General features: G+C 61.6%; 1 protein-coding gene and 1 long non-coding RNA gene across 5 annotated transcripts; both read left to right on the plus strand.

Annotated features, from left to right (window-relative positions):
• Window positions 1–63,766: 63,766 nt before the first annotated feature.
• Window positions 63,767–67,363, plus strand: LOC109265703 (uncharacterized). The gene is made up of 3 exons (XR_002079318.2): window positions 63,767–64,459; window positions 66,190–66,431; window positions 66,652–67,363. It is a non-coding gene; the product is annotated as an uncharacterized LOC109265703 (long non-coding RNA).
• Window positions 67,364–69,931: 2,568 nt separating this feature from the next.
• Window positions 69,932–119,748, plus strand: PRR5 (proline rich 5). Of its 4 annotated transcripts, none has more exons than XM_053894648.1 (9): window positions 69,932–70,055; window positions 93,397–93,516; window positions 102,392–102,472; window positions 108,083–108,131; window positions 109,547–109,604; window positions 113,614–113,705; window positions 114,151–114,291; window positions 117,443–117,578; window positions 118,138–118,672. In XM_053894648.1, the coding sequence occupies exons 2-9, from the start codon at window positions 93,407–93,409 to the stop codon at window positions 118,632–118,634; spliced, it is 1,164 nt and encodes a 387-aa protein (XP_053750623.1). In that variant the 5' UTR covers window positions 69,932–70,055; window positions 93,397–93,406; the 3' UTR covers window positions 118,635–118,672. The 4 variants fall into 4 exon arrangements, with proteins under 4 accessions (XP_053750623.1, XP_053750622.1, XP_053750621.1 ...); XM_053894647.1 differs by lacking the exon at window positions 69,932–70,055 and adding an exon at window positions 75,445–75,892; XM_053894646.1 differs by lacking the exon at window positions 69,932–70,055 and having other exon boundaries at window positions 93,100–93,516.
• Window positions 119,749–129,687: the final 9,939 nt, after the last annotated feature.

The raw sequence follows: 129,687 nt of genomic DNA on the forward strand, positions 1-129,687 counted from the left end.
ATTTTGAGAGAGAGACAGAGAGCGTGAGCGGAGGAGGGGCAGAGAGAGAGAGAGAGAGAGAGAGAGAGGGAGACACAGGACCTGAAGCGGGTTCCAGGCTCTGAGCTGTCAGCACAGCGTCCGACGCGGGGCTCGAACTCACGGACCCGCGAGATCGTGACCTGAGCCAAAGTTGGACGCTTAACCGACAGAGCCCCCCAGGTACCCCAAACGTGCATTTCATTTTTAAATAAGGAACAGCTGATTAGAAGCCCTAAGCCCTTAGCTAATGTTTGCCGACTGCGGTTTTCATCGGCTGAGCTCCTTGGGGACCATCCAGGTTCAGAGTGTTGGGTCTTTCCCCTTGGAAAGGTCAGGTTCCCGGAAATGATCTCTGACTTCTTGCCCACGGAAGACGCGATCTGGCTGCCAGTTTTCCAGCAGCTGCAGTGAGAGGAAAATGACCAGGGGTCTTAATATTGAGTACGTCGCCCTCATGTCCCTGAGGTCCCCCCTGCTCACGTGTTCCTGGTACCCCCCAGCGCCTCACCCTTGCTAAGGTCTGAATATTCATTCTCCCCCAAATTCGTACGGTGGCATCCTAATGCCCGAAGTCAGGGTCACAGGGGGCGGGACCTTCGGGACATGCTTAGGTCATGAGGGTGGAACCCTGATGAACGGCATTAGTGTCCCTGTAAAAGAGACCCCAGAGAGCCCCCTCCTCCCTCCCACCGCGTGAGGACACGGCGAGAAGCTGCCAGCTGCGGAGCAGGAGGAGGGCTCTCACCGGAGCACGACCATGCCGACGCCTCGATCTGGGACTTTGCAGCTTCCAGAACCATGAGAAATAAATTCCTGCCGTTTACCAGCCGCGCAGGCCGGGTGTTTTGGACTAGCAGCCCGAACGAATAAAGACAGTCCTCTCCCGAAAATAAAACTCGGGTTTTCTGCGGAGCTCAGGAAGGGGCAATCGCCCGGCCGAGCGAGCACGGGAGGGAGACTGGAGGCTCGTGTTCCCAACAACCCTCCTGCCCCGCCCACGTCCGGAAGCACGGGGTGACACCAATTTCTGAGCCCTTTGCCGCTCCTTAGCTTTCCACTTTATAAATAAATAAATAAATAAATAAAACAATTATAAAGAAGGGACAAGTGTACACATTTGTGTCTATGCCCCCACCTCTTTCCCAGCCTTTGCCCTGTTCTGCCCTCAGGTTTTATCCTCATGGCTGCAACGTGGCTGCTTCTGCTCCGGACATCCGATCCGCATCCCAAGCAGGCTGCGCCCAGCCCCTTCCCCAGGAAAGCAAACCAGCGCTCTTCCTCTCACATCACATCCGGAGCTCCTAGGGGCTCCGGAGCCTGATAACGTCTCCTGTTAGGTGGGTGCATCGCCGCTCCCACAAAACGGGTTCTGTTTAAGGTGGAAAATGGCTATTTCCACATCCCGCTTGGGCCGCGTGCCCATTCCCGAGTCGGGCGCTGAGGCTGGAGGGAATGGAACATGAGGCTGGCTGGCCCGGGTCGTCCGTCCTGTCCCCCCCAGCGCCGTGGTGCGGGGGTCCGTGTGGCACTTTGTGGAGGGGGCGCTGGTTCCCCACAGGAAATGAGGCGCCTGCCCCAAAGCCAGGGGAGGGTTCCTGGGCCCGCAGTCACGCGGGAACCAGCGTCCGGCCCGGCGTCCCTTCCGCTCCCCAGTCCCATCCTGTCTAGGACTCCGTGCTGCCCCTGCCCAGGCCCGGGGTGGGGGGCTGCGAGGGGAGCCTCCTGGAACAGTGACCCCGGACCCCTGAGCCGATGATCTCACCCGTTTCCGAAGGAGGCACCGCTCCCGAGTGTCGGCTGAGATGCTAACAATAACCAGGCGTGGTGCCGGCCTGATTACAGACGCTAAAAATAGCGGCTCGTTCCAAAGCTCATCAGGGGAGGACCGGGCAATGAGTGCAGGGCTGGCGGAGCGGGGAGGGGGGAGGCACCGAGAAGGCCTGGGAGCCTGAGCCTCAGGACGGCCGTGGCCACGCAGGAGCAGTAGGCGTGCCGAAGGCCATCCCCCTGCCAGAGACGCCCGCGGGCACCGGCTGCCAACCGCAGGCTGCCGGGCAGGCCCGTTGGCTCCCTCTCCCCCGCGGCGGGAGGTGCTGCTCCTTGGGGTTCGGCCCGCCCAGGGAGGCAGGAGAAAGTACCACGTCCCGCCGTAATTACACACGAGACGGTGCCCCTGCCATCCTGGAACGCCCTGCCAAGGTTCGGCCCACGCTCCAGAGCCAGCCGGCCTGGGATCAGGTCCCACCTCTGCCCCGATTGGCTGGTGACCTTCAGCAGGTGCATGAACTCTCCGGCCCCGGGGCCCTCTTCTGTTAAACGGGGACACTAGGGCGTCTCCTCCTGGGGTCAGTGTGCAGGCTGAGTGATGTAACTCCCTGGGGAGTTTGGACCGGGGCCTGGCAGGTAGGGAGGGCTGTGCCTGGGCCAGCTATGACCGTCACCATTCACACCCAGGGCCCACGGCCACACAGCAGGAAGCGTGGGGCAGGATTTGGACGCAGGCCTCTCCACGCCCAGAGTCCGGGCACTTCCCCGTGGCCCAACCGCCGGGTCTGGAGCTGGAAGTGATCCCGACAGGGGGCCACAAGGAGCCCTGGGTGGGGGCCCACAGCCTTGGCTTCCAGCCTGGAGCCCCCCTGGTGCAGGGACCAAGACCTTGAGTGTTCGCGGCCTTCAACTTCAACCCTGCACCCAGCCACCGTGGGGAGCCTCACTTCCAGGGATCGGGAGACCCAGAGGCATCTCCACAAGGGTCTGCATGGTTGCAAAAGGCAAGGCTGTCACAGGAAGCAGGGTCCCGGGGAGGGGGCGTGTGGCCTCACCGGGGCGCTTGCTATGGCCTCAAGTCAGCTCCGGGCACATCTGAGCACAAGCCCCCGTGGAGGCAGCGTCGCTGACCGCGTGCACGGCTGGGGTGCGGCTGCAGGGGTGACACAGGGGGCCTCAGCGAGCTTCCTTTCCGGCTACAGTGCCTGGGTCCCCAGCGCCTGGGTCCCCGGCCCGGCACACAGCAGGGGCCCACCGAGCACAGAACGATCAAATGCCAGCCACCGACAGGACAGGACTCAGGGTGCCCACTCACTGTCACGTCCCGTCCCCGCCACGGCCCTCCGAGGACAGTCCCACCGCCCCTCCCCGGATGTGAGACACGAGGCTGGAGAGGCCGCCTGGCCCTGGCGGGTTAGAGGGGGAGCCAGGTGCCAAAACTGACCTGTCTTCACGTCCCTGTGCCCACTATGCCCACCGCCCAGAACCCAGAGCCTGGGCGCTCACCCGGGGCAGCACTCCCCAGTTTACGAGGCCTTTTTGGCCAGTTCCCATCATCCGTTCCACACAGTGGAAGAACACGTTTCTGGGCAATGTGGATGCTCAGAGAAGTCAAGCAGCCTGCCCAGGGCCACACAGCAGAACATACCAGGCCAGGCTGGCCCCCAGGCGGGGCTGCCTCCCAGGCTTCTACCCCTGACACCGCCCAAGGGTCAGGTGTGCGAGCCCTCCGGTCCCGTCCACCAGGGACTGACCACAGAATGATGGCAGAGATACCTCACCAGACGTAAATGCCCCCGGATGCCCAGCGCCCTGTGTGCTTGTCACCGTCTACAGCCGTGTCACAGCGTGGCTGGGACAGGTCAGTGCCCAGCTCAGCAGGAAGTCCCCGGCACGGAGCCCGGGGGGGCTCCCCCTGGAGATGCTCCCGCAGGGAACAGGGTGTGGGGGGCGGGGAGCATTCCTGTGTCAGACGTCATGGGCCTAGAGCTGGCCTCCTGCTTGGCCTAGAAGAAGCTTCTTCACGGAATAGGGAGTCCGGGGGCACCTGGACGACGCTCGGGTGAGCGTCCAACTCCTGATGTCAGCTCAGATCACCATCTCGCGGTTCGTGGGATCGAGCCCCGCATCGGGCTCTGCGCTGACCGTGCGGAGCCTGCTTGGGATTCTCTCTCTCTCTCTCTCTCTCTCTCTGTGCCTCTCTCATGCTTGCACATACCCTCTCTCTCTCTCAAAAATAAATGTTAAAAAAAAAAAAAAAGAAATAGGTCATCTGAAACGAGGGGAGAGAACTTTGGGTAGGGATGACCTTCCAGATGGAAGGGACAGTATGACAAGCAGCATAATATTGAGGCTGCCTGGGGTCCGGACACACTAGGGCTGAGTCACAGACCTGGGCGGAGCCCCAGGCACAGACCTGGGGACCCACGGGGGTGTTGAGCGGGCGCAGTGACACAACCAGCTGAATGAGGGCCCCAGAAGGTGTCTGCGTGCTAATCCCTGGGACCTGCGAATCTGTCACTCAGCCCAGCAGGAGGGACTTCGGAGACACTGCCGACGGCAGGCCCCGGGTTAGCTAATCGAAGGCAGCTTACGCATTCATTTCAGGGAACCACCGAGGGCACCACACGTGGCCGGAAGAAATGCCCACCCTTGCCCCCCGGGGTCTCTGGTGCCAGTCCCTCGCTGCCCTGCTGTCCGCCCCACCCCCCCATCCCGCCCAGGCCCGCAATGCCAGGGCCTGGCCACAAAGCGACTTATTTTTTTTAATATTTATTCATTTATTTCGAGAGACAGACAGACAGCAGGGGAGGGGCAGAGACAGAGGGAGAGAGAATCCCAAGCAGGCTCTGTGCTCTCGGTGCAGAGCCTGATGCAGGGCTCCAGCTCGGGAACCGCGAGATCACGGCCCGAGCAGAAACCGAGAGTCGGACGTTCAACCGGCTGAGCCACCCGGGGGCCCCCAAAGTGACTTCTCTTTGTCAACCAAATCGGGAGGCTCTTGAAGACAGCCTCTGTAGCACATTGTTCCGGGCCACACGGCCTGGCATTTCCGGCAGGGACTGTGGGGACAGTGCTCAGCCGGTGGGGCTGCGCTTACACGGACGGTATTTATGGACGCGTCTGGCCTACACGTACCTTCTGCCTCTAACTCAAATAAGCGTATGTAACTCTGTGTGGGGTGGGACGGTTGAGCTCCGGAAACTCTTCAGCAAGGCTTCTGGTACCTGCCGTCAGTCTGCCCAGGGCGGAGGGGAGCCCACTCCTCTGGGTTCGGGGTCACAGCTACATCAGACCCTGTCCCTGCCCCTTAGGGCGTTCCCGTTTGGGGGCTCACAAGGGAGCCCGCGAAGGGGCCTCTTTACCTCGCAACGATGAGGGGAACAGACTCGTCCTGACATCCCGAGAATAGAGGGAAAGAGGGGAAGAATCTAGCATTGACCTGGCCTTTCCTGTACCACCTGTTAACCAAAGAGTAAGATGGGGGGAGGGGGGGCGGCCTCCCTGTAAAGTGACTCCAGGTAACAAATGAAAATGGCATGATAGGACCAGACCGTCCCGGCCCTGTGGCCTCTGGGCGATCAGTGCGCGCAGGTGCGGCCTGAGCCCCAACACCGTCACCGGCAAAAGACGGGGGACGGCCAGCCGTCACCGCCTCCTGATGCAAGACGACGATTGCCAGCCGAGCGAGCAGGAGACCGAGGACAGAGGAGGACGCTGAACCAGGCACGTGCCGTCGGCCAGCTGCGGGCGACGGGCAGGTCCACGGTCGAGCGGCCTCTGCCCCTCAACGGACGCGTTAAGGAAAAGAAGGGAAGGAGACTCCTGTGCCTCAAGGGACTTTTAAAGGCTGATGGCTTCTCCTTGGCTGATGAGGCCACAGAGAAACACAAGCGAGTGATCGCTACGGAAGTCAGAACGGGGACGCTCGGCGGGGGAGGAACAGGGGGCACGGGGCACACGGGGGGGCCTCTGGGGCGGCTGGTAAGGTCTGAACTCTTGGCCTGGGAGATTGTTACAGCCATTACTCCTGAAGCTACACGGTTTTTGTGTGTGTGTTTCTATATCTGTGTTTTGTTTTACAATTCAAGGTTTTTAGGAGCCCTGGCCCAGACGTGGGGCTGGGAGGAGCCTCGAAGAGCCCAGGGGCCCAGTGGACCCCAGGTTCTGACCGAGACAGCAGGGCTGTGAGGGCTGTGGCACCTTGGGCTCACGTCCCACATCTGTCCCCCTCAGGAGCTTCCCCAAACCAAGCCACGGCGCCCCCTGTGACTCAGCCCGGCCCACAGCGTAATCGGGAGACACAGAGCCCTTGTGGGCTGACTTTCTCCTCCCGGCTTCGGGGCTCGGGAAGCAAAGCACCGATTCCCCCGTGTGAAATCTCTCTCCTCCCGAAGCAAGTGGTTTCTGTTTTCCTGACCGAACCCTGACAGACACACCTCCTGAAGGCATTTGTTGTAATGAACCTGGGGTTCCAATAACCCCAATCATGGCGATTGCCGTTACTTAATTAGCACCGAGGGTGTGCCATCGGACCCTCGCAGGACCATAAGGGACTCCCTCGTTAGGCCAGTGTTCCGAAGAGGAGCCTGAAGTTCAGAGTGGGGCAGCGAGGGCCAGGTCCAAAATCGGCACCTGATCACGTCTGGCCGTCCACGCCAGCTGGACCCTCAGTGGTTGGGTGACCCTGTACCAGGCAGCCTCTCTGGCCTGTCTGTGGCCATTCTATCCCCACCCTGTCCCCTCTGGCCCCCTACTCTGCACTTCCCTTCTCCAGACCCTCCCCAGAAGGGTCCCTGGACGTCCCTTTCTGCCTGCCTGTCACCTCCTCTGGGAAGCCGTGCCTGATTACTCCCCGGTGGAGTAATCCTCCCCCAGCTACGCGGGCAGGCGTCTCCCCACCAGCCTGTGCTGCCCTCGAGGCCGGGCCTGACCATGTCGGCGTCCTCAGTGCCCAGCCCAGGGTCTACACTGCTGGACTCCCAGCCTCAGATAGCAATCACAAAAGCCCTCCGTTGGCACATGACAAAGCCAAGGCCAGAGAGGGGAAGCAACGTGCCCAGGGTCACGCAGCGAATAAAAGGCAGGACTAGGACCCTAGCCCAGGCTGCCCGCCCTCTGGAGTCTTACCTCACACCGTACAGCTCCCGGAGGCAGCAAAGGAGGTGAGAGCAGGGAGGCCAGCCCGAGGAGGCTCTCAGCTCTACCGAGGCCGCCCCTACCCTTCCCCCCGGAAGAATAACGAGCCCCAAACGGGATCGTCTCTGAAAAGCCAAAGTCACAAATAAAGAACAGCTTCGAGCTGACAACTGCCACCGTCAGCCTCGTTGCCATCTGTCACAAAGGCACCCACAAAGACAACCCACGCCCAGCACACCTCCCCAGCGGGAGCTCGTTCCGAGCCGAGACGTGAGGCTGCTGGCCTTTGAAAGTAACGAGGGTCCTCGACTCACTCGGCCCCAAGCCGGGAACCCGGGGCTGGGGATTCCAGGCAGACCTCAGGGCCGGGCAGCCACGCGTCACAGCCCCGGGGCCTCCGAGCCCTCCACGGGGACGACACATGGTGTGGGGCGAAGCTCTCAGGCCTCGAAACAGGACCCCCGCCCACGAGCACTCGGAGGACCCAGCCCCAACTCAATTTTTTTTTAATTTTTTGATGTTTGCTTATTTTTGAGAGAGCACGAGCAGGGGAGGGGCAGAGAGAGAGGGAGTCACGGAATCCGAAGCAGGCTCCCGGCTTCGAGCTGTCAGCGCACAGCCCAGCGGTGGGGCTCGAACTCACAAACCGCGAGATCGTGACCTGAGCTGAAGTCGGACGCTTAACCGACCGAGCCACCCGGGCGCCGCCCTCCCAGGCTGAACAGGGCACATTGCCGTGGCCGTGGAAGGGGTGCAGAGGGCACGTGGGAGGGTACCCCGCCTCCTGAGTCCTGGGCTCAGCCCAGGCACCTGGTCGTTTCGGCCCCGTCCCACAGGGCCACAGGGCCACAGGGCCACGGTTGGAGTGGGCGGGCCACCCACCCACAGTGGGAGGGCACTGCAAAGGTATCCGACGAAGAGGGGTCATCATATGACTACAGTCTCCCAGCAGTGCTGGGGAATGGGGGGGGGGGTGCTAGGAGGATTAAGGGACTGGGGGTGTGAAAACACCTTGCAAACAAGCCACAGGAGGGCCTCCTGTTCTGGTCCCCTAGAGTGTCCCAGACTTCAGCCTCTGGCCCTCCGGGCTAGCCCTCACAGGAACATCTGCCCGCTTGTTCTAGAGAGCGATTCTGAGCTCGCCACTCCCCTATCTGAAGCTCATCCATGGCTCCCCGCTGCCCGCAGGGCCTCTGCGACCTGGCCCGGGCTTGCCAGTCAGACCCCAACCCTCCTTCTTTATACTTCCCCTTAGAATGACAACAGCAGCATGTGGCTTATGCCCTGTCCTGCCCCAGCACCTTTGCACACGTCCTCGGCCTGGAACATTTGCCTTTTGCTATTTCTTCACCCGCCGCTCAGTCCCTGGGCAGCCTCCCTTGTCCTCCATCTGGGCTCCCACGGCCCCGGGGTCCCCCGGTCTCCAACACTGGCCGCCCCGTGAGGTTCCTCCCCCTGAATCTAGAAGGCCAGAACTATCCAGATTCATTTCCCAGGCCCAGTTGCCCTGCACAGCATGGTTGGCATATGCTTGGTGCTTAATAAATGTTAGTTCCTGTCTCTGCTCTTGTTTGCTCTTTCGTGCCCCCAGAGAAAGGACGGCGTCACGAGGCTGAGAGGCAGGAGGAGGCTTAGCGATGACCTGGTCCTCCCCCACCACCTGCAGTAGGGAAACTGAGGCCCAGAGAAGAAAAGGCGCTCGCCTAGGGACACGCGGCAAAACTGTTCATTCACTCATTCACTCATTCAACAATGTTTTATTAAACGCCTGCTGTTTGCACTGGGCACGGGCCGCGTCTCCCGGTGCCACAGCATTTCCCCTTTACGCGGAGCCTGGGCAGAGGGCTGGGGGCTGGGGCGGCGGGGATGCCCCCGAATGTCCCACTTGCTCTTTGCCACCCGAGGGAGGCAGGGTCGGCTGAGAACACAGAGGCGCAGAGAGGCCACGGGATCTGCCTCCAGCCACACAGCTATGAGTAAACCACAGGACTGGAACCGGCCCCTCCCACCTCCTCCGGCCACCCTGGGGAGTACGCATGCCTGGGGGCTCCGAGTCAGGCCAGGGTCAAAGCCAACTCCACGGTGGGGAGTCCCAAAGGGCGCAGACTGAGAAAGGCCGGAACCCTGCTCCGAGGCAGACAAAGCTCTTCGTGACCCGTGACAACCGCCTGTGTCTTTCTGCACCTGTGCCTCTGAAGAGCGCCCCATCTCCCGATAGGGGTCTTTGAGGTGGCACAGACACTCCCCAGGGACACCCCGCCCCTCCCCCACTGCCGCCGTGGCCCCCCGTGTCTCCGCACCGGGCACAGTCAGATGGGATTAGGGTGCTGCATACGACCACGTGACCCGGGTGTCCCCACGCTGGGCTCTGGGAAGGCCAGGTTTGCTCCTGAGATCCTGGGAGGGCCTTCGAGTAGCACGGGGCTCGCCCAGCCCTGGAGCGCGGGAAGGGCAGAGCGGCACAGGACGTCAGGAAAAGTGAAGCCATTCCAGGGTGGGTCCCCAAGACAACATCTGAAAGTGTGGGACAAAGGGACCGTCCGTAGGCCCTCCGGTCTTCCCCGATGGTGCCCATCGGGAAACCCCACCAGGGTTTGCTTCGGTGATGGGATGGGGTGTGGAGGGTGCAGAGCAGGAAGGGGCTTGTGAAGCCGCCGCGAGCCGGAGGGGGCAGAGTTCCCGCTTGGAGCGGGGGAGAGACGCCCCTCTGCTCTCCCTGGTCCCCAGGAGGCCTGTGCCGGGCCCCGCGGCAGCCCCTTCTCCCCAGCGCCCCATCCCGGCCGCGGGCCCAGGGATCTCTGAGCCCCGCCTCGGCAATTTGCCGGATCGTGTGTGCACCAGTGAGCGGGTGACTGGATCCATTGTTCACAAGTTATCTTTAGACGAGAGCATTTATCAAGTTTAATTAACGTGTCAGGGACTCTGGTGCAAGAGATTGCTCTGGAAGCAGTCCTGATAATACCAATATTTCTACATTAATGCCAACCTGACACCGCGCCCTGAGCGGGAAATAGACCGTTAATGCCACCGCCACCTAAACCACAGAGACGACTTCCCTCCCGAAATCAAATTAAACGTGCGTGGGTGCCTGAGCGGCGGGCCGGAGGCCGAGAACCCGGCAGACAGAGAGGCTCTGTGGCCCCCCGGCCGACAATCGGGGAAGCATCTGGGCGGCCCTCCGCCCCGGGCTGGGCCGGGCACTGCCCTCTTGGCGTGGAATCCTGCCATCAGATTGGTATCTGCCTCCCCGGTTTTGCAAAGGTAGAAGCGGGGGCCCAGGAGGCTCCCTGATTCGTCCGGGCCACGTGGTTTAGCTGAGCGGGGCCCCGGGACCCTTCACCACACCCGGCGGTCGAGCCCCCAGCAGCGCACGAAGCGGACAGGACCACTCTCTCGCGCAGCTGACGTTCTGCCGGGGGGACAGACGGGGGAGCAGAGGAGAAGGGGAAGTCAGCAGGGAGCGAACAGCCCAGGTCCCCGGGCTGAGATCCCGCCCCCCACGGGCCAGCTGTGTGACCTTGGGCGCCTGACTTCACCTCTCTGTGCTTGTGCGTTCTCATCCGGGAAATGGAGGAGAAATGCCTGACTCTCAGGTTCGAGGGGTTAACCACCCGAGACACGCGAGGTCCACGCGCTGTGCCTGTCCCAGAGCCCTCGGTAGATGGATGTTGCTGTCGTTAGAACCCAGAACGAGTGGCCCGGCCAGCAAGTGACTGCAGGTAGCAGGAGCTGTTGGCACTTCTCTGGGGGTTTCTGTGAATCAGAGCAGGCGGGTTGAAGATAAGATCCCAGAGGGATGCTGTTCGGAGACAGACGTCAGCTCAGTAGAGACGAGGGGACCCCGACGGCGGCCGCACGGCCTATGTGGGAGGGAGCTCCCCGTCCCGGGAGGATGTCAGCCGGGTCCCTTACATTAGGCGAGTTCAGAGACCACGGCCTCTGCGCGTCCCAGCTCACACTCTGGACCCAGGAGCATGCTTCAGCCTCCGGCCCTCGGGGAGGACGGGCCTCCCCGGAATCTGCCTCCAGGGAGTCGGGGAAGAAAGGAGGCAAAGGCAGTGATAACCCAACAAAATGGCCAATGCTGTTCCTCGAGGCCTGGAGGTCCAGGGAGCACAGAACACCCTCAAAAGGTTGGGACCCAGGTGCCGCCAGCCAGACGGTGCAGAACGCAGACTAAGGGGCAGTGGCCCGGGTCCCGCAGCCCAGGCTTCTGACACAAAACGCTGGCAGGCCGCCCTCCCTGCGAGGACTTCTCCGTAACTGGGACCTCTGTTTGCTGTCCCCTGGCCGCCACCTCCCCGGGCCTCTCTGTCTGCTGGGAGCTTTTGTCCTGCCCCCCTCGCTGCGGCTCCAAAACACCAGAAGCCGCCGTCTACACCCTTCGGCATCGTCTGTTCTGGGCGTGGCTCCCTTACCGCCAGGTGTGGGAAGTGATGCTCAGGGGCCCTGGGTCTCTATCCCCCAACTCTAAGGGGAGGATTCCAGGGGCGACATACAAATCGTATTCAGAGTCCCCGTACGGGTTGGGGGCCCGGCGCACACACACCACCCCCAGCTCAGGGCTCCTCCCTCCCCGACCCCTGCCCTCCAGCAGCGGCCTCCCTGTAGGCCCCGGGGGTTACCCACCTCTGCATTCGGAGGGCACAGTCACCCAGCCGCCGGAAGCATCTGGAACTCAGCCTGAAGTCTGCCAAGAGCACTGGGCAGGGGGCTGGGAGCAGCCTTGCAGGCACTTTGGACACGTCGCTGTCCCTCTCGGGGCATCAGGGTCGCACCTGTAGGACGAGGGTGGAAAGGATGAGCCGGGCCCGTGACCCTGCCGATCTCGGTGTTGCTAAGTAATCGGGCAACTTGAGGGAACAGATGAGGCGTTCGCTGCCAGGGGGTGGGGACCGTTCGGGGCCTGAATCAATGAAGAGATGAAGGAGCAAATTCTTCCTCAAGGCCTTCGCCCTCCGTCCTCGCTGACAGCTGGGGTCACCCCTAAAATGCCCTGCGGTGCCCAGCCTGGGCACCCCTGCCGGGTCCCCACGTCCTCCTCGGCTCCCTCCGTCTCTTCCCCACCGCACCGAGCCTGGCTCTGGCCCTCCGTCCCTGCGGGAGATTGATCGCGGAGACGACTCCTCACTTCCGCCGCCCGGAGGCACCACTTAATCAAGGCCACCGGGGCCCCAGATAAATTCTCGTAGCTTCCGCAGCACTGCGTGACGGGCAATCCAAGCGCAGAGGCAGAGGCAGAGGCTAGAATAGTCACGTCCTAGGAGGGGCCTGCCCCTCTCAAATCCCCTTACCGGGCCCCCCAAGCCCCTCCTCCAGGCAGCAGCCCAAGCGTCCGGCTAAAGCTCCAGCCGACCACGTCCCCCCAGCCACACGGCACCCTGCAAGGGCTCCCGCTGCGGGTGGCAAGCTCTCTCTCCCTCCTTCGCCAGCCAGATTAGGTCTGGCTCCACAGCAGGACAACCTGAAGCGAGAGAAGCTTAAACAAGATGGAAGGGGGAGGGGGAGGGGGAGGCCACACCTCATCCTCCAAAGCTCAGAGGTAGGGTCTCCGGAACCAGCCTGACCGCTGGCCACTCACTGGAGACCCTAGTGTTTGTATTTCTGCTCTCACTTGGCTTATGTGCTCAAGGTGGCCTCTTGATCCAGGGTGGCTGCTGGAGCTCCGGCCATCACATTCTCATCAGACTGGAAGGAAGAGGCAAAGCAGACAGCTTACGAGGGCCACGCCTCCAGCCAAGCCTTTAAACACCAAAGGTCTATCATTCCCGCTTGTATCTTTGCCACACCTTCATCAGGAGCCCACGAGCGTATCCACAAAGGGGCCTCGTCAAGGTCGCGCTCCATTCCCACAGGCGATGTGCCCGTCCGAAGCTCTGGGCTCGTTTGGTATTTGAAGAACAGAAGGGTGGATACGTCGGGGCATCCGGCAGCCTCGGCCACGTAAGCCTCCGGGTCTCGGTTCCTGTCCCGCCCCCTCCCGGAACCCCTCACGGCCAGCTCCCCCCGGGACCACGCGGTCTTGGTGAGGCCCCCTCAGTGCCCTCAGAGGCCCCCGCGAGACCCCAACCCACTTCCCGGTGCAACGTGCCCGCCACAATTTTACTTTCCCACCGCTCACTGCCCTTACGGGCACCCGGCCAGGTGCCGTGGCGGGTCCGCGGGGTCTGCCTCTGGGGAACCCAAACTGGTCCCCGGTGCTGCCCAGCCAGGCAGTGGGCCAGCCACCTAGCCCCGCCAGGAATGCTGGGACAGGTCCTCCCGGAATCTGTGGCTCATCTACCCTTCGGCAACCCGGTCCCCCCTAACTACCTTTACCCACAAAGCCCCTTCCCCCGTGTGAACCCGATCAGTGAATCACAGAGCCCGTTGAAGAAGAGCTGCCACAACCCGGAAAACCGGTAGGGATTTCTAAAGAGAAGGAAGAGAGAGACGTTGTGCGCGGCTGTGCAGGTGGCGCACTGCACAACGCCAGGGATATCTTTTACGCGGCCCCATCTTTCACGCGGGGAAATAAGGCTGGGACAAGTCACGTGGTTTTCTCAAAGTCCCGCAGTCGGGAAGCAGCGGACCGGGGTCTGAATCCTGATCTCACACGGGTCCCACGTTCCCTTCTCCAAACCCCTCCCCACTCCAGCACGCTGCTCACACAAGCACCTTGGCTGACTGCTTATCAGTACTTCTGAACTGCAGAGGGCCCGCCGAATGTGGGGAGGGGGCGTCGCGATTATATTTAACTCCTCTGCGGAGAGCTAGAATTCACGCAGGGTCCTCCTGGTCAGGGGCCACGTGTGTCCCCCACCCCCCCCCCAACACTTGAAACATCAGCTCATTGCATATCAGGGACGATGGACTTTCAAGAAATACTGATGTAGGGGACGCCCGGGTGGCTCCGTCGGTGACGCGTCCGACTTCGGCTCAGGTCACGATCTCGCGGTCCGTGGGTTCGAGCCCCGCGTCGGGCTCTGTGCCGACAGCTCAGAGCCTGGAGCCCGTTTCGGATCGTCTGTCTCCCTCTCTCTCTGCCCCTCCCCGACTCCACTCTGTCTCTCTCTCCTTCAAAAATAAATCGACATTAAAAATAATTAAAAAAAAAAAAAAAAAAAAGAAATGACAGACGTCCTCCAGGACCAAGGTCTTCATGACACAGATGGGGAACCTGGGTGTCCAGAGCCACCGGGGGCTGGGAGGTGGCAGCAGAGAGGATATTGGAGTCCTGGATCCTGATTCCTCAGCCGCCCTCCCAAGAGTCCTCGAGGAGATGGGGCCGCCCCCAAACTCAGGCCCACAGAACGAGCCCCCGGCTTTGTGCCGCGGCCGAGGACTGGGACACTCACGGGCATCGGGCCTTCCCGGGTGGCCTCGGCCTCAAACACACAGGGGTGATGATGTCCAGGGGCTCCTCGGCAAGGTAAGGCACACCCCGTTGGGGACAGCCTGCTCCGCGATGGCCGGTGACCGCTCTCTGCGGAGGCGGCTCTGGTCGGGGAGGCTCAGGAGAAGGGGAGAACTCGCTCGTGTTTGGGGAGGGGGGGCTCCAAACAGACCAGGGGAGCCGACCTGAAACACGGCACGCATCAGAATCCCCCGGAGAACTTGCTGACCCCACCCCAGGGCATCTGCTCCAGGTCTGGGGTGGGCCCTGGGATTCCCACATCCCGCCTCCCTCTCCACCGCCCGGACCCCCCCGCTGCAATTGCCAGGAAGGTTCGGCCACCGGTCCAAGGCCCCAGGCCCTGCTCCGGAAGCGGCGAGAACGGAGTCGAGCCTGGATCTTGCACCTTTTCCCATCCACCTTAACTCCCGTGTCTGTTCTGTCCGCGGTCGGCTCTCCCAGGAGATGTAGTCGCTTTCCCCGAGCACCTGCTATGGGCCAGGCGCTGCCTCCCACAGCACGCACCTCGTCCCATGCGACGCGTGTGCCCGACGGCCCCGGGGCGGCCACACGGTCCCTCCTATGGAAGAGAGTTTGCAGCTGGCGGTTCCTCCTGTTCCGTAGGTGCCGGAATCGGGATTTGAATCCACATGGTCTGGCTCCAAGCCCCGGGCCCTCCCCGCCACCCAGAGCCTTCGGCACAGAGAGCAGGCCCGTTCGCAGAAGGCGCCGTGACCCCGGGCGGGCAGCAGGAGGGACCACGAGGCTAAGCGGGTTGCTGTGGCCTCGTGCGCTGACGGCCGGGACTGGAGCCCAGGTGTGACTTCCGTGACCACAGGGCTTTGTTCTCGCTCCTTTTCAAACAGACTCTCCAGCCGCTGATTTCCTCATTTTTAGCTCGCTTTTCTCGGGTCCTGAGTTAATTATTCCCAGACAGAAAATTACTTCTAACTCTAGAAGTCACTTCGGATGGCAGAGCTCATTATCAGCCTCGGGCACGCGTCCCTGGGAGCGCAAGGGAGACGTGCTCCCGCCGGGAACCGTAATCATGGAGACCCGGGGACAGAGCCGCAGCCGGTACCAGAGGCTGAACCCACAGAGCCAGCGGCCCAGGGGCTCGGGGCCCGGCTCCCATGACCTTCACCGGCATGACCAGGCGCCCCGAGGGATCGAATAGTGCCCCCCAATAATTCATGCCCACCCAGAACCCCATTTGGAAATAAGGTCCTTGCAGGTGCGATTAGTTGAGGATCTTGAGACGAAGTCGTCCTAGATTCAGGGTCAACGACCAAACCCAATGATGGCGTCCTCATCAGAAGAGGGAGGGACACCGACACAGGCAGGCAGAGACTGGAGTGACGTGGCCACAAGCCCGGGAGCACTGGGGCCACCTTAAGCTAGAGAGGCAGGAAGGACCCTCCCCTGGAGCCTCAGAGGGAGCACAGCCCCCCTGCCGACAGCCCGATCCCAGACTTCCGGCCTCCAGACCGTGAGAGAGTAAATTTCTTCTCACGAAGTTCCTTCTCTCGGTTCCCCTCCCACCCGCCGGCCTGCGTCCACCTCTCCCCGCTGGGCTACCACCCGAGCCCCTGGCGCGGGCAGCCCTCGGCAGGCTTCTCTTTGCCCTCCGTCCTCCGCCACCCGCTCTGCTCACGAATCCCCCACGTCTATCTCCAGCCCAGACTCCGATGTCCAACCCGCTGGCCAAGCAGAACACAGAAGTCCTCTTGCTTCTTGAACCACATTCCTCGACCTGTTGATGTCAGGCCCTGAGGACGCCCGGTGAGCCAGACCCAGGTCCTAGGAGAAAGAGGTGGCAGATATAATCGGGGGGAAGTTTGGAGCCTGGCCGAGCCCTAAATAGCCTTCATGCACCGCCCGCTCCCAAAAGCCTTCCTGCTCCTAGGGTGGCGGGGCCTCTCTGAGCTCCACCAGCCCCGGTTCACGCTCAGTCGTGCAGCACTGATGTTCAGGAACAGACAGAACAGGACTCAAAAGAGTCATGGAGGCCACGTTCTCCTGGCTTCCTCCTATGCCCGTCTCAGCATGCGCCTCCTCATGGTCACATGGTGGCTGCTGTGCCTCCAGACATCACCGCCACAATCCAGGCAGAAAGAGCCAGAGGCTGAAAGTCATCTCCTTAGAAGTCTTTGCCTTTTTATTAGAAGATAGAAGTGTCCCCAGGGAGTTCTGCCCACCTCTCACTGGCCAGCACTAGGTCGTGCGGCCATGTCTAGCTGCGGTGGAGGCGAAGCACTTGAAGGTTTTGCTCTCCAGTCTCTACATCAGAGGAAGGTCAGGGAGAAGCGGGAGAGTGCAGGTCGTTCAAGGCCATCAGCTCTGGTTCGAGCGTCCCATTGAGGCTCCAGGTGTGGCCACCCCCTCTTCCCACGCACCCTGGGCCCCACTCAGATGCAAGCCACCACCCCCTCTGCCCCGATGCCTGCCTGTTCCTGTTGCTTCCGCCTGGCACCCCTGGCCGTCCGAACCTACGTCATCACTCACAACCCAGCTGCAAGGCCACTTCCTCCATGAAGCAGTCCCTGATCTCCGCCTCCAACCCCCAGGAGACCCCGCCCCTCGCCACCTGCACGTCTCTCACCCGTTCACCACAATGCTGGAACTGCCCACCGCCCCGGGCCAAGGTCAGGGACTGCGGCCGGCTCAGCTCCGTCCACGCCTCCCCCCGCCCACCGGCCAGCGCTGAGCCGAGCTCGGGCCTGAGTCAGAATCAGAACCTGCGGCAGGTTCCCTCCCTCCCCATCCCGAGGCTCAATGAAGCCGGAGACAGAACAGCCACAGGGGGAGGTCTGCCTGTGCTCTGATCTCAGAAGCGAACAAGGACGGTGCTCCCACTGACCCCTAGAGGTGGGGACAGACGCCACTGGGTTTTCCGGTGGTGACAGAGAGCCAGCAAACACAGGAACCTGGGGCTGGTGACCCCTGTCTTCCCTCCGTAGGTCCCAAGCCGGCTGAAAGGACCGAGCAGGGGAAACGGAGGCTCCGAGAAGGAGCCCGTCGGTGACCCGGTGCCCAGCCGGGGACGTGTACTTCTGAGTCACACGTAGGGCAGCAGGGAGGGTGAGGCCAGAGCCTATGGGTGCTCACGCCTCCCGGCCCCCCGAGCGGCTCTCTGGGGGCCCTTCTAAGCGGGCTCTTCCTGGAGGACAAAACAAGGCTGCGGGCATTTTCACGGGCTCCCAACGTCGCTGGCCGTCCCACCTACGTCTTCCGGCGCCCCTGGGACAGTGCTGGCCAAAGCCACCAGCGGCTCTCCCCGCGTGATGCTCTGCCCTGACACCCCTGCTTCCAGCTGCCCGGCCCGGGGCCAGAGCAGGGGGTCTCTTTGTGACTCGGCAGCTGGACCGATCCGAAATCAGGCCCATCGTGGGCCCGTCCTCTGCTCCTAACCCTCAAGTGCCCCCCGGCCCCTCAAGTTCCTATGTGACCCCCCCCAACATCAGCTCCTATCACCCCCTCATCCCCTCCAGGAGGCCCCCGCCTCCCGCCCCTGGGCCCCGTGTCCTAACGCCACCTGTTTCAAATTGCGATCTCCATGGGGACGCTGGCACCCAGGATGTCCTAGGTCTCCCTGGACCTTACTGCTGTCCGCCCCGTCGTGTGCTCTATCCCGCACATAGTCGGTGGTTGGTTCTGCCTGAGACCCCTTGCTAGAAGGTCAGCTCCACGGGGCGGCAGTCTCCAGTCGCCCACACCCCCCGAGCCCGCAGGACAGCACCTGGCACCGGTGGGCACCCACCCGGCAATCCATGCCGGCCCAAAGAAGAGGAGAGGGGGGCGGGCGGGTTTGGGGGCCGAGGGCGGTCACCAGAGTGTGGCGGGGACCGTGGCCGCCGGGGCGTCTCGGAGCCTGGCAGGGGAAGCCCTGAAGAAGAGGGCTTTGCGCCCAGACCAGCTGTGGGAGGGGAGAGGGGGGACGTGCGCCGCGGGGCTCGTCAGCGAGCGTGAGACTCCAGGCTCCAGAGCGGCACAGGAACCGTGAGGGCGCCCCCTACGGGAGGCTCCTACATAGCGGGCTGAGCCCCGGTGTGGACATCGAACCCCCTCTCGGGAGGGAACACTGCCGGTTTTCCAACCAGGACGGTCTCACCGGTGCTGCGCCCCAGGGCAGGGGCTGCGAGCAGATAGATGCCCCCCGTGGGCAAAAACGAGGAGGAAGAGCCCAGTGCCCAGAGAGAGGGGAGCCAGTCACGGGAGCCCCCCCAAAGTCACCCACGGTGCGCGGGTATCATTTCACAAACGCTGCGACACGCTTTTCAAAGAAAACCCGAAGGGACAAACGCAAAGAGGAACCGGAGGGAAACGTGCCAATCACCAGAACAGACTATTTGGGCGGAGCCACCCGAGCTTGGGCCAGAGGGAAGGGTGCCATGGCAACCGTGCAAACACACGGCATCCGAAAGAGAAGGCAAAGGGGGGGAGCGTTCTCAGAGGTGGGAGGGAGACAGACGGCCCGACCCAAATGAAACCCGCCAAGACACAGAAGGAAAGTCCCCCCGGCTGCTTCACGCTGTGAGGGACCGAGCGGAGCCGTGCCTTCCGCCAAAGTCAAACTCAACAGGAGAGATCGTCAGGCTACAGAACGAGCCGCAAAGGGAGATTTCAGACCCGAGGAAAGAAATTAAGGACAAAACGTGCTTGGGGACCAATAAACGGGAAGCAGCCAGGAAGCTCGCCTCTTTCCCGACGTGGCTGGCATGTCCCTTCTCACTGAGGCCCCCCGACCACCCTCCCCCAGCTGCTCTGCTGTCCTCACGGCCCCCGCCAACCTCTGGATGCATCTGTCGGGCCAATTGTCTCTCTGCCCCAACAATCTCCAAGAGGGAGGCTTTTACCTGTCTTGCTGTGTCCCCAAATAGGAAGCGACCCACTCGCCCCCGGCGAATGAACGAGTGAAACAGAGCAGACCCTGACCACAACGGAATTAACGACGTAGAGGAACATTCGGGGATCCGTCACGATGACTGCAGCTGAGAAAGACAAAGAGGGAGGAGAGAATTCGAGAAGAGTCCGTAGACGCAGAACACGATACGACGCAAGGACGGTTAGCGCCCCGGCTTCGCAGCCCCGGGTACGTGTGACAATTATGTAGCAAACACACGACGCGAGAGAGGGTCCTTGGAAGGAAGACACCACTGAAACTGAAAGTGAAAACAGCAACCCCAGGTTCCAGAAAGCTTCGCGGCCGGCTGCCCCACCTATCTCTTAGGATGTCACAGATTTCAAGGAAACAGAATCCGCCGGGCATTTAGGATAAAAAGAAAATTGTCTGCAAGGAAGAAAAGAAGTGCCCGCTTCAGCAGGGATCTAAGAAAGGGTTTGCTTGAATTTTAACAATCCGTCCCCCTTGCCTGTTCATTTTACCTGGGTGTAAAAATCAGACATAATGTTTTCACCAGAAGTCTCGTACGGGGAGATGGCATTTTCCTAAAAGCCTCTCTCTCTCTTCCTTCCTTTGTCTGGAGTGATGTTCGCCTCATGTTAAGGGCGATCGCTTCTGGGTCGTAGGACGTGGGTGCTTCTCACACCTCGAACGTCGTATTTTTTCTGCTTTATCTGACGCTTAGGGGCTGCGTGTTACGGCAGCACAGCCTGCATTGTTCTGACTGATAACGATCGTATGCGTTGTTTCGTAAAAAGCGACAGAGCCGTTTTCCAAGGAGAAGAAAAAAGAATCGGAAAGCAAATATGCCAACGTGTTGACATGATTAACTCCGTAAGGTGGAAACCTGCCCGTGGCGAGTCCTTGGACGTTTTCAGCAGCCGGGATGCAACAAATAGGGACTGTGGATTTGGGGGGAGGGGCGCAGAACAGAGACCACACAGGGCCCCAGGCTGAGACCCTCGGAACTGAGACGTTCCCAGCGGTGAGAGTTACTGGACCGGCGCGAAGATCGGGGACGCCCCACCGGGCTGCTGGAGCCAACTGCTTGCCCCTTGCTATCGCTTCCCATTTTCTAGAACTTTCTGTGTCTGAGCCACACAGTGCCCAACGAGAGGTGTGGTTTGGGGAAATCTAGGACTGGAAGCAGGTGGCGGCCACACACGGGCCAACAAAAAGAGGTCTCAGGAAGGGGGACGGGTCCGCGGAGCTGGAATCTAGGAGGAGACGAGGCAAAGGGCCAGGACGTCACCAGGAACTGGGGATCCGCAGGTGCGACCGGGAGAAGGAGCAGGGACAGCTGACCCCCACGTCCTACCCAGCCCATCTCGTCTCGTTCCGTTTTCAACATGGTGAGGAAGAGAATGTCGCGTGCCCGTGGTACAGACCAGGAAACAGGCTCAGAGACCAGGCGTCACCCACCCTGATTCACCGTGTCCTAGCTCTAGAAGGACCTGAATAATCACCTCTCCCTCCCGATCCTGCCAGAAGCCAGCTGAGCCGACCGCGCACAGGTTGGAGTTACTCGGCCCCAAAACAGGGGTCCTCAGCTACCCACCGGCTGCCCACGTGCCTGGAGGGCTGGAGAGAGAATTTGCCTCCTTTCACATCCTGCCGGAGTCCTTCCCGCCCTTCAGTCACCCCGGTGCCAGCAGGTGGTCCCCCACAACCCCCTGCCCCGCTCTGCAGCACGCTGCTCCCCCCCCCCAGCCCCTGTCCCATGGAGCCCCCTGGGCCACAGCCCCTCAAACTGTTATTACAACCCTTTGGAGCTACTTTTTTCTTTGCCAGCGATTCCAGAGCTGAAAATACGGAGGCAGGTGGGGGACGAGGGGACCTCCCATTCCGCTGCCACTTATGAGCCCCACCCGGCTGCAGGCAGGCTTTCCTGCTTCGTCTGGGTGTGCAGATGGGAGGGAGCTCCGATCTGGCTGGAGCGGCGGGCGGCAGCCTGGCGGGGACCCTGGGGGGGTGGGGGAGAGGGCGACGGGAAGAGGAAGGGACAGGGCCGGGGCCCAGAACAGCTGCACTCAACCGTCCCTCAGGCGGTGGCCGCAGGGCCAGCACGGGGTGGAGACCCCCACCCGCTTTGGGCTGACAATGGCAGGGCATCGGCCCCCCGGTTCTCACGGGGGTGCAAGGGGAGGCCTGGCATCTACTGGGGTCCATACATATCCGTGCTGAGCACAGGGCACCCCAACTACAAGGAAGTCACCGTACCCCGTTTTTCAGAGAGAAACCAGGGTTCTGAGGACGGAGGTGGCCTCCTCCAGATCGCACAGCAGGTAAGGGACGGGCAGGGTTTGAGCCCCGGGGTTGGGTGTGGGGCTGGAAAAGGATTTGGGGACAGTCTTGTCACCACTGCCCTTCCCTGTGGATCCCCCCCCCCCCCACCCCGGATGAGCGTCCTGTGGTCACTGTAACAAATGTAGGGGCTGAATGCAAATGTATTCCCTTACTGGCCTAGAGGTCAGAAGTCCAAAAGCAATTTCTGGAAGCTAAAATCAAGGTGCAGGAGGGGCTGGCCGCTCGGGGGGCGCTGGGGGGCGTCCGTTCCTCGCCTCTTCCAGCTTCTAGAGCTCGTGGCCCCACGTCACTCTGTCTTCACGTTCTCCTTTTCCTAAGGACCTTGTGATGACGCTGGGCCCACCCAGGTAATCCAGGATAATTTCCCGCCCCGAGATCCTTCACCGAATGAATCACACCCGCACGGCCCCCTGCTCCTGGAAGATATCATATTCACAGGTGGCAGGGGTCAGGACGCGGGCCTCTGTGGGGACCGTCGCCCGGCGACCGCACCTGCAGAGGGTAGGAGGGAAGAGGCAGAGGCTGGCGGAGTGCGGGGGCGCTGGCACACGTGGGCTCCTTCGGTCCCCACGGGGACCCTTGAGACAGCCCTGCCACCTTTTTACAGAGGAGGGGACTGAGGCAGAGCGCAGCGAAGTGACCCCCGGGGAGGGAGGGAGCCGGACCTCAGGCGCAGACCATCACCTTAGTCACCGGCGCGGTGGCCGTTCAAGGCCAGCGAGCGCCGGGACCCCTGTAGGGCTCGTGTTGCAGGCCTGCCCTGTGGCTTCCAAGTTCCAGCACATTCCGCCTCCGGTCCAGACCACACCCTAAGAATCACTGCCCCAGGAGACACGCAGGACAGGAAAGGCGGCCCGGGGGCCCTGGGGCTGCAGGGAGAGAGACTGCCTCCCCCTCATGCGGATCCTGAAGGCAGGGTGACCCTGCCCGCTGCAGCCAGGGGGCAGTTTCCAGGTTGCCAAATCGGGGACAAAAACAGGGTCTGCCTCCCGGCCCGTGGGGAACCGAGAAACAGAAGACAGAAGACAGCTCTGGGGGCCCCAGCTCAGGGTGGGGCTCCGTTTCCTTCCACACTGGATGGGCTCCGAGGAGGCACAGACCCCTAATTCCCATTTTTCCAGTAAGGGGGGAGCGTAGGTGTTCAGAGGGGGCTCTGGGCGTTTTAACTTGTCTGTGCAGAAGGCCCCATGGGGGTCGTCTCTATATAAGCTTCTGGGAGTCACAGGGGGCATTGAGGAAGCACCTGGAAAAGATCACCCCACTCTCCTGGGACTGGACCCCTTGGCTCCCCATGCCCTGCACAACCCCCCGGGTGCAGGGAGCCCCCGGGGCCCCAGTTGGGGAGGGTCCCTCGAGCCCCGGTGGCTTTGAGGAGCCAGCCCCACCCCGAGAGCCTCAGACCCCAGGTCCCCTGCCCGGGAGAGCTGGCAGCCTGCTCTTCGTCCGCTGACCCTCAGGGGACGCCTGGCTGACCCCGGGCCCCCTCCTGCAGGAGGGTTTTCAACCTCCGGGGTTTAATGGAGAAAAATGGCCTCCCAATAAAATATTCATGCCGAGCCAAGGCTAAAATAGGCTGGAAAGGAAGGAGGGCGATTTTTGTCTGGCACGAACGAGGTGATGTGAACCCACGAGGCTGGCTTCTCTGACCTGTCTCACCGTCCCCTCCCCACCCACCCAAGGCCCTGGGATCCCTGCAGGGCAGGCTTCAGGGCCCGAATCCCGGGCAGTCACGCAGGGCCACCCACCCTGAAGTGCCCCCTTCAGTTCAAGGCCCTGTGGCCACCACTGTGAAATTTTGATCCTAGAGTGAGGGTCCCACTGCCTCACTCTGCACCCCAGCGTTCCATTACGCAGCCGTCCTGGGCATCTGGGAAGACAGCAGTGGCCTGACCCTGGGGACGCCAATGCTATCTTCCTAGGCCAGCACGGGGAGGGGACGATCAGTCCCCAGGGCCCCTCACTTCCTTGTATCCTACACCAGCCTCGTGAGGTGACCCGTCAGCAATAACACAACAGTGGCTGTCATTCACATGTCCTGGGCTCCAGCTCTGCACCCGGCAGGCGCCCAAGCACCTCGCGTGACCCTCCCACAGCCTCCGGGGTGACGGCCCCCTTCACCATGAGGAGTCTTGTTGGCCCAGAGGCCCAATCCCTTGTCTGGTGCTTCAAAGACAATGAGTGGGGGACATGGAATGTTTTAGAACGACGGAAGGCCAGGGTGTCTGGGACAGGAGAGGAGAGGGACGAGCAGAATCTGGCAAGGAGGGAGGGCAGCCACAAAAGGACTCGGAGGCCGATTCAAGGGTCTGGGTCTGGAAGCAGCCAGCAGAGTGCTGTACAAGGAGGGTCAGCCTGATTCGAACCCCTGACTCAGGGCCTGGGGACCAAGTCCCTGCTGCCGGTGCACCGTCCACGCAGAAGCCAGAAGGGGCTGCCCTTCCCCACGACAGCCCCCCTCCAGATCCTCAGCAGCTCCCCAGACCCTCCTTCTCACCCCAGCACAGCGCCTTCGGTCCGGGGCCTTTGCAAAAGCTGTGCCCTTCTCGCCCTTGACCCCCGTGCTCCCGGGAACACAGCCACTGCCGTGCCCGACGCTCCAGGGCTCCTCATGGAGGCAGGGAGGCCCCAGGGCTCTGCCACCTGGATGACAGGGGGCCAGGATGACGACAACAGCAGCCGGGCACCCACTCGTGCTGGGGGGGCGGGGTGGGGAGTGGGGGGCGGGTCACATGGAAATGGGCCTTCTGGTTGCCGGGGCCCGGGGTCACCAGCTCGCCGCCTCCCCCTCTACGCCAGAGCTGTCGGTCGTGGGCTCGAGGGCCTGGCGGGTGAAACACGGGAGGGGGCTCCTGGGGCAGACGGTGGGCCCCGGGCGGTTGTGCAGGGGGAGCACACGACCCAGTGAGGGGCTGCAGTCAGCCAGCTCAGCACAGCCGCGCTCCCCTCGGAAGCCCCGCAGGTGAGGGCCCAGAAAGATGTTTCCAAAATGCATGGGAGGGTGAGCTTTGAGGAGAAACGGCGATGATGGGAGAGAGGGTAGGTCTGTGATCTCGTTGTCTCCCCCAGGGATCTGAGGTCTGACTCTCTGGGCCACACTGGGTCAGCTCTCGTTGTCCCAAGCCCCGCGCCCGGCGCTGCCTGCCCGCCTCTCGCCCCGGCCGCTTCACGGCTTATCACCTCGCCTGTCCGCCGTTGCTCCCATGTCGCCTCGTCGCAAGGCCGGGCCTTATTTCCAAGTTCAAATAAGATGGCAAGATGGGGAGGCCGGACCGCGCAGGGCCCCGTACGGCACGGGGTGATCTGACTCGGGCGTGAAGGCTGCTGCTGAGGCCGTGGTGTGGGGGACACAGCAGGGGGCAGTTTCCCTCCCTTCGGGGCGACTGCAATGATGCCGGGAGGCGTGAGGACGACCTGGGCCAGCTGACGACCGTGGAGGAGGGACCGGGGCCGATTCCAGCTGAATGTTGAAGACAGAGCCAGTGGTGCTTACGAATGGATCAGCTGTGGGTGTCAGAGGAAGAGAGGGGGCAGGGGGACCCTCCAGACTTGGGGCCTGAGCCCCTGGGAGAGTGGAGCAGGTTCGAGGACCCGCAGGGGGCGGCTGGGGGGCCGGGGGGCCGGGAGTCCACTTCCGGACACAAAGCGGGGCCGCCGGGGTGGGTGTTTGAGTCCAGGATTCGGGGAACCCTCGGCCGGCCCCGGGTGGGGGAGGGGGCCCTCAGATGGGGCCCAGGCAGCCCGTGCCATTTAGATTTTTCTTTCCCCCCGACTGACGTCCCACACTCTTGCTGGCAGCTTCTCCGAGGAGACCACCGAATGATGACGCAAATGTCACAGCGCTTGGTCGGCGGAGACATTCACCGAAGCCCGTTTGTGTTTGTCGGAAGCTGTAATTCTGCCCTGCGCCTCACGCCTCACCGAGCGGCCCTCTTCCCGGGTCGTTTAACAGCTGGCCTGACACTCATTCGCGGGTGGCTAGCGGCCCGGAAGAGCTTGTCCCCGACGCCTGCTGGCCCGACACGGCTGGGTCGGCTGATGTCACGCTTCAGTGCACCTGGAATCTCTCCTTTCCAGGAGCTGGAGGCGTAGGCGGTTGGCAGGGGTGGGGGTTGCGGGGGGGGGCTGTGGAGCTTGCAGGGGGTCCGGGGTGGGGCGTCCGGGAGGGCGGCAGAAGCTTCCTCCTGGTGACTGCAATTCCCAGCCGTCACCCAGAATTTCGTCCGTCTCTCCCATGGAAATAGCACTTTGTGGTTTTAAAATACATTCTTGCGGGACCCCGGACCCCCGGCTGGCTCCGTCGGTGGAGCGGGTGACTCTTGATCTCAGGGTCGTGAGTTCGAGCTCCACGTTGGGGGTAGAGTTTACTTAATTACAAAATACTTTAGAAAGAAAAAAAAAAATGAAATACACTCTTGTGTTTAGTTTCTAATGTGATCACGGAAAGGACCGCGTGGGGCAGGGGCGCACCTGTACCTGAGGCCATTAGGAGGGCCCATAAGGAGACTTCAGGGGCTTAACTGGATGACAGACCTGGAGACCACCCCCCCCCCCCCCCCACCGGAGAAGGATTCACCTAAAGGAATCGCAGGAGAAGTCGTGCCTGCTCTGACCTGACCTGCTCACTAGGGGCCAGGGTTGCTGGTCCCCCAGAGCAAACTGACCCCTTCACCTCCGAACGTGGCCACAGCAGCCGGACAAGCGCGGTGAAACGGTCACGCCCGCAGCCCGAGCCAACCAGCGCCGACTGAGACATGAACTCAGCACCCACGTCATGGTCCCCACATCACAGGGGAGGACACGGGTCTGAAGCCAGATCGTAACCCTCTGGGCGGCTCCCAGGTGGAGGCAGGGGGCTCACCCTCTCACCAGCTGGTTACCAACGCTCACAGCGGGCACTTGCACAGGTCAACCAAGCCCAGGTGCCTGCCAGCCTCAGTTTCCCTGCTCCCTGACCCCATTTGACCCGCGACCTCACGTGCCTCCTTCACCGCCAAACCCCGAGGGAGGGGCACCCAACCCCAGCCCCACGCCCGGAGCGAGGCACGTCTGCGGTCAGCCCAAGAGCGACCTCCAGCCAGATTCTGGCCGGCCTCAGTGGCCCAGGGACCGCGTCCCCTTCAGGCCCACAGCGGCGGCACAGGGGAGGCTCTCGGTAACGGCTGCCCCCCATCTCCGCCGCCCACCCCCCTCTCCCTGCGACCACACCCCCGCTGGGAAATAGGCTGGTGGAGGTCACAGACAGGAAGGTCCCCAGCACAGGGCCGGGGAGTGGCGGGTGTGGACCGTCTCTCTCCTCTGCCGGCTCTGCCCAGTATAACATGGCACTGGGTGAGGCTGGGGTGACCAGGGCATCCCCGAGCCCGGAGGCCACGCCTAGTAGGTCCGCAGGGGCCACAGGGACTGCCCCTCTAAGGATGCCCTGGGACCTCGGGAGGGAGAAGGCCCGGCCCAGGGGTGCACAGACAGGCTGCTCCAGGACAAGGGGGGCCACAAAGGAGTGGCCAGGGAAGGTGGGTGCGGGGGGGCAGGGGGAAAGGGCCACGAATAAGCAGGAGGCCGTAGCGACCAGAGTGCAGAAAGTACCTACTATGTGCTCCTTAGTCTGCACGTTAGCCCGAAAGGGCCAAGGTTTTTATAGCCACATCCCAAGAGGAAGCAGAGACGGGAAAGTCGAGACTTGCCCGTGGGCACCCAGTCCAGGACCCAGGTCTGAGGGACCTGCTCTCTGATCCCGCACACCCCTCGGCCCCAGGCCCAGGTATCTGCCAGCCTCAGTTTCCTTGCTCCCACATGACATTCCCGGTGCCCCTGTTTCTTCTGATGTCACTGGGAGCGGGGCCCACACCCGCCCTCTCTGGGGCCGTCAGAACAGCAGGCGGGGGCCTCTTCCCAAAACGGAATGGAAACTTCTGGGTGGACTCCAAGAAGCCAGGGCGACGGGCGGCAGGCCACCGTCAGGACCCCCTCGACACGGGCCATCCTTGCCGGGAGTCGGGAGACCGCACGCTGGCCGTGAGACCCTGGCTGCGTCCCCTCCCCTCTCCCGGCCTCGGTTTCCCCGCCCAAGGGGTGGGGACAATTGCACAGTCAGCCCCCGGGACATGGAGAGGACTGAATGAGTCGACGCCCGAGAGCCCACGAGACATGCCAGGTGCAGCAGATGTGAGGGCTCGGTCCTGCGTCAGGGGGCGGTTGCCACGGTGACGGGTACTCTGTGTTTAGTGGGTAAATAGCCTCTGCCCACTGGAGCAGCTGGTCCTGTCTCACCCAGCATCCCCAAGACAGGCCCGGCCCGGAGGCGTGCACGGCCCCCAGGCCCTCGGCGCCCTGTCACCTCTCCTTACCCCTCCTTCCCTCCGGAGCGAGCCTGGGGGCGGGCCAGGCTTCTTCGCTGTGGTCCGGAACCTTCCCCCGGGACCGGACCCCACCTGGTTTCCTGAGCACAGCTTAAACTCAGACACACACCATCCCACACCTCTCTGTCTCCGCAGAAAGTGTTTCAGAAAGCGTCCCGGGACCGAGGGCTCACCCCGCCGCGCCCTCGAGGTGCTCGTCACCACGCAGGCGTGGGTAGAAAGAGATCGTAACCCCGGAGTGGGGTCAGGGCTGCGGCGGACGGGGCGGGGGGTCAGACACCAGGCCCCCTGGGGCCCCTTCCAAAGAAACCTTCCAGCTCCTGAGGCTGCGGGTAATGACCGTCTGCCAAGAGGGAGAAAGTTCTCTCCTGCCATGTGCACTCATGCTCAGCCACACCGTGGATGATCCTTCGTGGCCAAGAGCTGTGGGGGGTGGGACAAAGACCCTTGTCCACACACAACCGGGTTAAGTGAGAAAACCTGCTTTGGTAAATCTCGCCGGGCCAGTAGCGTCATTCAGCCCGTTTCGTGGGCTCGATCACGCGCAATTCCCAGAAACGCCCCCCGCGTCCTTCTCTGTGACAGCCAGCGCCTGCTGTGTGGACCCAGGGGGCCGGGCAGCGAGTGCCCAGCCTGACCCCACTTGAGGGACAGGAGGGACACCCAGACCCAGCTCTGGCGTGACTGACACGTGGGCCCCAGAAAGACGATCCCGACACGACACATATTACAAATGTTTATTATGAGACTAAGATCGGAGGAACCCCTTGTGGCTCAGAAGAAGCCCAAGGACCTGACATTAAAAGCAAAGAGAGAAAAGAAAAGGGAAGAAGAGGAGGAGGAGGAGGAGGAATAAGAAAGGGATGTGGCTCCAAGCTCCCGTATATTTCCAGCGTGAGTGTCTTGGGGTCCTCAGCCCAGCCACCTCTCCAGGGGTGAACAGCAGGGAATGGTGACGAGCCTAAAAGGGAATTTCCCGGAGGGTGCAGTGGTTCAAGTACTCGGGCATTTCCCGCCCCTCCCCGGCCACCGACACAAGGGGGACCTGTGCCTCGACGACGGGAGTGCCTGACGCGGCCCAGGCAAAGGTCCTGGGGTAGCGCTCTGCCTGCCTCCTGGAGAACAGCGATAGCTGGGGTGGAGCCAGCAAGGGGAGGAGGGAGGGACAGGACCAGGAGCCCGAGTCGGGCCACCAAGACCCCCGCAGGCCACAGTGGGAGCCCCTGGCGGTGCTCAGGGCCACGTGGCTGCTCTGTCTTGTATTTCGGCCGCCCCGCTCTGACCATGGAGAGGCTGAGCAGTGACCGGCTGCATTGGGGGTGCATTTGGAAGGCCCACGCGATAGCCATGGGACGATGCCGGTGAGGTGCCTCCCCCCGAGGGGGGCGGGGGGCGGGGATGTGGCCTCCTGAGCAGCAGACCGGGGCATCTTCTGGCCCTGGGTGCTCGTTCCCCGATGACTGGGACCCAGGCCGCAAAGCTGGCAGAAGCGAGGGTGCTCCTGGAGGCCTGATTTGCAAATCGTGTTTTAATTGCTTGGAAACGATCGGCTGTGTCGCTCCAAACCCTGGGAGACTTCATTTCCCGCCTTTGGTGGAAAACCCACTAAGTGGCTGTGACAGAAAGAAGATTACGGCTCCCGGGGCTCACGGCACCCTCCGGGGCATGGCCCGGCCCAGCCCCCAAAACCTCCAGCACCCCCCCCCCCCACCGCACCCCGGTTCCCGCCTCCCAGCTGGTCAGAACTTGGCCGGAGTTTCGCCCTTTCAAACGCAAGCCAGGCTGAGCGAGGCGGCGGCCCACCCACCCAGGCGGCGCGTTTGTTCCCACAGACGTTGGCCGAGTGTCTACTTTGCGCCCGAGACGGTCCCGGTGGGTGACGCCGAGCCGGCCCCTGGCCTCCCGGAGATGGCGATCTGGCAGAAGAGACTGCCACGCACAGCTCTTCACCTGTCCTCCTGATCGCGGTGAGTGCCAGAAAGATAGAAGGGGCCTGGGGTGGGGGGGGACAACGTGACGTGGCAGGCAAGGAGGGCTCTGGGAGGAGGCGGCAGGACCAGGGCGCAGACACCCGGGGTGGGGGCTGAGGTCAGAGCGGCCGGAAGCACCAGGTCACATGGGGTCAACGCCTGACCGTTTGCAGAGGACTGTCCCACCCATCTCCCCTTGGTGAGCCTGGGGGGAGGGCTCCGCTTTTTTTCGTTTTAATTTTTGTCATGTTTCATTTAGTTTTGAGACAGAGACAGGGCATGAGCAGGGGAGGGGCAGAGGGAGAGGGAGACACAGAATCCAAAGCGGGCTCCAGGCCCCGAGCTGTCGGCACAGAGCCCGACTCGGGGCTCGAACTCACGGACCGTGACATCGTGACCTGAGCTGAAGTCGGACGCTCGACCGACGGAGCCACCCAGGCGCCCCAGGAGGGCTCTGCGTTCATGTCCACTTTACAGAGAGGGAAAACTGAGGCTCTGGGAGACAAGGTGACCCCCCCCACAAATCTCAGAGCCCAGACCCACCCGCGGGGCCAGGTCACTGTGTTGCCAGCCAACCCACTGTCTCTGGGGACCTGGAAGACAGTTTCTCCTCCTTGCCCTGGACCACTTGGAGGAGGGTCGGCTCTGCCGATGCAGGGCCGGGAGAAGGCGGGCACGGTCAGCCCCTGTCCTCTCTCCCCTGGGAGGCCACAGGGAGCCCCTCACTTGCCCCCTGTGCCTGATGATCCCCTCCCCTTGGCCTATTCCTGGCTTAGCACCCTCAGATGCTTTCAGGGCCTTTCTCCTGCACAAACAGATCCTTCTCTGAACCTTCCATGGCTCCCCATTGCCTTCCGGATAGTCTGACTGGGAGGCCCACGAGCCCTGGCCGCTGCTGACCCCTCCCTTCGTGTCTGAACCCAAACTCCCATCCAGGTGCACACCTGTGCCCCTGCCCTCTCCCTGGAAACCACCCCCCCCACGCCCCCGGCCTTGTGAGCCATGGTGAGACCGGTGCCGGTGGAGCGAGGGGCCTCTCTCAGCTGCTAGCGCCTGACTGCATTCCCTGCCGCGTGGCCCTTCCATCCCCAAAGCCGGCGCTATTCCCCATGTCCGATCCCTGTCTCACTTTGACAGCCCAGCCCCTGTGATGGACTCACCTGATTAGGCCAGGCCCACTGAGGATACTTTTCTCAAGGTCAAACAATCAGGGGCCTTAATCGCATCTGTGAAGCCCCTTCACCGCAGCACCTGACTAAGTGATAGAGAAGGTGCCATATCCAGGGGGTGGGGACTTGAAGGCCACGTCGGAATTCTGCCTTCTGCATCGCCCTCTGAGGGGGCCTGACCCCCCCTTCCCAGCTGACCCTGAGGAAATGAACGAAGAGAAAAGCCAACTACGTGCACCTTCCCGGCTGCACGGGACGTTCACGTCGCTTGTGCATCTCTGCGGAACATGCCTATTTTCCTGTAAGGTTGGAGAGAGAGGAGTCAACACTGAGAAGCCAGGCTGTGAAGCCCCGGGCCAGCCAGAATGATCTCTGCCACCCCACGCAAGCAGTCACCACCCAAACCAAACAGAACCTTCTCCAAGCTGTGAAAAGTCTGTTCTTTCTTAGGGCGCCTGGGGGGCTCAGTCAGTTGACCGTCCGAATTCGGCTCAGGCCATGATCTCACAGTTCGTGGGTTCAAGCCCCGCGTCAGGCTCTGGGCTGACAGTTCGGAGCCTGGAGCCTGTTTCGGATTCTGTGTCTCCCTCTCTCTCTCTGCCCCTCCCTCCCTGCACTCTGTCTCTCTCTCTCAAAAATAAATAAACATTTTTTTTAAAAAGTCACTTCTTTCTTAATTGTGATGCACTGAGCGGCCGTGACGAACACCACACGCTGTGGGGCTTGAACAACCCACATTTATGGTCTCACAGCTCCGGAGGCCGGAAGGCCGGGATCACGGCGTGGGTAGGGCGGTCTCCTCCCGAGGCCCCTCTCGTGGGCTTGCAGACGGCCGTCCTCCTCTGCGTCCCCACACGGTCGTCCCTCTGTGTGTGTCGGTGTCCTGACCTCCCCTTCTTAGCAGGACCTAAGTCATAGTGGATCAGGGCCACCCAGATCACCTAGCTTTACCTTTCTCGCCTCGGTAAAGGCCCTGTCTCCAGATACAATGTCACGTTTGAGATACTGGGGGTGAGGACGTCAATGTGGAATCTAGGAGAGCACAAGTCATCGCTTCTCGGCCTTTTGGCCAAGATCAAGTGTGAAGAACACAATTCAGCCCAAAGCCCGTGACACACGTGTCCTCATGGTTATACAAGCCTGCGGGTTATAGAGATCCTACAAGGGCACACAAGTGCTCAGTTTCTATTAGCGACTGATCTCCAGGAGTTGTGAGAGAGGGACTCCCAAGCAGGCCCCAGAGAGAGGAGAGATATTCCCGTTCCAAGCAGATCGTCACAGAGGCTGAGGACCTTCCCTTGGAAAGAGGGAGAAGACGCTTTCTTTTGTCTCGTTTAGACACAAGGAGGATCGCTGCTGACTGTATGCCTTCAGCCTTGAGTCGGAGGTGACCCAGAGCACAAGCATCCACCACTCGGATTCACTACAGCAGCCCCATCAACAGGCGGGTAGGGAGACCCAGGGCCCTCGAAGGGCTGCTGGCTGTTCCCAGACGCAAAAACTTGTGTTACTGTGGTGACTTAGTCTCCTGGGGACATGCACACGAGCTACACAACGTAGAAAATTCTATCTGGCCGACGACACACAACACGTGGTCAGAGTAAGAATGGGGGCCCTCCGAGGTCCACTGTGGCCATCGGCCATCAGCCCAACCAAACCACATCCCGGGACCTAGTGACATCGTGACAGGTGTCACTGACGTCGGAAGACAACAGAATCCTCAAGGCAGACCGGCCAAGGAAAGTACCAAACACACAAACACAACCCGGACGCCTGTCCCCTGCCGCCCTGCAGATCAGGCCACCGAAACCAGCTTCCAACGTCAAAATTCAGCCGCCGTGCACCAACCACAACCCTCGGGAGCACATGCACGCGCACAGTGGCCGCGCTTTTGCAGCGTGAGCCCTCGCCCCCCGGCCCAGAGTGGAGGCAGGTGCACCGCGAGATGTACTTGTAAGGCCGTGCATTTACGCAGCGCCGCGGGAGAACTCTTATGGCGTCCCTGCGGGGTCTCCAACAACGAAAGTTCTACGAGAGACCGTTTACTTCCAAAGAGGTTTGCAGACCCGAGGGAAGCCAGACTTACCATGGAGGGCGGCTCACCAAAGAGAAAAACACAACTGACGTTCAAAGGTAAAACCAAGACCCGGGACGACCACGCATGATGGGTTCGCCATTTCGGATGGAAAAGTAGCAATGTCCCCCCGCCCCCCGTGATTATTATGTCTGCCAAGGTCATCGCATACCTTCCAGCAGCACTGCAAAAAGTCAGCCGTAATCTCAGGCGCACCAGCAACTGGCGTGAAAGCTCACGATCTCACGTACGTGGGAGATTAGAAGGACATCGGGCGTCCTTTTCGGTCACCTGTGGTTGTCTGGTTCCATTTTCTCTCAGGGGACGAGCTGCCGCTTTTTCCGTCTCCCTGACGGTGGGATGTGACGGCCGCACTTGGTCCAGCTGGAGGCGGGCACCTTGTTGGTTTTGAGTTCACGGGAGTCGAGGAGGAAAACCAGCCCCGAAAGCTGCAAGGTGCTGCGTACAGGCAGAGGGATGTCGCGGTTGAGTCAGCAAATATTCGTTGTCTCCCAAGTTCTGGGCGCTGTCCTTGGGGCGGGGGGATAGCAGCGAGCAAACCAGTCTACCTGCTGCCCCCAGGAGCTCACGCCCCCGCGTGGGAGCCAGAGAGTAAACCCGAGGCTACCACACGGTGTCGGGAAGGGGTGGGTGCCGGGAAGGGAGAGGGTTTGCGGGAGCTGTTTCGAACGGAGTGGATTTCACATCCACGGGCTTCTGGCTGCTTTGCTGACAGTCAGGGATTCCAGATGCGAGCCTTGACATTGTAATAGAAACTTCCGGTCACCTCTGACACGGTCTCAACTGGCAGGGCCCTTAGACACCATTTCCCCCAACTCTGTCATTGTCGAGGTGGGGAAGTCGAGGCCCGGAGGAGGGAAGCGATGAGCCCTGCATCACAGACTAGGATAATAATTGCAGACGGGGACTCAGCCGCCCAGCCCAGGCCCACTGGAGGGAGCACTGGGCCTCTCCCCTCCTGCCGTGTCCCTGATGGGCTGGGGAATCCCCACCCCCCTCCCAGACCCAGAGTGGAAAGAGCTAAATTCTCACTTAACAGCAGGATGCTTCTGGGCCTCATTACCATGATGCAAATTAATATTTATTATGCAATTATTCATCTTTGTAATTGCTAGTATTTCAAAGGGAGCACAGAGGCTTTAATTAGAACACTTTGAATATTATTAAAATGGAGTATCAGAATGAGCCGTGCCCCTCTCCCCGCTGTCAGCCTTGTGTCTCACTGCCTCCAGAAGGTTCTCAGAACCTGGGTCCGGGACGCTCACTCGGTTTGCGCCCATTGTTTGTATGCTGACTTCTGGAACCCTCCAGGGATATCTGAACCCAAGACTCCAGTGGCCGGGGGTCAGTGAAGATTTCAGGAAGCAGAGCATCCGGGGACGGAGGGGCGGGCCCTCGGCCTGTGTCAGGGGCAAGCATCACAGGACGCCCTCACCACTCCCCTGCCCCTGCGGGCCCCCCAGGGTCTCCTTCAGCTCCCTCCCTCCTACTTCTGCCCAAACAGCATTCATCGGGCTCTAATAAAGGGTCTCTTGCCCTTCTAGGTTCACAGAACATTTCCAAATATCAGACTCTTTGGTGGCGCCCTAACAGGATCAGAGGGTGGGAACCAGTTTTGAAAAAGCAAGGGTGCCTGGTCGGCTCAGTCGGTTGAGCGTCCGACTTCGGCTCAGGTCGCGATCTCGCGGTTCGGGAGTTCGAGCCCCGCGTCGGGCTCTGTGCCGACGGCTCAGAGCCTGGAGCCCGCTTCGGATGCTGTGTCTCCCTGTCTCTGCCCCTCCCCAGAGACACGCTCCATCTCTCTCTCTCAAAAAATAAATAAACGTTAAAAAAAATTTAAAGAGCGAGATAAGGAAAACTGAAGCCGCCCACCCAGCGGCAGCAGGAGCCCTGGCCTGCCCGCAGCCCTATCACCGTCTGCACAGACCGTCCAGGCCCTGGTCAGGCTTCTTACACAAGTGAGTGGGTGTTTGCAGACCAGACAGGAAGCAGAGACAGGGATCAGAGAGGATGGTGAGGCCTGGGCAGGGATGGAGCAGAGGAGACGGGCTGTTAGCGGTGGGGGGAGGAGGGATAGGGAGGAGGGAGAAGGGAGGGATGGGGAGGAGGGAGGGACAGAAGAGGAGGGAGGAGGGAAGGGGAGGAGGGAAGGGGAGGAGGGAAGGGGAGGAGGGAAGGAGAGGGGTAGAGGTGGGGAGGAGGGATGGAGGAGGGAAGAGGAAGGGGGGAAGAAGGAGGAGGGAGGAGGGATGGGAGGAGGGATAGAGGAGGGATGGGGAAGAGGGAGAAGGGAGGGATGGGGAGGAGAGAGGGACAGAAGAGGAGGGAGGAGGGAAGGAGAGGGGTAGAGGTGGGGAGGAGGAATGGAGGAGGGAAGAGGAAGGAGGGATGAAGGAGGAGGGAAGAGATGGGAGGAGGGATGGGGAAGAGGGAGAAGGGAGGGATGGGGAGGAGAGAGGGACAGAAGAGGAGGGAGGAGGGAAGGAGAGGGGTAGAGGTGGGAAGGAGGAATGGAGGAGGGAAGAGGAAGGAGGGATGAAGGAGGAGGGAAGAGATGGGAGGAGGGATGGAGAAGAGGGAGAAGGGAGGGATGGGGAGGAGAGAGGGACAGAAGAGGAGGGAGGAGGGAAGGAGAGGGGTAGAGGTGGGGAGGAGGAATGGAGGAGGGAAGAGGAAGGAGGGATGAAGGAGGAGGGAAGAGATGGGAGGAGGGATGGAGAAGAGGGAGAAGGGAGGGATGGGGAGGAGGGAGGGACAGAAGAGGAGAGAGGAGGGAAGGGGAGGAGGGAAGGAGAGGGGTAGAGGTGGGGAGGAGGGATGGAGGAGGGAAGAAGAAGGGGGGAAGAAGGAGGAGGGAGGAGGGATGGGAGGAGGGATAGAGGAGGGATGGGGAAGAGGGAGAAGGGAGGGATGGGGAGGAGGGAGGGACAGAAGCAGAGGGAGGAGGGATGAGGAAGAGGGAAGGAGAGGGGTAGAGGTAGGGAGGAGGAATGGAGGAGGGAAGAGGAAGGAGGGATGAAGGAGGAGGGAAGAGAGATGGGAGGAGGGATAGAGGAGGGATGAAGGAGGAGGGAAGAGAGATGGGAGGAGGGATAGAGGAGGGATGGGGAAGAGGGAGAAGGGAAGGATGGGGAGGAGGGAGGGACAGAAGAGGAGGGAGGAGGGAGGAGGAAGAGGGAAGGAGAGGGGTAGAGGTGGGGAGGAGGAATGGAGGAGGGAAGAGGAAGGAGGGATGAAGGAGGAGGGAAGAGAGATGGGAGGAGGGATAGAGGAGAGATGGGGAAGAGGAAGAAGGGAGGGATGGGGAGGAGGGAGTGACAGAAGAGGAGGGAGGAGGGAAGGAGAGGGGTAGAGGTGGGGAGGAGGGATGGAGGAGGGGAGAGGAGGGATGGGAGACGGGATGGAGGAGGGAAGAAGAAGGAGGGATGAAGGAGGAGGGAGGAAGGATGGGGAGGAGAGAGGGAAAGGTCAAAGACAACGCCAGGTGTCCGGCTTGGGTGGCTGAAATGGCAGCCCCGGGAGCAGCTGGCAAGCTCGGAGATGTGATGAGGGGCCCACGGGCCTCAGCCTGGAGACACTAGGGCTGTGGGTCACAGGAGGGTCCAAGCCATGTCTCAGATTAGATGGTTCACCGTGACAGAGATGCCAGCACCAGAGAGCCCAGGTGGCCCAGGGAGAGGCACAGGGGCTCCCCCTGAGACACACATCATGGAGAGGGGGCTAGAAGTGGCCACAGAGGAAGGGAACGTGGGACAGGAAGGGGCCTTGCAGGGAGGCGGAAGCTTCCAGCCAGCCCAGGTGCTCAAGGCCAGATGCCGAAAGTAGGGCGCCGTGCGTGGATTGGGCTCCCCATAAATGTGTTAACGCCCTCACCCCCGTGCCTGTGAATGGACCTTATTTGGAAACAGAGTCTTTGCAGCCGGTCAAGTTAGCATGAGGTCACTAGGGTGGGCCCCCGTCCAATAGGACTGTGTCCTTGTACGAGGGGGGTTTGGCCACAGAGGCAGACGTGGAGGGAAACGATGGGAAGGCACACGAAGGAGCGGTCGCTGACACCAAAGCCAGGAGGAGGGAAGCGGCCCTGTGACTTCTGGCCTCCAGCCCGAGACAGTAAACGTCTGTTCAAGCGGCCCCACCTCTGGTGCTTTGGGAGGCCCCCAGGACACCAACAGAGGGGTCAGGGACAGCGATGCTGACACGGTGGATGGAGGAGGGAGGGCCGGGGCCCCAGCAGCCGCCGGGGAGGAAGGAGGCACGTCAGACCTGCCCCTCTTCTGCAGGAAGAGTCGACAGCCACGGCGGGGGGCAGGGGGGATGGGGGGGGAGGGTGACGGGCATCTAAGCGGCCCCCAGGGCGGAGAGCCTGCCAGCCCAGGCAACAGAGCCCGTCACGTCCAAGGAACCCGGAACAGGAGGCCAGCCAAAGGGACGCTTGTTCATTTACGAGTGAACGGCCTCCAGCCAAGGCGCCCCCACCCCCAGGGAGAAGCTGAGGGGACAGGACCCCCTGAGAGGGAAGCGGTGCTGTCCTTGGTTGCCCCCGAAGGGCGGTCCCGAGCAGGCCGGGATCCAGCATGCGGGGGGGCCGGGAGGCCGCCCTAGGTTTGAACCCTGGCTCTCACGCCGACCCGCCTGTGACCTAGGGCTGGGTGCCACCCCTCCCCTCCTGGCCTCAGACGCTCCATCTGCAAAAGGGGCCTCAAAAACCCTTCCCCTCCTGAATCCAGGAAGCCAGCTCAAGCAGCCTTTCATGGGGCCCCCAGATCAGAAACGTCTGGGTCTCCAGCTGGCCGTACCCTCCCCCGACCCCGTCATGAAGGACCCTCCGCAGGGCCCATCATTTCTCTTGGCCACCTGAGCCAGGGACAACAGCTGGGGCAGGAAGCATCCCAAACGCTACGTCCTTAACCCTCACAGCTGGCCGGGCAGGCCCCACCCCTGTGTTACGGGGTTCGTCGGTCACCCCCCGCCCTCTACGCCTTTGTGCCCCGGCTCCGAGCCCACCGGGTGGGCGCACCTGTGCCCCACCCCCCGGGGTTCCCGCAGATACGTCGTCTGTCACACCCAGCACAGCGCCCTGTCACTCAGGCGGGGCCAGACGAAGGCAGGTCCCCGTTCCATCACTTTCCGATGACCCCAGGCCGGGCGGAGGCCGCCTCCGGCTTTGAGGCCCATTCAACCCGCCCGTTCCTGCCCAGGCAGGGTTAACGTGCACGTATGGGCATCAGCCAAGCCCGGCCACTCACGGGACAACCTGAGGGACTTAATCCCCTCCCCCAACCGGCTTCCAAAAGCCACACTGTCCTGGCTCCCCAGAGGCCAGCAGGGGAGTCCGTGGTGGGGTTTTGGGGGGGACCCCCAACTTCCTGACAGATAACCTGGCCCTCACCCTGGAGGCTCCCACTTAAAGCAGATCTCCAGGCTGCCTTGAGCCGGGCGGAGACGCCCCCGTGGGGTGCTCACCGGCCTGTGCCCTGAATCGCTTCCTGAATGGACCTCTGTCCACCAGCGCTGTGTCCGAGAGCCTCACTGGGAAAGCGGGAGAGAGAAATGAGGGCAGGCTTTCCGGGCCTGCCATCTGGAAAGGAAGACACTCTGTCCCCACTCACCCGAGGGCCTTCCTAGAGCCTCAGTATCCCCACCTGTCAAATAGGGCAGGTAACGTGCCTCCCTCAGGAGATTGCAGTTGCCTCTGAGGTAAGAGAGTGTTCCAGAAGCAGCAATGGACCTCGTGTTGATGCTTCTTGTGGTTCTTACTGGGCCAACAGCACTGAGCTCCCCCCCCCTTGGGCCATGCTGGATGCTGGGTGGGGTCTTAGCATTAAAAAATAAATAAAAAGGGGCGACTGGGGGGCCCAGTCAGTTAAGCGTCCCACACTGGACTTCAGCTCAGGCCGTGATCTCACGGTTCGTGAGTTCGAGCCCCGCATCGGGCTTAGCTCAGATGGCGTGGAGCGTGCTTGAGATTCTCTGTCCCTTCTCTCTCTCTGCCCCTCCCCCTTCACGCTCTCTTTCTCTCAAAAGAAATGAATAAACTCAAAAAAATTTTAAATGAATAAATAGGTGGCCCAATAAAAAAAAAAAAAAAAAGGCTGTCGCAGCCCAGAAAAGCCTAAGGAGGTGTGACAGCTACATATGCCGTCCTCCCCTAGTTGGGGCCCTGGGACAGGAAAGAGGCATCGGGGAAATCTACGGAAACTGGAGTAAAGAGACGACTTTGCAAATCATATTGTCACAAAGGTAGCACACGGACTTAAGACACTAACGGCAGGGGAGACAGGTGCCAGGTGTAAGGGAACTCTCCTCACTATCTGTCACTTTACCGTAAGGCTGAAACTGCTCTAAAAAGTAGTCTATTTTTTTAATGCCTATTTATTCTTGAGAGAGACACAGAGACAGAGACAGAGAGTGAGCAGGGGAGGGGCAGAGAGAGAGGGAGACACAGGATCCGCAGCGGGCTCCAGGCTCCGAGCTGTCCGCACAGAGCCCGACGCGGGGCTCGAACTCACGGACGGCGGGATCGTGACCTGAGCCGAAGGCGGACGCTCCACCGACTGAGCCACCCGGGCGCCCCAAAAGTAACGTCTGTTTTTGAAAAAACTTGTTTCGAGATACGAAATGACTACCTTACAAAAAGTTAGGGAAGCGAAATGCACTCCTGCTCTACGACCCAGCAATTCATTCCCCTGCTAAATCTATTCCCCTAAATAATGAGAACATATGCCCACCAGCAGGTGTACGTAAGAATATTCACGGCACCTTTTTTTTTTTCCAAAGGAGCCAAAAACTGAAGGCAACCCGATGTGCGTTGGAAACGAATACGTAAGTGAAAGTAAAACGAGAAAGATCACACGTGTTACGGGCTGAATGTCCGGGTGCCCCCGAAGTTCATGTGCGGAAACATCACGCCCGGTGTGATGGCGTCTGGAGGGGGGGCCTTTGGGAGGTAATTAGGTTTAGATGAGGTCCCGAGGGTGGGGCCCCAGGCTGGGACAAGTGCCCTTCGGAGAAGAGAAGGGGGGGGGGGGCACACGGTGCAAGGCGGCAGTCCGCAGCCCCGGGAGGGAATGCTCACCAGAACCCCACCGGGCGGCCCCCCAGTCTTGGCCTTGAGCCTCCAGAATACAGGTCTGCTGTGCAAGCCCCCCACTCAGCGTTTTGTCAGCTGAGACAACCGTGTTCGCCGAGGTTTTCCAGTAGGAGGTTAGACACACATCGCGTACGTGGCTCACGTGATACATGAGGACGAATCGGCCCGTCTGACGATGAAGGCGGAGAAGTCCCACGATCCGTGACGGGGGACCCAAGAAAGCCAGTATCGTGTAGTCCCAGGCCAAGCCCAAAAGCCCAAGACCCAGGAACACGAATGTCCAAGGGCAGAGAAAATGGATGTCCCGGCTCAGGCAGAGAGAGGGAGACAGGATTTACCCTTCCTCTGCCTTTTTTGTTCTATTTGGGCCCTTGAGGGGCTGGATGACGCCCACCTGTTCCGGGGAGGGCACTGTTCTTTACTCGCTGTACCTAGCCAATGCTGCTCTCCGCCCTCACAGAAGCACCCGGAAAGAATGTTTTACCAGCCATCTGGGCCTCCCTTCGCCCGGTCAAGGTGACACGGGGATTTGGCCAGCCCAGCCCAGCAGGAAAAATGGCAAAGCCGAGCACCAACCCAGACGTTTGGTCTGCAGCCAAGGCTTCAACGGCGACTACCCCATGCTCGCTTTCCGAAGAAGGTTCTGGAGACCCGGCTCCGACCTTCCCAGGGCGCTTCAAGCTGCTCTCGGACAGCGCCCTGTTGACACCTTGCGCGAGATGATGTCCCGCTGCGGGCGGTCCTGTGCGTCGTAGGATGACCACAGCATCGCTGGCCTCTACGTGGGAATGCCTGGAGCCGTCCCCCCACCCAACCGTGACACCCAGAAACGTCCCAGGCATCGCCAAGCGTCTCCTGGGGGCAAGAGCGCCAGCCTGAGCCCCGCTGCCGCTGGGAGAGCTGGCACGTAGCCGGGAGTCGTGCCAAAGAGGGTTAATAATTAAAGCAACGCTAATAAATGCAACAGTGACAGTGACTACACAAACGACAATGATTTCGACAACCACAGCCATGACACGGGTAATCGCGGGGGCGATAATAGGAACACACGCAATCCTGGGACACAGCAGTGGCGACATTAAACAGCGTGATGCGGCCGCGAGCCGTGGAATGACCTAACTGCGGCGGAGACAGCAGAGGCTCCGGTGTCCCACTGCCCAAAGTACCACTCCGTGTCACGTTCCTTTGTCAAGGCCACCCCTCTAATGTCCCAGGGTAAAGACCCCACGGGGCGTCTCTACGCACGCCGGAGACGCTCGGACGGAGAATGAAGACGGCACACAGGAAGCCGCTGGAAGTGTCTGGGGACGCGGGCAGCATCCCACACGGCCTTGACCACGAGCGAGAACACAACGCAGGCGGGGCCGTGAGGGGCGCCCGGGGCCAGGCCGTGAGGGAACTCGGAGACCTGGTCCTTGGCTGGTGGCCTCCCTGACGCACTGCCTTCTCCACACCTGTGCCTTGGAAGGCAAGGGGGGTGGGGGTGTCTCTCCTTCAGACCCCCAGCCTCCCGCTCCCCGGGACAGCCCCACATCCCCCGGGTGTCACGTCGAATTCTCCAGCGGCCCCGCGCACACTGCGCCCGAGTCCCCGCCCCAGGCCGGCACGGCGGCCTCCAGAAGGATGCGTCGAGGTCCCTGCAGGGAGTGCAGACGAGGCGGCCCAGGTGGGCTGAAAGTGGAGTTGGCGGCTCGCCAAAGGCCGCCAGATGTCAGGCAGGGCCTGTCCCTGAGTGCAGAAGTAGGGGGGGCCACAGCCCCAGAGCGCACGGGGCCCCGATTCCCCAGCCCGCCCCCCGGCAGGGCCCCCACCCTTCCTCCTGGGCCGGGACACGGGGAGGAGGAAAGGGTGAGCGAGAAGGGTTGTGACCTCTGGTTCTGGAATCCTCCCCCCCACCCCCCCGACCTGGGAAACAGAACCCAGGACGGGGACCTCGACGGTTCAGATGTGGGAAGGGGGACGCAACCTTGCCCCCAGCCCAGTCCACACGGCCAGTTCCTGTTCCACAGGCCCCTCCCACTTCCGGCCCGCCTCCCTGCTCTACATGCAGGCGCGCGCGCCACACACACACACACACACACACACACACACACACACCCCGCGTGCACACGCCGCAAACACACGCACACGCGTACCACGCACGCACCATGCTGAGACGCCGACACAGCCCCGCTTTCACACACGCCCCCCGCCCCAGATGCACACAGACACGGTGCACGCACACACACGCCCTCGCCCCAGGCTTGCGGGTGCAACAGACACGAGGCGCCATCGCGGGTGCGCACGCAGCCCCAGGGAGGCCCCGAAGGAGCTCCCGCCTTAGGCACGGTGGCGAACGCCTCCGACCCGTCCTGGGGACCAGGCGTCTGCGTCCTCCCGTGGCTAAACTCGGGCCGGTGGTCCAGCTGCCCGGGGACCCTTCCCTGCCTACTCCCTCGTGTCCGGGGGGAGGAGACGCAGCCCGGGATGCGTGTCCCGCACACGGGTGTGGGGCACAAGTGGGTGTGGGGTTCCGATTACCTGGGGCTGGAAAGGGGCCGCGGCACCAGAGAGGAGGGGGCTCCGTGTGGGAGAGGGGGAAGGATGCAGGGGGCGGGGGGCCGAGGAGGGCCACTCTCGGGATGGTTTCCAAGGGGCGGGGGGCTCCGCAGGCCTCACGGGCTGGTGCCCCTTCAAGGCGGTGTGCCCACGAGGCTGGCTAAACGTTGGAACCCAGCGGCCTTCTAAGCAGAGGGGCGCGTGAGGGCGTCTGTGTGTCAGCCTCTAGGGTGAGCGTGTGGGGTCGGTCTGCGTGCAGCTGGGCGTCCCGAGTGGGGCGCAGCGGGGCAGGGACGAGGACGGGGTAGAGGGCAGGACGGGGCGCGGCGCTCGAGGGAACCCGCTTCTCCAGACGCTCGTCATTCACGAGCCTGACGACGTCGATAAACGCCGAACGGCGGGTGTCAGGCTGGACTCGGCTCCCTGTCCCCGGCCTGACCCGGGGCCGCGCCCGGTGACCCCGGACGGCTCCAGTGACGGCACACCGTGCCTGCTGCTGCCCACGCGCCCTCCGCCCGTTTGCGTGGTTGCTAGGAGGTTTCCATGGCAACCGATAAGGGCTGAGGGAAGCCTGGCACCTTCACACATCCCCCTGCGCTGGTGGGCGCTGGGCCCCCGCGGCCACTCCGGGGATTGGCCACCCACGCGGGGGCCGGGGGAGGGGGCGGCTGGACCCCCGCAGACCCGGCAGAAGCCGACACGTCGGGGGACACAGGCCGAGCAGGAGCAGAATGAGCTGAGGAATGGGGCGGGGGGGCCGGGCGGCTGGGGCATAGAGCCCCCCGGAGACAACACCTGCTGCCCTGAGGGGTCGCCCTGCGTCGGCTCAGCCAGCCATTCCCGTGGCCTTGTGACCGCGAGGCTGATTTTCCCTCGGGCCACAGATGAGGAAAGCGGGGCGTGAGGGTGAGCTCGGTCCCAAGCTGAGCCCCGGGGTTTGTCACCCGTGGGCCCGGCGCTGGCTGGGTCCTGCACCCCCTATCCTGACCGCTCGTCCTCCAGGGCTGTGTTCTGACGGCCTCCATCTGAGAGCAGGATCACCCAGGCGCAGAGAGGCCAAGGGTCTGATCCCAGGTCACACAGCACAGCGGGGATGGCCAAACAGGAGGGGACCGGGGCGGGGGTGGGGGGGGGCTGTCTGGGCGCAGCCAAAACACCTGGTCCTGGGATGCAGTCCAGCCGGGGGGAGTCGCAGCCCAGGGGACACGCTGGTATAGACGGGGACCATGGAAAGTGGTGTAATCGGACACCTAGGAAACGGAGCCGGGGGAGGGGGAGGCAGCCACTGCATGGGACTGGGCGGACACAGCTGGGCCTATCCTCAGTCCCCGGGGTGAAGACAGTGACCCCATGCTCCCCAGGGGCTGGGGCGAAGGCCCTGCCCCCCAGTTCTCTCCAGGGCTGGGAGGAAGGCGGTGCCCCCACTGCTCCCCCTGTGGTCACAGGGCAGGCGAAGAGGGCTTGCACTCTGTCACGCAAGGAAACGGAGGCCCAGAGACGCCAAGAGACCGGCTCAGGCCACCCAGCTTCTGAGTGGCGGAACCAGCCCCCCACACGGCTGTCCCACCTCCTGGCCCTCCGCGGTTCCACTGGCGACCTGACGTCTGAGCACACGCCCTACTGCCCTGCCAGGCCATCCGGGGACACCTGACCCGGGACACACTCCTGTGAATGGGGAAGGACGAGCAGCCATCACCCGTGCCTTGGGCAGGTGAGAACTCTGAGCTCAAGGGCAGGGGCACCAGGGAGTCAGTGGAGGCAGGAGCAGGGCGGACCCCACAGCCCCACCCCTGAGCCTGGGGTGGCCCCCCCCCACCCCACAGCCCCCCACCGCCTGCGCCCCCATCCCACAGCCCCTGTCTGGAGAGGAAGAGCACAGGACGAGCAAGAGACAAAGAAAAGCCCGGGAGATGGACAGCCGGGTGTCAGGGCAGAGCCCCCCCCCCTACTTCCCACTCCCCTACCTGCAGGTGGGGGCCCCTCCAGGCTTCTGCTCCCTCCAAGGAGGCAGCGTTGCCACGGCGACCACCATCACCTGGCAACTGAGCCGCGTCCTCCCGGGCACCTGCCGTGTCTCCTCTGGCTCTGGGGAGGGACGTGTGTCCAGAAGCCCCCTTGTCTCAGAAAGCCCACCTGCGGGGACAAGACAGGGAGACTGGGGCGGGAGGGGACGGGCGGAGACCCAGCTGGGAGAATCAGAGGTGGAACCCTCTCCTGCAAGGCTTTCATTTTTGTCAAAATTGGGAACAGCAGCTTTGATTTATGGGCTCATAAACATAACATTGTAAAGAAATGTTTTTCAAACAATACAAGAAAGTATACAAACGCAGGTTAAGACTCTCCTTATCTCCTCTTCGGTGACATCATGGGGCCATCCGTCTCTAGGTGCCGGACCGGGAGGTAACAGTGGACGTGGTTTTCACAAGGGTCACCCACCGCACGGCTCGCCCCGCGTCCCCGCTTAGCACCGCGTGTGGACATGTGTCCGGGTCAGCGACTCCACTCTCTCACCTCGGCCGCTGCCCGGGCGTGACTCACTGAGTGTGCCCAGAACTCTTGCTCGGGACGAAGCCCGGGCACTGGGCTCCCGAGATCCGAGACCTTGGGCCTGAGTGGGGCTCACAGGCCGCCGGGGAGGGAGAGCGGTGACAGGCACACCCACGGCCCAAAGCTAGGAAGGAACAGTCCTGGCTCTGAGAGAAGGGGCGGGGCTGAAAGGGAGGAGCGGGCACGCTCCGCCCACAAACCAAAGCAGGCTTCCTGGAGGAGGCCCTTTTTTGGAGGAGATCAGGAACACACATGGGAATATGAAAGTGAAGGCAGTGAGGGGAGAGGGAGGGACTGGGTGCAGCAAGGGCCCAGGCACCCTGACCTGCCTGCTGGGGGAAGGCTGGAGGCAGGGACTCCCAGGGGCCTGGGATGGGAGGACGGGAGGAAGCAGGGAGAAGGGGAGGCAGAACAGGAGAAACGGGGAGGGGGGGGGCGGGGGGGGCGGGGGGGGGGAGATGGAGAAGGAGGAGGGGAGCAGCCCGCCTGACTGAGCGCTGACGAACGCCAGGGTCACTCCACACTTAAACCGCCGCCCCCGTGAGCACCGTGCTCTCCCCATTTTCCAGGGCAGCGAACTGAGGGTCCGAGGCATTCAGCAAGACTTTCCAAAGACAACGGCCAATGAGGGATGGCATCCCGGGAGAACCCTCTCTGACTTCAGTCCCCAGAGGCCACTTCAGGCACCAGCTCAGGGCTCCCCCGGCCTCTCCCACCACTGCTGCTCCCGGAAATGCGTCCGCTGAGGCCCCTGGCGTGCCAGATCCCTCTGGGCTGAGTGTGCCTGCAGCCTGGGACTCTCCTAGGGACGTCCGGTTGGTGCCCGAGCCCGTGTCCAGGACCCACACCGTAGTGTGGGCCCGTCCTACAGAGCCTTTGGCCGGGAGGCGGCTTTCCAGGCCCAGAGACGGTCAGGCTCTTGGAGGGCAAGGCCCGATCTCCTCCTGGGAGAAGCCGTGCCCCCCCACCCTCTGGGCGTGGGGGGGGCAGGTCTGGATGGGACGCCCTCGGCCTGTGCTGCCCCCACGGTGAGAAGGCCCCCCCACCCCGAGCCAGGACAGCTCAGAAGTGAACTTGGAGGCGGGCCTTGAGCCCCACCTTGAGTGAAGGCCACCGCTCCTTCTTATCCCCCCCAACACACACACAGGCAGGACCAGAGAGACATGTGAACCCCACTCAAGGGCTCCCTAGGGAGTCGTCTCTCCCCCCGCAGCCCCTGAGTCTCCGGTCGGGCCTGCAGCTCCCCATTTGATCCGAGGAATCGTTCAGGAGGGAACCTTTCTGTTCCAAGCCACAGAGGCCTTTCCTCCCCACCCACCCCCCCAGGGTGAGGGGGCTGCCCACATCGCCACCCACCCTCTTCCCGTCCCTGCTGCAAAATGGGGCTTCAGACTGGCAGGGAACAAGCCTCCTGAAGGAGAAGGCAGGGGGCAGGCAGTGGGCATACCTCTGCCGGCCGTGGTTGGCCCCTCACATCTTCCTCATCCTCTGAGCGTCTCCCCAGGGCCAGGGGCACCGGAGCCGGACCCACTCCTGCCCGGGGAAGGGGGGGGGGCACCCAATCCGAGAGCCACAGCCTGGAGTGCTCAGGCTGGAGAAGGGGAGCCTAGGAGGGCTTCCAGGAGGAGGCGGTGTGTTAGCAACAACCAGGGGCCAAAGAGAAGGAGGATGGTAATATCCCAAATGCGGATTCCCTAAACAGGCCTCTGTGCCAGCCCTGGCTGGTGGGGGACCTGAGGCCACTCGCAGACCCTCGGGGTGGGGAGGGGACTCCAGAGAAGGGTCTCGGGGTCGGGGGAGGGGGGAGCTGCCCTCGCCGTGGGGGATGAGAAACACTGAAAGAGAAATAGGTCACTCGGGACAGAGGCCCCACACCTCAGGCCAGGCCGGGCCTCACCAGGAGGAGCACGGGCCGGGGGCTGGGCCGGGTTCCTGGGTCCTCAGGCCAGCTCTGTCCTCACTGCAGTGGTTTGAGTGTCCAAATCCTAAACCCCAGAGCCTGTGAACGAGCCTGTATTTGGAGAAAGCGTGTTGCATGCTGGGTTATCTGGTGGGGCCTAAATCCCTTGACAAGTGTCCTTGTAAGAGGCGGAGACCCAGAGCAGAGGCCGCGTGCAGACGGGAGCAGACACCGGAGACGCGGGAGCAAAGCCCGGATCGCCCGAGCCACCCAGAGCTGGAGGGGACAGGAAGGATCCACGCCTAGAGTCTCAAGGGACAGCGTGGCCCTGCCCACCCCCTGATCCTGGACTTCGGGCCTCCCGGGTGTGAGAGAAAGAATTTCTATCGTTTGAAGCCTCCCGGTGTGGGGCAATCGGTCGTGGCAGCCCCGGGACACTGACACGCGGAGCCTGGGTGGTGGTAGGGCCTCTGTGCGGTCCGAGCCCGGCTCCTGCCCACGCTGCGCCCCCGGGGAGGGTGGGAAGGTGGCCGGTGGGTGCAGGACGGCAGGAGGGTGTGTGAAGCAAGCCAGGGAGTGGGACAGGAGGGCCCGGCACCGCTCCGGAATGATCGCCCCCACCGCCAGACCCCTCCCACACAGCCCCCACCAGGGCTCACGCCCAACGGCACCCCAGCTCGTCTCCAGGCGTCGCCCAGAAGGCCGGCCCTGGGAACCCACAAATGAGTGGGGCTCCATGCCTCCCAGGGCCCTTTCAGGCCTGTCCCACCCGGGGAAACTGCAGAGAGAGTGGGGGGCGCAGGGAGAGCAGGGGCCCCAGCGGGATGTGGGGGCCCTGAAGGCGCCGCTGTCCCCAGACCCCCTTAGCGCGGGCGGGCGGCTGCCACCTGGAGCCTGGTGCCCCGACTCCCGGCATCGCGAATGGGGCTGCGGCGCCCCCTGCTGGCCGCAGTGACCTTCACAAGGCAGCCCGGGCGGGAACCTGGGCGCAGTAGAGCCCGTAGGCGAGACGGGCCGACACTCGGCCCCCGCAGCCCAGCCGGGAAAATCTGTTGGCGGGGGTTCCGGGCCGGCAGCGTTCTCGGAGTGAAGGGAGGAAGTCGTTAGCGTCTGTTTGAGGAAGGCCGCACGGTTTCTCCCTGCTGTTGTTTGTCTAACATCTGCCTGTGGGCATCTGGCCAGCCTTGTGTCCTGCCTGGAGTCCTTCCCACTCCTGCAGGGAGACCAGGGCCCCCGCCCCGGGGACAGCAGCCCGAGGCCACACAGCTACTGGGTCCGAACCCGGCCTGGGACTCTGGGGGCGGGGCCCCACGCTCCTAAAGCCCAGAGCTTGCTCTCGCACTGTGCTGTCACCAACTTTAAATTTAACCGTTTTGAGCAAGGGCCCCTCACTTTCACTTTGCACTGGGCCTTGGCCGTCGTGTCCTGCCCTTGAGCTGGTGGATGCCGCCCTCGCCCCGGGGCTGGTGGGTGAGCTGGGCCTGGCCCTGTAATGCCCGTGGTCCCCACAGGGGCAGCTGTCCCCGCTGGTCCCCCTCCATGCGCCTGAGCTCCAGGACAACGTCAGAGCGCCTGGACGCCTTCCCTGGCTGCCAGGCTGAGCTAGCGCCTCCTCTAGGCTCGCTCACCCCGCGGGCCTCTGTCCCATTGGGATCTGAGCTGGCGTCCCAGTGCCATGGCGTTCCGGCTCCCCGCGCAAAGCCAGGCACACAGCAGGAAGGCTTTACTGATGCACTGACCGGTGAACTGTCCGGGACGCTGAGAGGCTGCAGGTGTGGGTGCTCTAGCTCCGGCCCCGAAGGGCCCTACGCCCAGGCCCCGGTCCTGAGGAGCCCCCTGGATGGGTGGTCAGCCCTCCAGTCCCCGAGGCCGGACGCCCCGACGTGGGATCTGTGGAGCTCGGCTGCCATCTGGTGGCCGATGGGGAGAAGGCGGCACACCAACCTGGGGAGGCGGAAGGGTGGGGCCCAGCAATGTAGATGGAAACTGGGACATCGGGTGGGTGGGGACGGAGCGCCAGGGCAGAGACAGCCATGCCACCCTCCCCGCACCACTCTCCAAGTAGCTGTTCGCGCTGTGGATGAGGAACGGAGGGGAAGGGAACGAGGTCATGCAGCTGGTGAGTGGCAGGGACCCCGGACCCCCAGCTGGGCCTCCAAGAGCCAAAACTCCTCCCAGAGTCCCCCAAGCCATGGCCAGACGACCCCTCCTCAGGTTGCCCTCCAGAGGCTGTCGGGCGTTGGACCCCAGCATCGACATCTGGTCCTTCCCCCAAGCGGACCGTCCTCACCCTCTGTCCAGGGCTTGCAAACTCAGCTTCCGATCCCCTTTTCCACCAGGAGCCTACGCTGTGTAGACGGGCTAGGGCCAGCATAGGCTGAGTGGGCCCCCAGGAAAGCCCACTGGTGCCCGGGAGCTGGGGGGTGGTCTTCAGAAGCGGCAATGGATCTCTGGTCCCGCCTCTTCAACGTGCAGGTGGCGAATGATGTAAGGAGGGGCGGCGGGCAGAGGGATCGGTGCTTCAGAGGGGACTTTTGCCTTCAGACCCAGATTCTAATCGCGGCCTGGCCCCCTTTCTGCGCTGAGACCGAACAACCCCATCCACCTGCTTGCGCCTCCGTTCAGCCTGTTGGACAGTGGGGAGGTTCCCACCTCTTGGATCAAACAAGATAATGTTTACACGGCGTTTCGCAGAGGCTTGGCCTCAGAAACCAGCCCCCCAGACCCCGGCCCCGCTGAGCACCTAGGCTGCGTCTGGCTATGCAGCAGCCTGTTGGGGGACAGGGCGATGATTAGCAGCTTCTCTGCTCCCAGAGGCGCCCAAGTTAATGCCCCCCAGGGCAAGGGCGTGGAGGTGAGGGGGAGGTAAGGAAGTCCCTGAGCACAGCACTACAACCCGCCTGCCCTCAACAGCCTTCAGGGGCAGCCCCACCGTGACCCCTGCTTTGGGCTCCCCAGTCCTGCTGAGGATTTTCGGGACCACCCAGGAAGCCCAACCCGGGGCTCATTCTCTCGTCACTTCCGTGTCACTTCCCGACTGGCCCAGGGCCACAGAGACCATTCATCTCCTGTCCAGGGCCTCGCAGAGGCGAAAGCTCACCTCCGTGATCGGCCACAATAAAGGGCCGACCGGCCGGAGGTCACCTTGACATCCCTCAGCAGATAGACAGGCAAATGAACCGTTGCATCCGGACAACTATTTGGCAACAAGAGACGTGAGCTACCAAGCCACGAAAAGCCACGGAGGGACCTTAAACGCACGATGTGAAAGCAAAGTCTGAAAAGGCCACAAGCTGCATGAGTGCAACCCTATGACATCTGGAGAAGGCAGAACCCGTGGTTCTGGAGTAAGGAGACCCGTGGTTACCGGGGGAGGGGAGGAGGGAGGAGTTTTAGGGCAGTGGGGACACTCCCAACAGTGGGTACGTGTCCCTGTACATTTATTTGTCCAAACCCATAGGATGTGCAACACCGAGAAGGGAGTCTAACGTCGACTGTGGAATCTACATGACAACGACGTGTCCACGCAGGCTCACAAAATTGGAACAGATGCCCCACTGTGGTGGGGGGTGTGGACCACGGGGGAGGCCGTGCATGGCGGCCGCAGGTATGTGGGAAATCTCTGTACTTTCTAACTCAGTTTGGCTGTGGACGTGAAACTGCTCTAAAGAGTAAAGTCTATTGCTTTAAAATATTTGTTTAGGCATGAGGTTAAGAAGTGTAATCAAGCAGAGATTACAGGAGCGGGGGCCGGGGGGTCTTTGCGAGGTTGGGGTCTGTCCGAGTGGAGACTGGCGGGCACGGGTATCAGCCTACTCCTGATACAGCGGAATGGTGTTGGTGGGCACAGCAAAGGGCTGGGTGTCCAAGCACCTGGTGGTGAGCCAACGGTCATTTCGTGCCGAGGAGTTTGCTCACCTGAGTGAGCAGTTGCTCAGATAAATGGATTTTCTGGAAGCTTCTGAAACAATAAAGTGCTTTGCAACTTTATTTCCCTGGACAAGAAATTTCTGGAATGCCCAAGTCACAATAATGTCTCAGTTCTCCGTCCAATGAGCCGTGTGCTTGCGGGCAGTTTGGTCTCAGGTCCTAGGGGGAAGGCACAGGGACCGACCGGCAAGGGCCAAGCTGAGGTCCCAAGAGCAGAACTCGCAGGGGATGGGGGGATAACTGTATGAGGCCTCAGTGTTCCCATCTGCAGGGTGGGGCTCACGCCTGCATAGATGTACAAGGCCCTTCCAGCTCCAGTGGGTGGGTCTGCTTAAAGCTAGGCTCCAAAGGACTGGGAAATTGCCCATTGGAGGCCCTCATGGAAAGGGGGGAGGGCCAGGAAAGGAGAGGCAGGGCTAGGAAGTGGAGGCTGGGTATGCGGAAGAGGTGACCCCCTCCTTCTCTACACAGCTAAGCAGCCCCAGGCCCTGACTTTTCTGCCCACCCCAACCCCATGGCTCCCTGTCCCTCAACCACCCCCAATCCCTACTTCCTCTCCTTGCATCTCGTTGAACCTGACCCACCCCTGCAAATCCATTCTCCACACTGAGATCAGTCTAAGGGAAACCCGAGTCTGACCCTGTCACTGACCTGCTCAAGACTCTCCCATGGCTCCCCATTGCCCTCCACAGGAAGGCCCTCCACTCCACCAAAATCCTAGCTGCCTGTTTTGCAGAAGTCGATCCCTAAATTCATATGGAAAAGTAAGCCTGGCCCCACAGCCTCTCCTGCTTTGCCTCCCACTCAAATCCCCAAGGCATATCCTCCACCCCTCCAGAAAGTCCAGGAAGCCACATCCCAGCCTTGCTGGACACCCTCATCACAGCACTCATTACCTAGCGTTGAGGTTGTCCCTATCTGCTTCCGTCTCTCCCATCCCACTGTGAATTCCCCAAAGTCAAAGACCAGACTGGCTACCCCTGTGTCCATAGCACTCAGTAGGGGCTCCACAGAGCAGGAATCAGACAAGGAGCAGTGATGGGTGGAAAAGTGGATGGATGGATGGATGGATGGACCCATGGGTAGGTGAGTGGATGGGTGGATAGAAGGATGGATGGATGATGGATGGATAGGCAAATGGATTATGGATGGATGTATGGATGGAAGGATGGATGGATGGATGGACCCATGGGTAGACGAGTGGATGGGTGGTTAGAAGGGTGGATGGAGGGATGGATGAATGGAGGGATGGATGGAAGGAAGGAAGGAAGGAAGGATGAGCAGATGGGTGGATAGAAGAGTGGGTGGAGGGAGGGATGGATGGAGGGATGGATGGATGGATGGATGGATGGAAGAAAGAAAGGAAGGATGGATGGATGGATGGACCCATGGGTAGATGAGCGGATGGGTGAATAGAAGGGTGGATGGAGTGATGGATGAATGAAGGGATGGATGGATGGAAAGAAGGATGGATGGATGGATGGATGGATGGATGGATGGACCCATGGGTAGATGAGCGGATGGGTGAATAAAAGGGTGGATAGAGGGATGGGTGAATGGAAGGATGGATGGAGCGATGGATTGAAGGATGGATGGATGGATGGATGGATGGATGGACCCATGGGTAGATGAGCGGATGGGTGAATAGAAGGGTGGATGGAGGGATGGATGAATGAAGGGATGGATGGATGGAAGGAAGGATGGATGGATGGATGGATGGACCCATGGATAGGTGAGCGGATGGGTGGATAAAAGGGTGAATGGAGGGAGGGAGGGATGGAGGGATGGATGGATGGAAGGAAGAAAGGAAGGATGGATGGATGGATGGACCCATGGGTAGATGAGCGGATAGGTGGATAGAAGGGTGGATGGAAGGATGGGTGAATGGAGGGATGGATGGATGGATGGATGGATGGATGGATGGACCCATGGGTAGATGAGCAGATGGGTGAATAGAAGGGTGGATGGAGGGATGGATGAATGAAGGGATGGATGGATGGAAAGAAGGATGGATGGATGGATGGATGGATGGATGGATGGATGGACCCATGGATAGATGAGCGGATGGGTGGATAGAAGAGTGGGTGGAGGGAGGGATGGATGGAGGGATGGATGGATGGAAGGAAGAAAGGAAGGATGGATGGATGGATGGACCCATGGGTAGATGAGCGGATAGGTGGATAGAACGGTGGATGGAGGGATGGGTGAATGGAGGGATGGATGGAAGGAAGGATGGATGGGCGAATGGAGGGATGGATGGAAGGATGGATGGATGGATGGATGGATGGATGGACCCATGGGTAGATGAGCGGATGGGTGAATAGAAGGGTGGATAGAGGGATGGGTGAATGGAGGGATGGATGGAGCGATGGATTGAAGGATGGATGGATGGATGGATGGATGGATGGATAGACCCATGGATAGGTGAGCGGATGGGTGAATAGAAGGGTGGATGGAGGGATGGATGAATGAAGGGATGGATGGATGGAAGGAAGGATGTATGAATGGATGGATGGACCCATGGATAGATGAGCGGATGGGTGGATAGAAGGGTGAATGGAGGGAGGGAGGGATGGAGGGATGGATGGATGGATGGAAGGAAGAAAGGAAAGATGGATGGATGGATGGACCCATGGGTAGATGAGCGGATAGGTGGATAGAAGGGTGGATGGAAGGATGGGTGAATGGAGGGATGGATGGAAGGATGGATGGATGGATGGATGGACCCATGGGTAGATGAGCGGATGGGTGAATAGAAGGGTGGATGGAGGGATGGATGAATGAAGGGATGGATGGATGGAAAAAAGGATGGATGGATGGATGGATGGATGGACCCATGGATAGATGAGCGGATGGGTGGATAGAAGAGTGGGTGAATGGAGGGATGGATGGAGGGATGGATGGATGGATGGAAGGAAGAAAGGAAGGATGGATGGAAGGATGGACCCATGGGTAGATGAGCCGATAGGTGGATAGAAGGGTGGATGGAGGGATGGGTGAATGGAGGGATGGATGGAAGGAAGGATGGATGGGCGAATGGAGGGATGGATGGAAGGAAGGATGGATGGATGGATGGATGGATGGACCCATGGGTAGATGAGCGGATGGGTGAATAGAAGGGTGGATAGAGGGATGGGTGAATGGAGGGATGGATGGAGCGATGGATTGAAGGATGGATGGATGGATGGATGGATGGACCCATGGGTAGATGAGCGGATGGGTGAATAGAAGGGTGGATGGAGGGATGGATGAATGAAGGGATGGATGGATGGAAAAAAGGATGGATGGATGGATGGATGGATGGATGGGCCCATGGGTAGATGAGCGGATGGGTGGATAAAAGAGTGAATGGAGGGAGGGATGGATGGAGGGATGGATGGATGGAAGGAAGAAAGGAAGGATGTATGAATGGATGGATGGACCCATGGGTAGATGAGTGGATGGGTGGATAGAAGGGTGGATGGAGGGAGGGATGGATGGATGGATGGGTTTTCAGCAGCCTAGAAAGTTCTTCCAGTGACAGTTTTGGGACAACGGAATTCAATTCACTCCTGTATCTTCTCTCTCTTTTCTGGATCCAATGGCTCCAGGTTGGACAAGGGTGTTGGGAGGGGACGGTCAGGCCAGATGAGCTACATGAAGGAGGGTAAGAGTCAGCACCACTCTTTGCCCTGGATTTTACAGCCCGGCCAAGGCTCCCTTGCTAGGGGCACAAGCAGTGAGAACAGGACCCATGGGAGCATCCTCAGAGCAGACAGGCCAACCCTGCTCTAAGACAAGTGGTGCCAAGGGGCTGGCCTGGGGAGGGCCTGGGCCCGCCCTCTCTGCTAAGCCAGGGGCAGACAAAGACCCGGAGAGGAGGAGAGAAGACAGACACGCTGCCGAGTGGGCTCATCAGGCCGGATCCTCCTGGATACTTAACATCCCCTCTGCACGAGTGCAGGTGCACACACACAAAGGCCCCCCACCGCCGTCCGGCCGCAAGGCACCCTGGCTGCTTCAAACCACAGACCAGCCACCCCCGTCTGCTCTCAGAGTAGACCTCGCCCCCACCTTCTGCAGTAGATGTGAGATGTTAGGAAGTAGTTGGTGCTCTGTACCCCTGATTCCTGGCACAGAACTCCTGAAGCCGTTGTAAATTCCTGAGGGATAAAAACACCAGGAGCGTGTCTCGTTCTGGGTGGACTCCTGGGTGGGGTTGGCCACCGGGAAGACCACGCCACGGTTGGAGGCCTGGAACATTCAGCCCCTCCCCACCCTCCAGAGAGGGGCTGGCTGATGGCGCCTCCATGAGGAGGCCTCCATGGAACCCCAATAGTAGAGGGTTTGGGGAGCTTCCGGGACGGTGAACGCATCCATGTACCGGGAGGGTGGTGCACCCCAATTCTACAGGGGCAGGAGCTCCTGCACCGGGGACCCTCCCTGACCTCGCTCTATGTACCTCTTTACCTGGCTGTTCTGTCCATCTGTGTCCTTAGCATAGCCTTTAATAAACTGGTAAACGGAAGTAAGTGCTTCCCTGAGTTGCGTGCGCTGTTCTAGCACATGACCAAATCCAAGGGGGACGAGGTCCTGGCAACCTCCCGCTTGTAACCAAGTCGAGACAGAAGCTGGGGGTACCCTGGGGACCTCCTGCTTGCCACCGGCACCTGAAGTGGGGGGCAGTCTTGTGGGACTGAGCCCTTCACCTGTGACGTCTGATGCTGCCTCCAGGGAGGTGGTGTCAGAATCGAGTGAGATTGTAGGACGCCCAGCTGATGTCACCAAGTTGCGTGATGGGGTGCGGGGGGGGGGAACCCACACATCCGGGGTCAGAAGCCTTGTGAATGTTGTAATCGCTCGTGAGTAAAGGAGGGACACCGGAGGAAGGCTGTGGGAGAAGTAAGGTTCGTCGTGCCCATTTCACAGAAAGGCTAACGGAGGCCCCCCCAAACCGAGTGGCTCAGTCGGGAGCCAGGATCCCTTGACGGGAACTGCCCATCACTCATCTACAAAATCCAAGAATCCCTTCGAGAGGAGCCCTGCAGGTGTCAGCATCCACCTGGATGTGCCCCTGGGGACCCACCCGTGGTGCCAAAGCTCATTTTCATTTGCTCCCAGGGCTCGTCCTGCAGAGGCTCCTTGAGCGCCTACTGTGCGCGTGGCGCTGCGTCCCGCGACGAAGACACAACAAGCAGCCGAACCGAGGGCTCGTGGCGCCGGACGCCTTCAGCGCATGAAGGTCACTCCTTCCCACCGAGACGAGGCCCAGAGGCAAATGTAGCCGATGCCAGCAAGGGCGGCACCTGCCATCGAGGGGAGGGGAGGGCTGCCCGCAGGAGATGCTTCTTCATGGGAAACTGGAGGTAACAAGGAGGTGTCCGGCTAAGGGGGAGCACACAGCACCAACAGCAGGTGCTGGAACCTTGCAGTGCCTGAGGACAGGGAAAGCAGGCCATCGATGAGACCAAACCCGAGGGCTGGAGATTAAGGTCTTAGCGCCTGAGCCACATTGAAGACCCCAGAAGGCACACGCTCTGAGGGTCGGCTTTGGAGGAATCCCGGTGCTTTCTTCTAAACTTCGAGGTGACCAGGGTCTAAGGGCGAAATAGAAACAGCGACGACGATGTAATTGTCTGCGATCCGCTCACCTGCCCCACCCAGGCCCCTAAGCTTCGGCAGCAGCATCTGGGAGCCAGAGAGGCTGGTGGTGTGAACGGAGCGGCCCCGGGGGGGCAGGGAAGGAAGAGTCTCAGGCTCCTGGGGGAGACGCAGACCCCGAGCGTGACCAGGAGACCATTGCAGAACGTCAGCTGCGGGTCGTGACTCCGTCCTCAGCATGGGGCTTGGGCCGGAGGCCGCGGCGTCCTTAACTTGCTTCTCGCTAATTTTGGACACGACGCAGGACCCGGTTCTTTTCATCCCCTGGGTGGCCGCCCTCGGTCCACGGAGTAACGCGCTCGCTCCGATCCTCCCACTATCGGAGCATCACGCGCTCGTTACCAGGCGTTGGGAAACGCTAACTCGAAAAACCAGGAAGAACAGGAACTTCCCGGACGGTAGGGGTGCAGCGCTCGCCCCTGATGGCCCATCCTTCCTCACCCGGGCGTCCCGGGGGGGGCTCTAAACTTCATCTGTTGGCCTCGGCGTTTCCCAACATCCTTGAAACGCGTTGCGGAGGGAGGAGGCCTCACCAGTTCACCGTCCACTGGTCCACTTTCGTGGGGCACTCGTGTGGCTACAAATAACGCCCTGAGGAACAGCGTGAAGGGCTTCCAGACCGGGAATTACCGGGGCAGCTCACTTCCTGAACCGCACGGCGGACTTGGCCTCCAGCCAGCGCGAAGTTCACCTTCCCCCACTTTCAGAGGGCCACTCCCCTGCCCCCCCAACCTCCCCACCCCCCACCCCACCCCCAGTCCAGAGGGGTCTGTCGTCACCGGTGCCGTTGCGGATCTGAAGCTGGGAGGAGGCCTGCCCTGCCCCAGCGCTGGCCCTCCGACCCCCACGAGGATGAGGTTTGCCCGAGGGCCTCTCGCCGGTTCCCCGGAGCCTGGCTGGGGCTGAGGCTGGGAGGCTGGGAGGCCTGCTTGCCTGAGAAGCCCGCAGAGCCGGGTCCGTGGCCTTGGCCAGCGGCTTCCTAACCTGTAAATGGAGACGACGGGGGGTCACGAGAGAACGCGGGGACGGCGGGCACCAGCAGGGACGGGCCACTGCACGATCTCCTCTCACAGCCCATCCCCCCGGGCTGGCCCGATTCAGGGGGACGGGCTGTTCCCTGGTCCGGGGCCGCTCCGGCCTCTTCCCAGAGCAGCAGCGGATCAAATGCACTGGGCTCCTGGACTTCGTCAGCGACTTATTTATTTCCCTGTGCCTGGCAGGAGTTTCCATGTAACTAGAGGAGCCTTTTTCAAATTATATGTTCCCTCCACCGGCCACGCGGTTTGGAGGCTGGGGAGAGAAGGGGGTGTGTCAAGATCCTCGTGTCTCAGAAGCTCGTCCTATTTCGGAGGCCCAGGGCCCCATCGAGGGGCCGCCTAGCTCTTCAGAAGGGCAGAGGCCAGAGAGCCCCGCCAGCTCCGGGAGGCCAAGCACTGTGGCCGGGGAGCCAGGCCCCAGCTCGGGGGAGGCTTGGGTCGCCCATCTGTTCTCTCACTCCCACACTCAGTCACTGGCCCCGTGTCCCTGGTGCCCTCGGTGTTGGAGCCCGGCCGGGGGTGGGGCGGGGGCTGGGGGCTGACAAATAAATCAGACAAAACCCTCTCGCCAAGTTACCGTCAGGCTCTGGAGGAGAGATGGGCACCAGAAACCTGTAATTACATGCACACAGTTGTTGAAAATATATTTTCTGAGCGTTTATTATGGGTCACAAACTGAGCTGAGAGGTTCCCGTTATGAGAATTCCGTGAGCTGGGACTGAGTCTGTCCTGGGCCCTTGCTGGCTGAGCCAGACAGAAGTCCTTCCACCCAGGAGCCGCCAGCAGGAGCCCAGGGCGAACGCGGGACCCCTCTGGCTCAGCCGATGTCCCACAGGACCCGCGAGGAGGCCAGGGCGCTCCAGGGCTTCCAATAGGGCCACAGACAAGGGTCCCTTGGGCCCCTGGAGCAGGGTCACGCCTGTCCTGGGGGAGCCCCGGAGGGCTGGGTTCCTGCAGCAGAAGGGCAGGAAGCAGCTGTGGGAAGCCGGGGGCGGGGGCAGCGGTCACCTCCACGGCCCAGCGTCTGCGGGAGCCAGGACGGGGATGCCACTGCTACAGGGAACAGCTGGGGCTAAGGCCCAGCCAGGCTCCAGGGCCAGACGATGCCCACTGGCGGGTGCTGCCCCATCCCGTACCTGCTCCAGCCCAATGCCACAGTGAGGTGCTGGCTGGCAGGCACGGAGGCAGGGAGCGCCTCTCAGATGTGGCCCGAACTGCGGCCGTTCCTGGAGGGTGAGGTGGAGATTGCGGGGCAGAGGGTGGAGGGACAAAGAGGCAACCGCACCCCAGAAACACCGAGACCAGCTTTTAAAGGCAACGGAGCGAGAAGCGGCAGGATCTCGTTCCTCGCCGACTTCCCTGTGTCCATCTTCCTGCTTTAACCGTGTTCCAAACCGAGGCACCCACTCCCTAGGTGGACGGTCCAGGTGACCAGGTGACGCAGCAGAGAGAAAGACGAGGGAGGTAGACGAGAAAGATCTTTCTCCAGCCTGAACCCCACAATGAGAGCTCGGGCAACGGCTTCAAGTAGTGAGCCCAGCGTCTCTAGGAGCAATCAAACTGCCCCTGGATGCTCGGAGGCCAAGAAGCCAGGAAAGGAGTCTATAAGGGGATGGGGATCATAACAAGGCGCCAAAGAGGCCTCCTTGGTGCCGCTTCCAAGGTCCAGAGCCACTCGAGGCTTCCGGACAGACCAGAGAGTGCCCAGGAGCCCCCAGGGCACTGGACAGCAGCAGTAAAGGCTGAGCACCGCCCCACGCCAGGCGCTATGCCGGACAGGAGTCCTTCTCTGCTCGTCTCAACACTTGCAAAGCACTCATTACCCTTCCACTTAAGAGATGAGGAAGCCGAGGGTCAGGGACGTGAACGACCCCCCAGGATCGCACAGCTCCCTGGGGCAGAGCCAGGACGCGGACCCAGATCCGGCTGAGCCCTGCCCTCCGGTGGTTCCTGCATGGAGGAGTCGTTAGGGAGCGCCGGGCCCATGCTGGGCCCTGGCGGGACGCAGGGACTTGGAAAGCGGGACAGGTCAACCCCTGCCCGCCTGCCCGCACTCCAGGCCGCCTGCTCACCTGGCCTCCACGCGAGCATTTCACACGTTTGCCTGGGTCGCTTATGACCTGACATTTCGTTTCCGGGACAAACTTTGACCAAAGCATCGCTTCGATTTCTCCCCCTCCTTCTTCAGTGGCGAGCCACAGCCACTGACCCCAGGCCCCGGGGAAGGGCCAGGGGTTTACAAGCAGCGGAGGCGAGTCCCGGGACCGCGGCCACAGAGGGGAGATGGTGATACAGAAGGCTGAGCAGCCAATTTGTCCCAACCGATACCTGTAGAGCAGGCCGCCGAACAACTTCCAAACGTGCATTTCAAGGCCACGTGGAACGTTCACCAACACAGAGCAGCTCCCGGGCCACGAAACGAGTCTGGATACGCTTACCAGAACCATGCAGAGAATTCCTCTCTCATTGGCTCAGAATAACGAAACAATCTAGGAAAGGTCCGAATGTTGGGATATTTAAAAAAACACACAGTGAAAGAAGCCTGTGAGTCAAAGAAGAAATTCAGGGGAGGCGAGAAAATATTTTCAACGGAATGGAAATGAAAATACGTGTCAAAATCTGTGGGAAGCAGCTAACACAGGGCTTAGAGGGAATTTTATAGTTTTCAGTGTGTATATATATATATATACATGTATATATATGTATGTATTTTTTAAAGGTTTTGTTTTTTAAGTTTATTTATTGTGTGTGTGTGTGTGTGTGTGTGTGTGTGTGTGTGAGGGGGAGAGAGAGAGAGAGAGAGAGAGAGAGCATATGAGCAGGGGAGGGGCAGAGAGAGAGAGAGAGGGAAAGAGAGAATCCCAAGCAGGCTCTAGGCTCTCAGCACAGAGCCCATCACGGGGCTCGATCCCATGAACTGTGACATCATGACCTGAGCAGAGACCAAGAGTTGGATGCTTAACCACCTGAGTCACCCAGGCACCCCAAGATTTTGTTTTTAAGTTATCTCTACACCCAGCATGGGGCTCGCACCTACAACCCTGAGATGAACACCACACGATCCACCGACGGAAGCAGCCAAGTGCCCCTCGGTGTTTATATTTTTAAAAAAACAAAGGTTTAAAGCCAGTAATCTAAAGAAGCTAGAGAACAGGGCGCCTGGGTGGCTCAGTGGGTTAAGCGCCCAACTTCGGCTCAGGTCATGATCTTGCGGTTTGTGGGTTCGAGCCCCGTGTCGGGCTCGGTGCTGACAGCTCGGAGCCTGGGGCCTGCTTGGGATTCTGTGTCTCCTCTCTCTACCCCTCCCTGCCTCAAAAATAAATAAACATTAAAAAAAAGAAGCCACCCCAACGCTTAGTGGCTTAAAACAATGATTAAAAATAATAGAATCTTGGGGCGCCTGGGTGGCGCAGTCGGTTAAGCGTCCGACTTCAGCCAGGTCACGATCTCGCGGTCCGTGAGTTCGAGCCCCGCGTCAGGCTCTGGGCTGATGGCTCGGAGCCTGGAGCCTGTTTCCGATTCTGTGTCTCCCTCTCTCTCTGACCCTCCCCCGTTCATGCTCTGTCTCTCTCTGTCCCAAAAATAAATAAAAAACGTTGAAAAAAAAAATTAAAAAAAAAAAAATAATAGAATCTAGAGAGCAAATTAAACTCACTGTAAGTAGGAGACTAGAAATAAAGATGAGAGAAAATTAATGAAATGGAAAATAAACAATAGAGAAAATTATAGAATACAAAATAACAGCCCCCCAGAGACACCCATACCTTGATCCCCGGAATCTGGGAATGTGTTACAATAGGCGGCAAAGGGGAACCAAGGTCACGGCTTAAATTAAGCCTGCTGAAACAGAGAGATTATCCTGGACTATTCCAGTGGGCCCCGTGTAATCAATCACAAGGGTCCCTAAAGGTGGAACAAGGAGGCAGAGGTTCCGAGGGATGAGATCAGAGCAGGGCTGAGCCCCCCATCCCGGGCTCTGAAGAGGGAGGCAGGGACCGCAAGCCAAGGAGTGCGGGCCGCCTCTAGAGGCTGGAAGAGACCGGGAGGGACTCTCCCCGGGAGCCTCCAGAAAGGAAGACAGCCCTGCAGACACCTTGATTTTAGCCCCGTGAGACCCACGTCAGACTTCTGACCTTCAGGACCATAAGGTGATACATGGGTGTCGCTGGGCCCTAAGTCATTTCGCTACAGCGGCAACAGGAAATGAATACAAAAATCAACAAAGTCAATCATTGGTTCTTTGAAAAGATTAATTAAATAGCCAAAGCCTGGGTGAGACGGATCAAGGAAAAGAAAAAGAAACACACACACACGCACACAAATTAGCAATACTAGGAAAGTAGAAACATGATTACAGACCCCTACCTACGTTAAAGGATCGTAGGCGAACGTTGCAAAAAACTTCATGTCGACAAATTTGATGGCTCGTGTGAATCAGACAAACTCCTTGAAAGCCGTGACTTACCAAAACTGGCCCAAGAAGAACATAGAAAATGTAAAGACCCTCGTACCTATTTTAAATAGAATTTGTAATTCAAACTCCCTCGCAAGGGAAACCTGGGCCTTGTTGGCCTCACCGGCGAACTATCTCAAATATTTAAGGAAGAAACAACACGATTATTACAGAAACCCTTCAGACACCAGAGGAGGAAGGAACACGTCGCAGATTGTTCTAACAAGGTAGAGCCATCTTGATACTTAAACTTGACAAGGACATCACACGAGAGCGAGAGAGCGAGAGGGAGGGAGAGCGAGAGAGGAGATTACGCTACAGACCAATATCATTCTTGAACGTGGATGCAAACCCTCACCACAATTATAAGCCCAGCAAAATACACAAAGAATAACGAGGCGTGACAAAGTGGGCTTTTTTCCAGGAATGCGAGGTTGATTTAATATTCAAAATCAATCAGTGCGATTCACTTCATTACCAGAATAAAGGATTTTTTTAAAACGGTGTCATTTCAATGGATGTGAAAAAAAACGTGACCAAATTCATTCATGATAAAAAAAAAAAAAAAAAAAACTTTTTTTTTTCTTTTAAATTTTCAGCCATCTAGGAATACGAGGGAACATCACCGACTGGAAAAAGAAACTACGAGAAAACCTATAGCCAAGGGCTCAGGGAATGGTGAGAGCCTGGAAGCTTTTTCCCCGGGGGGGGGGGGGGGCGGCGGGAAGGAGACATTGTGTCCACTGTCCCCGCCTTCGTTCCACCTTGAGCCGGGAGGTCCCAGCCCGTCTCTAAGTGCCAGTGTCACCATCATCCGTGCAGAAAACCCCAGGGAATCTACAGAGCGTTCACCAGGCCCGGCCTCACGGAGGGGGAGATGGTCCCAGCATTGAATGGGGCGGCCAGGAAGGCTGAACTTGGGGAGAAGTCTGCAGGGGCTGCTTCTGCCCAGAAGGCCACCGAGGATGCTGAGTTATTTTAAGGCCGATTGGGCCCGAGTTTCTGTGGTGGCCAGGCTTGTTCTGTTTGGGAAATCAGAAAGCGGCAATTGAAGACAGCTCCTTGGCAGGACGGCTGGGCTCCGCGAATCCCGCTCCCTGGCCCCGGATGCTTGGGCCGAGGGCAGGGGGCCCACTGCCAGGTTCTCAGGGTAGGCGCTGGAGGGGCAGGGGGACAGGGGCTGGCTGTGTGGAGGGCTTCGGCCCAGATCCCTTTCATCCCCAAGTTGCACTCCGCCCCCGCCACCCCGGGTAGGGGAGGCACCGTTGTTCAGCCAGAGCCATTCCCACCGGGAGGGGTGAGTGAGTGGGTCTCCAGAAGGAGAATCGGGCCCACGTGGCTGGCAGGCCGGGTCCTGCCGAGTTCACCCTGTCAGGCGCCCCTGCCTTGCCTCAGTGCCTGGATCTGAACCCAAGACTCTCACAGGCAGGCACCAGGCCTGGGGTACTTAACGGGAACCTCCACGCTCAAGGGGGCCTCTCCTCCACCGGCCTGGGGGATGAGCACTGGTCCCGGAGTCCCCAGCTGAGGTCTGCCCTCTGTAGGAAACTGCCACTGAACTCCCAGGAGGAGAGGGGTATCTCCCCCTCCAGCTCCCCAGGGCCCTTTCTGGGCTCCCAGTATCATAGCCCTTGTCACACCAGTGGCAAAATTGGTTTCAGAGTCCGGGTCCCCTGCCCCCGGAGCTGCCCAGGGCTCCCATCTGCAGCCCAGCCCCAAATGCAAAGCCTAGCATAGATGAGGCCCATGGAAAACATGGAAAATGGTCCTCAGATTGAACCAGACTCACCCCCCCCCCCCGGGCCAGTGGGCCAGCAGCCCACCCAGCGCCTAAGACAGAGGGACGCCTGGGTTTCAACTGGGACAAGGGCCCAGAGCAGATGAATCTTAATGCTGGAGCCAGAACCAGAGGGAGAGTCAGGCGGTCCTCCGCTCTCGGCCAGAGCCCCCACCCCTCCAGCCCAGCCCGGCAATTCTGCCCACTGGCCGCGCTGGGTCACCTCCCCCAGCCGGCCACCAGGGCCCTGTCCCCACAGGAGTATCCGTGGCAGACGGTCTCCCTTTCAGCTGGCACAGCCACCAGCCGGGCTGGAACCTCCCACCTCCCCTCCAGCTCTCTCGCCCTCAGTCTGAGGGTCTGCAGGAGGACTTTGGTGACCCAGGACCATCCCTCCATCTGAAGATCCTTAATCACATCTGCAAAGTGTCTTTTGTCCTGCAAGGTAATAGACTCTCTGGGGATTAGGACGTGGACATTGGGGGGAGAGGGGGGTGCCGGGGAGAGTCACCCCGGCAGCGTGGGCACTCAGTAAGGGGGTTAGAAAGGACTTACGGGGTGTTGGGGGAGTGCTGAGGGATGTGGGGGGCCTGAGGAGGCGGGGGTCTGCTCCGGACCGGCCGCTGGCAGGAAGGGGGGTTCTGGGTGACCCTCACCCACAGGGAAGGGAGCCTGGTCCTGCCCGGAGCCGGGGCCGGTGAAGCAGCCGGCGCTCCTGCAGCCGGGCCGGGGAGGTTTGGTCCTTCTGTGGCCTGAATGATGTTCATGCTGTCGTCCGTGTTCAGTGATGACCCAGGGGTCTTGTCTTCGTCTTGATGATCCGTTAGCGGCCTTGTTGGACGCTGATATTCCGTGTAAGTGTCTATGTTCCACGGGAGGACAAGCTGTTTGCTCTGAAGAGGGAGGGTTCTCCGGAGAAAGGGAAGGGCTCGAATGTTCAGGAATTTTCCCGAATGCACCGCATGCTGGGATGGGGGGCTCCGGGGTGGACACGACGGATGGGCCAAGCTCTGCACGGAGGCCCCCCCAGGTCCCCTGGACTTCCTGTGGGGGTCAGGGGCCAGGCAGTCTGGGTGGACTGGAATCCTGGGTGGATGGGGCCGGAGGACATTCCCAAGACGAGAGGTTCAAGGTTGGGTCGTACCAAGGAAGTAACCTCTTGGTACCAGCTTGTGGAGGTGGGCTCCATTCAGACAGTGCCCTCCTGAAGGGAGCCGACACTTCCAGAGTCCAAAGGAAGAGACACAGCCAAGGACGACGTTCCCGCCAACCCACCCGGCCCTGGCCTGGGGCCAGCGTGGAAACCTCAAGGCCTTCCCAGCTCCCACAGCCTCCTCTCACGCCCCTGTCACTCCTGTGCGCAACACCCACGTGTGGCACACAGGTGCGATGTCCAGGGGCAACGGCCGTGCGTAAATCCCAGGTGTGGCACACGGGTGAGGCGTGCCTTTGTCGGAATAGCTCTCGGGTGCCAACTCTGTGCGGAGCTCCGCAGGGCACTTCCGTCACTTGTAAGACATTCGCTGAGCACCTGCTGTGGCCCCAGCCCTGTGCTGCGCCCTGGGGACCCAGCGCCCCCGCTCCGTAATTAACAGGTGCTTGCCGGGGGGCGGGGGGGTGCGGAGGGACCCGCACATCCAGTGCCATCCACCGGAGCCTCTGAGACAAGAGGTCAAGTCCAAGAAGCTGAGGTGCCGAAGGAGAGCCGCTGTCGGGTCATCGCTACTCAGAAACCCGTTATTTTCCCTTCGCGTCACAAAAGGCGGCCCGGCGCCCACCTTCTTGATCTGGAATAACAGCTGGGGTCCCCTGGGTAGGCGAGGCTGGGAGTCACGTTTGTTTTGCTTTTTCCGTTATTTTATGTATTTTTTTTTTTTGTAACTTTTTAAGCACCCTACAGGAGGAAAATTAATCCTGGAGCACCGGCCAATGTCCCAGGAGCCCCCGGACGGCAGCCCGGGAGTTGGGGGAGCAGGGCGCAGCTGAGCTGCAGGAGACCAGCTTCCAAACCTGGCCTTGCTGTATAAACTAGCCTCCTGTGGCCCCTCTAACAAGTGGCCACACACTTTCGGGCTTTAAACAAATCGTTCTCTTGCGGTTCTGGAGGCCGGAAGCGGGCAGGGCGGCATTCCTTCTGGAGGCTCAAAGAGAATCTGTCTCGTTACTTTCGTCCAGCTTCTAGAGACCACCTGCGTTCCGTGGCTTGTGGCCTCCACCCCCCTCGAAGCCACAGGCGTGCCACCTCCTTATCCCCCTCTGTCTCTGTCCCTCCGTGCCACTCTTTTCTTACTGTGGCCCTCCTGCCTCCTTCCGAGAAGGATCCTTGTGATGTCAAGGGCGCCCACTGGATAATTCAGGGCCATCCCTCCATCTGAAGATCCTTCATCACATCTGCAAAGCGCCTTTTGCCCTGCAAGGTAATAGACTCACAGGCTGTGGGGATTAGGACGTGGACATTGGGGGGGGACAGGGCGTGTGGGTTACCAGCCCGGCACACGGTGTGACACTGGGTAAGTCACTGCACATCGCTGGCCTCTGTCTCTCTGTCTGCCCTGACTGGGTGGGGGTCTGCAAGGACTCCCCCCCACACACACACAGAGGCCTGAGTCCGCGGGTTTGCACCCCGTCCCACAACAGAGACTCAGCGATCAGAGAACTAAATTCCGCACAGGGCTACAGATTTGCAAAGCGCTTTTCTTACGTGCCAGGCACTGAGCAACGGCTTGTAAAACATCTTTCAACGACTCCATCAACAATGAATAAGTAAGAAAACAAACTTGTGAAATCAGCAAGCGTGACCATCCCCATTGTGGAGACAGGAGCCTGAGGCTCGGAGCAGAGAGGTCACTCGACAAGGGACTGAGTCTTGGTCTCCTGGGTGTAGGAACTGTGCCCTTCGGCTCCGGGACAGTCCAGGCACACAGCGGGCGGGGGCACAGTGGGCGGGGGCCTCGTCTGCTCACTTAGAGAAGAAAGGAAGGAAATAGAAGGTCAACCAGCTGCTCTGGCAGGGACAGGGGCCTCACCTGAGCCTCCTGGTGGTTTCCCACAGCCTCACGTGACCCTCGGAACATCTCTCTCACACACACACACACACACACACACACACACACACACACACACACACATACGAGTTCGCTGGGGTTTCCTGCCAGGCCCCAGGGGACACACTCAGCTCTGAGTTGCTGAAAGCTGCAGAAGGGCATCCTGGGAGCACAGCCACCGCCATGCTCTCCAGGGGCTCCAGGGGTCAGCTTCATTGTCACTGTTTACCCCCCGTCCTAGACCCCTGGGGGGAGAAGAGCTCAAACCCCCAAACAGCCAGACATATGGGCTTTAAAACAAAGGGTCTTGGGGGGGCATCTGAGTGGCTCAATCGGTTAAGCGTCCGACTTCGGCTCAGGTCATGATCTCATAGTTCCTGAGTTCGAGCCCCGCGTCGGGCTCTGTGCTGACAGCTCGGAGCCCGGAGCCTGCTTCGGATTCTGTGTCTCCCTCTGTCTGCCCCTCCCCTGCTCGTGCTCTGTCTCTCTCTGTCTCAAAAATAAATAAAACATTAAAAAAAATTTTTTTAATTAAACAGAGGGTCTTGGGTTCAAATACTGGCTCTGTCCTTTCTCCGTGCGTGGTCTTGGGCGTTTTTCAAACAGTTTTTTTCATGTTTATTTTTGAGAGACAGAGAGACAAACGTGTCATGACACGTATCTACCATCGTAAGTGTCATAGGTGTGACCCAGATAAGGGACGCGCCAAAGGGACTGTTTGCAGAGGCGTGGGCAGGTTCAGGGGCACCCAGAGGCTGTGCCTGCAGGAAGCGACTCCCATCCGTGGAGCCGGAAGAAAAAAAAGAGGAGGCAGTGTTTCACAGGGAAGCCCGCGGGACCTACAGCCGTGGTGGGGCCTCCCGGCCAGAGTGACGGTCACAGGGGGCACAGCCAGTGCCTGCGACGAGGCACACGGGCAGTGGGAATCTGATCCCCAGCTGCCGCCTCCATTAGCCAGCCCCAACCGGCTGGGTTGCCGATCGGGGTGGGCGCAGAACCCCACGGTGAATGGCTCTGGGGAGAAAAGTGACAAGCGATCGGTAGTGTTCATTATGGGGCCACTCATCAACACCTCATTGGCACCTTCAAAGTACCTAACCCCTGGGGACGCTTTGGGCGAAGAGAAGAGACAAGTCCCCTCTCTCGGGGAATTTACATCCTCGTGGACAAACTCAACCATAAAGAAATAACCAATGATAGAATATAACTCCAAGTGCAAACATTAGGAAGAAAACCGAAGCAGGGTGAGGGAACAAAAAAGAAGGGGCAGCTGTTTGAGACAGTCCAGAAAACATGCTGGAAATTCCCAGGACACACTCACTGCATGTACCTGCTCCAGCTGGTGCCTCTGTCCAGATGCCCTCTCCACCTTCTGGACGCCCTGGCCCGCCGCCCAGGCAGAGTTTCGTGTCCCTGGACCCTGGCAAAGCCCATCAGCACACTCCCTCTCCTGGCCTCCACTCACCAGGAAGGCCTGCTGGCTCACCTCTCCCATTTTTCGAGAACTGTTTATTGATTGATTGATTGATTTTGAGAGAGAGAGAGAACAAGCAGGAGACCGTCAGAGAGAGTGGGAGACAGAATCCCAAGCGGGCTCCGTGCTGTCAGCACAGAGCCCCCACTCTGGCCTCGAACTCACAAACTGCGAGGCCACAACCTGAGCCGAAATCAACAGTCAGCTGCTCAACCGACTGAACCCCTCCCCGGGTGCCCCCCAACCTGTCCCAGTTTAACGAGGGCAGGTAGCTTAGCTTCAAACAAGCACCATCTGGGGAGCCTGGGGGGCTCAGTTGGTTAAGCATCCGACTTGGGCTCAGGTCACCGTCTCACGGTTGGTGAGCTCGAGCCCCGCTTTGGGATTCTCTCTCTGCCCACTGCTCGCTCATGCTCGCTCTCTCTCTCTCTCTCTCTCACAAAAATTAAAAGTGAAGCGTATTAAAAACAGGTACAATCATGGGAGAGAAAGGTAGGCTTTCGTCTTGATTACAGACAGAAATATTTGCATTTCAAAACTTAAAAACCATCACTGCACCTTAAAACACAGAAGGACCAGTAACCACGTGGGGAGGCCCCAGCCTTGCACCCTGCTCTGATGGTTCATCCTGCCAGAGAAGTGCTAGCCACCCTCACCCCTGTCCCCCTCCCTCTCCCACCAACACAGTGTCACAAAGGAGGGGAGGTGGACCTTTGTAAACAAACGAAGGGTGAAAAGACCCCGGGTCGTCCGTCCTCTGGGCTTTGGCGCCTGGGCCGCTGAATATTTCAATCAGGACAGCGCTTCTCAAACTTCCCCCGAGCTTGGGAATCACCTGCGGAGCTTGTCAAAACACCCTGGTTTTAGGCCCCAGCCCTGGATCCTCTAAGTCTGGGGTGGGGCCTGAGAAGGTGCATTGCTCACACGTGACCCCCACGGAGCAGGTGGGGCCACCCTCGGAGAACCAGAGCCCCGCGGAGTGCAGGTGCTGCAACAGCATTTGTCAGCCCCCGTCCCTGCCCCCTCGGCCAGCCGGCAGACCCCGAGCCCCAGGGCAGGGACTGGATCTGAGCGTCTGGGTTTTCCGCCCGGTCCGCAGCGCCGCGCACAGGCCTAGGCTCGAGGAGAGGGCGCTCGGCGGGCGTTTAGGGACCGCCGAGGGGTGGGTTCCTGGGTGGCCCGGAGCGCCCCATCCCCGGGCCGGGCACCGCCTACAGCCCGCGCAGCGCACCGGGGTGGGGGGTCCGCGGAGGGCGCCCCGGCCCACCCCACCCCCGGCTCCCAGCTGGGGCGAACCGCTGCCACCAACCCACCCCCCCCCCCCACCATTGGCCTCGGGGCGCCTCCTCCCGCGGGTCTCCCGGCCGCGGCCGGCCCGGGCGGCGGTGGCCGTGACCGCGTCCGGCGCCCCTGCGCGCGCCCGGAGGCGGGGCGGGGCGGGGCCTCCGCGGCCCCCTCCCCCGGCCCGGGCTCCAGCTCTGCGCGGAGGCAGCGGCGGCGGCGGCGGCGGCGCGGGGACCAAGGTGAGCGCCGGCGGCGGGTCCCGGAGGCCCCGCGGGGGGAGGGGCCCGGGGGCTTCGGGGTGGGGGGGTGGCCCGCGCGCCCCTGCGGGTGGCCGGGGCCGGCGGCGCGGTGTGTGTGTGTGTGTGTGTGTGTGTGTGTGTGCGCGCGCGCGCGCGTCACGCCGGGTGCGGGGACAGGGGATGGGACAGGGGTTGGGCGGCCCCCGGCAGGGAGCTCCGGCCTCACCCACTACCGGTACCCCCCGGACCTCCCCGCTCCTCTCTCGGGGTCTCTCCCCCTCGCCGCTACCCCCCCCCCCCCCCCACCTCGCCCCGTCGCGCCCCGCCCCCTTCTCGTCTCCATCTCTGACTTTCTCTCGGTCTCTGTGGGTGGGTCTCTGCGCATCCGTCCAGCTGGGCGTCCAGCTGCCCTGCTTCCTGATCTTCCTTCCCCAACGCTGCCCCCGCCCCACGGCAGCCCTTCCCCTCCCTTTACAGTGCCCCCCTTAATAGAGCAAAGGAAGACGGTAGAGGGAGGGAGGCACCTCCTTTCCCAGCCCTGTCCTGTTTCAGCCTGGGGCCCCACCCCTCTGGCCTCTGGCCTGGGCCTCCCGCCACCTTCCTGCGGGGAGCTGGCCCTGCAGAGCGTGGGGGGGGGGGGGGGGGAAGGGAGGGGGGGGGTCGGTCTGGGAAGTAGACACATCTGAGGGCAGAGACCCCCGGGGCGGGAGCACATAGGGGAGCCCCCCTCCCATCCCGTGAGAGACAGCACAGGGGCAGACCTGCCTGGCTCTGAGTCTGGGCCTCTGGCAAAATCAGACCGTGCCCTGGACCCTGTTCACAGGAGCAGGGCCTGACGCTTTCTAAGATTGTTTCCAATGGAGCCAAGGTAGGGGAGAACTGGCTGTGCTTGGGCAGAGTCCCTGGCGCCTGGGGTGGGGGTGGGGGGGATCACGGGGTGTGGTGTTGGCCCTGCCCGGCCAGGCCGCTTCCTGTGGGTGGCCTCCATTGCCCCACCCGAGCCGTGGGGCAGCAGTGAGAACCATGGGCAGCTGCCGGCAGGATGCGTGGAGTGGCCATTGCTGTGCAGGTGATTCGTGATGCTTTTGGAGAAAGCCTGGCTGTGCCGGAGTTTCCCCGGGATCCCAAACACCACTCCCTGGACTGCGTCCGGAGGGGGCGGGGGGGCTCCCTGTGGCCCTCAGACCTCCTCCTGCACCAGGCCCAGCCTGAGAACCCTTCCTGGAGGGGTAAGCTAGGGGTTCCGGGACCACCGGGTTGTCCCCTTCAGCGACAGTGCTTGATAACATGCCAGTTCCTGGGCTCTCGTCCTGACCTCTGATGGGGGCACCAGGAATCCATAGCTTACAACTCATCCCCTCCCCCGCCCTGCACACACACAAGTGTGAACACCGATGCGTGGTGGCTTTGGATGAGGGCACGTAGTTCCCTCTGGCCGGTAGGCAGCGGGGGGGACCCAAGAGCAACGCAGCCCAAGGGCGTGGTCTCGCTGTGTCCCTGAGCAAGGCGCTCCCCCTCTCTGAGGCCGAGTCCCCATCGGTCCGCAGGTTATGGCCTGCCAAGGGTCCTTCCTGCCAAATGGTCTGGGATTCTGAGCTGCTTGCTGAAACTGTGGGGGCAGAGGGGGGGCTCTGGAGTCAGGCAGACCTGGGTCGGCACCCCAGGGCCACCGCTGGCTGTCTGTGTGGCCCTACCCAAGTCACTGCCTCTCGGGGCCTCCGTTTTTCCATCTGAAAACTGGAAATCATAATATTGCCCACTGCTTACAGGTGGCCAGGGCTTCCAAAGAGGCATAATGCCTGATACATCACAAGCCCACCATGAACATGGCCTACGTCGTGAGAGGGGTTGGCACTCTCTGGGTTTCGGCGAGTTTAACTATCCGGTGATGGGGAGATTCGCATGGACTTAATTTCTCATAAGCAGGGAAAGCGGCCTGTGCGGAAACATTTGTTAGCTAATGGATTTTTCTGTTTCTAATGGATGGATTAAAAGGCCTGGGGATGGTCGAGCAGAATTGCCTGGGCAGAGTCAGGCAGCGTTTTATGGGATCCGACTGGGCTGCTGGTGCCAGATCTTTCTCGACGCAGGCCCTGGGAGATAACACCCGGGTCTCCCGGGGGACTCCCGGCGGAGCCAGGAGGGGCTGGGGTGAGGAGAAGGAAGGAGAAAGACTGGGGCCCTCTCCACGTGCCCCGAGTGCTGGGCGTTCACAGACATGAACAAACTGTCATCTTCTGGGACATCTGTGAGGAGAGCGGGCTCCCAAGATACCCATAGAGGGGCAGAAAAAGTCATTCGTTCATTCATTCATTCATTCACTCGCTTACTCCCACCGGCCTTCTCCAGGCCTGGCAGATGGCAAGGGGGTCCCCACTAAGGCAAAGAGACCCACACAGAAAGGGGGAGGCCACCGGCGCAATCTGGATGGGGAGCTCTAGGGTCAGACTGTGGTGTCACTGGTCCTCAGGGTCACACAGCAGGATCAGGATGCCCTGCTTCAGGACTCACCCTGAAGCACGGTGGCCCAGGGCTGCCTGCGGAGGAAGGGCAGCCACCCCCAAGTCAGAGTCGGGAGATACACATTTCGACTCTTGGACTGCTTTGACGATGTGGGTTTAGTGGAACGAGAAGGTGACTTCCTGGTGACACTATAACCCTCTTTTTGCCTTTAAACCACATCCCTCTTACAGGTCTCAACACTGAAGCTCAGGGGGGGAGCACACGGCGGGATGGGGACTTTGAGGTCTGTGAGCACAGTTCTGGTGACTCAGGGATCCCTCAGTCTCGGACACAGCTCTGGGGGGCTGGGAGGAGGAGCCAGCCAGGGCCAGAGAGGGGCTGCAAAGGCCGGGGACCCCAGAGTCAGGCCCACCTGCTGTAAATCCTGGCGGCACCATTTAATAGCTGTGTGGCCACGGGAAACCTGCCTGGCCTCTCTGAGCTTCAGTTCTGCCGTTTGCATGATGTAGATTGGCATAAACTGTTTAGGTGATTACAACCATGCGCTCCGGACCCAGGCTGCTTGGGTTCGAGTCCCGGCCCCACCCCTCCCGGCTGGGTGACATTGGTGAGTCACTAAACCTCCGTCTGCCTTCGTTTCTTGGGGACAGTTGTGGCACTCACCGCAGAGGGTTGTTGCGAGGGCCTTGTGACTTCATGTAGGGCCCTGAGAGGGGACAGTGCCCTGTGCCAGTGCTGAAGAGTGCTCAGGTGCCATGGAGTCACTGTCAGCGTCGGTGTTGATGTCGGTGTTGATGGCCACCTCTGGGTCGCGGGAGGACTCGATGCCTGGCACAGGGGAACCTTCGGCTGACGCTTGTGCCCATCTGTACCCTCCGGGCCAGCAGTGAGGACAGAGGTGGAATTCACTGTCCCGTCGCCACTGACCATCTACACACAGGGGCAGGTGGGGGTGGGGACGCCGGGGCCAGGTCCCTTCTGAAAGGACGATCAGGAAAATGCATGCAGCTCGTTTCAGCACAGAATATTGCTCTCCTCAGTTCTGACCCCAGGGCGTGGGCTTCTGTCTGGAAAGAAAGGGGGGGCTGCTGTTTCCTGAGCACCTACTATGTGCCGGGTCCTGTGCACAGACCTCCCCAGGCACCACCCCATTCACTCCTTCCAGCCAGCCCAGAAGGTGATCGTGGTCATCCCCAATTAACAGACAGGCAAACTGAGGCTCAGAGAGGCCAAGTGGTTGCCGAGAGACCAAGGAGGGCAGCAAGGAGGGAGGGGCGGGGCTCAAACCTAGGGTCTCTGGCCGGTGGTGCGCCTGCCCCCTGTTCACCCCATCCCGCTACCTGCCTGAAGGTGAGAGACTGTCACCGAGGCACCTCGCCATCAGGAGCTACCACAGTGGGGCTCCTCTTTCCCCAGCAGAAGTCTTGCTCATTTTCCGGAAGGTTCTTAAGGCTTTGCTTTCTGTGCCATCAGCTGAACTGGTTAAGAACCTTCTGTGTGTTGCCAAAGCACTTTCTCCGGCAAAACCAGTCTGTCTGGAGCCCAGAAGAGAGCCCGGGAGGAAAGACCGTGGGGAGGGAGGACCCAGGCTGGGAGGGTGGCCCCCATTCAGCACCAGAAGACCCACACTCTGGTTCTGGTTCTACCACAGACCCTTTGAGTCTGAGGGGTTATTCTCTGTGCCTCACTTTTCAAATCTGCGAAATGGAAATTTTGATTCCCACCCTGCTTGGTTCCCGGGAAGGGATCGGGGGGAGGGGGGTAAGGTAAAGCTACGAACTGATAATAGTCAACAGACAGGCAGCCCTTGAGATGCACTTGGAAGACAGCTTGCAAGTTCACATATTTGCCCTCATTTCACCCGCCGAGGCCATCGTATGAGCCCGTTGTACAGATGGGGAAGGCGAGGCACAGAGAGGTCAGTCTCTTGTCTAAGGTCACACAGCTGGTCAAGCCTTTGGGTCTGAGGGAGATGGACCGAAAGCCAGCCAGTGAGGCCACTTATTGATGATAGGCATGATGCCCCTCCTTGATTATCTCCTGTGACAGGGAGCTCACTACCTTAAGAGTCCCCAGGATTATCGGTCTCAGACTTCAGTAGGGGGCGGGTGATCCTTGGGACAGTAGACTCAGCGTGGAGAGGGAAGGCTGGGAGAAGACCCCCAGCTTGGCTTTGACCATGCTGGGTTAGGGGTGCTGGGAGGCCCAAGGATGGAGAGACGGGGAGCTGTGGCTTCCGCTCTGTTGTGAAATGGGGGTAAGAACCGCATGGCACAGGGCTCCTGGGGACATAAACGAGGGGATGTGATGTCGCCTATCTGACAGGGGCTTGAACCGTGGCAGCTGTTATTACTGTTGTGTGGTTGTGGCTGCTGTTATTAGCAGTAGGAGTATTATTATTTAGGTCCTGTGTCCCCAGTAAAGTCACGGACCCCTGCGAACAGGGGCCAGGCTCCGTATGTCCCTGTGTCCCACCCTGAGACACGCTCAGTAATATTTATTGACTGGATTCCTGGTGTTCAGCGCCCTCCAAATGGAAGGTGCCCATGTGGGCGAGGTGCTGGGAGACGCTTCATTTGTATAATTTCACCTTGTTCCCCATGACGGTGGGGGGCGGGGGGGTCATCCCTTCCATTTTAGAAACAGTCCCAGAGAGTGTGACGGCCCTGCCCGAGGTCACACAGTAAGAAGGGGAGCATCGGGAATGCTTCCCGGAGGAGGTAGCACTGTCACTGGGCCAGCAGGATGGACCGTTTGACTGGGCCAAAGGGCAGGGGGCCGGTACGCTGGGCGTGGTGGAGAGGAACGTGGGTGCTGTCCCCGGGGCAGGGCTGAGCCCAGCACCCAGCACGGCGTGGGGCAGAGTGTGGGTGGGACTCAGGGGGCATCGGCTGAGCTGAGCTGACCTGAATGAGCTAGCCGTCTGGGCTCCTGACCCCACCCCGCACCCGACCCAGCCACGTCCTCCTGTCCGGGCAGGAAGGGGTGCCTTCCCGGGGACCGCTCTGTGAGCAGTGATAAAATATTTATCAGAAACAGCGGCAGCTGGGCTTCCCTGCACAGGGTATGGCCAGGGGCAGCTCCCACCCCTACACCAGCAGCCTCCCTGAGTCCTGCTGAGTCACGGGGGAGCCCAGTGAGCCACCTGCCCGCGCCCTCGCTGGCCCCTCTGCCCTTTGGCCGTGTGGGTGCCTCATAATGGGTAAGCCATTCAGCTGCCCACAGGACCAGGGCATCGGGCGCAGTTAGTGCAGAGGGTTCCAGAGCCTCCCCAGCGGCCAAGGTCACAGGCAGAGGAGGCCAGCGGGCCGGGATCCCCCCTGCACTCACCCCTGCAGGGTCCCTTCTCCTTAGTCCTCACGGCAGCCAGCAAGGTAGGTGGGTCCTCTGGCACCTCCATTCGGTGGTGGGAATACCAAGGCTCAGAGCAGGGGCGGGGGGGCGGGTGGTGGTGCAGTGGGTCAGGTCTCCAGGGGCTGGTGGCTGAGTGGGATTTTGGTCCTCGTCTGTCCACCGCGAGGCCAAACGGAGCTCCAGCCTGGCATCAGGCGCTGGGGTGTCTGTCCGACCTGATGCGACACGGAGCTGTGACTCTGGGTTTGTGCTTTTGATTTTCAGAGTAACAGCAACGACAAAACACAGTGGCAGATGGCTCCTTCCTGCTGGCGGGTGGTGGGGGGAGAAAGACCAAGGATTTCAGATTCTTTTGTTCACTCATTCATAAAACGTCTTCTGGGTGCGCTGCCCAGAGGCCAGCGTCCTAGGTCCGAGGACCGGTGGGGGGACACCAACGCCCCGGGGACGGGGTGGGGGGCGTGGAACCGGAGAGGGCTGGGTTCAGCACCTGGGCCAGCTCTTCTGCTCACGCACCTGCTGGGTGAACCGGGCAGCTCGCTCCGCGTCTCTGAGCCTCGTGCCCACTGGCGAATTGGGGGTAAACTCTGCCTTCTCCAGTGAGGATCACGCCTGTGTCCTTGTCCTTCGTCACATGTGCACATCGGCCGGATAGGCGTTCATTGGCCTTTGGACCAGGTCTGGTTTCCAGAGAGGCCCCAGCAGGCTTTGCGGTCGGCTCTCCCGGGGAGTAACCAGAAGCTGGTGCCCGGGGGCCTGGCCGAGCTGTCTGTCCGTGGAGTTCTGAAGGGAAGCTCTGGTCCTGGAGCCAGGCTCGCCACCACGGCTAAAAGAGGGAGCCAGGTGACACGTGGCCCCGGGCCGGCGTCGCCCCTCACTGCGTGCGCATGCACGCAGGTCAGATTGTATATGCCTAGTTGCTCTCCGCCTTTCCTGGGTTCCTCTGCCCGGAATTCTTTTCCTGTCTGTCTTCACCTTCACCGAGGGCTTCTGTTGGTTCTTCAAGGCCCTCCTCCTCCAGGAAGCCTTCTAGGCTGCTCTGCATCCCCCGCCCCACCCCACCCCCCGGGGCAAGGTGGGGTTTTAGAAACATGTGGTAAGGGACAGGAGAAAAGCTGTAAGGTGTGCTCTGTGAGGAAACTCAGTGCATTTACAGTCTGCAGACGGGGCCTCCATTTTCCTGACCTTCACACACAATGGATGTTCAGCTGGACAGTCAGGATTTCTGGGGCCAGGAGAGAGACAGGCGGTGCCGGGGATGGGGGCGGCATTGCAGAACCCTGGGGGTCAGGAGAGCTGGCCTCCCGGCCAGAGTCCCTCCTCTTGGAGCCGTGCGACCCCAAGCGACTCACCCCGTCTGTCAGGCCCCACGTCCATTCTGCAAACCCAGCATTTATTTGACCGAGGGAGGCAGGCAGGTGGCCGGGCGTGTTCATGGGTGTTCATTCGGTGGCTTTGCACGTGTGTTGAGAGGCCTGTGTTAAACCCTGGGAGGCAAATGCCATGAAGACGCAGCTCCTGCCTGCTGGGTCTGGCTGTCCATCAGACTGGCATGATGTAGTCTGATGAGGGAGGCTGATGGGACACAGACCCAAGGTGTGATGGAGCTATCACAGAGGGAGGCCCCGGGGACGCCCGCCCCAGCCTTGCATAGCTGGCACCTTGCTGGAGGGTGGGTTTGCCGGGGAGGCAGGTGTGCTAGGCCAGTGAGTGCTGTGTGGCTAGAGTCCCGGGGAAAGATGACGGAGGGATGGGGAGACCCTGAAGGAGAGGGCTGGACTGGATCCTGAGTGATGGGGAGGGGTGCCCCCCACCCCAAGAGCATCACCCCCTGCACCCCCTGAGCCCTGAACGCTCCACCCACTAGGCTGCCACTGGGGGAGGCACTTTGCACGGAGGAACCCGTGAGATCCTCACCCAACCTTGTGAGGCAGGCACTGCTGTGTCCCCATCTCACAGAATGGGGAAATTGAGGCCGAGTCACAGGTATACATTGAGCCCAGGTCTGTTTGTCCCCGGAGCCCAACTTGGAGCATCTTTCTTGTACCCCTTGCTTGTCCCTGAGCCTCCGGGGCCTCCGCTGTGTCATCTGCAGAGAGGGGATTAGAAAGTGACATCAGTCACCACTCATTCATAGAACGAATCTTAAAGCTCACCATGCCGAGTCCTTGCCGGGACTGGTTCTGTAGTCTGTGGTCAGAGCATCTCCCAGGGTGGCTGGTTAGGGGACGGGAGCCATCTCGGGGACGGAGTGAACCCACAGGTTCAAGGCCAGATGGAACTCATTTCCAAAGGGAAATGAGTTTGATTTCACGAGGTCACCCAGAGAGAGCCCTGAGAGCAGCGGGCCCCTGCCGCCGAGGCAGGCAGGGAACGCATCTGCCCACCGAGTCACTGAGGGGGCAGGGCCAGCACAGGTGAGCGTGAAGAGAAAAGGCCTCCATGCTGACCGTCAACGTCGGAGGCCATCCCCTTGGTCTGTTGGCCCCAAGGCCAAGGAGGCCCTCCAGGAGACTGCGGGCCCTGGTGTTGGATGGTCGGGGGCTGAGAATGTCTGCAGTCAGACGACTCTTTCCTGCCTGTTTGCTAACAGGTGCCGTGGGCAGTGGGGGACAAGAGCAGAGGAGGGAGGAGGAAGAGGGCTGTCCAGGCCCCATTCAGAGCCCACCACCCTTCCCTCCCTCCACCAGGAGACGGTGAGGGTCCCCTCCCCCCATTTGCAGCTGGACAGACAAGGTGGGGTGGGCCGGGCCCCCTGGATGCAGTTTCAGATGCTGGGCTCTAGACGCTGCGGTATCCCCAGTGCAGGCCTCCCGTTGTAAAATGGGGACTCCTCCCTGCCCCCCAGCATTGTGTCTCCCTCCCAGAGCAGTTATGATGGCCAAATAGACACCGAGAACGAAAAGGAGGGAAGAGTAGACGGCTCATGGCTTTGCCCTCTCGGCCCTGTGTCCTCAGTGCAGACTGAGGCTGTTAGGGGCCCGCCCACCCGGGAATGCTGTGGAGCCAGACCCCACGTGTGGTGCATCCTACATAATACTTGTGCCACAGGAGCCAGCTAAGGAAAGAGTCCGGAAGGAGCATGTCCTCAGGAGTGAGGGATCTCGCTCTCAACCTCCTGGGGAATGTGCCCGTGGTGGCGGGAAGCCTGGGCAGTGCCGTCCCCCAGATGCGCTCGCACAGGCAGGGTGGTGGGGCCCGTGGAGAAGACTTTGCTGGGGGAGGTCACCCCGGGCAGGGTTTTGCAGGATGAATAGGAGTTGACCAACCAAGCCTGGCTTAGAGGAAGGTCTTTCCAGAGAGAGGGAAGGCCAGGTATGTGCACGTGAACTGCGCCCGGCCTCCAAGGACAGCGCCTTTCATCAGAATGTTGACCTTGACTTTTGTTTGTTCAGGAGGCTCCTGACCCCCCTTTTCCTCTCCTCTCAGATATTGCCAGAGCTGACAGCCTGGGGGTACCTGCAAGGGGCTGGGAGCTTACAACCCCACCCTCTTGTCTCATCCCTGTGGTCCGGGGCCCCCGAGACCCCTTCCTGTCACCTGTCCCTCCGGTCTGGGGAGATCGTTGAGGTTGAAGGTGCCCCAAGGCCCCCGGGCAGCCTCAGTTCCTGGGTGCAGATATCTCACCTCTGTCCCCACGTTATCTGCCACCCACACTGGGAACCACAGAGAAGGAGCCAGAGCCCTGGTTATGCAAAACCAGAAACCACGAAGACCGGAACGAGGGCCCCCTTGGGGACCAGGCAGGGCAACTGGGCAGAGCCATCCTCCCATGCCCGGCACCCAGAGGAGGAGAGCGCGCGAGAGAGCAGGTGGGGAGGGGGCTCCTGCCGTTCCCTGGTTTCCTGTCTTACGGATCAAGAGACCGAGGCTCAAAGGACAGCAGATGAGCAGCGGGAGACCAGGGCTGGGGTGACTGCATCAGTGCCCTTGGGGCCCCAGAGAGCCTGGGTCTGAGGCCAGCCGTGAGACCTGCCCACAGACAAGGGGTTCCCAAATTGACACAGGTCCAGGAGGGCCTGGGTCAGAGGGGCAGGCTGGGGACAGGGCCTGGGGCTTTTCAGCTAGGTGAGCCACGTGGACCCCCCCACCCCCACCCCAGTGCCCACAGAGCCCGAGCTGTGGGCCTGGCCTCATCTCAGCATCGCGGTGGGAGGGGATGCCCAAAGGTCACATCCGTGACCCTTTCCGCCATTTCCACCGCCCCGTGTGGTCCTGGCATCACCCCCACGTGACATGCGCACGTTTTCAGGGCTGGTGATGGTGGAACCAGAGCCTGGGGGCTGGCTGGGCCTGCAGGGCAGGGAGCGGAGGGGAGCAGAGCTAACCCACGGACTCCAGAGTTCTGAACCCCAGGTGGCGCCCGTCCTGACCTTCATGCACCCCAAGGCCGGCAGCATGGCGCCCACTCTCCCCCCCCAGCATCCAGACTGCCCGTCTGGTCTGGTCGGGTCCCTTTTCACCACACTGCATCCCTTGGAACGCCCTTCACCCTCCCCTGGCTTCAGGGGCCCCTGAAGGCCTTCACGAGGCCCCTAGGGTCACCTCCCCCCACCACAGCCTCTCAGGGGGAGCTGCTGGGAGATTACATCGGGCGGGTGGAGATGCTGAGCGCAAGGCCGGCCCCTACTGATGGTGTGGCCCACCAATCGCCCCACCGCTGGGCAAGCTCCCCCTTCCAGGCCTGTTTAAAATGTCACAGCTGCTGAGGGCTCTTCAGGACTCCCCGGGGCAATCACCGTCCTCCACCCACTGCCTCCGGCATCCAGGGCTGGCCAGTGCCCCGTGCCCTGCAGCCTGCTCCCCGGAAAACCGGGCGGGAATTCTTACTGGTAGGGCGGCCCCGCGAGGGAGGGGAGGGAGGGCGGTGGGTGCCGGGCCACCCGGTGGGACCTCAGCAAGTCCTCCTCCGTTTCCCCACACGTCAGGACAGTCCTGCTGGTGGGTGGCCCGTGTGTCCCACCCCTGCCTGAGGCCTCGGTCTCCCCACCTGTAAAATGGAGCCCTTGCGCATGGCTTCCTGTGGGAAACAGCCGAGCGAGGAGGGCCTGGGAGGCGATGTTGGAACAGGGCGGCCCGGCGTCCTTCCCTGGGAAGCCTGACTCTGGTTTCCTCCTGCTTCTACGGTGTTGAAAGGGCCTTTCTTGTAGGAAAGGAGGGCCAGGTGGTTTTGGCTAAATGCCTTTCTTAGACACCCTGTGCCAGTTAAACCACGTCAACGGACAAGGGGAGTGTGGGAGCCCTAGACGGGTGTGTGAGGAGGGGAGCGCGAAGGAGAGCTGAGGGGCTCAGGGACCCCAGGGGACCGTGGGAGAAGGTTCCTTCCCTCCAGACTCCTCTGGAAGTGGAATCTGGAGTCTCTAGCTTCCCCAACCTGCCCCCTCCAGCCCCAGGAAGGGAGTCAGATCGTTATGGCTCCCCTGCTGCGGGGCCACCTGGGGAAGTGCCCCGCTGCTCTCCCCGACTCCCTGTGTGCCCCAGGGGGAACATGGCCTCACCAGGAACAGCTTCCTCAGCCCTCTGTAAGGCAGGAATGCTGATACCTGCAGGGGAGTGGATGTTGATGATGTGATTGTATGCGCCCCTCCCTTGGGCGAGCTTGGCTCTATGAAAAATGCTCCTAAGGTGATACCTGCCATAGTGTTGTTCTAGAATCATCATCCAGACGCACCCAGATTTAAAAAATAAAAGAAAAAAAACCTGCCAGGAGGTCCGGTGTACCTGTGAGATATGGAGTGATGTTGGACTCGAGCAAACCCTTAAGATGAGAGCACAGGTTTTCCTGGTAATGAGACCCAAGGGATGACCTTCTAGGGAGCCCTCATACAGGGGTCCCCGTGTGACGAGCAGAGCAGCATCCTCGGTGTTCCTGTGGACGGGCTTAATCCGAGGACACGGCGTCTGGAACAGGGTCCTCAGGCTCTGCTAACTGCAGGGGAGAGGGAGGAGGGCATCCTCAGGTTTGCTGGGGACCCAATGAGGTCCCGTCACCTTGAGATGGCCGAAGCCTCCCGCCTCATCTACAGAAGGCACAAGGGTTTCACCTTCGTCCGTAACAGAGCCGCGCGTAGTTTCGTACGCGAACAACGCTCTCCCTCCTCCAAATGTTCGGGCACCGCGGATGCTCCGTTCCAGTGGGCCATGCTCATGCCTCACCTTCACCTTTCAGAGAACCCCTCCCCCCGGCCAAAGGCAAAAGGAGTTTTGCAGACAGTCTGGGGGGGGGGGGGGGGTCACAGAACCTGAAAACCCCAGGGACTCCGGGACCCCAGCTCAGCAGGCTCCCCGGGCCCTGGAGTCGGCTGGGACCTTTCCGCAGATTGCGGTCCATCGAGGAAGGACGGCGGGGGAATCGACAGTGAGACTGCGTGGTCCTGTCCGCTCACGCACCGAGGGGGGCGCCCAGGAAGCTGGGACCACTGAGCCCCGTCCCATGCCCGGGACGCCGGCTTCCTAGAAGGCAGCTGGCTCTTATAACATCTTGCTCCAGTCTTGCTTTCTCGTATCCCTTTGACTGCGCTGAGCAAATGCACGGGACAGGCTCTTTCCAAGAGTTTCTTGGCTCAAGCTCTCGGGAGTTTTGTCATGTGTGCTGTCCTTCCCTCCTGGTGGCCTGTTTCCTTGTGCACCGTGTCATCGAGATCTTGAGTTTATTTCCAGCCGGGAGTTACCTGTGGACACCTGGCCTGGCTTGGGGGGGCCCACCCCTCCAGGGTACCTTTAAGACGGCTCTGGCGGGTAGCCCCCGGCTGTCACCAGCCCCGTCAAACCTCATCCAGATGCAGGGCCATAGATTCTAGGAGACTCTCATGCTTTTTCTTTTCTCCCTTGAGCTCAGGGGGACACACACAGGTTTTCTTTGTCATCCCTCTTCGTCAGGGGACAGATCTTTTTCCCCCCGGCCACCCATTTATTAGGGGCGTGGCCCCTGGCTTTGTGTGAAGAGGTCAGTTACCTCCGCCATCAGCCTGCTTGCTCAGTGTCTCCCCTCCTGACTGCTGGCTTTACCCTCTGTCTCAACGCCCTCTCCCTGCCACACAGGCCTCTTCCTGTGACTTAACCATCTTGCTGATTAGAGCGCAACGAGCAACGAATACAGACCCGGGAGCCAGACTACCCGGGGCTTGGGTCCCCGCTCTGCCAGCACGGGAAGGGCTCAGTTTCCTCATCTGTGAAATGGGGACAGCCCTGACTGAGGTTGTGGCAAGTGCTAGATGGCCTGATGCATTGAGGCACTGAGAATGTCCCTCCCCGTTGAATCATTGCTTCTTTCAAGCACTATTCTGGCCTTCAGGAAAATCAATAATTAAATACGATGGAAGTGAGGTGATAAGACTATCTTAATGATAATATTAGTATTATCATTCTGGGTCCTGTTGATGCTCCTCATTTTCTTACCAGCTCAGTTATCCATCTAGAAAATGCGTGTAGGGGTGCCCAGGTGGCGCAGTCGGTTAAGCGTCTGACTTCAGCCAGGTCGCGATCTCGCGGTCCGTGAGTTCGAGCCCCGCGTCAGGCTCTGTGCTGACAGCTCGGAGCCTGGGGCCTGCTTCGGATTCTGTGTCTCCTTCTCTGTCTGCCCCTCCCCTGCTCACACTCTGACTCTCAAAAATGAATAAATGTTAAAAAAATAAATAAAAAGAAGATGTCTGTAATTTTGTTACCCAGCGTTTCTAGGAGCTGTGGAGGGAGAGAGCTCTCAGGTTGTGGCCATTCCTTGAATTGTCCAGCCTCTCGGCCTTTAAGTGGTCAACGCAAAATAATCATAATGCCCCCCCCCCCCCCAGAGATTACTGCTTCTTACCAAGCACTTTCCAGAGCCTGTCTCTGAGGCTCCTGCGCCGTTGTAGGCCATCTCTGGAGTCCGGTGTGAGTCCTGCGGCCCTTAGCGGACACCCTCAGGGCCAGATGTGACTTGTGATTCCCTCTCAACCCGATGATACCCTGCTGGAGGCACCAGGGCGGCATCCCGGGGACCGTTTCCGCACCAGATCTATACCGAGTGGGGTAGACCAGGGCTCTAAATAGCCTCACGCCGCAGTGGATCAGATTCCGCGGCCAGACGGGCCCTAAAAAGACTGAGTTTGGCCGAGCTTATGTGTTTCCTAGTTGTGGACAGAGGCGTTCAGTGGGGAAGAGAAATTAGACTCAACTCCCCCGCCAACAAGGATGAGCGGGGATTTATAGCCGAGGAGCAGGGCCGGGAGCAGCGGGGGGGAGGAAGGTACTCGGGGAGGAAGCACGTGGGATAAGGGACACTCTCGGTGACCTGCTGAAGGGAATTCTCGCTGAAGGCAGGCCACGGCGATAAGACATGGGGGGGGGGGGGGAGAGTTGGGCGAAACTGACCTAGCAGGGTTCTTGCTCAAACTGGATCCTGCAAGGACAGGACGAGAGAGAGAGAGAGAGAGAGAGAGAGAGAGAGAGAGAGAGAGAGAGAGAGACACCCAAGGAAGGGCCTCGTCCAGCAGAGGGCTCAAAGGGCCCGAACAAAGTCAGGTCAAGAAAGTCCTTGTCTGTCTACCAGGCACATACCTCGCACCTCTACCCTCTGCAGGCCGCCCCCTCGGCCTCAGCCAACGCCCAGTCGGCTAGAGGAGGCCGCCCACCCTGTCCCGAGATCCGGACGCGAGGCAGAGGGAGGACGGCCAGTACTGACGAGCCCCTACCGTGCGCCTGGCCCATTTCACATCTCTGGACACGTTTTTTCAGCCTTGAGATCTCCCAGGGAGGAAGGTGTTATTATGGTTCTCATTTTACAGACGAGGAAACTGAGGCCCAGGGAAACGGAAGCAGTCCGCCCGAGGTGGTAAAGCCACAACCCAGCCCAGGCAGTCTTCTGGGTCCACAGCCGATGCCTTGAATCAAGACACCCTACAGCATCCACATCATCATCAGCAGCATTATTGTGATTACGATCGCTGAAGAAGAAATTAGTTGGAGGAAAGGGAGGAAGGCCACCCCGGGGGGGAAGGGCAGCGCCTGGCTGAAGTCCCAGGGGCTGGAAGCAGGTAGAAAGTCTGGAGAATAAGCAGTCACTTTGTCTTCTGGTTGGAGGTTGGTGGCAGAAAGGGGCCTGGAGGGACTCCGTGGGGCACGAAGCAGAAACGGAAGGAACGAAAGTCTGTGCCCAGATTGTGGAGGGTCCTGGACTCTGAGCCTGGATATTTGGAAATCTTGCAGGCAGAGGGCTTCGTCTGAGGTCTCCAAGCTGGAGGGGCAGATCACCTCTGGGGAGCGAGTGGGTGTGCTGGCAGTAAGCTGGGTTCCGGAAGGCTCTGCGTCCGTGTCGGGGGGGGGGGGGGGCGGTGTCCTGAGCCTGCAGGGGCTTGAGGGCCCAGAGGGGTGGGCAAGCTGTGGGCGCGGGCATGGGACCTGTGCTTGCCGGCCTGGCAGGGGCTGGGAAGATGGCAGGGGAGCTGTGCCTGACCAGGCTTCAGGTGCGGAAGGTCCTGGCCTCCAGGCGGATGAATTCCGTCCACGGACCACCACTGCGGGAAGCCAGGGACTGGAAAGGCACCCCAGTGTCCACGCTGGCCCTGCCCCTCGCCAGCCTGTGACCCTGTGGGTGACATCAGGCTCTGGGACGTCAGGGTCCACCTGCAGGGGTGAGGCTGCCCCTCGAGCAGGGTTACGGTGGGGATACGTGGGCCGGGCCCACCCTCCAGTGAATCTCAGCAGTGTTTTCTCCTGCCTTAAATCTGTCCCTGGGACGCCTGGTGGGGGGGAGCTCTGTCGGTTAAGCGGCCACCTCTTGATATCGGCTCAGGTCATGATCTCACGGTTTGTGGGTTCGAGCCCCACGTCGGGCTCTGTGCTGACAGTGTGGAGCCTGCTTGGGATTCTCTCTCTCTCCCTGTCTCTGCCCCTCCCCCATGTCCTCTCTCTCTCTCTCAATAAATAAATAAATAAGCTTTAAAAAAAAAAAAACAGTCCATCCCTTCGTGGGCTTTGAACCGCATTCTTGCAGGAGCGGGGAAATGGTGCATGGAACGCCATGCTGGGTGGACCCCCCCTTCCTCCGAGGGCGGAGCCCTGGACTTGGCAGAGTCCAGACGGCCCAATGTCACCTTCTCACGGGGCTCTTTGGGCTTTATTGACAAAGTCAAGAATGCAGGCCAAGTTCGGATGCCACCCTTTTCTACATACCCTGCTGGATCTGAATTCCCGCCTGGGACTAGTAATTCCCAGGGCCTTGGGAGCTGCCTGGAAGGGTAACGAAGGGTAACGAGGCAGCGGTGAGTGCAAAAACACGTCCCGAGACCCCCCAGTCCCGCACCACGCCTGCCCGTCCTCTCAGGCTTCTCCTCCCGGGTGTTTTCGTTACCAGCGTGAGTTCTGATGTCCCGAGAAGCTGTTCTTCCCGAGGATTCTGCTAAGAAAAGGCCGCTGGCCAAGGCAGCAGGGGTGGAGGTGCCTTAGGGAGAAATAAAGCCGGAAGTCAAGCCCCATCCCATCCAGCTCTGTCCTGCGTGGCCTCAGTCTACACATCTGCATAGTGGGGATGATCACGGGGCCTGACCTCCGGAGTTGCTACAGACGTTCAGGTCGAGAAATGTCCGTGGAGCAGCCAGCAATGAGTCCACGGGGCATACTGTTAGCGTTCGGGGCCCGAGTGCGATGCTTTGGGCAGAAGTTACTGCTCGCCACCCCATCTCCTGGGGTTTGTGTGTTCCTGCTGGAAAAAAGCAGGGGCCGGGGAACGAAGGGGTCTCCAGTGTGCTGGCGCTGGGGCCCGACCTTTCACGCGCAGACGCGGGGTTGCCGGACGTGAGGTCAAAGCCAGGGCCCCGGGGGCTGGCGATGCAGTAGTGTCCTCGGTCTGCCTTCCCGAATGACCGCAGAGCGGAGGGCTCGCGTCGGAAATGTATTCTCTCGTGGTTCTAGGGGCCAGAAGTCTGAAATCAAGGTGTCAGCATGGGCTCAGCGTCCTTCCTTGTCCCTTCTTGGCTCTCTTTGGCTTGTGGCCACATCCCTCCAGTCCGCCTGTCTTCCCGTGGCCGTCCTCCCTCTGTGGCCATCTCTGTGTCCTTCTTATAAGGACGTCCGTCACGGGACGTAGGGTAGGGTCCGCCCTCCTCCAGTATGACCCTGCGTCAACTTGGTCACATCTGCAAAGACCCTGTGTCCACACGAGTTCACGTTCACAGGTGCCAGGACTTAGGAACTCCATTGTGTCTTTCTGGGGGACACAACTGTACCCACGACAGGAGAGCAGTCTGGAAACCCTCCCCAGGACTCAGCCCAGCGGGCAGATTGCTCTGTCCGTACCCGAGTCAGGTCTGCGGCGCTGGATGGGGCCGTCGGGGTCCTTCTCCTTGGAGGAGGCTGGGAGGGGCGGGCACCTGGGTGGCGGTGGCTCGCCTCCCCCCACCCTGCAGGCTGCCGACGTAGCCTCTAGACGTGACGGTGATTACGTGCACACGAAAGAGTGGCAGCTGCTGTTCATTCCAGGCCTGCTCTGTGCTGGGCCCGCTGCCTCGTTCGCGAAGGTCATCAGCGCGCTGACGTGGCGTGCGGGCAGCCTGCGTTGGGGTCCTGGCCTGGCTGCGTGACCTTGGACCGGTCACTTAACCTTCCGGGGCCCCGGCTGGCTCCCCTATAGACCGGGATGACGTGGGTGGCTGCCTCCGTCTAAAATTGCTGGGGAAGTCGGGGATGAACGCCACAACGTGCCCGGCCCATAGCGAGTACTCCGAAAGCATCGTCCGCGGTCACTGCTCTCACCGCACCCTCACGCTCACGCTGGGAGGTGCGTGGTTTTTACCCCCCCCCCCTTTCTGTGTTCATCCGAGGAGACGAGGCTCCAGAAGGTTGAGAGGCTGGCAGAGGAGGTGGCCCGGCAGGGAGCCGCCCCGGTTTTGGGGGGACTGTGCAGCCTACCAGCTCCTCTGTACCACACTTCTGCTCTGCCCTTACGCTCACCGCGCCCCGGGCACCTATTTATAGAGCAGAATGAGGGTTATACAACGCCTTCCCCGGGAAGGGTCCGGGGAACTGGTTGTTCAAGACCTCGTCCGCCGAGGGGAACGTGAGGTTCGGAGAGAGAGTCCCGCGAATGCGTTTAGGGGCTCGTGGTGTCGGAGACAGGGGGCCTCTGCTGATCGGACCCCCCTCCCCCGCCTCTAGAACAGGATCCAGAGCAAGAGGAGGGGGAGTGTTCTGAGAGCAGAGGGCAGAGACCGCCAGCTTGGGGAAGAGCCCCAGATGGGGTCCTGGTGGCGTGGGATGGGGGGCTGGGGGCCCAGCGGGTAGAGAGCGGACTTGAGGGGCACACGAAGATGTCAGGAGACGTCGGACAGGACGGGAGCTCCCCCCCATGATGGCAGAGACCGCGTCTTTCTTGTCCCCTGCTGTATTCGCCTCGAACAGGGGCAGGCATGTAGTAGGTGTTCAATAAATGCGTCTGCAGTGTTTATTAAAGCACTGGGGAGGTGGGTTTTGTCTCTCCGGTGGCACCGCATCCCAGCTCCAACCCTTCCCAGCCGACAACCCCTGAGCAGGCAACTTAACCCCACTCGGCCTCAGTTTCCACATCTGTGAAACGGGAGTAATAATAGTCGAACCCGGCTCTAAGGCCACCAGAGGGACATTTCCTCTGGAGCGGCTTGAGGGCAGGACCCACGCACCCCGGGCTTGGCAAGCGGGAACCCCCGTGAGGCCCCCCCCCACTCATGAAAGATAACACGTGTCGCTCCTGACGGGCCCGACGCCCATCCCGCCTTGGAGGATGGCCTGCTGTCCGGCCTCGGGAGGGTCACTGAGAACGGCGCGTTGCAAAGCCATCAGAGACGACCAACCTAATCACAGGCGGCCCTGACTCGGGAATCTTTGTGCCACGCGGCCATAACCGACCCGTGGTGACAGTTGAATTGTCTCATCCCACCTCACCCCCTCGTGGGGCAGGCGTGTCACCATCCCTGTCCGTCCCCGAGAAGGGAGGGATGAGCCGGCACTCCTCCCGCGGCTCCCCGTGCCCGGTGTCCAAGACCCCAGGGTGCTGGACGGACTTTCCCAGTCAGCTTTGGAGAGCACCAGCCTTCGCCACCGGGGGGCAGAAGCACCCCCGCTCAGAGCAGGCAGTGCCTGGGAGTGGGCAAGGCGCAGGCCAGCTGAGGACAGCTTCGGTGACAGTGACAGTGACGGGGCTGGCGGCCGTCCACCCCCTCACCCCCAAGCTGGCCCGGCTCCAGCTTCCGCTCGGCCACTCGCTGACTGTGACTTTGGGCACGGGCCTCCCCCCACCCCCACTCTCCAGCCTGGATGAGCCTGGACGCCGCGGTACAGCCACGGTGACGGTCCCCGTGCCCTGCTTCTCTACCCATCCCTGGGCCCCCTTCCGACCCGGCCCCTTCAGGACAGGCTGACTCCCCACTTCGGGTTGGCATACAGGAACAGGCTGGTGCCCCGGAGCTCCAGAACTCTCCCTGGTGGACTCGAAGTCTGGAGGCCTGGCTTCTGGAGCTGCACTGACTTCCCGCAGTCCGTTCTGGGTGTCAGACTGTCCATCTGTGCATGAGGGGCTGAGCCAGGCTCAGGGGTGTGCAGAGCCCAGGGCACACGAGAGTCCTCTCAGATGCTCATTAGTAAGCCCCAGGCCCTGCCCCCAAAGATCCTGACATGAAAATTTCAATGCCACGAGCCCGGCTGCTGGTGCCAGGCCCGTCCTGAAGGTCACTGCCGGTCCCAGTGCTTTACCTGTGATGACAAAACCTCTGGGCCAGCCCCTCAGCACCGTCATACCTCAGGGATCAGAGACACCCGGGTCACCATCTCCCGCCACGTCCACAGGGAGCACGGGACCTCTAAAGGGCTTTATGGGTTCTCGTTTCCCCTGTCCCTCAAACTCACCAGTGGAGGCATGGGGAAAGGGAGTGGCGGAGGACAGGGCCCCTAATCCTCATCCATGTTACAGATGGGCAAACTGAGGCCCTAGAAATCACCGGACTTGGTGGAGGGCTGCTGGCCCGCAGTTCTGGCCGCTCCCTCCCAAGTCCTGGGATCCCTCCTAGTGACCAGTGCCTTGTACCAACTCCCAATACCCACTCGACTAGCAGGTGGGAGTGTGGAACGAAACTCGGGTCCCGGGGAAGGAGAGGGCGCGTTTGGGGCCATCTGGCCTGGCATGGATCCAGAGCAAGGTTACTCTGGCAGCTCTGGGGACGCGTGATTGGGGCCCCAGTCTCCCAGTCTCTTTGGTGGAGAACACTTCCCTTCCCTGCGTCTCGCTACTGATGGGCCCTGCCCAGGGCCACCCCTGCAATACAGTGGCTCAGTCCCCGACCGCTTTTCAGGCCTAGAAGACCCCGTAAGTGAGCAGAGGGCCTGGTGGGCGCCCAGAACCCCTTCGCCCGCCCGTGGGGCCAGCTCTCAGCGAGAGCTATCACGTGGGGCCTCAGGCCCAGGAGGCCTGGTCATCTGATGCTTCCCAGGAAGCCAGAAATCAGGGTTTCTATGTCAATCTCTCCATTGTGAAACCTTGGCTGCATTCAGTTTTGTTTTTTGTTTCTCTTGCCCACACCGCAGGCTGCACAGAACACACTCAGGGGCTTGCCTTGTTTCTTGGCCACCCAGCAACCCCCCTCTCTGGGGGGGTTGTGATGGCCTCGTCTGCTCCTGGCCTGTGCCTCAGGTTCCAGCCCTGGGGGCTGGCTGCTCCCCTCGGCTGCCCTGGCGAACCCCAGCCCCACCCCCCGTATCCTGGGGGTAAGTCACCTGCCAGGACACCAAGGCAGCCACACCTTCCCCTGACTCGTCACCACACCCTTGCTCCGGGCTACTGGGTGTAGACAGATTTTACAAAGGTCTGCAGCACAGCTACAGCTAATTCCTGAACACGGGCTGTGGGACTACCGATGGCTTTCAAGGGCCATCCCCGGGATTTCTGGCTGGCCACTTCTCCCAGAGCCCTGCTCTCCACCGCCGCTCCCGAGACCCCCTCCCGGCCCCTCCTCTTCTCCCCTCCACCTGCCTCCCACACGCGCTGCCCTTACCCATACGCCACCCATTGCCCCTTCAATTTCTCATCCAGAAGGGCCCGCCTCCCTCCCACCTTCAGCCTTCTGCTCCACTGGTAGTTACCTCATTCAACCAAATACATCCTGCATCCCTACTGTGCGCTGGGCTTGGGAATGTAGTGCTGAGCCAGGTGTTACAGTCCCTGCCCTCCCGGCTCAAGGCAACAGGATGGAAAAGCCACCAAATGACCGGAGGGCAACCCCAGAGCCTAACCCGGGGTGAAGGCAGCTGGAGAAGGGAGTGGGGGGATGGCTGGCACTGGAAGACAGTCGGCTTCCTGGCCTGGGGAGGTAGCGGAGGGGGTGGAGGGAGCATACAGGGTCCACAGGTGTTTCTAAAGGGGTGAGAGACCATGTGACTGGGTACAGGGGAAGAAGGGGCAAGCTCAGTCCCTCCTGGCCTGTCACTTCTCACCAGATCATTCAGGCCTCACCCCTCCGTGGATCTTGAGCTCAGAGCCAGGGAGTCTGTCGGTCATGACTCTGCCTCCCTAGGATGAGGGTAATGCCTGGCAAATAGCAGGTGCTCAGGAAATGCCGACTGATTTTAACTGGGCAATGTACCCTTGCGAGGTTCTCCCACACTTCACACGGGGCTTTCTTGGCCCTTGAAACCACTGCTTGGCCTGACCTTGGCAAACCATCCGGCCTGGGTCATCTGGGTCATTTGGCAGAAAGAGCCCCAGCTTTGGGGGCTGAGCCAGGCCCTGTCACTGCCTCCTGCAGGCTGATTCCTGTCTCTACACTGCATCAGACTGAATTGGCTGGCCCCTATCCATGGGATGGAAGGAACCCCTTTCTCAGGGGGCGCAGGGGGCACAGGGGGAAGATTCCTGGGTTCTGCCATCCAAGAGAAGCAGGAGATGTGCACACCGGGCATAAGGGACGCAGTGGCCTCTGGGCCTCAGTTCCCTCTTCTGTACAACATGGTGGGGGGCTCTGAGCATCCCTCACCTACTGAGCCCCTCTGAGGATCAGCCCCCCTTTCTCCCCACTGATTTACAAAGGAAGCGCTTATGGAAAGACATGGGGCAGGGGTTGTGGTATCACCAGAACATGCTCAGCACAGGCACGGCCCCAGGAAAGGCCCAGGATGTAGGATGAGGGCAGCGACGCGATCGTGCCCTGTTTGATTGGGGGGTGCGGGGGGCGGTAGGGGAGGGGCGCATGCCCGTGCCGCGTGCTTAGGAGACCTGGCCTGGCCCAGCTTCCCCGTTTGCTGATTGTATGACGTCAGGCAGGTTATTTCACCCCCTGGGGCCTCATCTCCTCAACTGGGAAATGGGGCGAAGCGTGGCTACTTCTGCATCAACTATATTCGAAAAAAATTAAAACTAGACCGAGAATTCCTGCCTCACAGAGGGCGACCGGCCTGCGACCAAGCATCGAAAAGTGCTGCGTAAAGCATGGGGAGCACGGAGGCGGTGCCCTCCCTTCAGTGGGGTCCCTCTCCCCAGCCGCAGAGGCTTGGGGGACCCACTTGTTTTCACCACCCCGGATACCCACGGGGCGGGGGGAGCAACAGCGTTGCCGGTTTCCTGGAGAGGCCACGCCTGACTCCCCCAGCCCCCAACCTGGCAACCCCACCAGGTCAGAGGGCGATTAGGGTAGTCAGGCCCGGTGGGGTGGGGTCCTGGCCACGCAGCCCGAGGGGGCTGAAAATCTCGGCCAGGTGTTCGTGAGAACCTGGGAGGAGTCTGTGTCCACGTGGCAGGGTCTTGAGGGACGTGTGTGGGCACAGCCTTTGTGGGGAGGGACGGCAGGGAGGTGGTGACTTTGGGCGAGGCATTGGCAAAAGGGGTCTGGTCGGAGCGTTGTGTGTGTGTGTGTGTGTGTGTGTGTGTGTGTGTGTGTGTTTGCGCGTGTGCGTGGCCGCAGTGGCCGGCTCAGGGCCGACGCTTGGGGTTGGGTCGTGCGTCCCATGGGTGTTGGTTTCCTGTGAGCACACGCGGCCCTCGGAAGACGAGGGGTCCAAGCACGACCCGGAAGGGCACACAAAGGGGGCGTCGGGGAGGCTGCGGCCACCGAGGCGCGGGGCCCCGTCCCCGCTACGTGGCCACGCCCCTCCCGGCCCCGCCTCTGCACACGCCCCCTCGCCTGAGGCACCGCCTCGTCCCCGCCCCCTGCCCTGCTCCGCCCCCCCCGGGCCCGCCCCTGCTCCGCCCCGCCCTGAACCCCGCCCCCTCCGGCGCGGCCCCGCCCCCGGCCCCGCCCCCGCCCTCCGTTTGCGCCGGGTCCGCGCTGCCGGCCGCGCTCCTGGCGCTCCAGGCTGCGGCCGCTCCCAGCAATGATTAACCCGGCGGGCCGGCCGGCGCGGGGCCCGGGGCGGAGGCGCGGGACCGGGGCGGGAGCCCCGAGGGCCGCTCAGCTTCCTGCTCTCGCCCAAGTTTCCTCGTAGAGGGCGCAGTGCCGGCCGGGGCCCGCGGCGCGGCGTGGCGCAGGGCGCGGCGCCGGGCGCGCGTGGGCGCGGAGCGGGCCGCCGGGGTCACCATGAGGACTCTCCGCAGGTTGAAGTTCATGAGTTCGCCCAGCCTCAGTGACCTGGGCAAGAGAGAGCCGGCCGCCGCCGCCGCGGACGAGCGGGGCACGCAGCAGCGCCGGGCCTGCGCCAACGCCACCTGGAACAGGTAAGGCCGCGCCCTCCCGGGCCGCCCGCCGGGCCCGGGGGCCCCCCGAGCCCCGGGGGGGAGAGGGAGCCCTCGATCCGGCCCGCGGGCGAGGAACGGCGCCTTCAGCACCGCGGCGCTTAACAGCTCGCCGAGAACTTGCTCCGCCGGAGTTGTGCGGGCCGGGAGGGAAGTTTAGTGCAACGTGTTTCTAGAACGGAGGGACCAGACCGCGACCTCGGGGCTCGTCCCGAAGCGCCCAGCTGGTGGGCGACCGGGTGGGCCTGGCGCCCGCGTGCTTGCCTCTCCCGCCCGGGGTCTTCCCACGTCGCCGCTCCGTGGCTCATGGCAATCCGAGAGGTAAATAGAGCAGGAAGTATTTTTCCCATTTCTCGGATGAGCACATGAGCCTCAAGGGCGCCGCGGGTGGGTGGCCGCCGCGCTTCCTGTCCCGGAGTAAAGGTCCCTTTGGTCGGAGGGGGGTGGGCGGGCAGTTTCCCCCGAGCGGCCCCTGGTCCTCCCAGCTGTCTGCAGGGAGGCAGCAGCTGCCAGGCATTCCTCAGACGACCCTCCCCCTCCCCGGGGGCCGTTCCCAGACGAGCAGGGGCGTGGGAAGTACCCCCACCCCCAGGCTTTGTTTGAAGAGCAGGGCTGGGATCCGGAAAAGAGATGGTTTATTTAGTGGGATTCCCCAGCGTGTCTGCTCCTGAGCCCTTTTCAAAGTAGACGTTTCCACGGAAAGGAAAAGGGAGGGGAGGGGAAGGGGGGGGGGGGCCGTGGATGCGGGCAGTGAAGCGTGGCCAGATGCACCCGCTGGCTGTGGTCTTGGCCCCCAGGACCCCGGCCCTCAGTGTGGACACACGTTCATTCTGTTGATCCAGAACTTCTCGAACACCTTAGTGGGCACAGGGCCGCCAGCCTAAGAGCCTTGTCTGTGCACTGGGTAGGACACCATTGTCCACGTGCTTGTCTTCTGTCCCCTACCAAGTCGCAAACTGCTTGGAGCTGCGTTTGCCTCAGTTTCCCTAGCTGTCAGCGGGCATGTGCCTGTGCATTCCTCCTTACAGGGCTGGTGGGGAGACTGCGAAAGAAGGACTGTCATTGGGGAATCTCACTGACGCAATGACTTCACTATGTGATGAGTTGTTTTCTTCTCTCTCAGAGTTAGGGAGAGAGATGCAGCTGTCCTCCTCATTCCTCTGCTTTGGTTTAGAGGGAGGAGCCAAACAGACTTAGTTCAGTTCCCAGCTCTGCCTCTTCCCTGCTGTGTGGCCTTGAGCAAGTCACTTAACCTCTCTGGTGCTTGATTTCCATATCCATCAAATGGGCTAGTAATGGTGTCCACCTCACAGGGCTGTTGTAGGGATTAAGTGCAAAGACACATATTAAAACCCTCTACACAGTGCCCAGCACACAGTAGGTACTCTGTAATTCATGACTCAAGCCCCGGATGTTGGGGTGGGTTTGTAAGGAGAGGTTGGGGGGGTGCTCAGCAACTCACCAACTAGCAGCTTTGTGAGCTCCTCTCCCCCAGCTGGGGTCTCCTGCTGCCACCCTCTACTCCTACTATGCGCCAGGCCCCTTCATGCCCCTTAGCTCACTTTGCCCAGCGAGGGAGTTACTTCTGTCACCTCCCCCACTTTAGAGGTGCAGAGGGGGACACAGAGCACCCGGCCGACCTGTCCGTGTCACGGTCACCCATGTAGGACATGGCAGAACCGGAGCCCCTGCTCTCTCCTCCCCAGGCAGAGGGGAGACTGAGCCAAGGGCAGGCAAAAGCACCTTCCTCTGCCGGGTCCCTGAGCAGGAGCGGTGGAGGGCGGGGGTCCTCTCTGGTCTCTGCCTGCCTGCCCGCCCCTCGCTGCTCCCTGCAGAGCCCTCGGGACCACGGCCTCACGCAAGACAGCTCTCAGTCTCCGGGGCCTGCCTCGCTGAGCTGTGGATTCTTCATTTGGAGCCCAGATTGCACCCCCTTTTATCTGTGCGACTGTGCTAGTGTCACAGGGCTGCCGAAACACATTGCCGGCAGCTGGGTGGCTGAGATCAACAGAGACGTGGTCTCCGGGGGTTCCAGAGGCAGAAGTCCAAAAGGAAGGCGGCGTTAGGACCATGCCCCCTCCAGAGACTCTAGGGGAGTATCCTGCCTCTTCCAGCTCCCGGTGGTTTCTTGGCCACGGTGGTTTCTTGGCTTGTGGCCGTCTGCCTCCCCCTCCACGTGGTCTCTCCTGGGTCTCTGTGGCCGGATCCTCCCCCTCCTTTCTCGTATAAGCACACCCGTCATTGGTCGTAGGGCCACCCCTAACCCGGGATGATGTTTTCTCAAGATCCTTAACGAATCTGCAAAGACCCTGTTTCCAGGAGACTTGGATTTCTAGGGGATGCTGTTCAACCCACTACAGGGGCCCTGGGCACGTCCCCTGAATTTCCTGTGGCCCCTTCCTCATCTTGACACGGGGCGAAAATACAAAGCTCGCTCTCGTGAGAGCGGAATCCACGCGTTCATTTAACCATCCATTCGTTCGCATCGCTCCCTGGCCCTGAGCTGCTCGGGGGGCGTAGAGTCGGCAGAGAAACAGCAGCGTCCTGAGCTTGGACGTGGTGGAGGGAGTTAGGAAGGAAACAGGGACGCAAGTAAAGGAGTGAGGTCACCGCACGTCGTGTTTAGTGCCGGGGAGAAGATAACCGGGGGGACGGTACGTGCTGACCGCGCAGCTGGCCGGCCGCATTTCATTCTTGCGTCTAGAACGTCGATGCCATAGCGGTGCAGGGGAGGTTTGAGTGAGGGGTGGGCGGTGGCCGGCCTGGAACCATCCAAGGTGTTTTCTGAGCACCTGCTTCTTCACGGGCGGGTTTGTCCTTCGAGCCAAGCCGAGTGCGGGGCTGCAGGCAGGGGCATGTGTACAGCACGGTCAGGGTGGGGGCCTCGGAGGGCTTACCTGCCGCCCCCACCTGGAGTCCCCCTCCCCCCCCCCCCCCCCCGCTTCCTCGAGGGCCGGGACATGGCAGGCCGTGTCCCGCTCTGTCCACGCGTTCCCCTGGCCAGCCCCAGTTAGCTCCTCACTGCCTCTGGACCCCATGCAGGCGTGGGGTCTCTAGCTCCATGAAGGTCATGCCCTTGAGCTGAGGGGCCAGCCGAGGGGCGAGAGGGAGCTCCCCAAACCTTGGCCCTAAAGGCCTCCCCAGCACAGGTCCCCTGTGCATGCATTTGGGCCAAAGGGTGTAAACCATCCGGGAGTTCGCTATTCCTTGCCAGGCCCGGATCTTCCCGAATGCTTGAGGTCTAGAGATCCCAGTGCCCACCCCACCTGCTCAGTGTGGGAGGGGAGGCCCCAAGCAGGGCAGAGTGTGTGCCCCTGTGGTGCCAGGCACACTGCCTGCGTGTGATACTCACTCCCCATCATCCCATCATCTCCCTCCGAGGCTGGGATAATTGTCTTCAGCTTACAGATAGGGAAACTGAGGCGGGGGGGGTACTTGCTCAAGATCCCGGGGGGGGGGGGCTTGGCGGGGGCAGGGGGCGCCTGCCCCAGGGGTGGCTTGAGGTCACTGCCCAGGGACCAAGAAAGGTGGGTGACGGCGTGTCAGGGCAGAAGCGGGGATCCAACCTGGGGCCGACTCCGAAGTCTGCGTTTCTGCCGACACCTCAGGGGGTCTCTGAGGGGCCACGGGAGGCTGGCTGAAGGCTCCAGGGTGATCATTTGGTTGGGAGTGGGGGACGGAGGCTGCTGGGGACCTGTGCTTGGCTCCCCTACCCGGCCCCTGCCTATTCGCTCTGGGTCCTGAGCCTCCCGCCCGCCCCAAGGCAGCCTGGGTATGGTCAGCAAAGCAATGCCCCCCCCCAAACATGTCAACACCCTGGCCCCCCAGAACCTGTGCATGTGGTAGCTTACGGAAGGAACTTCGCAGGTGTGACCGAGTTAAGGATCTCGAGATGGGGGTCCGGTGTCGTCTCGAGGGTCTTCGCAAGAGGGAGGCACGGGGGGCGGCGTCAGGGAAGGAGGTGGTGGGATAGAATCAGAGAGACCGAAGGCACCACGCGGCCGGCTGTGAGGACGGAGAGAGGAGGCCGGGCCGAGGAACGTGGGCGCCTCTAGAAACCGGGCAGGGCCCGGAGCCAGACTCTCCCCGGAGCCAGTCACACCAACACCTTGATTTCAGCCCCGTGAAACTGACTTAGGACTTCTGGCCTTCGAAAACCTAAGAACACACATTTGGGTCGCTGTGAGCCACTGTGTTTGCGGCATGCGTGACGCTCATACACCCCCCCCCCCCCACCCCCACCACGTGCTCTGGGTCGTCACTTCTCCCACCCATCAGCCCGGGCTCGGGCCCGCTGCAGCCCTCCCCAGCACGGCATCCCGCACCCGCCTCGCCACTGCGAAGGGCGGTGCGAAGTCCAGGCAGGTGTTCGAGGACGTGGGCACTCCACTGTCCCCTCTGTGGTCAGGACCAGTGGGTCAGGGCCCTTGCCGGGTGCCCAGGGAGGAGCAGAGGTGGCCTTGGGTCCCTCCTGCTCAGCCAGGAACCCTGCTGGGGGGGGGGGGGTGGGCAGCATGTGAATCAGCCGGATGGACTGAAACCGGGATGTGAGCGACACCTGTTTGCTGAGGGGCAGAGGAAGCTGGTACAGGGCTGGAAGGGGCACCATCACCCCCATTTTCCAGAGGGTCCGCTTGGGGCCTGGCCTGGGGGCAGGGTTGGATTCCAAGTCACCTGCCTCCTTTGCCTTTCACCTGGACGTGCGGAGGAGGCCGTGGGCACTGCGCCTAAGAGCGGCTAGAACAGCCAGGAGGCCGGGCTGGGCGTGATTCCCGGGGTACTGACGAGGACATCGGGGCTCCATCTGGTTGCCCTTGGAGGGACGGGGCAGAGGGAGGACCAGAGCCCAGCTGTCGGGGGGTGGCAGGAGGAGCCTGGGGGCCCCATGGGGACCCAGTGGAGCCCAGCTCACCTGCCCTTCATCACTTACTCGACCATCCCTTCCCACGGAGCCCGTGAGATGCACCAGGCCTGGACACCATTGGGAGGGGCCCAAGGAGGTGGCCACCCCGCTCAGGGTCTGGGGTGGCCTTCTGGGGGCACCTGCCCTCCTCTCTGTGTCCTCTGAGGTCTCCGGTGTCCAAATCAGGGTAGGCGCCGGAGAAGGACAGGGCTCTGCCTCCAGGGCACCAGGGAGGTGCATCGGCCTGACCGACCAGAAGCCTGGCTTTAGGTGGGTCCACATCCACTCACTCTCTGCTGGGGCTTCCCGTATGGGCAGGTGGGCCGCCCTAAGAAAGGTGATGGCGGGCCAGAGAACCAGCCACGGGGGCCCCTTCGGCCTGCAGCCCCACACGGGCTCCAGCCCAAGCCAGGGTGGCCCCGGGCAAGTGCCCCCGGGAGCCCTACAGCCAGCCTTTCCTCTCCCGGCTTGGCTGCGCCCCGCCCTCTTCCTGGGCCGTGTGGTCCAGGCCAGCCCTGGTGACAGCAGGTCTCAGCACTGCCCAGGACGCCCCGAAGCCTCACCGGGGGGTCTCGCGCCTTCTCCCCTTCACCCCGTACACACCCGGTGCCCAGGCAAGAGATGCCGGGACTTGGCCCTGCCCTCCTGTCCTCGTGCACTGGGGAGGGGGACACGCTCCGTGAGGGACTGCCCAGCTGAGGGGAGGCCATGGGTCACCTCCACTCAGGCCTCCCCCGAAAGTGCCCTTGGAGGCCACCTGTGGTTTCCATGGGACCGTTTGCCAGGGCCCGAGGCTGGGCCGGCCCACCCCTGGTCTGGAGGCCCCAGACCGGGGTGGCTGGGGTTTCACTTCTATTTTTGGGGAGACGGTAAGTCACGTGAGGCCCTCTCGCCCCCCCACCCTTCCCCTCCCCGAGTGGCTCACAGCAAGATTTTTGGTTTGCCCGACCTGGAGTGCGCAAAGGAATGAGATCTCAGGCCACAGCTGGAGGGAGCAGGGCGCTGCCTGTGCGGGTCCCCGTGTGGGCAGGGGCCGGGCGGGAGGCGGTTTCCCAGCCACCCAGTGCCGCGCTGCGTGTCGGAGCCTCGAGCCTCGGTGTTTCCTTCCGTAGCCTGGGTGTGACAGCTCACCCCGTACGGTGGTTATAGAAGGCAGAGATAGAGAGAAACCACAGAGCAGACGCTGAGCGGTGGTGGGTCCGGGGGACACGCCCCTCCCCGGAGTCACTGCTGAAGAATCCCACAGGCAGGTCGCAGCTAGGAATCCACTGTGTGGATGGGGAAGCCGGGGGCCCAGGTGGCCCTGGTTCGCGGGATGGGGGAGGGGTGGGAGAGCTCGAGGGCCACCCCTGGGCTGGGCGGGGTGCTGCTCAGATACAGGCGTTGGGAGAGTCAAGGGAGGTGATAAACTCCCTCGCTGACGGGTCCTCGCTGGCCAAGGCTCCCCGTGCAGCCCCAGCGTGAGCCTGGGGGTCAGGGACCAGGGCTACATAGTAAAGCCAAAGGCCTCCCCTCTCCTCAAAGAAGGCCGAGGTCAACTTTTTCTGCAACGCGGGGTGAGGAAGGAAGGAAGGACCTGACTCGGGGGCCAGGGGAGGGGGTGAGGTCTGCGGGGGCAGGTGGGCGGGACAGCAAGGACAAAGGCCCTGAGGCAGGAGGGGGTGATGCATGTGACACAGGTGTAGGGTCACCCCTGGGCTGGGGTCCCTCCGGAAGGCTGACCGGAAGAGGAGGAGGGCCACGGGCAGGCCGCCAGGAGCAGGTCTGTGCGATGAGCCGCCCAGGGCTCGGCTTGCACCGGCTTCCTCCCACCTTGGGGCCTCCGTTCTTGGTCACCTCTGCCTGAGGGCGGCGCGGCCCCCCAGCAGCCCCCACAGGGCCAGAAGTGATCTTGCAGCTGTAGGGACTTCAGCGTGGCTGCTAGAGGACCACTGGCTTCCTGGCGGACTTTTATCTCTTTGGGTTGTAGATGGGGAGCAGCCTTACGGTGACACAGTGGCAGGGCCGGGGCCAGCGGGGACTTCTAACAGAGGCGAGCGCGGTCCAGGCCCCACCACGCCCTGAGGCTCTGGCCAGGCATTTCTTCCTCACGGCAGCCCAGGGGGTGGGGGGCAGGCACACTCGTGACCCCCTTTCAGAGACGGGAAACAGAAGTTGGAGGACACGTGTCTTAGACACACGAATACGTGGCATTCCTACGCCAGGCCTGGGGTAGTTGGGCATCCCAGGTCGTGTGACTGGTGTCCCCCCCCCCGTCTCTGCCAGCACTTGCTGAGACGCTGGTAACTCCTGGTGGGCACGGCCCCTTCGCGCCCCAGCCCTGCCCAGACCCGGCTCTTTGTGCGAGGCTGCATGGAGAGAGGGAGCAGCTATCGGGTGGGGAGCTCTGTGCCCGCCTGCAGGGGACTTGGCCTCTATGAGCCTCTGTCTCCCCATCTGGGACGTGGGGGGCCAGTCCACATTCCCAGGACAGGTAGAGCCAATGAAGACAGACAGGCATCGGGAGCTTCGTGGCTGCTGCCCGATCCGTGATGGGAGTGGCAGCGTGGGTCCAGCCGTCCTCTCTGCCCTGAGAACCACAGCAGCAGGTCTGTGAGCTTTACAGCAGTGACTGGGTCCTAGGTGGAGGGGGGTGGAGCCACCCACACCCGGTTCTCGTGGAGGGGGCGGGGGAGCAGTGCTAACAGGAAAGTGAATCAGGAAGGTTGCAGAACGGGAGTCTTCATGGGAAAGGCGGGAAGTTGGGAGGGCTTCTTGGAGGCAGTGGCTTCTGAGCTGGGTCTTTAATATGAATGGTTGCTTGCCTCATGGGGGAGCGAAGGGCCTTCCAGGAGAAAGGGCAGTGGGTGCTGAGACCCGGAGGTGTGGCAGCCTCGGGCAGGTCCAGAACTCTGAGACTTGAGTGTAGGATGCCCCGGAATGCAGGGAGGGGGCATTCCTGACGAGCCTTGAATGCCATGTCCAGGCCTTGGGCTGTATCTTGAGGACAGTGGAGGCCTCACAAGACCCTGGTCAGGGAGGTGACTCCCTGACTTGAGGCAGTAGGGAGGCAGGGCTGGTGTTATAGGTCCAGGCATGCAGGGAGGGGCCCTGGCTTGCAGGGAGGGGAGGGGTGCTGTGGAGATCCAGGCGATAGAAAGGGATCAGACTTCAGGATAGATTGGCTTTGGAGGACGAGGGATAGTCAAGGATAAATTTTCACCAGATGTTTACAAGCTTCTCCTTCGAGCCGGGTGCTGGATATATACAGGCGAGTCACGAACAACGCAGGACCCTGGGCTCTAGGGCTTTGTAGATAATGGTGGCAACAAGTTAATCAAGTCTCACATAAACGTGTGGTTACACACGGACAAGTGCCGTGAAAACTGGCAACAACACGTGATCTAAAGGAGGTAAATGTGAAGTGGGGGAGAAGCAGCCAGCAGAAAGGGCGTGTACAAAGGCCCTGGGGCCGGAGGCAGCTTCCCCATCCCCAGCGGGACAGATAACGTGAGCATCCAGTGCTCAAGGATGCCAGGAGCCGGGAGGGGGCACCGGGAAACCCACAGTGAGCGCCAGGCTTGGACACATCAGAGGGTGGGACTGGTGATCAAAGGGTGTGCCCGGGAATAGAGGGTTCGAGAACACAGGAAGGGGAGCAGAGTGTGGGCAGGCTACGTGAGACCTCCTGGGGAGGTGACTGGGAGGTGCCTTGGTGACTCAGGCCCAGGGCTCTGGGGAGGCGGGGGCTAGGGCTCGACCCCAGCAGTGAGATGGGAACTCAGCCTTTGGTGTGGACAGGGTCCCAGGAGGACAGCCTGGCAAAAGCCAGCACCTGCTTCTGACCGGGCCCTTTTCTGTCCCGGGAGCAGAGCAGCGTGGGCTGCTGGGAAGAGGCAAGGCAGAAGGGAGGCCTGGGAAGGCGGGGAGGGGGTCTCGGGGCCCCGATGACACATCTCTTTCTCCCACCTGCAGCATCCACAACGGGGTCATTGCCGTCTTCCAGCGCAAGGGGCTGCCCGACCAGGAGCTTTTCAGCCTCAACGAAGGCGTCCGGTGAGTGGCCCCGTGTCCCGTCCTGGGCCTGTGAGCGGCAGGGAGGCCGCGGCCACACCCTGGTCCCCCAGGCACACCTGAGATGCCACCCTTAAAGCCACGGTGGGCAGTGACCCCTGGGCCACCGTGTGCTCCTTGACTACGGGCCCTGGTCGTGTGGCTTTTGAGCCCACTGGACCTTCACCCCCACCCGTCCTGAGGACTTTCTCTTCGGGGGAAGCAGGGTGGGACTTGGACGGTGGCTCAAGAGAACGCCCACATTCCCCGCTGGTTCTGAACATCACGAAGGATTTTATCCTGTTAAAGAGGAAGGACCCACCTGTCTAATGACGGGAGTGTCGTTCCCGGAAAGGCAGTCACAACCCGGCCGAACGCCCCTCATTTCCTGTGAATGGCCAACCAGTGAGCACTGGTGAGGGAGCCTGAGACAGACCAGCCGCTCAGAGCTGCCGCTGTGGGCCGGACCCCATCGTCACTTGCGGGGGATCCGCAAGGCCAGCCGCGTTCGTCCTGCTTTGTGATGGAGGAGGCTGAAGCTCAGAGAGGTCAAGAGACTTGCCCAGGGTCACACAGCTGCTCAGGGAGGCATTTCCTACCGCTGTGCCCTTCCCTTCCCGCCCTGTCCCTGTGCCACCCTGTCCCCCGTGCCAGCGTCTGGGAAGAATAGGCAGCCCAGGTCTTCATCGGCCCAAGGTGGGAATGAGGGACGATAGGGACAGGGATCGTTCGCGTACAGAGCACCCCAGCTGAGTGGCAGGGCTGAGGGGACCCTTGCAGAGAGAGAAAGTGAGGCCCAGGGAGGGGAAGGAGCAGCCGAAGTCACAGAGTAGAGGCTTGTTGCCTTTCCCGGGCCCCCTCCGTGTGACCCGGCCAGGGGCTCATCTGGCTGCTACGGGTGGGGCCCCAGGAGCCCGTGTTCCTCACCACGCCCCCCCCTTAAGGAAACAGGAGTTCGTAGGAAGCCTGAGGAATCTGCTGGATGTCTAAACAACAAAGCAAGGGGAGATATTTCTAAATCCAGGAACAAGCCAGCCAGCGAGGCCCCCCCGGCACGTCCTTGCCCCCTCAGTGGCCTAGACAGTGGTCACGATTATCTGGCTCTCTGTTGCCTCTGCCTCCCCACAGGGACTGTACCTCCAGAGCAGGCGGCCTCTCGAGGGAGGTGGGGGGAACAGACAAGCCCCCCGGGGCCCTAGGCTCCCCTCTCCAGCCCCAGAACCCTTACTGAGGCAGCCCTGAGGGGTGGGCACCTTCTCATCTGCATTTTCCAGATGAGGAAACTGAGGCACAGAGATCGCAGGTTGCTCGTGCTCACGGGGCTGGTCAGTGGAACGGAGACTCAGGTCCCTAACCCCAGGGCCTGTGGGTCCCTCGGGCCTGCCCCCCTGCCCCGCCCCCCATCTCTTCCTTTTCTCCATCACATGGCCACATTAAGTCAAGTGAATTTAATTATGCGTGATATCCGTCGCCGGTCATTAGCTTTGATCTCACGAGAGAGCCCTGTGACGGGAACCATTGATCGTACCGTCACCTGAACGTCCGCCTCGGTTCTCGTGGCCGGGAGTGAGATTGGGGTCGAGGGGGGCAGGGGGCGCGGGCATTCCCCGGCTGTGCCCAGGCATGGCCAAGTCCAGAGACGGTGAATAGTAACAAGACTCTGATGTCTGGCCATGACCCTTTCTTTGTTTTTTACATATGTATATACATATATATATTTTTTTGACATGTCATTCACTTTTTTTTTAATGTTTTTATTTTTGAGACAGAGAGAGATAGAGCGTGAGCGGGGGAGGGGCAGAGAGAGAGACACACACACAGAATCTGAAGCAGGCTCCAGGCTCCGAGCCATTAGCACAGAGCCCGACGCGGGGCTCGAACCCACGAACCGCGAGATCATGCCCTGAGCCGAAGTCGGACGCTCACCCGACTGAGCCACCCAGGCGCCCCGACATATCATTCACTTTTTAAAAATGCACAGTTGAGTGGTTTTCAGCATATTCACGGAGTGGTGCAACCCTCACCCCCTGTGTCATTCCAGAACGTTTTCATCACCCCCCCCCACCCCAAGGCCCCTGGCAAATACCAGTCAAGTTTCTATCTCTGTACCTTGGCCTGTCCCGGACGTTTCACGGAACGGAATCGCGCAACGTGCTCCTTCCGTGCAGCCCGGTACCTTCAGGGCTCGTCCCCGTCCGAGCCTGTGTCACTAGTCATTCCCGTCATGGCCGAGTAATACCCCCTGCTCGGGAAACCGCGCTCTGCTTGTCTGCTCACCACTGATCTGTGGGTCGTGGCCACCTCTGGGTTGTCACGGACGCGCCGCTCTGAACGCGCCGTGCAGGGTTTGGTGGGGACGTGCGTCTCCGTCTCTCCCGGGGGCGCACCTGGGCGCGGACGGCTGCATCGCGTCACTGCTGTGGTTTGAGGAGCCACCAGCCTCCCTCCGCGGCAGCCGCACCAGCTTCCTTCCTGCGAGCTGCGTCTGAGGGCCCTGCTCCACCACCTTCTCCCGGGGGTGGGGGGGTGGGGGGGGGTGTGGGGGGGGGTGGGTGGGGGGGGGCCGGGGGATCATTCTAACAGTGCTTGTGGGGGGGTGGAGGGAAGTGCTGTCTTGTGGTTTGGGCTCCTGTTTCCCCGATGACGCACGACAGGAACATCACGTGCCTGTTGGCCATTTGCGTATCATCTTGGGGGGAGATGTGTCCCCACGTCCCCGGCCCATTTCTCAGTGGGATCGTTTATCTTGTTGTTGTTGAATCGCAGGAGTTCTTTATATATTCTGGATCTAGACCCTCGCCACGTACCGATTTGCACATCCGTGCCCCCATCAGTGAGATGTACGCCCGTGTTCTCGGTAGTGACCTTGGAAGCCCTCAGGTTTCATTTTGGCGGGGTCCGGGCCGCGGGTCTAGCCCTCGCTCTTCAGCGGTTCCTTTGACCACCTTTCTCCTGAGGCCCCCCCCAGACGGACACGTTTTGCATGATAGTTTCTCCAGATAGAGAATAAGTCACTCTGGGTTGCAGAGGACTCGTGCTTAAGCACCCCGACCTCTTTTTACCCCACTTCGGATAGCATTGCCCCTGCAGGACTCGTGCAGCCCCTACTTTCCTTTTCTTAAGTGCTTATCTCCTTTGAGAGAGAGTGGGCACAGGGGAGGGGCTGGGAGAGAGAGAGAGAGAGAGAGAGAGAGAGAGAGAGAGAGAGAGAGAATCCCAAGTAGGCTCCTCACTGTCAGTGCAGAGCCCAGTGCGGGGCTCAAACCCACGAACCTCGAGATCATGGCCTGAGCTGAAATCAGGAGTCGGACGCTTAACCCGACTGAGCCACCCCGGCGCCCCGCAGCCCCCCTTCTTACACAGTCAGGCCCCCGGTTGCCCTGGTTGTGCTCAGCTGTGCAAGGCCTCTTGCCCCAGGCCCAGCAACCCAGGCCGCTGTACGTTCTGCATTCCTTGTGCCTGCCCTGACCCTGCGGCTCCTGCCAGGGTGACTGTCTGGGGCGGCCTCTCCCCCAACATTCGACGGAACGGCTACTGGTGTGCCTGGGGCCAGGGGGCTCGTGGAGTCCTGAGGGCCGTGCGGGAGCCTGTGGGCGCTTGTGGGTGGCCGTGGCCGCGGCCCCTCAGACGACACCCAGGCTGGTCCCCCTGCGGCGCCTTCCCCAAGTGGTGTCCCAGGGTGCAGAAGCCGCCCGGAGGCTCCCCTGTGGGTACAGGAGCAGCCTAACCAGCAGGCCCCACGGGACCTCACCACTTGCCCTCCCCCCGGGCCTCAGTTTCCGCATCTGTGGAATGGCCATGGTTCCCTTCGTCGGCAACTGGGAGAGGCGGTGGGCACACATTGGGGGACGCTCGGCCGGACGTGCCCTTGGGCTCATGTAGCGGGTCAGCAGCGGGGCAGAGGGTCTGCTCCGCCCTGAAGGAGACCATTCGTTCATTCATTCATTCATTCATTCATTCATTCATTCATGTTCATACACACTTCCACCAGCGATGGGCCAGGGAGAGGGCGAGGAGGGCTTCACTGAGCCCTGTATACAGCAGGTGCTGTATACATCAAGGGTGAGCCGTGCCCTCACTTGACAGCCTGGGCCCTTCTGTTCTACCCTCTGGCGCGTCCCAGGCCCCAGATGAGGGTCCTGGAGCTCAGTCCGGGGAGGGGCTATCTGAGAAGACTCAGCCTTGAGCCCAAAACAAGACCCTCCCTCCTCGCCCTTTGCTCCCTGGCCCTGCCCAGAGCGGCCCCTCGTGTCTTGCGTGTGGTGACCTTGAGACAGACACCGAGGCTGGACGTGGGGGGGGTCACACGAGGAGCTGAGGTCACATCTGGTCCTTGGAAACCCAGACAGCTGGGAGGAGGTGGAGGGGCTGGGGCTGGGGGCTGGCGGCAGAGGGTCACCTGGCTTCAGACGGGTCAGCACCCCGTCCCCTCGCTGTCCCGGCAGAGCTCAGCCTGCTGAGCGCCTCCGCTGCTAACTTCACAGCCACGCGGGGACGGCGTCGGGCTGTGATGTAGTGTGGGTCCCGTAGTAAGAGAAGCTGCCCGCCAGGGGTGTGGGACAGGGCCCCGGGGCTGCCTTTGCTCTGAAAGGCAGGTTCCTCGTCCATCCCGTCCAGGGACACCAGCCCCACCTGTCAGGCGGTTGAGAGCTTAGGTCTGTGCCTGGCCTGGCTGTGGCCCCCGGGAGCTGTCAGGAAACGTGTCCCTCCCTGTGCCCCCGGCCCCATCTCTGCTCCTCTGGATCCCGCCCGAGCCCCAGGCACCAGGGAGGACAGCCGGTCAGCCGCTGGGGTGCTAGCTACCTCCCACAAGCCACCTGTCCTCTGTGCGTCACTTAGCCCCGGGGGCCCACCCCCACTGGGGGGCAGCCAGCCCTGAGCCGGGGTCCCGCTTTCAGTTCCACTGGGAAGGTAGAATGTAGCCACCCCTAAAAGGCCTTTGAGGACCAGAGCACCTACTTAGTGGGGGGGAGGGAGGCGAGTTCAGTGCCCCCCAGGCGTGCCCGCACATGCGCACACACAGCTACAAGGCCGAGAGGAGACGTGAGGTTGAGCGTTGGGCCTACCGTTGACCTGTTCCAGGCTGTGCGTGGTGTGGAACGGGACGCCCGCCGTTCTCTCTGCCCCCAGAGCGGCGCAGTGAATTGTCAACGTATGTACAAAGGACGAGGTTTGGATCCTAAGTCGGTGTGTCCTGTGTGGCCTCGGACAAGTCCCTTGACCTCTCTGAGCCTGCTTTGCCTCACTTGTAAAAGGGAACCATACTCAGCACCTACAGCGGGAGGAGAGAGCCCAGAGGGTGCGGGGTGGGGAGCTCCGGGGCCAGGCAGGCGGAAGAAGGGGTGAGCCGAGTGGTGGAGGCCCAGCACGGCCGGGGGGGGGTCTCCCCGAGAACGTGAGAGGTGCTCGCCCTCCGGGGAGGTGTGGCAGGTGGCGGTGGGTGTGTAAAGAGCCACAGCTGAACGCCGTGGAGGCCCGAGGCCCACCGAGCCCCCGCAGGGCTGGGGCAGGTGGGACAGGCCAGCCTCCCGCTGCCCAGCCAGCCCCCTTGTCCCCACCTCGTGGCCTCTGAGTCCTGCTGCCGCTCACTGTCATGTCCCCTCCTGCCCGCAGGCAGCTGCTGAAGACAGAGCTGGGGTCCTTCTTCACGGAGTATCTGCAGGTGGGTGGTCCGTGCCCTCCAGGGGGCGGGGTTGCTTTCCGCGGTGGCCAGAAGGGCCGGGGTCACCCGCTCTCGGTGGACGTGTGGAGCACAGGCTTTCCGGGGCTCTGCCTCCCCTTGACTCAGTTTCCCCGTCTGTGCAGCGTGGATTGTCGTGAAGGTTAACGGCGACGGGCAGGTAAAGTATCAGCATTCGGGGTCGTTAGGGGTTGTGCGCCTCCTGGAACACCGGCCTTGGGGGCTCCCAGACGTCCGCATTTGGGTCACCGTGTGGCGTCAGCAACGCGAGGCCTCTGTGTCCCCGGCTGTGCCTCAGTTGACATCCGTGACCCCTCATCTGGCCAACAGGCCTGCAGAGTCACGAACACATGCTGCCTGTCCAGGTCACCAGCCGGGAGGGGCCGGCAGAGGGCCCCCCCTTCCCGTGGGTTCAGGGCTGCTCTTCTCATTTAACAGCTTTGCCGCGGCGTGATTCCCGTGCAGCGCCCCCGTTTAAAGCGTGCGGTTCGGGGCGGGGGGGCTCCTTGTCCTCCCCTCTGGTTCCAGAGCCTCCCCAGCAGAAGCCCCACATTTAAAAATAATTTCTTAACGCTTATTTATTTGTTTGGAGAGAGGGACACGCAGCATCCCAAGCAGGCTCATACCATCCGCTCAAAGTTCCCGACGTGGGGCTCAAACTCGCAAACCGCGAGATCGTGACCTGAGCCGAGGCCAAGAGTCGGACGCTTAACTGACTGAGCCCCCAGGCACCCCAGGGGCCCCACATTTCTAAACATCCTCCGTTCCCTGCTCCCCGCAGCCCCTGGCAGCAGCCATCTGCTCTCTGTGCCAGAATGTTCCTATTCTGGAGACTTCGTGTCAGTGGCCTTTCGAGCCTGCTGCTCCCGCGAGCACGGCCTTAGCGAGGGGCATCTGTGTTGCGACCATCAGCGCCCCACTCCTTTTTCCGGCCAAATAATATTCCACTGTGCGGAGACACCCCGTTTTGTTTGTCCTCCCGTCTGTCGGTGGCACTGGGCTGTTTCCACCTTCTGGCTGTTGGTGGTGCTGAGGCCACATAGTGTCGTTCTCGGCCAAGACCCCGGGGGCAGCGTGACCGCGCACTTTGGGCCTCAGGTCGCTGATGGCGCTTCACGCGCCAGGACGTCCGGCACGGGGCCCCTCTTGCCCGAAAGGTCTTCCTTCGCCGTGGGATGTGAAGGCAGCCACCCGCCCGACTCGGCTTGTCTCTGAGGGGTCCCCACGGCCACCTCCCGTCTGACCAGCCCCGACAGTTGTCACTGCCCTCCGGGGGGGGCGGCTGAGCTGACGTTCACCCTTGGGCCTCAGCTGTGGCTGGGGGACTCCCGGGGGCCTTGCCTGCCGGCCCCCGCCCCCCCCAAAGCAGTGATGGCATCTCTGTGTGTGGCTTTCAGAACCAGCTGCTGACGAAAGGCATGGTGATCCTGCGGGACAAGATCCGCTTCTATGAGGGTGAGTCTGGCGTTCCCGTGGCGGGGACCGGGCGCCCGGCCACCCTCCCGGCTGGTGTGGCCGCTGGGCGGCGTGACGTTGCCGGCCTTTTCTGTGCCCCCACGGCTCTGGGTGGGAGGGCAGGAGAGGCGGGAAGACCACGTCTGACCCCAGGAGGGGACCTTACTGGGGAGAGCGTGTGCCCTCCCACGACCTGCGAGAGCCCGGGGGTGCTGAGAGCCATCGGGGGAAAGGCCCTGCCTCCCCTCGCTGCCCCCGGGGCCTTCTGCCGCCAGCGAACCCCGTCCCAGCAGCCCGGAGGAGCCCCAGTTTGAGGACCAGGGAACTAGCTTAGGGCAGAGGTTTGCCCTGATGCTCCTGAAGGGGGAGGCTGGCAGGGGGCTGCTCCCTGGCTGGGCACAGCTGCCCTGTGGGGTTTGGGGGGCCTCAGCTTGGCCCTGGGCCTTCCAGACGAGTTTTCTCTTTTAAAGTTCACACCCACCCGTGAGACCTTCGGGTCCTTGTCCCCTTCACGGCTAGTGGCAGCTCAGTGATGACAGGGGCTCCGTCTGCAGCCGCGCTGGGAGCAAAGGGTGGGGGCAGGTTCGAGCCCAGGCCAGCCCGGCCCCGGCCCCCACGAGCTCCAGCGGGCCTCTGCAAGCAGGGAAGGATCTTCAGGCTCCCGCGCCCTCGGCCTCGGGGCAGCCACGACGCTCGGACCTCCTTGCAGGAGAGAATTGGCGTAGGGAAAGATGGAGTCACGGGAGGACCCGGCCAAACCACGCCGCCTTTTCCGAGGCCGGTTTCGTTGCAGGCCCTGCACCGAGTTCAAGCCCCAGGAACGTTTCTGAGCACGTTCCGTGCACCAGGCACCGGGCACGTGCTTCCTCTGTGCCGGACCGTCCTGAGTGTTTTCCGGCTACCGATCCGTTGGGTCTCCCGACGACCCTGCGAAAGGGCCGTCATCGCTGCAGCCGCTGCACAAAGAGGGAAACCGAGGCACCCAGGCCTGCTCTCTGGGCCCACGCTGCTGCCTCGGTTCCCACTCTGATCCTGGAAAGAAGGGGTGCTAGCCCATTTCGCAGAGCAGGACGCCGAGGCCAGTGGCCTGGTGGGTGCCGGCTGAACTCAGAGCCGCTTGTCCCCCGGTCTTCCTGTACCCCCTGCTTCTGTCGGGCGGAAGCTTCGGGGCAGGAGCCCGAGAAGGGCCACCAGAACCAGTCGAGGGGAGGCGGAGACAGAGACCGCCAGAGGTTTAGGCTGGCTTCCTGGAGGAGGCAGCAAAGGAAGCCAGCCGGGCAGGGCAGTGGGGGTCTGGCGCCGGGCGGAGACGCCCTCCCACGCCCGTCTCCTTACTCGGCACATTCCAGCGCGCTGTGCCTCCCACCAGCTCCGGACCAGCGGAGCTGGGATCCTCAGAGAAGAGAAGCTTTGTGCGGCTTAGTGGAGTCGTGCCTGGAGCGGCCGTGTCCGCCAGGCCACCCAGCAGGGGAGTGCCGGCCCCAGCCGGCCTCCCCAGGCCTCGGGGGCAGGCATGGAGCCCCAGTCCGGGGGCCGCAGGGCCTGGCCTGCAGTTCCCATCCAGCCCAGCTGGGGACACAGACACGGACCGGAAGGTGGCAATTCAGTGTGAGGACTGTCAGGGTGAAGGGAAGCCGTGGGGAAGGAAGAGTCCGTTCCATCTTGGCAATCAGGGAGGGCTGCACGGAGGTGGTGGTCCTGGAGTCAGGTCTCAAAACGCGGTCCGTTCGGGAGCACGTTTGGCCCCTTCAGTACATACCGTGGGGACAGCAGCTGATGCCGCACCCTGAGGGTCAGCCTCTGGAACCCACCCCACCCGCCTCCTGCCCCCATGTGGGTCCCAGGGGAGCTCTTCCTTGAGACCCCTCCCTGTGGCCAGCCATGTCTTCACCTGTGCCTCTGCTGGAGGGGGATGGGTGGTCTCACGCGGGGTGGCCCCAGGACCTTGCTGCCTACGCCCCCCGCACTCCCTCCGGCCTCCAGCGAGGCCTTGGACGTCAGCTCCCAAGCGGAGAGAGAAGCAGGAAGTCCGGAGGGACAGCCTGGAGGGGGAGTCCCTCTCCTGGGCCATTTCTGAGGGTGTGGCTCGGTGGTCTTCGCTGCAGCCAGGACAGTCCCCTCAGCGGGCAGGCACGTGAGACCTCCCCGGAGGGGCGCAGGGTGTCCCGCAGGCTCCAGGCCCCGTGTGTATGAGGACACCCGTGACGCCCGCCCTACGGAGGATCACGCTGGGGTCCCACAGCAAAGCAGAGCAGGGCCCCAGCGCCGTGCCGCCTGACTCTGCCCACTGACCACCCCGTCACCGCCCCCCTCCCCCGGCACCCCTAGATCCCAGCGGAGAATGTGGCCAGTGGGCGAGGCCGTGCTTCCCGGCCCCTCGTGCCCTCGTGGGGCCCGGAGTCTGTGTTTTACGACATCTGCCTTCCACAGCATTTCCGCCCCGTGGGCTGGAGGACGGCCCGCGGACGCCGGCCTGGCCGGTGCCCAGAGCCACCCCACGGCCGGCCCAGGGAACTGAGCCGTCTTTCTTCTTGCCCCCAACGGCGGGGACCTGAAGGGACCTCTGGAGGGCAGGGCTCCGCAGAGCTAGGTGTGGGCCCCCAGGGAGGGTCAGGAGCCGGCCGCCGGCTCGGAGCCTCGGTGCCGGCAGATTGGCCGTGCACAGAGGCCACGCCACCTCAGCTGGGTGGGCTTTCCTGGGGCTGCCCCCTCCCGGAGCCCTACGCAGATTGGGGGGCTTTATGGGCGGGGGAGGGGTGGGGCCCAGAAACCAGAGAAAGTAAGGAGGAGCGGCAAAGGCCCCTGTGCAGCCCCCTGGCTGCCGTGGAAGCGTCCAGACAGCCCCACGTGAGCAGTGTGGTCTGGAAAACCAGCCAGTCTCCAGTCTGGCTCCCAGAGGGTTGGGGGGGGTCCCACCAAACAGAGGCTTTGGTGACACATCCCGGGGCCTGCTTGTCTGAGACCCCGCAGCCGTTCATTCTCGCTTTCCGTCCAGTCCAGGCAGGGGGGCTGAGGGCTCAGCGCTTTGCACTTGCTGGGGGAGCCCAGAGCCGGCTTGGGGACACCTCTGTCCTCAGCCTCAGGGGCTGTCCTCCCCGAGGATGGATGCTCCTTCCCCGGGGCTGGCGGAAATGCCCAGAGCTTGACCACGTGCCTCCTTTCCACCCCGAGGATGTCAGTCAGCCTGGCCAAACCATCCTCCTAAATCAGCTTGGATGGATGGCACCTCCTCCAGGAAGCCCTCCCTGCCTGGTTCTCTCCACTTCCTCTCCTGCCTGGGGCATGTTGCTGCTCTTGGATGTGGTCTCCCTGGCTCCCCGGATCCCACCTCAGGCAGCCCGGGGTGGCAGGGACCCGCGGCCTGAATCTCTTGGAGACTCCGACTCTTTGCCCGTTGAGGTCACCCCTTCAATGGACAGATGACTGTGCTCATAGCTGCCATTCAGGGTCCTGCTTCCGTGTCCTGTGATGGGTCTGGGGACCTTTGAGGCTCCTCTGGGTGCCCAGCGCGGGCTCTGGAAACACCTGCATGGGTGGATGGATCCCCCACCTGCTTGAGGGTCACCGTGGGAATCGGACGGGACCGGGATGTGCGCTGCGGCTCCTGGGGCGGGGGCGGGGGGGTCCTGTGTGGGCCTGGGGTGTGACGAGGGACCAGGAACCAACAGGCAGCGCTAACCAGCACTTTCTCCGCCCCAGGCCCCGTTTCAGCCCATCTCATCCCTGCAGCCCTGGGAGGTGGCCCTTTCACTGTCCCGTTTTATCAGTGGGGAGGCTGAACGGCGGACTCCGGGCCACGGAGCTGCTGAGCGCTCTGTGCTGTCGACCTGGGGGCAGGGGGCGCCTCCCGGGGTGGTGGGGCGGGGGGGGGAGGCCTGGAGCCGGGCCCTCTGCTCCTGTGTCCTCCTGCAGACGGGGGAGGACTCCCACCCCGGGGGGGGGGGGGGGCCTGCAGGGTCTGACACGGCCCTTTCAGGGTAAGCGCAGCGACGGCTCCCTGTGCCCACAGGACAGAAGCTGTTGGACTCGCTGGCGGAGACGTGGGACTTTTTCTTCAGTGACGTGCTCCCCACACTGCAGGCCATCTTCTACCCGGTGCAGGCGAGTGGCCCCTGCGGCTGTGGGACCCCCAGGGCCCGGGGGGGGGGGGGGGGAGGGGCGCGGCCCGTGCTGGCCTTGCTGCAGGCCCCCCGGCCCGGTGATGGGCAGGTGCCTGGACCTCCCAGAGCCTGTCTCCCACCCACAGTCTGGAAAGAAGGCCGGTGCCCCCCGTCCGGGCCCCGTAAGGCCCTGAGCAGCACGGAGTAGGCTGTGCCCAGCACACAGTCGGGGCTCGGCCAGGGACCGCGACCCTCCCCTCGCCTGAGGAAGCTGACGGGGCCCTGTCTTCAGGACGAGGGTCATCCAGGGAGGAGGACGGGGTGGAAGGGGCCTGAGGGCCGGCGGGGCCACGGCCCCGGGTCTGGCCCCCGATGTGTGGACGCGGAGGGAGGCGGGGGTCTCCCGTGACGGCCGCCGGGCGGGGCACACCGTTCTGTGTCTGCAGGGCAAGGAGCCGTCCGTGCGCCAGCTGGCCCTGCTGCACTTCCGGAACACCATCACCCTCAGCGTGAAGCTGGAGGGGGCGCTGGCCCGCACCCACGCCCGCGTGCCCCCCGCCATCGTGCAGATGCTGCTGGTGCTGCAGGTGGGCGGGGCCCCCGGGAGGCCACGGTTCGCTCCTGCGTCGGGGGCGTCCGGGGAGGGGGCGGGGGGGCAAGGCCAGGCTCCCCAGGCCCAGAGCACGTGACCTGCCAACAGGGGAGGGGGGGGTTCGAGAGAAGCGGAGCCCGGGAGCGGGCACGGGCCCACGGCTGCGCCTTCACGCCCCTCCCGCCCCGCGACGGTTCCAGACGTTTCCGGGGCACGTGGCTTCTCCCCGAGAGGGCGGCCTTGGGAGGGGGCCGGCAGCTGGGGGCGAGTGGCCTGGCCGAGACAGCAGAGGATCCCGCGGGCCACCGACAGCCTTTACTGCAGACAGGGTCTTTTGCAAACCGCTGCGCCCCAAGCCCCGTGACGGGCACGGCACCCCACGGTTTGCCGGCTTACCCTCCAGGGTGACAGGACGGACGTAGGCACTATCAACCACCCCGTTTCACAGGTGGGAAATAGGATCCTCGCTTGCCCAGAGCCAAGAGGGCCTGGCCTCACCCACGTCTGACAGGCTCCGAGGTCCTGTTCTTCCTCCTCGCCCCCCACCCCCACCGTGCACGCGGGCACCCTTGATCAGGGTCTGCGAGGTTGGTCCCGGGGTCCCGGGCAGCCCAGCCCGTGCGGATTCCAGGGCAAGGGAAGGGCGGATGAATGTCGGGGTTTGAAGGGTCCCAGCGGCAGGTGAGAGCTGGTGGTCGTCCTGGCAGCCAAGCAGGATACGGGACGGGCCCGCCGCCGGGCTTTTGAAGGGTTTAGGTTAGACCTTGGCCGGTGGAAGCAGGGTGTCTCAGCCTCTTTCTTCACCGGGGTGACACAGTGGAACCACCTGCCTGCAGGGCAGGTTCCAGGATGAGGGGGAGAAATCAGACGTAAAGCCCTCTGTGGTGCTTCTGGGAGCCCACGGTGGCCGGGCTGGGATTTGGGGCCAAGACGGAGGTCCCACCTGGATCCCGGCACCCAGGTGGGTGGCCAGGCTGGGGCGGTGCTGCCCCCTGGTGGCCCGTGTGCCTGACGCAGCGTCCTGGGCTTAGCACCGTTCCCCCACTCTCCTCCTGGCCTGCGCTTTGAGCGACCTCGTCTCACACCCCCAGTGAACTCGTCCCAGATAGATCTGAAGGCACAAATGCTGGTTAGCCTGTGCTGAGGGCCTACTGTGTGCCCTTTGCTTCACTGGCAGTCAGTCCCTTCCCCCCACCCCCCACCATTGCTGGGGCCAGAGGCAGTTCCGGGGAATGTGGGGTCCCTCGTGCCCATCTAGATGGCTTATGGGGTGCCCGTGGAATCCCAGCCCCCAGACCTTTGGCGTCGGTAGTGATGGCTCCTCTCTCATTCTTGACGTTAGGAATTCGTGTCTTCTCTTTACTGGTTGGCCTGGCAGGAGGCTTAGCGACATTACGGACCTTTTCAAAGAGCCCGCTTTTGGCTTTTTCTCTGTCGGTTCCCTGTTTCGGTCTCATTGAGTTCTGCTCTTACTGTTTCTCATCTTCTGCTTCCTTTGCTTTTCTTTTTCTGGTCTCCGCTTAGATGGCTGACTTTCGCGCTTTGTCTTTTCTAATATATATCCGTTCGAGGCTACGCTTGCCCTCAAAGCACAGCTCTCAGCGCATCCGGTAAATGTGGATCTGTTTTCATTTTCATTTGTTTCCAATCATTTTAAGGTATTTGTGAGGTTTCTTCTTTGACCCACGTGTCATTTAGAAGTGAGGGAGTTTCTTAGTCTCCACGTATTTGGGGATTTCCCCCAGTTATCTTTCTGGTCTTGACTCCTGGTTCAGTCTCGCTGGGGTCCGAGAGCAGGTATTGTATGATTTTTTTTTTTTTAATCCTTTTAAATTAGGTGTATTTTACGGCCCAGAATGTGGTCTGGCTTGGCAGATGTTACGCGTGGGCTGGAGGAGAACACGTGTGTTCTGCCTTCGATGGGTGAAGGACGGCGATTAGGGCCAGTCGATCGGCTGTAGTGTTGAGTTCGATGTGTCCTTCCCGAGTTCCTGCCGGGGCCGGTCTGTCCCTGCGCGAGCACGGGGTCCCCCCACCGAGGGAGCGGACTAACTCCCGCGAGTTTTGCCTCACACCATCTGACGCTCTCGTCGGGCGCAGGCACATTAGAGGTGGTTACGTCGTCCCAGAGACTTGACCGCTTCATCGTGGCATAGCGACCTTCTTGACCCCTGCTGACTTTCCTTGGTCTGAAGTCCACCCTGTCTGAAATCAGCTTAGCTGCTCCGGCTTTCCTGTGACTGGCGTCGGCGTGCAGGGCTCTTTCAGCCCCTTACTTTTAATTTGTGTGTGGGTTTCTCGGGGGCAGCATGTCGGTGGACTCTCTGGCCGTCTGCAGCTGTCTTTTGACACGTTGCGTCCAAGTGTATCTTGTCCTGTGAGCAGCTGGCAACCCCCTAGAAGAGAGGCGTCTGCTCCCGTGGATTCAGACATTCATTCGGCGAGCACTCACTAATGGCCTCCCATGTGCCAGCCCTCTGCCTCGGCTGCTGGGGGCACAGAGCTTGCCCCCCCCCCCCCCACTCCCCGCATCAGCAAGACCAAGGCTGTCCTGGGGGCAGCCGCCTTCCTCAGGTTTTGGCCCTAATGGAACCGGAGGGGGTAGAGATCCCTTCACAGCCCTGGACAAGGGGGCTCGGGGAGGAGGTGGACGGGACCTGGCCGGGCCGGCAGATGAGGGGCAGGGCTGGCTCGACCTGCTCTGCCCGTAGCGCTCTATGGGTCGAGGGCAGGGGGCCCCAGGGCATGAGCTGCCCTCGCTGGGGGAGGTCAGCTACTGTCTCCCCGAGGGCTCCCAGAGGGAGGAGACTCTATCCCAAAGGGCAGAGCTCGGAGTGCTCAGCCTGGCTTAGCCACCGGGCCCTTTTCCACGGGACGTCACATGCTTTCGGACCGCGCCGGCTGCTGTGCGCAGAGGGCAGGCTCCAGGGTGTCGAAGCAGGAGAGGGACTCGGCGGCCCCAACTCGAGAGAGAGGGCAGAGGGGGGAGATCACTGTGTGCCCTGCGATCGGGGCAGAGACCCCGTGGGAATGGGGAGAAGGGACGGGCCGTTTGTGGTGACCTTTGAGCTGAGGCTGGCTGGGCCAGGGAGGCAAGGAACAGGCCATCTAGTGACCACCTGCCTCCCTCCCTCCCTCTCTTGCAGGGGGTGCACGAGTCCCGGGGTGTGACCAAGGACTACCTGTGTCTGGAGACGCTGATCCAGAAGGTGGTGTCGCCCTACCTGGGCACCTACGGCCTCCACTCCAGCGAGGGCCCCTTCACACACTCCTGCATGCTGGGTAGGGCTTGACTGGGCCTGGGGCGGGAAGCTGGGCGATCACTGGCCCCGTGCACCTCTGCCCAGGGTCCAGGCCTCCCAGTGAACAGACGGCCAGAACCACACCCCACTGGGCATTTGCTTTTCGGTCACGAAAGCAGGAGCCCCGCTATGTGCCGGGCCCCGGACCCACTAGGGCCTGGGGTCCCTCCTTCAAGAACTGAGGGGGGCCCGGCAGGCAGACACCGTGTACGGTGATGCGTCGACCCCCCTGAGAGCCCCGCAGGGGCCTCCGTGTTCCCAGTGGGGTCACATCTGTGCTCAGTCCTGAAAGTCGAGACCGGCCGGCAGAGGCCGCGGCATGTGCAAAGGCCGGGAGCCCGAGAAACCTACCTTGTTTGCAGAATCGCAGGGGAGGGGGAAGGGGGGAGTGAGGCTGCCTGGCTTGGTGCTCCTTTAACAGAGGGCCCGCTGGTTCATTCAGCTCTGTAAACAGAGTGGCTCCTATGTGCCGGCCCCTGTTCTTGGCCCTGAGGGATCGGCAGAGACCAAGCCCCACCCACATGGGCTCTCGCCACCAGGGAAGGCAGACCAACGACTAAACAGTCCCCAGAGGAGTCCCCAAGGTGACCCATACCCAAGTGATAAGAGGCCTGTGGGTGGAAAGCCCAGGCCAGACTGGAGGGTGACGGCTGAGCTGAAGGACCAGGAGGAGCCAGGCCTGGGAAGAGGTGCACGTAGAGCGTCCTGGACGGAGGGGACAGAGGCACGAGGGCCACAGGGAGGAGAACTTGGACCCTGCCCGGCTAGGAAGGAGCCTCTGGCTCCCGCCCCGGAAAGGCCGCTGAGCCGCTGGCCGTGCGCAGTGCTGCCACCTAGGGTTCACTCTGCGGAACTGCAGGGCCCCGAGTGGGAGCCTGAGCTCTGCCCACCTCCCCCTTCCCACCCCCGCTGTCCTCTCCTGCCCTCCGCCCGGGGCGCCCACCACACCACACTCGGAATAAAACCTCAGCCACGACCTCACGTGGAAAGGCCTTTTGTCATCCTGCCTCTGTCCTGGCATTTCACCACTTCCTGACCTATGGCCCACCCACGTGGGCTTGTCACCCCCCCCCCCCCCCGCCACACACACACACACACACACACACACACACACATACCGGGACTCCTCCAGGCAGGAGCTGAGTCTGCCTGGAAAGTGCTGGCTAAGATTTTTGACTGCACAGGTGGGGAAACTGAGGCATGTGTACCTTTGAACCAAGCAGTTGACTTGAGCACCCCACCCCCGCTCCCTCCACCCACCCCTGCCCAGCTCCTGCCCATCCAGGGTGAGGCTGGGACTCAGGAGGGAGAGGAAGGCGTCTCCTCAGGCCAGACGCAGTGTCAGAGCTGGGGTGGGAGTCCGTGCACCCCTCCCTCACTTGCCAGGCCGCCCCCGCAGAGGGATGAGGTGGGGCTGGGCCGGGGATCTGCACTCACTGGGCTTTTCCCCGGGGCCGCCCGTTCCTGCAGAGCTAAGCACACGGCAGGTGCTGGCGAAGGAATGGCCTGGAACACACAGGTGCCCCCGTTTCCCGAGTAGACGCCTCCCGCCCTGACCCCCTCGTCTGCCTGTCTCTGCAGAGAAGCACCTCCAGCGTCGCTCCCGCTCAGGGGACGTCCTGGCCAAGAACCCAGTAGTGCGCTCTAAGAGCTACAACACCCCGCTGCTGAACCCCGTGGCAGAGCACGAGGCCGAGGGCGCGGCTGCTGGCGGCCCAGGCATCCGCAGGCACTCGGTCTCCGAGATGACGTCCTTCCCCGAGCCCCAGGGCTTCTCCGACACGCCTGGCCAGGGCCCCACCGCGGCCTTCAGACGCTCTCCGGTCCCCCCGTCGGGGCCCTGCCCCAGCAGACTGTATCCCCCCGCCCAGCCCCCTGAGCCCTGCCCAGACCCAGCCCGCGGCTCCCCTCCCTCCTCCAGCCCGGAGAACCTGGTGGACCGGATCCTGGAGTCCGTGGACTCGGGTTCCGAAGGGATCTTCATTGACTTTGGCCGGGGTCGGAGCTCTGGCACGGCTGAGCTCGAGGGGACCGGGGACCGGCAGAGCGTCGTGTGAGGGCCTCGCGTCTTCACCGACCCCGTGTGCGTGTGCCTGTGGGGTGCGTGCGTGCGAGAGGTTTTGTTTTTACTCTGTCCCGTCCCATCCCTTCTGCCATTCCTGAGTCTTTGCTGGAAAAACCGTCACCGCCCCGGCCCCCCGGGCCCCACCCCATGCTGGGTCGCACGGGCCGCCGGGGGCACTGGTCAGCCACGTGTGCGCGGAACAGACACGGCCACTCTGGCCCTCCGGCGTCCCCATCCGCAGAGACTGTGAATCCTGTGGCTCAGCCAGGCCTCCGGAATGACTCCCAGAGCAACGGGGGGGGGGGGGGGGTCGGTGGCAGACCCCCCTCCCCCTTCCCCTCACCTCAGGCCACGACGTGACCTCCTTGTGCCAGCCTGTCCCAGACCCTCCCAGCAGGGCGGCCGCGGGCAGGAAGAGGATAGAATAAAACCTGTCTGCCCCCATCCTGAGCTCGTGTCTGCGACGCCAGGCCCCAGGTGTCCTCCCGCGGTCCCCACCCTCAGATCTCGCCCACCACCCGCGCTGGGACCACCCCTCCCCGCTCCCAGAGCAGGGGGGTGGGGATGGGGGCTCCCGTTGCCTAGTTTCTGTGTCCCATCCTGACAGCGGGGCCCCTGGAGGAGGAGCTGGACAGCCTCAGGAGTGGCTGGGACCACAGCGGGTAGGGGCACACTCTTAAAGGGTCAGGGGTCGGCGTGGCCACCAGGGGGCGAAGGGAGTGCGGGGTTTCTCCTGGGGGGGGGGGGGATGTTTTTGCACCAGGTTAGAATGCAACCCCCTGGCCCCATTCAAAGGACCCACCCCTCCCGGAATTTTCTGCTGGAGGTGGGGTGGGGAATGTCCCATGAGCAAACAACAAGTAGACCGCCTGGTGAGCAGTCCTAACGGAAGGGGGACTGGGGACTCTTGGGCGTCGGGTGGCCAGGGAAGGGAGGCCAGTGCGGAGTCACAGGAGCCCCCCGCCCGCGGGCATCCGCTGGAAGAGCCGTCCGCATGGACAAGTTTCTCCCACCTACCGGGAAAGACCAGCCAGGAGCCCCTGGCTCGTGCAGACGCGGGGTGGGGCAGAGGAGCCCCGAGGAGCTCAGTCTTGTCACTTGTACCAGAATGTACCTACCACCTTCACAAGGTTCACAACCACTTAGCACTCAGAAGGTGCTTTAGGAACAGGTAGGGCTTGGCCCGGCAGCTGGGGAGCAAGAGAGTGACCCCAGCCTCCGGGGAGCTGGGCTCGGGGTTGGGAATTGGGCCGGAAGGCTGTCCCCGGTCCGAGAACCAAAGGGAAAGGCCGTGCCGCTCGGCCGATGGGGCTGAGATCCCTGCACTGCCCTCCTTGGCTCCCAGCTCCTTCATGGAGCTCGGGACAAGCTCGAGACCAGCTAATGTTGGGGTGGGGGTGGGGGTTGGGGGTGACCATTATCAGCAGGGTCCCCTCAAAGCAGAAGGGCCCAGCAAAGGGCGGAAATGGCAGGGACCTGGCTGGCTGGGCTCTGCCCTCACCGGGGTGCTGGGCCCCCTGTTCTGCCCCCACCCCCTAGCGATGACCTCCTCTGTGGGGGTCTGAGCATCCCAGGCCCCTGTGGGCTCCAGCGGCATCTGCCAGCACGTGGGCTCATGGTCAAGTGTGGGCGCTCTGTGGGCGTCCCTGAGCTCTGTGACAAATCCTGCCCCCGGGGGGTGGGAGGGAGGCCCCGTACACCAGCCAGTGGTGCCTCACCTGCAACAGAGAGGCTGAAGCCCCAGGAGGATGGGTGCTGAGCCTGAGTCCCGGCGGGATGGGTGCTGAGCCTGAGTCCCGGCGGGATGGGTATTGAGCCTGGGTCCCGGCGGGATGGGTGCTGAGCCTGGGTCCCGACGGGATGGGTGCTGAGCCTGGGTCCTGAAGCAGTGAAGGGCTGCTTCTGCTGGGGCTGCCCCCATACCCCCTTTAAAGGAGCCGCTCATCACATTGGCCTGGAACATGTCCACATGTTCTACCCAGCCTTTTTTTTTTTAATGTTTATTTTTGAGAGAGACAGACAGAGACAGAGGGTGAGCAGAGGAGGGGCAGAGAGAAAGGGAGACACGCAATTCGAAGCAGGCTCCAGGCTCCAAGCTGTCAGCACAGAGCCCAATGTGGGACCCGAACTCGTGAACCGCAAGACCGTGACCTGAGCCGAAGTCGGACATTTAACAGACTGAGCCACCCAGGCACCATGTGTTATACTCAGCCTTGTTCAAAAAATATTGATGGTCATCTACATCAGAACATCTTGTTATAAATTGGTGAATTACATAAGAAAAATCAGGGCCGAGCGTTACATAAATTAGGATAAATGACCAGCTATGGTAGCCCCCGCCCCAAATCCACAGAATGTGTGTGCCTTGGCCTTAGATGAAACACTGGTGTCCCCCCCGAGAACCAAACTTTCTTACGATGAAGGTCGCATCCCTGACCAGGTCTCACTTTGGCCGCCAGGGAGCTCAGGTCAAGCCCCAAGGTTGTGTCTGCCCCACTGCTCTGTTGTTCTCACATCCCAGCCCGCACCCTACCTCCAGTGTCTCCCCCTGTTCCCTCCATGGGATTTGGCACTGAAATTTCGGGGGTAGAGTCAGGGGTCGTGGGACCGGAAGCTCATACAGTGTGGGAGTTTTCTTTAAAAGCAGACTGGAGAGAGATTCCAGTTGTGGAAAAACCCGTACATCTGCAACACCGTACCCCCTGGAAAAGACCTGAGTCCAAGAGAGGCCCCCGGGTGTTAGCCTCATGACTTCCTGGGAGACCTGCTCTGACAGATGAGTCTGTGATCGGTCTGCCCCTATGAGGAGGCCACCTGTCCTGTCCCCAGCCACAGGTCAACGGATCTGTTGAATGAGTGAAATAATTGGGATCGGTCGGCAGCATCCCCAGGGAACCTTCTCCAATGGAATGTTTCCTATGCATCCCCAGGGCTGGGGTTTAAGAAACCTTCTTAGTGTTTTTGTCCTTGTTTGTTTGTTTGTGGTAGATTCTGATGACCTTGCCTTTCAAATATGGGATTTTAGGCCCAGCCCACACCTGCCGATGCTACATCTGCATTTCAGCCAGATCCCAGGGGGATCCGGATCCCTGTGCCCCGATCCACACCAGACACTGGAAACCCTCTCGGCCCAAGGCAGGTGCTGCCAAAGTCTGAAACGAAAAGTCCCGCTACATAGTCAAAACCAATAGCGCTTCAGGTAGAAACACGTCCAAAAAGCAGGCTGTGGACCGTCGCACGTGTCGGAAGGGGTGCCCCCTTTGTCTGGCGACCTCACCAGATGACGAGGATGGTGAAGAGGGGTGCAGGGCACAGAGGGCCACGCAGCGGGATGATCCGGGGGAACAAAAATTGCATTAAAAAATTCATCTCGAGGGGGGGGTGGCGCCTGAGTGGGTCAGTCGGTTAAGGGTCCGACTTCGGCTCAGGTCGTGATCTCACAGTCTGTGAGTTCGAGCCCCTTGTGCTGACAGCTCAGAGCCTGGACCCCGCTTGGGATTCTGTGTCTCCCTCTCTCTCTGTCCCTCCCCTGCTCCCACTCTGTCTCTTGCTCTCTCAAAAATAAATAAACATTAAAAAAATTTTTTTTTCATTCATCCCGGGAAACCAGAGCCGGGGTCCCACTCTGTCTCAGGGGGTCTTGAGTTGGTCCGTGTGACTCCTTCGGGCGTCCAGGGAAGCCCAGGGACACTTTTCTTAGAATAGTTTTTACAACAAAACACCTAAGATCCCAAAGGAAACCTCGTCTGTTGAAGCAGCATTCGACACATGTTTGAAACGAGTCAATGGGAACATCCACGCGCGTCCATGACCCCGTCAGCAGCCCGATCTCACGCAGGTCCCACGCGGACTGGGTGTCTGGAGGGGCCTGGAGCGGACTTGACTCGTCGGGGCATCGACCCCCCCCCCAGGGTGTGAGCATGTCTGATCTCTGCTGGGGACAAACCTTGGGGGCTGCTCATGAGGCGGGGCTTTGTTGACCCTGCGGACGGGGGAGGGTGGGGGCGGGGGGGGCGGGGCTAACTTCCACCCAGAGGTCAGAGGTCGGGTAGCCGACGCAGAGCTGCTGTTGCTCCTCCGCGAGCTGTCGCCCCGAGTTTTATCTGCAAGCAGCTCAGGGGGCCTGGAGTGGCGCTCTAGACCCTACAGTTCACCTCTAAGGGCAGGAGGGACTCCAGGCCTTCCTCCCCTGCGGGCTCCCCACACCCCACTCCCTCCATGTATGTGCAGCACGTGCACACCCATGCACGCACATGTGCACGCCCACGTACGTGCATGCACGCACATGTGCATACACGCGCACACTATGCGTGTGCACACGCGCCCGCACATGTATGCACACGCGTGCACGCGCACACGTGCACACCCACGCACATGTATGCACGCACACGTGCACCCCCACGCACGCACCCGCTCTGGGCCAGCGTCTGCTCGGTCCTCCCGTCCCCGTCCCCCATCCCTGTCTCCGTCTCCGCCCTACCTGACAGGTGGCAGCGGCTCCAAGAGGTGGGTGTGAGACGGGCTGTGGTCCCTCGGCTCTGAGAATGGCGGCCCCGGAACGCTGTCCCAGCTCTGTCCCACTGCGGAGCTCTGGTCGCCGCTGGCCCGAGCATTTGGGGACGGGTCGTGGGACCCACGGCTGGGGGCCTGCACCCCCCGGGGCCTGGCTCAGGGGTTGCCCGTGTGGCACACGTCTGCGGGCTGAGCTGAACGGAAAAGGATCCTTTCGGAGGAGAGACGTCCAGGCCAGAGGGAGCCTTGGATCCTGTTCTTGGAAAAGGGAAACCGAAACCCTACGTATTCTTGGCCCCTCGTCTACCATTTCCTTCACGTCGTCCCAGACTTCAGCTCAGAACGCCACTGGCGTTTCTCCAGGGCGTCTCTGTAGGCTGGGGCACACTGCAAACGCAGCGGTCACCTGTGGGGCGCGCAGGGAGCGCGCGCACACGCACACGCACACGCACAGCCTCCCAGCCTCACCGGCAGACAGGGACGCGCGACCCAGTGGGATATGCCGAGCAGTCCCCTTCAGCTGCCGCCACCGCTGCTCCCGACAGCCAGGACCCCCACGCAGGGCCCGCGCCTGGGGAGGGGGCTGCGCTCGGCTTTCATCGCCGCCCCGTCACGCGGAGGACCCGTGCTCCCAAGGACGCGGGTCCCGCAATTGCACACACTCACAACAGCCAAGATGTCCCAGAATCCACCACCCACGTGCCTGGAACCGGCAGTCCCGAGGCCGTGGGAGGCCCCCGATCTTGGGTCCCGAGGGCCGGGCCGGGCTCCCCTGGCCGCCTCTTGGCTGAGGGCGGGGAACCGAGCTGCCGCAGGAGGCCCCACCCCTGCCACAGCTGGCCACTCGTCCACTCCTCCCACTGCTGAAACTCCCCTCCTCTCCGTGGCCTCTCCGTGGCCTCTCCGTGGCCTCCCCGGGCACGATGCCCCGCCCTCCTCCAGCCCCGGGCTCCAGATCCGGAGCCCCGCGCTGGGAAGGCTCTCGGGCTTGTCCCCACCGTGGTGTCGGTGACCTTCCCCGGGTCCGAGCTATTCAGGCACACGCACACCACAGGCACTTGCGCTCGCATGCACGTGCTGGCTCACACTCGCACCCCCGCACACGCGTACACACCTGCAGGTTTGCACGCACTCGCGTGGCTCTGGGAAAGCAGCCTCCCCCCCCCCCCGGGCGGGGGGGTGGGGTCGTGCACAGGAGGGTCACACATCCTCCGACCACCTCCCGTCGCCCCCAGAGAGCCCTCCTCCCGTTGCCACCTGAACAAAGGTGTGGAGAAACGGTCGTCCGAGGCTTCTGTCCGCATCTGCCGGCGCAGCTCCTGCGGCCACAACCAGTATCACAGGCTGCGGGGCTGAAGCCGCCCCCCGGGAGCCCCGGATTCCACTTCCTATGAAGCACCTAGAGCCATCACGCTCATAGGGGCAGAAAGTGGAAAGGTGGTCGCCAGGGGCTCAAGGAGGGGAAATGGGGTGTTGGGAGGAGAGGTGCAGCGTCGCAGGACGGAAAGAGTCCGGCCCATTCACACCGCACAATGTGCGTGCAATGCGCACTTAGGAGGCGTTGTGAAGGGGGCGCCTGGGGGGCTGAGGCGGTTAAACGTCTGACTCTTGGCGTTGGCTCAGGTCATGATCCCCTGGTTTGTGAGTTCGAGTCCTGCGTCGGGCTCTGCGCTGACAGCCGGGAGCCTGCTTGGGATTCTCTCCCTCTCTCCCTGCCCCTCCCTCCTCCCTCTCTCTCTTTCTCTCTCTCAAAATAAATAAATAAACATTTGTTAAAAAAGAAATGGTTATGGGGGCGCCTGGGTGGCTCAGTCGGTTAAGCGGCCGACTTTGGCTCAGGTCACGATCTCGCGGTCCGTGAGTTCGAGCCCCGCGTCGGGCTCTGTGCTGACAGCTCAGAGCCTGGAGCCTGTTTCAGATTCTGTGTCTCCCTCTCTCTGACCCTCCCCCATTCATGCTTTGTCTCTCTCTGTCTCAAAAATAAACGTTAAAAAAAAATTAAAAAAAAAAGAAATGGTTATGAAGGAGGAAGAAGGATGGATGGAGGTAGAGAAGGAAGGAAGGAGGTAGGGAGGGAGGAAGGAAGGAAGGGAGGGAGGGAGGGAGGAAGGAAGGAGGGAGGGAGGGAGGAAGGAAGGAAGGAAAGGAGGAAGGAAGGAAGGAAGGAAGGGAGGAAGGAAGGAAGGAGGGAGGGAGGAACGAAGGAAGGAAGGAAGGAAAGGAGGAAGGAAGGAAGGAAGGAAGGAGGGAGGAAGGAAGGAAGGAAGGAAAGGAGGAAGGAAGGAAGGAAGGAAGGGAGGAAGGAAGGAAGGAGGGAGGGAGGGAGGGAGGAAGGAAGGAAGGAAGGAAGGAAGGAAGGAAGGAAGGAGGGAGGTAGAGAGGAAAGGAAGGAAGGAAAGGAGGAAGGAAGGAAAGAAGGAAGGGAGGAAGGGAGGAAGGAAGGAAAGAGGGAGGGAGGGAGGAGGGAGGGAGGAAGGGAGGAAGGGAGGAAGGAAGGAAGGAAGGAAGGAAGGAAAGGAGGAAGGAAGGAAGGAGGGAGGGAGGGAGGAAGGAAGGAAGGAAAGGAGGAAGGAAGGGAAGGAGGAAGGAAGGGAGGGAGGAAGGAAGGAAGGAAAGAAGGAAGGGAGAAGGAAGGACAGAAGGAAGGAAGGAAAGAAGGAGGAGGAGGGAGGGAGGAAGGAAGAGGGAGGGAGGGAGGGAGGAAGAGGGAGAGAGGAAGGAAGGACGGACGGAAAGAAGGAAGGAAGGAAAGGAGGAAGGAAGGAGGAGGAGGAGGGAGGGAGGAAGGAAGAGGGAGGGAGGGAGGAAGAGGGAGGGAGGGAGGAAGGAAGGAAGGAAAGGAAAGGAGGAAGGGAGGGAAGGAGGAAGGAAGGGAGGAAGGAAGGAGGAGGACGGAGGGAGGAAGGAAGAGGGAGGGAGGGAGGAAGAGGGAGGAAGGAAGGAAGGAAGGAAGGAAAGGAGGAAGGGAGGGAAGGAGAAAAGAGGAAAGACCTCCTCCCCTCCCTGCAGCAGTCCCCTTGGGGAGTGTGGAATGCCCTGTGCTGGCTCCTCTGTTGAGGCACGAGTGGAGAGGAGCATCATTCTAGTGGGGACTGTGGTCCCCGTGCTCCAGGAGCGTCCAGCAGTGGAGTGGGCAATAACCTTGGGGATTCAGTGGAGCACCAGCCCGGGGTGCACAGGGCACAGACTCGAGCCCCTGACCCCACGATGCTCTTCTGGGCCCTGGCTCCTGAACACACGGAAGGCCCGTACCTCCTTGTCTCCCGTGGCTGGTGGGGGGCCACGCGAGCAGCTCTGGCCAATGCATTGCGTGCAGAAGGGATGCGGGACGCTTCGGTTGGAGCCGGACCCCTTCTCTGCCAGGTGAAGACTCTCCAGAGCTCGCCTTTCCTCTGCCTGGTGACCGGTCGGATTCCAGATGGGGTAGGTGGGGTCCTGGGGGCTGCAGACATGTAGTGTGGATGAAAAGGAGGCCTACGTGTGCGTAAACCCCTGAGACTGGGGGATGTTTGTTACTGCGGTGAACCTGGCTCAGTCTGACCGACACGCTCCTCTTTCCCGAATCCTCTACAGGAGTGGGGAGAAGGCAGAATGGGGGATATGCTGTTTTATACGTACGTGTAACGCATGCCCTCGTCGGCAGAGCCGGGACCCTGGGTTCTGAGCCTGAACGGTCACTAACTTCCTGTGTGATATCGGGCAAGTCCTCTATCCTCATTTTCCGCATCTGTAGCGAGGACTTTTCACATACAAAATTCTGCGACTGGTGATGTTTCTTTGCTTGTCCACGCACTATGGACACACGCAGAGCATAGCTATAAGACCGTGGGATCCTATGGGGCGCCTGGGTGGCTCAGTCGGTTGGGCGTCCGACTTCGGCTCAGGTCACGATCTCGCGGTCCGTGAGTTCGAGCCCCGCGTCGGGCTCTGTGCTGACAGCTCGGAGCCTGAAGCCTGTTTCGGGTTCTGTGTCCCCCTCTCTCTCTGCCCCTCCCCTGCTCCTGCTCTGTCTCTCTCTGTCTCAAAAATAAATAAATGTTAAAAAAAAATTAAAAAAAAAAAAAAAAAGACCGTGGGATCCTAGACACCAGCGTCCCTGGTTAAGTAACTCCACGCAGATGACGGTGCATCGGGCAGACAAGTACTTAACGGGTTTCGACCTGAAAGTGATAATGGCTTCGTAATAAACGGATGGTCTTACCCCAAGAACGCTCTTCCTCGTTGACTGATGTGTTTGCTTAGAGCTCAGAACCGCTTGAACAGGCTGTAAAAAGCTATAAAAATGTAGAGTCTCATCCACATCGTGGCGAGAAGAATTTCTCGTGCTGACATTTCTCTGTTCACTGCGAGGATTTATGTCAGCCTGGCTTGGGTGGGGGGAGAGGAACATGAGCTAGGATGTGGGATCGGGCAGGGTTCTTATTTGCAAGCAAGCGAAGCAGATTCTGGCTGGTGGTGGAGAAGCAGTCCATTCAAGGATGCTGGGAGACCCCCAGCGTTGTCGGGACGTGGGAGAGCCAACATTGACGTCATGCGCCTTCCAGGAGCAGTGCTGGACCCCCCCCCCAACACACACCTGATGAGAGAACAGCCGCTCCTGCTGTCACTGCACCGGGGTGCCCCCACTGGGATGAGATGCTCCCCCTGCACAGAGATGCTCCCGTGGCACAGAGATGCTCCCCCTGCTCAGAGATGCTCCCGCGGCACAGAGATGCTCCCGCGGCACAGAGATGCTCCCCCCGCACAGAGATGCTCCCGCGGCACAAAGATGCTCCCCCCGCACAGAGATGCTCCCACTGTGCCGGAAGAACCCACAGCTGCCACCAATCGTGTACCCACAGCTGCCACCAATCGTGTCCCAGGTACTTACTTGTAGCCACTGCAGCCTCCCCCACCCCCCACGCTGAACATCCCGCAGCTGCCCTTTCCACCGCAATGTACCCCAGGGCTGCTTCCTCCATCCAGGCCCACATCACAGTGATGGAGCCTAAGTCACTGTCTGGGCCCCGGTTGCAAAGCAGGCTCTGGGTAAACCCGTTGTCTGGCCACACTGGGCAGAGAGACCAGTAAGATCAGGAATCCCAGTGTGGCGGGGGCATGTGAAAGGTGCTGGGGTCCGGAGGCCACAAGCAGCGCCCCACCCCGACGCCCTCCCTGATGTCAATCAACTAGGGCATCAAGAGTGTGGCCTGCTCAGTTGGAAATCAAAAGGATTTCGATTGCTGGGTCCAAACGATTCCGGAAGACATTGCGGAACACGGATGGGTTGCATTTAGCTCGCAGTGCCAACAGCCACGCGCATTTGCTCGGAAACGGAAACGGGGGGGGGGGAGGGGGGGCACCTGCGAGGAGGCCGGGGGGTCAGGAGGCCGGCGGGAGCCGGCCTGCGGAGAAGCCCCTCCCGTCGCTGGGCCTCAGGGTCCCGGCCCTCCAGGCTGCGGCGTGGGACGCGTTCTAGATCCCTTTAGGCTCAGCCCGGCTACCTCGCCCACGCTCAGCAGGGAAACTGCGG

The sequence above is a fragment of the Panthera pardus genome, unplaced genomic scaffold (genome assembly GCF_024362965.1).
Source record: "Panthera pardus isolate Hobbes unplaced genomic scaffold, ASM2436296v1 HiC_scaffold_6, whole genome shotgun sequence".
In the NCBI taxonomy this organism is placed as follows: domain Eukaryota; kingdom Metazoa; phylum Chordata; class Mammalia; order Carnivora; family Felidae; genus Panthera; species Panthera pardus.

Excerpts from the sequence above, each read along its gene's own strand:
- PRR5 (XM_053894646.1), top strand. The coding sequence starts at position 93,380 with ATGAGGACTCTCCGCAGGTTGAAGTTCATGAGTTCGCCCAGCCTCAGT. Across the intron at positions 93,517-102,391 it reads GCCAACGCCACCTGGAACAG|CATCCACAACGGGGTCATTG; the intron begins GTAAGGCCGCGC and ends TCCCACCTGCAG. Across the intron at positions 109,605-113,613 it reads CAAGATCCGCTTCTATGAGG|GACAGAAGCTGTTGGACTCG; the intron begins GTGAGTCTGGCG and ends CTGTGCCCACAG.